The following is a 144,179-nucleotide window of genomic DNA, read 5'->3' as shown; positions in this document are numbered from 1 at the left end:
CTGGGACTGATGCAATGGCTTCAAGTAATCACACAAATTACCCTTTTTTTTAGCACTTCCTCTCAAATGTGGAAGAAAGGAGAAAACCTCTCATTTTCTGAGAACACAGGCAGCACAGAGGTAGAAAGGGTTCTTAAAGGGGTCCAAACACTTTTTCCAGTTCAGTTGATTTTAGAGTGTTCACCATAAACAAAGACTTTTTTCAATTGCTTTCCATCTTTAATTTTTTACTGTTTTCCCAAAATTTAAGTTTGAATTTCAATGTCCCTGTCTCTAAAGTTTGGCAGCTCAGTGATCCAGGAGCATCTGAACTGTTACAAGTTGATACATTTAGTTGATACATTTCTCAGCAGTATCTGTGGAATATCAGCAACTATTGTATCAATTCTAACAGCTGCCTTTAAAACACAGGGATTCTGCTCAGCAGGGACAAAGATAACCAATGTCTCAAATAAATGTATCGATTTAGATCAGTTAAAGAGTCGGTGACCCCCATCCAAGAGCTGCTTTAGAAGGTGAAAAATGAAACTTTACACTTCAATATTAGAAAAACGGTCACAAATTGAAAACAGAAAGTAATGGGAAAAAGTCTTTATTTATGGTGAACAATCTGAAACCAACTGAATTGTGTTTGAAGGTAAACAACCCCTTTAATAGTTTTGGCCTAAAAGAAAGATGTAGACTACATATGAGGGCAGTGTTGGACTGGCCCACTGGGATACCAGGAAAACTCCGGTGGGCCCAGGTGTCAGTGGGCCCTCATGCTGTTAAACATTTGGTCTATTTCATGGCCATTCCCTATTTCTATGAGTAAAAAATAGGCTAAATAAATTAAATAATAGATTGTTGTATATATAAAGAAAATAGATGAGGAGAATAGATGTTGAATGACGAGAGGAAGAATAATAGTACTGAGAGTGGGCCAATGGTCTAAGGCTTTTTGGTGGGCCCCTGGTCTAAGGTTTTTGGGTAGGCCCCTGGAGTCCCAGTCCAACACTGCATGAGGGCAAATTTAATGTTGGGAGAGAAATTGCACCCCTTAGTGGCAATGCACAAAGCACTTGGATTTAGGTCAATGTCACCTTGAGCACGTTGCTCCAGAGTCCAGATAGAGTGATACTGAGTGCAAGTCAGCACCTTACTTAGCTAGGGTTGCCACCTTTTCTGGAAAAAAATACCGGTATTTTTCTTTTTTCCCTATTAATAACATTGGGATCAACCATCATTTTTACCGGCCAGGCCTGTAAATACCTGCCAGGTGGCAGCCTTATACTTAGGGCAAGGCCAGACGTGGCATTTTCAAGTTTTTAAAAAAGCTTTTGGGCTGCCATCCACACAACTTTTGCGAGCCGCAGGCGGGTGCATGCTCAACTTCTCATGCACCTATCCTGCCCTCAACCATAATATGCCCCACTTCTGCCTCCAGGCTCTCCTTTTTATAGATTTGCTACTGTGTATCCCGCCCCTTCGGTGACATCACAGCAGGAGGGTCAGACACGAGCCTATAAATACAGGGATTTGCCGAGTTAGGGTCAAGTGCTAACTATATACTAAATTATACATACATCTACTTTGGCAGGTTAATTCAACTGAAACTCACACTTTTATAGATTGTCCCTACCGGGCTATTGTCAACATTTGTGGCAATTAAGTGCTGTAATTTTTAAAACCTATATAACATTGGGGCCCAGAAGACATTTTAAGAGGCCTGCAAATATTAAATGCCCATTATGCATTTCTGTAAGACCTTTTAAAAATGGGACACAGACAATAGTTTTGAATTATGGCCCTTATTTAGTTCTGGTTAATCACTAACTCATGGCGGTGCTGAAAGCTGTCAAGGGCCTTATAACAGATGGGTTTGTCTCAGAAGTTCCTACAGTACAACTCTAAAATTAAAAAACTACATTACTTGTCAAGGAAAAAAGCTTTTATAATATCTCCCCCCCCCCCTTCTCCAATAAACATGTCAAAACCCACAAGGAATCCTAGGTAAAACTATATCAGTACTGTACTGTAAGCATGTAAGAGAATTATAGGATAAAGAATTATGGATACACGCATCACAATGTAAGGCCGCAGTAAGCGAAAAACAGTGCGTGGGAGCCTATAAATGGCATGCTGTGGGTCGGTGTTCAATCAATAAAAATAAGAGGAAAGTCCATTGTGTGACATTAACCATAAAGAATTCTACAAACCTTAATATGACTTATACTTTCAGTGGAAGAGAGTAGATACAAGCAGTGGCGGATTAATACTACCTGAGGCCAAGAACCAGAAGCCGTACAGAAAGCAGGTACCGCCTGTGCAGGAGGGAAGGGGGGGGGGAAGGGGGGCAGCACAGCACCCTGCTGAGCCCTGCAGCACAGTTAAAAATAAAAACAAATTGAAATAGCCCCAAGGTCCCCTCAGCACTGTGGGCCCCTAGGCTATAGCATTAATTCGCCCCGGATACAAGTCATATTGTTAGCAGGAAAGGGACATCCTTGGGACCAGGGTCATAACTACAGAAGAGGCAGACCCTGCAGCTGCAGGGGGGCCCCGGAGGTACATAGGGCCCCACAAGGCCCTGACTCATGTACAATTTCAATAAAAATTGGTAAAACAGGTTAACCTCTAGACATTTCGGGGGCCTGAAAAATTATTTGCTATGGGGCCCAGCGATATCAAGTTACGCCACTGCTTGGGACTGTCGCTAGTCTGTACAACTCTAGTAAGAGAAAAGCAATTACATAGTGATACAGAGTGATTAGGAGGAGATGCCCCTGCTCACAAGAACACTCAATCTAAATGTGGTAGGGTAGGGCAAATCATGAATAGATAGAAGCATACAGAGAGATTCACACCTGGGCTGTGCGGTTATGGTACAAAAACAACACATTGATATTTTCTTGCACTAATCCTCCTGGAATGACACGCACACTTGTTTGTCTCCTTTTGCTAAGCAAGCATGTGGCCTCTGGCAGCTCTGGACTATTCAGCCCCACATCACAGACAGAGCTGACAAAGGTGAAGTAAGGTGAGTCTTGGGTACAGGGAAATATGATCTACCCTTTCTGTAGATTAAAAACAAACTATAGCTAAAGTACATATTGCTCATGTGTAAAAATGTTGTTCTCACATTCACAGGTATATTTATCCTCTTCCCCAAACCAAAGTCCCCTAGACTTTGTGACATCCATGTGAATTTCATCTCTGTCTCTGTAACAATTTAGATGTATTGCTGGGGTTTGCTCACAAGTTTAGGGTAAAAATATAAATATTTCTCAAATTTACAGAACTTGCCATACACTGGCAGATCCACTTGTTTGCTTGCCAAAAAAGGGGCCTGGGTCTGATCACAAGTTTAGGGTAAAAATATAAATATTTCTCAAATTTACAGAACTTGCCATACACTGGCAGATCCACTTGTTTGCTTGCCAAAAAAGGGGCCTGGGTCTGATCTTGGCCATCTATGCACAGGAGCAAATCATACTGATCCCATCACTGGTGCTACGGCCGCAGAAGCTGGTTGAATGAGGACCAGATCAAAGGGCCAAAGTGGTCCTTGTCCAACAGGATTTTCAACCTGCCCAATTGTGATCTGTCTGATTTCTGGCCAGATATCGGTTGGGCAAGCCCATCAGCAGGCCCCATACATGAGCAATAAGCTGCCATTGTAGTCTGAAGGGACCAAAACGGGAAAGCCTAAAACTTATTGTACGGGTGCTTTTGAGCCCCAAAATGTGTTATACTGCAGAACAGATAGAAAAGAAGGTGGCAATTGAATTGCACTGTGGGTAAAACTACTGTTTTTTTCCATGTCTCCATTTTTAAAAGTGATTATTCTCTGTAATAATAATACAGTACCTTGTAATTGAAACTGCACAAATCCGTATTGGTAGCAAAACAATCATATTGGGTTTATTTAACGTTTAAAGGTAACAGTAACACCAAAAAGTGAAAGTTTTCATTTATAATGCACTGCATTGGTAAAAAATATTGTGTTTGCTTAAGGGTAGAACTATACAAACATTTTCGGCGCGATCCGACGCGCTGCAACAAAACACATGTGTCAAATCGCATGCAACAAAAATAAGGTAAGTGAATGCATTGTCAGTTGGTATTGCAGCATTGATCTACTGTTATCTACTTTATAACCTTTGCCTTTTTCTCCAATTTTTATCAAACTGAATGGCTTCCCAGCAGCTTGTTTATAAAAACTAAAGTAGAGTTTCTGAAGCACACATCAGTTTTTCCCAGTGCAGGGCAATAGTACATTGTATTTTAATTACTTTAAAACACTTTCATTTTTGGAGTTAACGTTCCTTTACTTGATGTTTACCAAATTATCCAAATTGCAGAAAAAAACCCTTACTGGAAAACCCCGAAGCATGCTACAGCCTGTACCTTTATATCCAGTATTTGTTAAAAATACGACCCATGATTTTGCTGAATTATGTCCATCCATTTGGTTATATAATAAACAATATAACACTAAACAAAATGTAACTATACAATAGGGGTTTCTGGTTATTACTTAGTTTGTCCTGATAATATAATTACATTTTAGGGGTCCACTGTAACCTGGGGATGTGTTCCATCTGTATATCATATTCCTTTTCCAGAGGCTGTAAGCCCATGACTGTGCCAGTTCAACCCCTTTCGCAATCCAAAGTTTCAATATTTCCCAAAAAGTTATAATTTAGTACTGTAAGATTTTTGATACATTTTCAATGTAATTTCGTACCATAGTCCAGCTACTTTATATTGCACCTCTCCAGTGCTTGCTAACCTTATAGAGTGTTCACTCTTATACCTGATAGAACAAGTTCAGCACTGCTTTTGTAGGCCATGGGGGAAGTATTCATTCACAAACATCACTTATTTTCATAAGAATTGCTGGACCTCAGAGCAATTCCACCATAGATGCATACAAGTTCCATAGTTGTCATGGTATACAAACATGTTGGCGTATTTAACCATTTTATCTGCTGGGCTTTCAGATAAAGCTAAGAAAACGGGATTATGGGGAAATGTATGTTTGGGGCAGTTCTTCACTGGAGAACTTATAATGATATATGAAAATATAGCAGATCTTATCTTTGCAAGGCTAAGTCTCATTATTCTCTGCCTATGAAAGAGACCAAATAGGCTTTCTGTCTAAATTTCACCCAAATTAGGCTTAAGGTTGGTCATCCCCACCACTGCACCAGGCCCAACATTACCCTGCCTGAAAGCAATGAAGTGCTGGCTTTTTCTAAAAGCACAGGATCAGGCAAAATGACCTGAGATGGCGCCTACACACAGTGTCGGACTGGCCCACCGGGATACCAGGAAAACTCCCGGTGGGCCCAGGGGTCAGTGGGCCCTCTTGCTTCTAACCAATTGGCCTATTTCATGGTCATTCTCTATTTCTTTATGGTAAAAAAGAGGGTTAATAGTGGAAGAATAAAATATAGTAAGTAGATATAAAAGACTAGGAGAACATAGAGGTTGACTGAGAAGAAGAGGAATAATAGTTTGAAAAGTGGGCCCACCGTCTAAGGTTCTTCTGGTGGGCCCCTGGCATCCCAGTCTGACACTGCCTACACACAAGTATTACAAGTAAAAAATATATATACTTGTTGGTTCAGGAATAGAATTTTTTATGCTAGAGTGAATTATTTGCAGTGTAAACATTGTAATTTAGAAATAAAAACGACACCATAAAAATCATGAGTGTATCCCTTTAAGCACTCAAAATAACTCACTTCTCCCTACAAACCCACCCTGTTCTGACCTTCTTGCTGGTGTCTCATTGTAATGACATAAAAAATGATATAATGTTGGATTAAAATGTTGTATTTACTGTGATTAGACAATAAAGTTGTATGCAAACAGATGTGAGAATACAGGATAGTTGCATAGTTTTCCCCTTTGCGTGTCTGGCTGCTCCTGACCTTGGTTCCAAACAAATAACATCAATAAGGAAATAAATGTTCAGTATTCTCTTCTCTAAAGGTTATGTAAGGATTCATAAGAGAAGAAACTAAAAGCAACAGGGAAAAAACAACAATGTGAGACTGCAGGGTAACATTTCTCTTTGTTCAACAAGGATATTAAAGGGATACTGTCATGGGAAAAAAAAAAATTCAAAATGAATCAGTTAATAGTGCTGCTCCAGCAGAATTCTGCACTGAAATCCATTTCTCAAAAAAGCAAACAGATTTTTTTATATTCAATTTTGAAATCTGACATGGAGCAAGACATATTGTAAATTTCCCAGCTGCCCCAAGTCGTGACTTGTGCTCTGATAAACTTCAATCACTCTTTACTGCTGTACTGCAAGCTGGAGTGATATCACCCCCTCCCTTTCCCTCCCCAGCAGCCAAACAAAAGAACAATGGGAATGTAACCAGATAACAGCTCCCTAACACAAGATAACAGCTGCCTGGTAGATCTAAGAACAACACTCAATAGTAAAAACCCATGTCCCACTGAGACACATTCAGTTACATTGAGAAGGAAAAACAGCAGCCTGCCAGAAAGCATTTCTCTTCTAAAGTGCAGGCACAAGTCACATGACCAGGGGCAGCTGGGAAATTGACAAAATGTCTAGCCCCATGTCAGATTTCAAAATTGAATATAAAAAAAATCTGTTTGCTCTTTTGAGAAATGGATTTCAGTGCAGAAGTCTGCTGGAGTAGCACTATTAACTGATGCGTTTTGAAAAAAGCATGTTTTCCGATGACAGGATCCCTTTAAGAGAAGAGTTCTGTGTATAATTAGATTATAGTTGCACAGGTAAGAAGACGTTTTGAACATTGCTCTGTGTAGTCTAAAGGTGGCCAGTATAAAAATGAATGATAATTGGGGGAAAATTGAACATGCAGATTTGAAAATTCTTACACAACAGAACAATTTACGGTGCACCAGGAGTAGCGTGAAAAAATTAAAAAACTTTAATAGTCCATTTTAAAAGATTTTTACCAGTATGTCAGCATATCTCATCACGGATCATACGCTTTACGCGTTTCGTGGCGTCTCGCCACTTCTTCAGAAGTTGAAAATTCTGTTGGCCGAGATCTCAATTGGCACATTGAGGTGTGTTCCCATTATGATCCAAAAGTTGAGGTCGGGCCACTGGCCTAGCAGGCTGATGGTCAAATTGGATTTTTGGCATTACTCACCATACCCATTCTTGTGAAAGTATAGGTACTTGCACCTGTATTCATATGTCACCTCCCCTACAAAGCTTATCTTTCATGATCCCATCAAAGTATATAGTACCTGTATATTCTGTACAGCTTTATAAAGACTTCTTAATCATTCACATCTGTAATGTGAAGCAGAGTGGAGCAACTGTTTGGTTGTTGACCCCGGCCTGTTATATGTTTTGCCCTCACCCCATTATTTCTATCACAAGTTATGGTTCCCTTGTCTTCCCAGAACTCTTACCTTGGTTCTCTCACTTTAAGACCTGGCGGCATCTGAGTAGTGGACAGCTCCTCCCGAAGCGAAAGGGGGCTGCTATAGGCAGAAGTGTGAGCGGTGATCAGAACCTTGTTGGGATACCGAACGTGACACCTACATAAACAAACGCACGCTTCTTTTGTTATTGTTTTTGTAATTTGGGGTCATAAATAAAACCTGACTCTTAAGACTGAACGAGTCGGCAGCTTATTGGCCCATGTGTGGGGCCCTCTGACGGGCTTTCCTGATCAATATCTGGCCTAAAGTCGGGCAGATGTTTATTGGGCAGGGCAAAAAATCCCATCGGATCGCGGCCGCATCTGTTCATTGATGCGGTCCCGCAATCTGACCATCCGTATAGCCTCCATTCTGATCCAATCATTGGGCCCTAGGGCCCACGATCGGATCAGCCCGATATCGCCCACCTCAATGTGGGCATATCGGGGAGAGATCCACTCATTTGGCGACATCACCAAACAAGGGGATCTCTCTGTGCATGGCCACCTTTACAGTTGAGACGAAGCAGTAAGTTCCTCAGGCCCCAACACCAGAGGGGACCCTGTGGGGGGGGGGAAGAAATAGATTAAATTATATACATTTTATAGCAGTTGGTAGATATTTCCAGTATACACATCAGAGATGTCCAGCATAGAAAAACAGATGAAGTGCAAATTAGCATAATTACTCCTGCCTACACATGCAAAATATATATTATTATTATTATTCATGCAAACATCACATGTTACATCGTCACAAGACTGTGCAAATGAGTTACTTGCCTATGGGCAATTTCTAAGCGTGAGCTGTAAGAACCTGGCGGTCTGCACGCAATTTGTCAAATAAAAGACAAACAGAATTCTTCCACCAGTCAAAACAACACCTTATTTTGCAAGGCTGTTACCCACCACACCTTCCCAGTAACATTGTGACGTCTTCTTGAGTCAGTCGTGAACACACACCACTTCCCCATTCTTAGACGGAGCTCATAGATTGCTGTGTAAAGGCTGAAGTTTCCTGCCCCGCAGAGGTTGGGAAATGCCAGGGGAATTCCTAAAATCAATGTGTAAAATCTCACTGGTAGAAGTGGCAAAGTCCTGTTGTTAAGTATCGGCAGTCGAACCTCAGGTGTTATGAAATTTAGGGCTTATTCGTGTTCAGAAGGAATCCTTCTGTTTGTGTTAAGTATTTATCCATGGATTTAGATCATGTTGTTGTGTTGCACTTCCCAATATCACCTGACCTTTGGCTGCTTGGGGCAATAAAAGGTGTTGTTTATTAAGACTAATTCCAGATGTTGCTGATTCTCTGGGCCACGTGCAGTCACACAAAGCAGAATTTGGTGCTAAAACACGTGCGATGCATTTTGGCGCATAAATCCACTCCTTGTGCCTAACACAATGGCTCCAAGGAAAGGCTGATGCCAGCATAGAGGCTGATTCTTAGCCTGCATTTATACATAGGCAAATACTAAATCAAATACTAAAAGACCTACAAGCTTGGGTTTCCATAAGTATCTAGGGAAACAAGTGGGCCTACACCCAAATCCCAACCTAGCTGCACTTAAATCCAAGCCTCTGAGATCCTGCTTTGGGTCCCCCTATAGAGGACCAGACTCACAGTTTAGGAACCACTGGTGTTGAGCCACAGGTAGTAATTACAATTACTAAGGCCCAGTACAAGTGCACCATTTGGGTCTTCTTTTTTTATACAAAACACATTTCTGAAACCCAACCTATAGGGTTACTCCATATATTCTCCAATGGATGCCCCTCCCCAACTCCAGAAACTGCTATGGAGTCAGTGGTTTGACTACCAAGGGTGCAGGGGCCTTCCATGACAGACTCATATCACAGGCAAATTTTGTCATGTCCACATGACTGCAGAATGGAGAGCATATATTTGAATTTTAAATGGGGCACCAGTCCAAAGAGGGGGAACCTGGCCAGGGGCCTGGGTGCACATTCTACACCCAGATAGGCCACCACTAGTTACTCCACTGTATGATGTTTGTATCCTGTGCCTTGCTAAATGTGGCCATAAAAGCAGCTTATTGACCCATGTATGGGATCCTTGGGAGGACCTGTGTGTATGTTGTCAGACAGATTATATGGGGTCAGTCTACTCTAACATATGATCTTTTGCTCTTGTTCAAATACAGCTTTTACATAGTTACATAGTTAAATCTGGTTGAAAAAAGACAAAGTCCGTCAAGTTCAACCCCTCCAAATGAAAACCCAGCATCCATACACACACCCCTCCCTACTTTCACATAAATTATATATACCCATATCTATACTAACTATAGAGTTAAGTATCCAACAACTAATCAGCCAAAGGTGGCCTGGGAATGCTGGGAATTGTAGTTCAATAGTTAGAAGACATAGGTGTAACAGCTAATATGTTTTAAATCCACTTAATTCATAGAGACTCAGGCCTCGCCAGCACTGCTAAAAACCTATGAGAGTGCTGGGAACTAATTCCACCCAGGTCTGCTACCATTATGCAACCTGATGCCTTCTTAATGTTTATCACTGTCTTCATAGAGGCAGATTCTTGCATCAGGGACAGAGGTGTCTTCATATGAACAGGAAGCAATTTATCAGAGCGTTTGTGTGGGCCATCTAGTTTATCCACTCATCCGGAGTGTGCTTCTAATCATGCAAGTATGCAAACGGCTCCAGCAACTGCATAGGGGCTCTCCTAGTCTAAACAAGTACATAGGGGTCTGTACATAGCGATCAGCAGGGAATTCCTTCCTCTTCTTGTCTGTCTTCGTGCCTGGGAAAGGGCCAAAATCACCATTGGGCGCATTCTGTCACAGCCCCAATTAGTTAAACAACACCAATATGCTGCAAATGTTCAGACAATGCTGCTGCTGCAATAAAACAAGACAGAGAACACCTAGTATAAGTAATTCTGAGTAATCATTGAAGACGTCACGTTTCACTACTCATCCGAGCCGCTTCTTCAGTTCAACTGACTGGTGTGGGAAGTCTCTCATTCAGCTATAAATTAAAAAGCTAATTATGAAGAAGAAGGAAGAGTGCTATCTGGCGTGTGCCCAGAAGCCCTTTATTTTCCAACCCTTGTGCAGGGATCAGGTTCTAGACTGGCTCTGTGCTATTTAAAAGCTGTCTATGCAATGGCCAATATTAGTTGAAACTATTGAGTATGTTGGCAGCTTTCTGGCCTCTGTATAGGCCTCTGGCTCTGGGTCATCTTTTCATCAGGAGAATAACAGGGGTCATGGATGCTGAATTCATTCAGTTAATGTGCACAGGCCCTTGATGTGATCATTCGCTGGCCAAATAATCTAAGAGTGATTTTGTGACACCGCTAAATTTGAGCATCTGTATATAGTATGTAAGGCCACTTTTGTGCCCTTTGAATCTATTGTGTAGTCTGATATATGTATAGGGAAATATCCTATAACCACCTGCAGACAGTGCATCGAACTTGCTTCTTTTGCTAATAGGTGTGGCATCTTTTGTAGTGAATACAATAATGCTGGGGTACACCGTACAGGCTGTCATCCTTTAGCAACCTTTTCCCACTAAACTTGCTCTGTTAGCAGACACATAAGGCCAGATTCCCCTGTGATCTGTTTGTGTGTATAGTGTTTGCAATCTGGCCAAGCAAACGAATGGTCAATTTGCACAAATTGTTTACCCAGCCCGCAGACTCAATATGAGGACTGGTTAGCGTGCAAGCAAATAGAATGAAAATCATCAAAACTGAAAGTGTGGTTCATCTACCATTGTGACTGATTGTGACTGATGCTACAAGTATACAGTATATATATATATATATATATATATATATATATATATATATATATATATATATATATATATATATATATATATATATTGTGAGTCCGTCTAGGCCCAGACTGTGGGTTCTGGCAAGTGCTATAGGGGTTGCTGTAAGTTGCCATAGACCAGTGATCCCCAACCAGTAGCTCGTAAGCAACATTTTGCTCCCCAACCCCTTGGATGCTGCTCTCATTGGCCTCAAAGTAGGTGCTTATTTTTTAATTCCTGGCTTGAAGGCAAGTTTTGGTTGCATGAAAACCAGATGTACTGCCAAACAGAGCCTCCTGTAGGCTGCCAGTGCACATAGGGGCTACCAATAGCCAATCACAGATCTTATTTGGCACCACCCAGGAACATTTTTCAAGCTTGTGTTGCTCCTCAACTCTGTTTACATCTGAATGTTGCTCACAGGTGAAAAAGATTGGGGACCCCTGCCATAGACAGTCAATATTTAGTGGTCTGGTGGGGGGGCTGCTTGGGCTTCTGTGTACTTGGAATGCCAGGGCCTATTGTGAATCCCAGTCTGGACCTGATTCAGTCCCTAAACTCAGGTAACTGACAGCAGCCCAGAGCATGAAAAGAAGATGGGGAGCTAATGGGGGCACAAATATTTACTGCCAAAGGGCCATCATGGCCATTTGTTGCTGGTACAGGAGAGCCTAACAATGTAGCCTACATCCACACCTCCCAACTGTCCCGTTTTACGCGGGACAGTCCCGATTTTGACAGCTCAGCCCGCAGTCCCGGGTTTGTTACTGAAATATCCTGACTTTCTCTTTGATCTCCTGCACTGAACAGCCAGAAAAAGAAACAACGTTTCTAACTTAATTGGCTATTGGCAGAGATACTTAGATACTTTTGTAACAGTTTAAGATAAGCAAATAAGTAATTGTAACAATATAAGATAAGCAGGTCTCTTGGGGAAACTGACTTGCAGCTTACCGATCAATTCCCCTTCATTAGCAAAACTGTAATTACACATAAAAACAACAGAAATGCGTTCAAAACTTTCATAACCTGTAAAATTTCTAAACATGAACATGGTAATTAGGGGGGGTGTCCACAAAAAAATGGGTGTGGTCAAAATTTTCGCCAAAAACCTTTTGTCCCTCTTTCAATTCCCAAAATGTTGGGAGGTATGTACATCTTTGCTGAGATTTACTTCTCTTTTAACGATTTTAGTCCCCACTACATTTGCTCTTATTTAAGCTATTCCATGTATCTCTCAGACTTTCTATAGAAAAGAAATGTTCACAGTACATTAAATTCTACTCATTATTTATGAATCCTCTACAAACACAACAGAGCAGCTGGGAGATTAGTCCTTTGTCCAGTGAAAATACAAACGTGCCAACTGGCCATGTTATTGGCACCAAAACCCTAGTAATGGTAAGTCCATATGTGTGATAGGCAACATTACAAGTTCTCACAGTGGCACCATCAATGCCTGCCCAGTGCCATTACTGACCTGCAGATAGGAATAGATAATCAGCATCTTCCAACAACAGCAGCACATCCCTAGGGAAACATATTTGTCAGATGACTTTCCATCATGTTGGCGGCTATATTGTTCCATATGTGGAGCTGTTTAGTTGTCTTTTTAACCATATACTTTCATTTTAACATTTACACATTGGGTCAAAGTCAGACAGAAGCTGACAGATCTGGTCTGTCACTATAGCCAACCCTTACTGGCTTTTTAAAGGAAAACTTTGAATACTTAAGCAACAAACAGTTTATATCAAATTAAGTTGCATATTAAAGAATCTTACCAAACTGGTATATATTTAAAGGAAAAACAAACCCCTTATTAAAAAACACTACCCCTACCGCACATAATGCCCCCTCCTCCCCCCAGCCTAGCTGCTACCCCGGGAAAATGCCCCTAACTTTTTACTTACTCCTTGGTGCAGATTCAGGGATCGGAGTTCACAGCAGCCATCTTCCGGGACTTCTTGTCTTTTTCCGGCGCTTTTGCAATTTCTGTCCATTTTGGCGCATGTGTAGTTGTCGCAAACCGGGAAATTGCTCCAACTGCGCATGCGCCAATCCGCCGGTCTCATTCTCAGATTACGAAGACCCGGAAAATGGCTGCCATGAACTCCAATCCCTGAATCTGCACCAAGGGTTAGTAAAAAGTTAGGGGGGAGGGGGGGTCTATTAGGGTTTCCACCTGGCCGGTATTTTACCGGCCTGGCCAATAAAAATGATGGTTGATCCCAATGTTATTAATAGGGAAAAAAGATAAATATATAGGAAGGCCGGGATTTTTTCCCAGAAAAGGTGGCAACCCTAGGGTCTATGTGGGGTGGGGGTAGGGTTTTTTTTAATAAGGGGTTTGTTTCTCCTTTAAGTACATATTGCCATTTTACATTTCTTGCCTTGAACGACCATTTTATTATATTCTCTGTGCTGCTTCAGAGATCTCCTGACCAGAAATACTGCAGCTCTAACTGTTACAGGAACAAGTGTTGAAGCAAAAGACAAACGTCTATCTGTTAATTGGCTCATGTGACCTAACAAGTATAGTTTGTTTGTTATGTTTGTGTGCACCGCGAATCCTACGATCTCAGGGGTCGGCCCTTATTTTTTAAAATGGAAGTTTTCTATTTACGATTACCCAATAGCACATACTACAGGTATGGGACCTGTTCTCCAGAATGCTCGGGACCTGGGGTTTTTCGGATAACGGATCTTTCCGTAATTTGGGTCTTCATGCCTTAAGTCTACTAGAAATTCATTTAAACATTAAATAAACCCAATAGGCTGGTTTTGGTTCCAATAAGGATTAATTATATCTTAGTTTGGATCAAGTACAAACTACTGTTTTATTATTACAGCGCGAAAGGAAATCATTTTTCTGTAATTTGGAGCTTTCTGGATATCGGGTTTCTGGATAAGGGATCCTATACCTGTACTAAAAAAGTATATTGTTACGAAAATGGTTTATTTACATGAAGCAGGGTTTTACATATGAGCTGTTTTATTCAATTATATTTTTTATAGAGACCTACATTGTTCGGGGGGTATAGTTTTCTCTTAACATCTTGTCAGATTAAAGTCTGTGTTCAATTTAATCAGATTTCCTTGAAAATCAAATGGGCCAGTGACCACATTGGCATATGAGTCTGTAGATAATCACATGTCTTGGAGGCCTCGCAAACCTTTTTACCCGATCGCTGCCTAACAGTTTCTTTCTTATATTTATTCCTGCAGTCTTACTGTAAATATCACATCTCGCCCAAGTTTAAGGGGATTGGCATTATTGGTAAGTTGTTGTGTAACTATTTCAAAGTTGCAAATTGCATATAAGACTGTGCTGTAACGGCCTGTGTGTGTGTGTTTCAAAATTTCTTTCCTACGCAAGAGTGAATGGTTCCCAGGCATTGTGCATGAGAATCTGCGTTCCACATTTTTAATGCATTTTTTTTTATTGTGTATTAATTAAAGTTATAAGATATGATAATATTATTAAAGGAAATGTAAAATGATAGCTTGAGGGGCAGTCATTAAAGGTATACAATGGGTCACCTTAATAAATGGCATTTTGCCCAGGACCTAGCAATTGTGGGGGCCCATTTGTGGCTGTATTAATTTTGCCCAGTCTCTCAACCCTATCGGTCCTACCTCACCTGTCCTGACTCATGGACATCTAATATCTCTCTCCCCTTGAATCAGCTGCATGTCTGCCCACCCCCTACCCATGGTGCATCATGAACTGGCCCATCATTTTTTTAAATTGTTTTTTACTGGAGGGTGCTTGATTGACACTGCAGGGAACTGAAGGAGTTTAAAAAAAGTTGGGCAGTTCTCTCCATATTATAAATGAGAGCACATACAGAGAGGTGGCCACATTACTCACGAGGCCCATTAGCTAACAACAATATTTTTGGTTCTGTCCAGTTTCTCTAAAATTGGCTTACTGATGCCTCTTCATACTTTATGTAATTGTGGAGCTACCACCATTGTCCCTTCCCAAATTTCCTGCTGCTCAGACACCCACAGTGCTGCCCAAGGAAGACTCCTAGGTATGAGTTATCTCTGTAGGTGAGGGTCCCACAAACTGAATCTTTAGGCCTTAAAACAGCCCTGGACATATGGTTATACTAAGCACTATCAGTATAGAGTTTGTATGATCTCCCTATGCTTGGGTTGGGTGTCCCCCACACTCCAAAAACACAATGGCGTGTCAGTTAGCCTAGAGGGAGGCGAGGAATGATGTGAATGACGATCAACCTCTGAGTAAGTACTGAGTAACATGTCAGCACTATAGAAGATAATAGTTAAAAAAAAACATCACTGTCATTTGCTGATATTTAAATCTGCTTTCCTCCAGCTGCAAAAAGAGATTGCTTTGTGCCATGTGAATAGCCCCGCAAATATAGATTTCCCTGGAGAATTCCCCCAGCTTATCCTCAGTATATTTTCTCAGATCATATATCTCCAGGGACATTGTTCATCATTCATTTACTGCAGGAATCCACCTTCTGTTCCTTAGCAAACCTCAAACTGTCCGTAGCAGCATTTTAGCCTTTAGGCTGCTGACACACATGTGAAACTAACTCAGGAGACAAAGTGAAAGGCAGCCATTAAGGCATCTGAGCCACAGGAAGAAAGTTATACCCCCAAATGTTGGTGGAGGGGCCACTGCCACCAACTGAAGTCTGGGACAGGTGCTTTGCTTAATACAGCTGTTATTGCCATCTCCCCCTCACTATTGATATCTGCAACTTAGGGTACCTCTCTCTCCCATATAATTGACCAATGTGTGTGTTAATGTGCTTGGAACCCTAGACTGTAATCTCCACTGAGGCAGGGACTGATATACAGGTGTAACCATCAGGCCTGGACTGAGAATTAAAATAGGCCCTGGCATTTCAGGTACACAGAGGCCCAATCAGCCCACACAGAGGCCCAAACAGCCCCCACCAGCCCACTAAATACTGACTTTCTATGGGACCTTATAGCAGCCCCTCTGGCATTTGCCAGAACCCACAGATTGCCAGTCCGGGCCTGGTAACCATTGTGTAACATGTCAGTGCTATATAAATAAAAAGAAGCGCTACTGACAATAACAAATAATGGGATGTTTCAAATCACTAGAAGTTAAAAATCTTCCTTTCTCTCTCTCTAAAGCCATCAGTCATCACCTTTATGCTCCTATGAAGTGTGCCGAACAATACCTGATACATTACATTCATATGGTCTCTGTGATTAGTGCACCATACAGTAGGTGTGCCACATGCCAGCAACAATCCAACACCCTTGAGGATTTGCTAAATAATGATGAAACAAACAGATTCCGGTTACTCTTTTATAACCGCCTCTTGCCCTATAGCTCCCTGCTGGAGTCAGTAACATTTACACGCTTCCCACAGCAACCAGCCCGAATCTGCATGTATCTCTGCTCCTAAATTGCATCACCCTTCTCTGTTGAGTCTTTACTTCCTAACAGGTCCATGTGGGAGTCATTCTTGCTTGGTAACCCTCTCAAGAGCTGCACACGATGAGCTGTAATCAGCCCCAAGGCCCAGTCACAACACTGGAACCAGAGCTGTTGTGCTGGTAAACTGAATGACTTAGACCGGCACCAGAGCTATAACTAGTAATCATATAAGGGCCAACTTCCTACAACTTAAAGGGATCCTGTCATCGGAAAACATGTTTTTTTCAAAACACATCAGTTAATAGTGCTACTCCAGCAGAATTCTGCACTGAAATCCATTTCTCAAAAGAGCAAATGGATTTTTTTATATTCAATTTTGAAATCTGACATGGGGCTAGACATATTGTCAATTTCCCAGCTGCCCCTGGTCATGTGACTTGTGCCTGCACTTTAGGAGAGAAATGCTTTCTGGCAGGCTGCTGTTTTTACTTCTCAATGTAACTGAATGTGTCTCAGTGAGACATGGGTTTTTACTATTGAGTGTTGTTCTTAGATCTACCAGGCAGCTGTTATCTTGTGTTAGGGAGCTGTTATCTGGTTACCTTCCCATTGTTCTTTTGTTTGGCTGTTGGGGGGGGGAAAGGGAGGGGGTGATATCACTCCAACTTGCAGTACAGCAGTAAAGAGTGATTGAAGTTTATCAGAACACAAGTCACATGACTTCGGGCAGCTGGGAAATTGACAATATGTCTAGCCCCATGTCAGATTTCAAAATAGAATATAAAAAAATCTGTTTGCTCTTTTGAGAAATGGATTTCAGTGCAGAATTCTGCTGCAGCAGCACTATTAACTGATTCATTTTGGAAAAAAACTTTTTTCCCATGACAGTATCCCTTTAAAGGGAGTATTTTACATATTCATTTTAATTGTGAATTAGTCAGGGCTCACATTGGGCCCTTGTACGCTTAAGATGGGGCTGATGTGTGTTCACATGATTCACCATTTGTTGAATGTCATTCCTAGGACACAAAAAGGCGTGGACATGACCACAAGGGTCGTTATAGCCATGAGGCATAATAAGAACCAGCACTTTCAAGAAATCAAAAAGAAAGGCAGTCTTTTAATTTTATAATGCTATGCTATGCTCTCAAAGAACCAGCACTTTACCAGAGGCAGCTATTTTAGCCCATCGCTAGTGTAGAGATCACAATAGCACTCCCTGCACTAGCAATGTGGTCCCTTCCCTACCCCTCCAATCACAAGGTAACGGTGGGACACTGGCATTTGCATTGTTGCTTTAGATGGCAGCAGATACTGAAATGCCCCTTTCCACAAGGAGCTACGTATATACTTACCACATGCTCAGAACAGGTGCAATATTGCGCACCTTAACAATTCACGCTTGTCCCATGGTAAATTATCCGTTGGATGAGTCACTGGAAGTAGGTGACACATCAGTTCTAACCTCCTCATGCCAACCATCAAATGGCATGTCAATGAGGGCCCATTGTGTTGTGTTACTTACGCGCAAACAAACATGGTGCGACCTATGACTGAATGTGATTGGTGCAAGAAAAACAAAGGCCAAGGAAGAATGCTCAGTAATGCAGGGCTGCAGCCTCGTCCCTTTCGGTATCATCCAAGCAGAACATTCCCAGTCTCTGTAATATATGAGGCTATACAGCGCTAATCCAGCATCCCGTCTATGAAAAACTCACCCATTTTAGTCACATTGTTTTGAAAGAAAAGTGAGTTTGCCTCGTGGAGCTTTATTTAGAGAAATGTTGGCAAGTGTGTGCAGGTGCTCTGTATTGTGGCTTTGTAGAATTATTTTTATTATGTGCAGGGTCGTACCAGGACACCTAAGGGCATGGACAAGTCTATTGCTGCCCATGAAGTTTCTAGCCCACTGATGCTGCCATAATGCTAAGTGTTTGGCTAAGATCAAGTGTAGTATCTGTTCTTATCAGGAGGGTATTGGGAGACCCTTCTGAGAGACAGAAAACCACTTGATCCTCTGGGCAAGGGCCAGACACTATGGAGCCAAGTTTTTATGTGCCCCAGGCTTTGCACACCTGGGATGCCTGACATGATCACTACTACTATCAATCACGACACTTGCGTACTTTAAGTCTCATGCACTTTAACATTGGCACTGCTCTTTTACCCCAGCCCTTTTGGGCACTGTTGGTAAAATACATTTTTTAATCCGGCCGAAAGGGCTGGGGCTGGCTCACTTTTTATGGACTTTTAACTTATTTATTTTACTTCTTGTGCTCCACTTTGCACTTTATTTTTGTTTGTTTTTTCACTTTGGATCTGATGCGGTCCTGCGGGGCAACACTGATCTAGGGTCTGGCCAAACGGGCAGATTCGCCAGGCGACAAATCTCCTCTTCTTCATGGCGACTAATCTCCCCGATTTGCCTTTCCCTGCCTTCCACCTGCTAAAACGGAAATCGCCGGGGTCAGGCACACGGAATGCTTCATTTTCCGAAGTCGCCCGCAATTGCCTCACGAGGAAACTTTGGACGACCTCGGAAAACTAATCGATCCATGTGCCTGCCCCCAGGCGATTTACATTTTAGCCGGTGGAAGGCCGGGGAAGGCAGATAGGGGACATGGACACGAAGAGCCCGGCCCTGGATGGGCGCAATGACTTGGACCTCTTTGGAGGTCATCGTTTCCTCTTTCCTGGGCAGCCATTAGGCCGAAAGGGATCTGGATAAAGGGACCCCCTAGCCTTGCTGAGAAGGGGGGTTCAAAGACCCTTGCCCCCTGCCTTTGCTTATTGTTGGGAGGGGGGGTAGGAGATAAAGGGGTCTGCCCTAGTTTTAAGGCAGACCTGAAGACTTTTAAGACACTCTGGGCCTTTTGGCCGGTGCCGGAGTTTTTGGGACTATGACTCTTTAGAGATAACATGCTAGTAATCCCCAATCTAGAATTATTGAATGCAGAGAAGAGCAATTAAGATCATAAAGGGTAAGGAGAGTGGTAGGATTGCTCTTTTGGAATCAGGAAGGATATTTTTACCTGTCTGAGGCAAAATGGACACATCCTTGCTCTGGATTAGCTGGACGTAAAATAAGTTTCACTAAGACAAAATGTTGAGCTTGATTGGCACGTGTCTTATTTCTACCTCAACTACTACAGTGACTTTTAAAGCAGAGCTAATAGCCTCCCTTTAAGTATATATTAGCTATATTGTTTTCATTTACTATAAAATGTTTACCAAGTTCACCAAGGGGTGAGGATCAAAGGATTGTTGAAGGCTAATTCCAGGGTGTGGACATTAGGAAGGAATTAATTATGTTGCTCCCAATCCTAAAAACAAAGGGGCTATGTTAAGTCATGGGCTCCTACTCGGTAACAACTGCTCTGTACTCTACTGCCCGACTACATACTGTAAATTCTATGGGTCAACGGGGCTCCCCTACAAGATACCTGCCAACATTTTGGGAATTGAAAGAGGGACAAAAAGATTTGCAGCATGGAGAACATGTGTTGACCACGCCCATTTTGTGGCCACACCCCCTAATTACCATGTTCATTTTCCAAAATTTGGAAAGTTTGAACACATTTCTTTGGTTTTTATGTATTACCATTTTTCGAATAAAGGTGAATTGCCCTGCAAGTCACAGTTTCCCCAGGAGACCTGCTTATGTAACATTGCTACAATTGTTTCTTTGCTTATCTTAAATTATAAATAAAAGTGCACCTGCCATGTATTCTGGGCCCTCTGCCAAAAGGCAATTACTTTTTAGAAGCATTGTATCTTTTTCTGGCTGGTCAGTGCAGGAGATCAAAGAGAACGTCGGGATATTTCAGTAACAATCCGGGACTGTGGGTTGAGCTGTCAAAATCAGGACTGTCCCGTGAACAACAGGACAGTTGGGAGGTATGCCCTACAATAGAAGAAATAATTTGACTAGCAAAAGGAATTATCAGCATAGCCAAACATTAAAGCAATGGCACGCCCGGGCATTTAGAGCAGTTTAAGTGCTACGGATCCTATAGTTGTATTAAGCACCTGAAACAACCTCCTATAGAGTTCCATTGCTACAGACACTAGTCATGTGATTACAATGTAAGACTATGGGTGGATGGTCTGGGGCAGATGAAAAACAACATGATAACAACAAAACCACTGGACTAAATTTAGCTGATCTTGTACGGGCAGACACGAGCATCAGGTGATATACGTATTCAGAGAGAAAAAATCTGTAAAATGCACATTTTTCCTTACCCCTGTGCTGACAGATAAAGAATACATTTGCTCGGCATGTCTGGACTAGATTATATTTCTGTTTGCATGTGGCTACTAGCCCTGACATGTCTATCTGCAGGGTCCAGCCCAGTGAACTTCATATATGAGACATACTGACCTAACGTTGCCTTTGGCACATACTTGGTAAATGAGCTGGCCTTGAGAGAGGAGCAACAAGCAATAAAGCATTTACTGTATTTAAATGGACAGTATCACAAGCGTCCTTAGTAAGCCTGCAGGGGCTGCATTATACAGCTTTTTTTTACTCATCCAGGAACAATGTGAGCCCTATAGCTGCTGACTAGTGATGGGGCGAATTTCTCCAGTTTCGACTTTCTAAATAATTCGAGAATTTCCCACGAAATGGCGAAAAATTAGTAAAACTCGAAAATTGACGCAGCATCAATTTTGACGCCTTTGTAACAGTCAACGGGCGTCCGAATAGTGTTGACGCACGACGGTTTTGACGCAAGTGACTTTTCAGACGTGTGTCCAAAATTCTTTGACGTCGCGGGAGTTTCACAAACGTATTCGCCGGTGGAGAATCTCGGAAATTCGCTGCAAATTCGCACCAGGTGGATTTATTAGCCCATCACTATTGCTGACGCTGCCATACTGCACATTCACCTGCTGAACCCTGTGTTTCACTTGGCCCTTGTGCAGTTAGGTTACAGGGGGCTATTGTTTACTTAAAAATCCATAAACTGCAATTAATATAAATATCAATAGTCGATACAATCTACTGTAACTACCTTTCTGCAGCACTGTCTGCGCTTTATTTAGGGCCATTAGTGCTTGCAATCTAAGTTTGCAGCAAATTCAACACAATTCGTTTAGCAATTGAACATCAGTTTCAAATCACCAGCAATGAAAAAAAAAAGCATTTAAAGTAGCCCTGCCTGCACTAGTATTTGGGTGCCCACATTGGCTCTTGAGCCATCAGGATACATTGAGTCATTTCTGTTTACTGCCCTGTGTATGTTCCCAGCTTTAATCGATGCAGGGCATATTGTAAAAGGGATCAAATATGGTGGTGCAAGACAGTGCTATTTTTATAAAAGTAAAGCACCTGCTCTGGTCTGGAAGGTTAGCAATATGTGCACTTTTTCTTCCCCTTTAAAAAGTTTGTAAATTTGGAGAATTTTTATGGCATGAATTTTACTCCACTTCATCCTGCCCCCTACTGTTTATTTGAAGGAACAGTAACATTAAACAGGAAGAACATTGTGAAGTGGGGAGTTACGGTTCCACCATTTTTGGGACCCATCCCCCACACTTACTAGCAAACCAGTTCAGGCTCCAACTAACACATAAAGTCTATACTTCAGAATAATATTAAGTTTAAAACTTAACTTTTAATATAACCAATAAAAACAAACAAACACTGGGCCATGCCCACACAGCACACCACTCTAAGTAAAAACAAAGAATTCACTGCTGCCAACACGTGTGAGCAGTGCAGGAATATAACCTTAAACCTTTTCAAACCTGCGGGATCTCTCCAACCTAGCTCTCGCTTACCTAGCTCCCACATTATATTGATAAGGAACAGTAACACCAAAAAATGAAAGTGCTTTAAAGGAATGACAATCTAATGTACAGTTGCCCTGCACTGGTAAAAGCTGTGTTTGCTTCAGAAACTCTACTATAGTTTATATAAATGAGCTACTGTGGGGCAGCCATTCAAGCACAGGATACACAGTAGATAACAGATAAGTTCTGAAGAATCCCATTGTATACTACAGAGCTTATCTGTTATTGACTGTGTATCCTGTGCCTTTTCTCCTTTGAATGGCTGCTCCCCATTGCTACCCATCAGCTTCTATATATAAACTATAGTAGTGTTTCTGAAGCAAACACACCAGTTGTACCAGTGCAGGGCAACACTACATTATATTTTCATTACTTTAAAGCGCTTTAATTTTTTGGTGTTACAGTTCCTTTAAGGGAGCTAGTCTGGGTGAACCAAGAAGGCATTTCCCCATTCCACTATACTAGTCAGAAAGTCCATGTGGCCTTGGGCACCGAGCCACAAGCCTAGTAACTCTAAAACGTAATTAAATGATATTATGCTTTTCTAAAGGAAGGACTCATTAGCTTCACTAACTTCCTTAAGGCAACCAGGAAAAAAAACCACTTCCTGGCCAGAGAAGCTCGTAGACTACCGATGGCTTTGGGTGTCAGAAAACTGACCTAATTGTGTGGTTTGTGACTAATTAATAGAGCTGTTTGAACAACAGGTTTCTACTTGTCCCTCGCCTCTCATAAATCTCATTGAGGTTATTGTAATGCAGAGAGAGCTGGGTGCTCGTTGAGCGACTCTGAATAAGCTCTGGGTTTCTACTAATTCTATGACCATATCCTTTAATAGGGCACTCAAGGCATCACATCCCCTGATTTGCACTTATACTGTTAAAGCACATTTATTATATTTGGGCATTAAAACTTCTAAATCCAACTTTTCAACCCAATATTTGCTATAAACGTAAATCTATATCAAAATGCAATCTTCATAGTAACTCTGCCGCGTTCTCTACATTTTATTCTCATTACAGGCAATTACTGTAACTATGGCAATCAGCATCGTGTAATCTTACCATAAAAAATTCAGAAGAACCTCATCTTTCTTTCTTTTCTTTTGAAATTCTTTTTATTGAGATTTTCAATAAAATACAAGAATATGACAATATGATAACAGGTTTAGTGGTTGCTTTATTTTGATCAAATTGATTTTTAGACACAAATCAAATAATTTTAGAGCTGTTACTAATTTAATTATTCTTATTTATTGGGCAGTTTTTGTGGCTCTGTGTCATTATAAAATATTTTGATTTTGTTTTACCACCATGCAAGGTCTGTGGTTTTGTTGATCTGGTTATTTAATAATACTTTATGGGTTTATTGGCTCATTATCCTTAGATAATATAATTATCTTGCTCATCTTTATATAATTATTATATACTTCTGAAATTAGGGTTGCCTCCTGGCCGGTATTTTGATACCGGTAAATGATAGTTGATCCCAATGTTATTAATAGGGAAAAAGATAAATATATAGGAAGGCCGATATTTTTGGCTATTTGAAATGTAAGTTGCATGATATGGGCATATATGTTATCTTATTGTGTTTAACATAATCTGTTAAATTGTAAATCAAAAACAAAAATGATAAAATATATATATATATATATATATATATATATATATATATATATATATATATATATATATAGATTCCAATGTAACAATCACTGAAAAAATATATTACCCCATGGTTTAATATTTAACATAAAACTTTCCATGGAAATTCTAGGTAGGGGTCCCTTTCTCAGACCGTCCCAAAGCCTGTGCAAGAGTCAGTTGTGATGTTAAAGAGGGGCCATAAACAAGATGGACTGGTAGATTGTGCGCAATAAAAGGAGACAAGGGCCTGGTGGGTGTTGGTGTTTCATTGCAAAATCTATTTTTTGTGTGTGTTTTGTGCAATAGAATGGGGGGGGGTCGAGGCAGGGAAGTGCTGCTGTGCTAAATGGGATAGGATTCTGACCAACCTAATGATGTCAATATATGTGTGTATGTGTTTGGGTTTTCACATTTCGGCAGCCCTTGTGGTGCATGGTAGAAAGGCATGAGATTTGCTGACACTGGTGCCTGTGCTGGAAAGTAGAAGTATTTTTTTTTTTAGTTTCTATTTCTTCGTATCACATTGGAGCAAGCCCTAACATGTACAGCTACTCCTGCTGCATCATAAGCTGTATATTTGCATCCTGATACACATGCAGTGCCCTCTGTAGTTGCTTTTACATTTCAACTCAAGCCCAAATAAAGCACATATGCACTTGTAAAAGCCTGGCTCCTCTCATTGGATTTTTTTCCCCCTCTGAAGCAAATTGGAGAGGCTTCAGATGGGGTTTTTTGCTATGTAATTTACTATGTTATATTTCATTCTGCAACCCTGCTATGTTCATTATACTGTATGTACAGGTCAGGCACCAGTCCTTTATGCTGTATGTATAGGGTTGCCACCTGGCCAGTATTTTACCGCCTGGCCGATAAAAATGAAGCTTGATGCCAATGTTATTAATAGGAAAAAATGGCAAGAATATAGGAAGGCTGGTATTTTTCTCCAGAAAAGGTGGCAATCCTATGTATGTACAGGTCAGGCACCAGTCCTTAATACAGTATGTACAGGTCAGGCCAGGGCCGGAACTAGGGGTAGGCAGAAGAGGCACCTGCCTAGGATGCAACAAAATGAGGGCGCTGGGCAGGTACCTGTCTTTTGTCTACCCCTAGTCCATGTTCGTTGCTTTCCCCCTCCTCCCTCCCCTCCGGCGCTCTTCCCCGCCTCCCTGCCCTCCCCTCAATCCATTTCCCCTGCTTCCCTGCCTCCCTCCCCTCCAACGCTCTCCCTCCCCTCTGGCTCTCTCCTGACCCTCCTCTTTGGCGTTCTGCGCATGAGTGCGCACAATGCATTTGGGGGTGCAGTGGCCGGCTGGGTCTCCTAGGGCACCCGGTCGGCTTGGCCCAGCACTGGGTCAGGCACCAGTCCTTTATGCTGTATGTACAGATCAGGCACCAGACCCTTATGCTGTATGTACAGGTCAGGAACCAGTCCTTTATACAGTATTTACAGATCAGGCACCAGTCCTTTATACAGTATGTACAGATCAGGCACCAGTCCTTTATACAGTATGTACAGATCAGGCACCAGTCCTTTATACAGTATGTACAGATCAGGCACCAGTCCTTTATACAGTATGTACAGATCAGGCACCAGTCCTTTATACAGTATGTACAGGTCAGGCACCAGTCCTTTATACTGTATGTACAGATCAGGCACCAGTCCTTTATACAGTATTTACAGATCAGGCACCAGTCCTTTATACAGTATGTACAGATCAGGCACCAGTCCTTTATACAGTATGTACAGGTCAGGCACCAGTCCTTTATACTGTATGTACAGATCAGGCACCAGTCCTTTATACAGTATGTACAGATCAGGCACCAGTCCTATATACTGTATGTACAGATCAGGCACCAGTCCTTTATACAGTATGTACAGATCAGGCACCAGTCCTATATACTGTATGTACAGATCAGGCACCAGTCCTTTATACTGTATGTACAGATCAGGCACCAGTCCTTTATACAGTATGTACAGGTCAGGCACCAGTCCTTTATACAGTATGTACAGATCAGGCACCAGTCCTTTATACAGTATGTACAGGTCAGGCACCAGTCCTTTATACAGTATGTACAGATCAGGCACCAGTCCTTTATACAGTATGTACAGATCAGGCACCAGTCCTTTATACAGTATGTACAGGTCAGGCACCAGTCCTTTATACTGTATGTACAGATCAGGCACCAGTCCTTTATACAGGATGTACAGATCAGGCACCAGTCCTATATACTGTATGTACAGATCAGGCACCAGTCCTTTATACTGTATGTACAGATCAGGCACCAGTCCTTTATACAGTATGTACAGATCAGGCACCAGTCCTATATACTGTATGTACAGATCAGGCACCAGTCCTTTATACAGTATGTACAGATCAGGCACCAGTCCTTTATACAGTATGTACAGGTCAGGCACCAATCCTTTATACAGTATGTACAGATCAGGCACCAGTCCTTTATACTGTATGTACAGATCAGGCACCAGTCCTTTATACAGTATGTACAGATCAGGCACCAGTCCTTTATACAGTATGTACAGATCAGGCACCAGTCCTTTATACAGTATGTACAGATCAGGCACCAGTCCTTTATACTGTATGTACAGATCAGGCACCAGTCCTTTATACAGTATGTACAGATCAGGCGCCAGTCCTTTATACAGTATGTACAGATCAGGCACCAGTCCTTTATACAGTATGTACAGATCAGGCACCAGTCCTTTATACAGTATGTACAGATCAGGCACCAGTCCTTTATACAGTATGTACAGATCAGGCACCAGTCCTTTATACAGTATGTACAGATCAGGCACCAGTCCTATATACTGTATGTACAGATCAGGCACCAGTCCTTTATACTGTATGTACAGATCAGGCACCAGTCCTTTATACAGTATGTACAGATCAGGCACCAGTCCTATATACTGTATGTACAGATCAGGCACCAGTCCTTTATACTGTATGTACAGATCAGGCACCAGTCCTTTATACAGTATGTACAGGTCAGGCACCAGTCCTTTATACAGTATGTACAGATCAGGCACCAGTCCTTTATACAGTATGTACAGGTCAGGCACCAGTCCTTTATACAGTATGTACAGATCAGGCACCAGTCCTTTATACAGTATGTACAGATCAGGCACCAGTCCTTTATACAGTATGTACAGGTCAGGCACCAGTCCTTTATACAGTATGTACAGATCAGGCACCAGTCCTTTATACAGTATGTACAGGTCAGGCACCAGTCCTTTATACTGTATGTACAGATCAGGCACCAGTCCTTTATACAGTATGTACAGATCAGGCGCCAGTCCTTTATACAGTATGTACAGATCAGGCACCAGTCCTTTATACAGTATGTACAGATCAGGCACCAGTCCTTTATACAGTATGTACAGATCAGGCACCAGTCCTTTATACAGTATGTACAGATCAGGCACCAGTCCTTTATACAGTATGTACAGATCAGGCACCAGTCCTATATACTGTATGTACAGATCAGGCACCAGTCCTTTATACTGTATGTACAGATCAGGCACCAGTCCTTTATACAGTATGTACAGATCAGGCACCAGTCCTATATACTGTATGTACAGATCAGGCACCAGTCCTTTATACTGTTATGTACAGATCAGGCACCAGTCCTTTATACAGTATGTACAGGTCAGGCACCAGTCCTTTATACAGTATGTACAGATCAGGCACCAGTCCTTTATACAGTATGTACAGGTCAGGCACCAGTCCTTTATACAGTATGTACAGATCAGGCACCAGTCCTTTATACAGTATGTACAGATCAGGCACCAGTCCTTTATACAGTATGTACAGGTCAGGCACCAGTCCTTTATACTGTATGTACAGATCAGGCACCAGTCCTTTATACAGTATGTACAGATCAGGCACCAGTCCTTTATACAGTATGTACAGGTCAGGCACCAATCCTTTATACAGTATGTACAGATCAGGCACCAGTCCTTTATACTGTATGTACAGATCAGGCACCAGTCCTTTATACAGTATGTACAGATCAGGCACCAGTCCTTTATACAGTATGTACAGATCAGGCACCAGTCCTTTATACTGTATGTACAGATCAGGCACCAGTCCTTTATACAGTATGTACAGATCAGGCGCCAGTCCTTTATACAGTATGTACAGATCAGGCACCAGTCCTTTATACAGTATGTACAGATCAGGCACCAGTCCTTTATACAGTATGTACAGATCAGGCACCAGTCCTTTATACAGTATGTACAGATCAGGCACCAGTCCTGGTCTCTTTTATAACATATTATCAGATCAGACACTTCTTCCTCATACTGCAAATCAAATTCCTTCTGCACCAGGGGTCCCATGAGGTCCCTGAGCACTGGTGTCGTTTCAAGCGCTTCACCTCTTTTGTTATACCCCTGCCTCCCAGTAGTTTCCTTGTACACATGGGAAATGGGACCAAAAACCAATAAATAATTAGCAAGAGAAGTTCACAGTAACTTTGAAAATTGAAAATTGTAATTTCATATACATGTTTAGATCGAATCTGTCACCCTAGCAAGTGCAACTAAATTATTTATTGTTGCCATTAGGCTTGTTCACATACTGGCAATGTGCAGAGAACCGTGAGCGACATTTGACCCAATGTATTGTGAACAGCCCCTGCTCTGTAGCACTTCTGCAACTGAAACACTAATCTGCTTGCTGTGCTCCCAAGCAAGGGAGAATTCCCCATGTACAGCTGTTTTCCTTTTCAGTTCCAGTAAGAAATTAGGGTAAATTCCAGCAATAAAATCATCAAATGCCTTTGACCCCACACTCCAGTTTCCCTTTGCTGGTCTGCCAGTCAGTGTTTGCAGGATCAGCTCCCAGAATGCAGGGAGAGTCATGTCAAGGTACAGTGCTCCTATCTCAGGCTGCGGAATTTCCCCAAACTTTTATACTTTATACAGTAGTATTAAAGTCTGGTAAGTAATCTCCTTATGAGTCTGCAAAAGGACATACTGTATAATAATCATATTGCTGTTCCGGTGGCCAAAGAATGGATGAGCCCAATATGGTCAACTCATTTGCCGAGGTCTCTGTGTGCGGCCAGCTGTTCTATTTGTTAATGTCATGGGATGACCAGCTTACAGGCCTACACATATATGGAATAATGTACCCCCTATTGTAATTGTATATAAGGATATTATAAGTCATAGTGGAGTTTAATTACACTATAAAAGATGCAAGGCTGGAGGTCGATTGCTTTTATACAGGTCATGGAACGCTGAGGTGACTTCTAATATCCTCATATTTTACAACAGGGGGTCAGGGTCGTACTGGGCTGGAGAGACACTGGGAATCTGGTTGCACTGCACCCTTACCTCCCCCCTGACCCTGATCGCAGCCAGGGCTGGGGGTCCAGATGCAGGAGAGGGGCCCAGGGTAGTATGTGGGTCCAATGCTGTAGGGGGTACATTCTTTTTTATAATAGTCATCATGTCATGTGACAGAAAGCATCAGTTATAACTGATGGCATCACTAAGCTCTGTTTATAAGGATAACATTTACAGAATATTAATGGGCCTTGGTTTATTATATAGTGAATAAAGTACCCCCTCTTGTAAAATATAAGGATATTATAAGTTACCGAGGAGCTTCATGAACATATAAAAACACGAGGCCGAAGGCCGAGTGTTTTTATACAAGTCATGGAACTCCGAGGTAACTTCTAATATCCTCATATTTTGCAACTGGGGGTACTTTATTTATTATAATATACACATTTCAGTGAGTCATGTGACAGAAATGACATCAGAACTCACCGTTTATAACTGATGACATCAGAACTCACCGTTTATAAGGATATAATTTACAAGATATTCATGGCTTTTGTGTATTATATAAAAATATACTGGAATCCAAGAGTTTACATTTTAAACACTATGACGCCACCAAGAAGGTTATACAATTTTAATATATTAAAACAAAGTGACCTGAGACACTTCAGGGCAATGGCTCTACAAACTTGGGGAGCAGACTCTACTGTTACTGTGGGGGGACCAGAAAGTACTTGTTTTCCTTCCCCCATCCCTGCACCTATTTCCACTTAGAAAATGATGCCAATGGTACTTCTGTGCTACTAGTACTTCTATATATACAGTAAATGACAAAGGGCACAGAGGTAGTATTTATAATATAATATATAATACCATATATAATAATGTTTTTTTTTGCTAGTAGGGGAGAATATATGTTCCTATGCAATGAAAACAACTACCCTTGGTGCATAAAGTGAAGGCACGAACGATATTGATGGGGTGATGGAGCACTAAAGGAGGAAGAGACTATGTCCTCTTTATTTAAATATTAAAGCTGTTTGCTGTGGGATTAATGGCGTGCCTAGTAACAAGCAGGGACTGAGGACTTTCAGGTCAGGGGATGGGGGCAGGGGACAAACACTTGAACAGACTCAGGGGTGGGAATTAAGCTGTTACTGGTGCAGAAAATATCATTTACATCAATCCCTGTGTGATCCAGTAGAGTTGTCCAGTTTTTCACTGGACAGTCCCTATTTTGACAGCTCAACCCACAGTCCCAGATTGTTACTGAAATGTCCCGACTTTTTCTTTGATCTCCTGCACTGAACAGCCAGAAAAAGATACAAATGTAATTGGCTTTTCGTAGAGAGCCCAGAATGCCAGGCAGGTGCACTTTTGTAACAATTTAAGATAAGCAAAGAAACAATTGTAGCTGTGCAGGATAATCAGGTCTCGGAGAAACTGTGATCAGCTTAAAGAGCAATTCATCTTCATTAGCAAAACTGTAATAACACATGGTAATTAGGGGTGTGGTCATAAAAATGGGCGGGTCAAAAAAGGTTTGCCACACTCCCCACTGCAAATTTTTTTGTCCCTCTTTTTCCAAAATGTTGGGAGGTATGCCTATTGCATTCACACACCATGGACCTGGGGCAGACTAGAATCTCTGTGGACACCCCACTATAGATTTAGCCCTTTTGACTGTAAGCTCTTGTGAGCAGGGTCCACTGATCCCATTCTTATTATGTGATTTCATGTAATGTTGATGAGGAGACCAGAGTATTATTCCGTTTGAGTAGAATGGAATCATTGCCGCAGCAATATCACGCAGTGCCAGGAGGACATGTGACATGAGAGAAACACAATGGCAAAATGACAAACCCAGATTTAAATTGCAGGTATAATTAGAGGTAATTACAAACTGTGACTGGGGTGTGGCCATCCTGAAAATCCAGTATCAGTAACAGGAGTAGGAAGAGAAGTGGTGCCGGATTTGCGATTAACAGCCTCTCTCTTTAAAGGGTTGGTTCACCTTTAAATTAACTTTTAATATGTTATAGAATTCTATATACAATTCTAAGCAACTTTTCAATTGGTCTTCATTATTTATGTTGTATAGTTTTTAATTATTTGCCTTTTTATTCCGACTCTTTCCATTCATCTTTTTATTACTATTACTATTTCTATCCAGGCCCTCTCCTATTTATATTCCAGTTTCTCATTCAAATCAGGGCGTGGTTGATAGGGTAATTTCGATCCTAGCAACCAGACAACTGACATTGCAGCCTGGAGAGCTGCTAAATCAATAGCTCAAACAACTCAAAAAGCACAAATAATAAAAAATGAAAACCAATTGTAAATTGTCTCAGAATATCACTCTGTACATCATACTAAAAGCCAACTCAAGGGTAAATAACCCCTTTAATCAGGGATGCAGAGGAGAGAGAATGGGCAGAGCTCCTCGAGATTCCCACAAAACCACGTACACAGCATTTACCAACCGTTTCTTGCATGTATACCTTATTCCTATGGACAGATTCCATTAACTTTTCACTATCTATAACTTATTTCTTCAAACATATCAGGATAGGCTGTTCTGTATATTTATATCAGTGTGGGCAGCCAAGATGGCTTTGCCACAATAAACATATTCCCTGATTCCCAGTGCAAGGTGCCCTCTAGTGGCCTTCATGTTACAGAAAAATAGGAAAATGTGTCTGTACTAAGCAGTATAGTGAAAGGAAGAATGCAAATAATCGAGCTTCCCTGGCCTGAAAAATTATTGTATTTTACTGGAAATAAGAAAATAAATAAAGGGAATATAAAGCCTAATTGTAAGTAGGATATATTTTTCCTAACAGACAGGCCTGTATCATGATACGGGGAGTCGTCGATGGACCTTTATCCCAGCGACCGGATCATAGTGCACATATACATTTATGAAATACTATTAGACGTTGAGAGGGGACAAATTCCGGAGTCGTAAATCCTCTCTTTCTTCAGACGGACACAGGGCTGAATCTCACTGATAACATGGGGCTCAGGTACAAGGCAATTCTTTCTATTATAGAGGAATTCAGTGTGTTACTCCCACTCTCACATCAAGTATGTGTGTGACATTGCCCTTACTATTGCCCTTACTAAGAGTGGGCAAAATGGCCTCGGTGCAGTCATTAATTGAAGTGATGTGGCACTATGGAGACATCTTTTTAAATGGTCTCAAACACACCTTAAAGGGCATGTAAAGTCTAAAATAGAATAAGGCTAGAAATGCTGTATTTTGTATACTAAATACAGTATAAACATGAACTTACTGCACCACAAGCCTAATCAAACAAATAATTTATGCTTTCAAAGTTGGCTACAGGGGGTCACCATCTTGTAACTTTGTTAAACATCTCTGCAAGACTAAGACTGTGCACATGCTCAGTGTGGTCTGGGCTGCTTAGGGATCGTCATAAACAAAGCTGCTTGAGTTCTGCAGGGCTGGGAAGTAAGGCGGGGGCTCCCCCTGCTGTTCATAAGTATGATTGTTTCCCTGCTCAGCAGTTAGGGACCATCTGACAATTCCTATCCACAGCAGTAAATGAAGGGAGAATTTCACTGCATACAGTCAGGTTTCTTATAAAACCAACCTTGATCAAGGCAGTGTGTCACTCCTAAGGTTGGAACAGATGTGAAACCGTGAAAATCTGCAAATTGCCAGGACTCTGTGAACCGTAAAACCGTAAAAATTGGCAAATTGCTGGGATTCTGTGTGAGCAAGTTTGGAGAGTTGCGCTCCGCAGTGGAACGCACACGCTGGAATACATCAGGCGCCATTTTGTATTGACAGAGAAAGATATTCTTGAAGTGGAGATCTCATGAAGCGGCTATTCGATCCGGCGCTAAGTGACCTGTCACTGTGACTTACTCTACATATTTCTCTACATAATACGTTTTAACAACCCGTTTGGGAAAATTACCTCTCACTTGATTACCAAATTGAAGAACTCACACCAATTTTGCCTTGCACATTGGTTGTTTGAAGCCTGGGGGAATCTCTTAATACAACCGAGGATACTTTTGGGAAAATCCTTATTTCATTGCTCGGTGCAGTAATCCATACCAACCAATCAGCAATTAGTTTCAATCAGTCTGCTGCAGGTAGCTTACTGGAAGCAAATATCTGATTGGTTGCTGTGGGTTGCTGAACTGAGCCAATTTCCCCCCCATTATATGAGCCCACGTATTATGGTATAATGTCAGTGACCTGTTATTCAGGGTCAGAGCCGCTGATATCTAGAGAGATCCATGTGAGTCACGGGTGCTGACTAAGTAAGATAATTCACACACGTCTGTTTCTTTGTGGTTGTGCCCAGAATAGCACAATTACTCATTTGCACATGCTCCCCCCCCCAAACCTAAGTTTCGGGCTGACACGCCTACTCAGGTGAGGCTGCGGGTAACAGCACCCTAATTATAGCAAAGGCTTACACATCAGCAGTTCTTGGTTGGGCCAAAGTTAACTAAAACTGTAATACGTGCAGTGAGGTGAACCGGTGTAAATGTCTTGGCTAAACCAGGACCATATCCTTATCTCAGTTGTAGCTGTAAGGACTTTAACACATAGGCATTTCCAATGCATGTATGAAAACTCCATCGCAGGGGGACACAGGAACAAATGCAGCCCATTTTTTCAAATGATTTGTACCCACTGAGGCCCAGGCAAACAAGTGGCGTTCCAACTTGCCTGTTCCTCGGTGAACTCAAAGTCATTTGAAAAAAAAAGAGCTGCATTTGTTTCTGTGTCCCCCCATGCTCATGTGTAAGAGCCCTAAAGCTTAATATTAATAGTACCAAACTGAGCAGTGGATCTAGTAACCCATAGCAACCAATAGGAACTACAATTTCATGGACTACTGATTGCAACAGGACTGCAATATGGTGCTAGTGATGGCCCAGCCTAGTCCCTTGGTTTTGCATATGACAGTAAAATAAGGCTTTTGAAAATTTAAATTTTTCTCTCCAGTTGGGCCTCCCATAGGCCAATAGTGATGCCAGGCGCGAATTTGCAGCGAATTTCTGAGTTTTGCCACAGGCGAATACATTTGCAAATTTGCTGCGTCAAAAAACTTTGACGCTGTCGACGCCGGTGACAATTCAGACGCCATCGACGACTACCAGACGCAAGTATCAAAATCGGAGTTTTGCAAATTTTTCGCCCGTTTTGCGAATTTTGCAGAAAATGTGCGAAATTCGTGGCAAAGGGACAAATTCGCCCATCACTGTAGGCCAATTAAACCTACTAAGCCCAAATGTGCCAGTGGGGGCCTTACACAATAGCATAACCTCCAGTGCTGGTTGCCCCCTCTGGAGTGCTTGTCACAGTCTTGTAAGTTGTGATGTTACTCACTACATTATATAAAAACAGCCCCAGGAGAGGCACAGGGAACACTATGTATGTGCAGGACTCAGGGAGGGGGCTTTATCTGTCTTCTTGGGGGCAAAATTGTGTTCTGCCCGCTCTACTGCCCAGCTCCACCACCTGTATTCAGGCCCCTCTCTCACCAGGATTAAGCCCAATCCTCTGCCCTGACTGTCCTCAAGATCGGATGTAAAAGGTAAGGGCCCCCAGTAGGCCCATCAGTCTATGAGAGATGAATCCAGTCTGGCACGAACCATAGACCAACACAAATGGATTTGTCAAGTAAAAAAAATTGTTTTTATTAAAGAAAAACAGTAGAGCCAAGTTGACAGGACACGTGGAGCTATTATGTGCCAACAGTCTGACTGTTATCTTAGGAATGTCTTTGTCCTTGTCCCTACCTCTCCTCTCAGCTCCGGGGATTTTCTCTCCTTTTATTTACTCTTTTAGTTTTCAGTTTCCTTTCTTTGTTTTGCCCATTGCCAGATACACACTGCGGTTTATTATGCAACGTGTCACTTTAGGCTGTCACTGGAGTGGCTTTATAACTTACAGGAAAAGAGAAGTAGAAATCAGCTGATTGCAAGTGACAGGATCAATTCCAAGAAACACCCATTGCACCTGACACAAAACTTTTCCCTTTACTTGTAATGGGGCAAAATTTACCATTGGGGACTCCCGCATACTGGGAGTTGCTATAGTAGCAGTGACTGTGGGATAGCAGGTATAGTAGGGAGAGATGGTGCCTATAGTAACAGTGGGATAATAGTCTCTGGGAAAGGAGTGTGACTGTGGGATAGCAGGTATAGTAGGGAGAGATGGTGCCTATAGTAACAGTGGGAAAATAGTCTCTGGGAAGGGAATGTGACTGTGGGATAGCAGGTATAGTAGGGAGAGATGGTGCCTATAGTAACAGTGGGATAATAGTCTCTGGGAAGGGAGTGTGACTGTGGGATAGCAGGTATAGTAGGGAGAGATGGTGCCTATAGTAACAGTTGGATAATAGTCTCTGGGAAGGGAGTGTGACTGTGGGATAGCAGGTATAGTAGGGAGAGATGGTGTCTATAGTAACAGTGGGATAATAGTCTCTGGGAAGGGAGTGTGACTGTGGGATAGCAGGTATAGTAGGGAGAGATGGTGCCTATAGTAACAGTGGGATAATAGTCTCTGGGAAGGGAGTGTGACTGTAGGATAGCAGGTATAGTAGAGAGAGATGGTGTCTATAGTAACAGTGGATAATAGTCTCTGGGAAGGGAGTGTGACTGTGGGATAGCAGGTATAGTAGGGAGAGATGGTGCCTATAGTAACAGTGGGATAATAGTCTCTGGGAAGGGAGTGTGGGATAGCAGGTATAGTAGGGAGAGATGGTGCCTATAGTAGCTGTGGGATAACAGGTATAGTAGGGAGAGATGGTGCCTATAGTAACAGTGGGATAATAGTCTCTGGAAAGGGAGTGTGGCTGTGGGATAGCAGGTATAGTAGGGAGAGATGGTGTCTATAGTAACAGTGGATAATAGTCTCTGGGAAGGGACTGTGACTGTGGGATAGCAGGTATAGTAGGGAGAGATGGTAACTATAGTACCAGTGGATAATAGTCTCTGGGAATGGAGTGTGACTGTGGGATAGCAGGTATAGTAGGGAGAGATGGTGCCTATAGTAACAGTGGGATAATAGTCTCTGGGAAAGGAGTGTGACTGTGGGATAGCAGGTATAGTAGGGAGAGATGGTGCCTATAGTAACAGTGGGATAATAGTCTCTGGGAAGGGAATGTGACTGTGGGATAGCAGGTATAGTAGGGAGAGATGGTGCCTATAGTAACAGTTGGATAATAGTCTCTGGGAAGGGAGTGTGACTGTGGGATAGCAGGTATAGTAGGGAGAGATGGTGTCTATAGTAACAGTGGGATAATAGTCTCTGGGAAGGGAGTGTGACTGTGGGATAGCAGGTATAGTAGGGAGAGATGGTGCCTATAGTAACAGTGGGATAATAGTCTCTGGGAAGGGAGTGTGACTGTAGGATAGCAGGTATAGTAGGGAGAGATGGTGTCTATAGTAACAGTGGATAATAGTCTCTGGGAAGGGAGTGTGACTGTGGGATAGCAGGTATAGTAGGGAGAGATGGTGCCTATAGTAACAGTGGGATAATAGTCTCTGGGAAGGGAGTGTGGGATAGCAGGTATAGTAGGGAGAGATGGTGCCTATAGTAGCTGTGGGATAACAGGTATAGTAGGGAGAGATGGTGCCTATAGTAACAGTGGGATAATAGTCTCTGGAAAGGGAGTGTGGCTGTGGGATAGCAGGTATAGTAGGGAGAGATGGTGTCTATAGTAACAGTGGATAATAGTCTCTGGGAAGGGACTGTGACTGTGGGATAGCAGGTATAGTAGGGAGAGATGGTAACTATAGTACCAGTGGATAATAGTCTCTGGGAATGGAGTGTGACTGTGGGATAGCAGGTATAGTAGGGAGAGATGGTGCCTATAGTAACAGTGGGATAATAGTCTCTGGGAAGGGAGTGTGGCTGTGGGATAGCAGGTATAGTAGGGAGAAATGGTGCCTATAGTAACAGTGGGATAATAGTCTCTGGGAAGGGAGTGTGGCTGTGGGATATCAGGTATAGTAGGGAGAGATGGTGCCTATAGTAACAGTGGGATTATAGTGTCTGGGAAGGGAGTGTGACTGTGGGATAGCAGGTATAGTAGGGAGAGATGGTGCCTATAGTAACAGTGGGATAATAGTCTCTGGGAAGGGAGTGTGACTGTGGGATAGCAGGTATAGTAGGGAGAGATGGTGCCTATAGTAACAGTGGGATAATAGTCTCTGGGAAGGGAGTGTGACTGTGGGATAGCAGGTATAGTAGGGAGAGATGGTGCCTATAGTAACAGTGGGATAATAGTCTCTGGGAAGGGAGTGTGACTGTGGGATAGCAGGTATAGTAGGGAGAGATGGTGTCTATAGTAACAGTGGATAATAGTCTCTGGGAAGGGAGTGTGACTGTGGGATAGCAGGTATAGTAGGGAGAGATGATGTCTATAGTAACAGTGGGATAATAATCTCTGGGAAGGGAGTGTGACTGTGGGATAACAGGTATAGTAGGGAGAGATGGTGCCTATAGTAACAGTGGGATAATAGTCTCTGGAAAGAGAGTGTGGCTGTGGGATAGCAGGTATAGTAGGGAGAGATGGTGTCTATAGTAACAGTGGATAATAGTCTCTGGGAAGGGACTGTAACTGTGGGATAGCAGGTATAGTAGGGAGAGATGGTAACTATAGTACCAGTGGATAATAGTCTCTTGGAATGGAGTGTGACTGTGGGATAGCAGGTATAGTAGGGAGAGATGGTGCCTATAGTAACAGTGGGATTATAGTGTCTGGGAAGGGAGTGTGACTGTGGGATAGCAGGTATAGTAGGGAGAGATGGTGCCTATAGTAACAGTGGGATAATAGTCTCTGGGAAGGGAGTGTGGCTGTGGGATAGCAGGTATAGTAGGGAGAAATGGTGCCTATAGTAACAGTGGGATAATAGTCTCTGGGAAGGGAGTGTGGCTGTGGGATAGCAGGTATAGTAGGGAGAGATGGTGCCTATAGTAGCTGTGGAATAACAGGTATAGTAGGGAGAGATGGTGCCTATAGTAACAGTGGGATAATAGTCTCTGGAAAGGGAGTGTGGCTTTGGGATAGCAGGTATAGTAGGGAGAGATGGTGTCTATAGTAACAGTGGGATAATAATCTCTGGGAAGGGAGTGTGACTGTGGGATAACAGGTATAGTAGGGAGAGATGGTGCCTATAGTAACAGTGGGATAATAGTCTCTGGAAAGAGAGTGTGGCTGTGGGATAGCAGGTATAGTAGGGAGAGATGGTGTCTATAGTAACAGTGGATAATAGTCTCTGGGAAGGGACTGTAACTGTGGGATAGCAGGTATAGTAGGGAGAGATGGTAACTATAGTACCAGTGGATAATAGTCTCTTGGAATGGAGTGTGACTGTGGGATAGCAGGTATAGTAGGGAGAGATGGTGCCTATAGTAACAGTGGGATTATAGTGTCTGGGAAGGGAGTGTGACTGTGGGATAGCAGGTATAGTAGGGAGAGATGGTGCCTATAGTAACAGTGGGATAATAGTCTCTGGGAAGGGAGTGTGGCTGTGGGATAGCAGGTATAGTAGGGAGAAATGGTGCCTATAGTAACAGTGGGATAATAGTCTCTGGGAAGGGAGTGTGGCTGTGGGATAGCAGGTATAGTAGGGAGAGATGGTGCCTATAGTAGCTGTGGAATAACAGGTATAGTAGGGAGAGATGGTGCCTATAGTAACAGTGGGATAATAGTCTCTGGAAAGGGAGTGTGGCTTTGGGATAGCAGGTATAGTAGGGAGAGATGGTGCCTATAGTAACAGTGGATAATAGTCTCTGGGAAGGGACTGTGACTGTGGGATAGCAGGTATAGTAGGGAGAGATGGTAACTATAGTAACAGTGGATAATAGTCTCTGGGAATGGAGTGTGACTGTGGGATAGCAGGTATAGTAGGGAGAGATGGTGCCTATAGTAACAGTGGGATTATAGTGTCTGGGAAGGGAGTGTGACTGTGGGATAGCAGGTATAGTAGGGAGAGATGGTGCCTATAGTAACAGTGGGATAATAGTCTCTGGGAAGGGAGTGTGACTGTGGGATAGCAGGTATAGTAGGGAGAGATGGTGCCTATAGTAACAGTGGGATTATAGTGTCTGGGAAGGGAGTGTGACTGTGGGATAGCAGGTATAGTAGGGAGAGATGGTGCCTATAGTAACAGTGGGATAATAGTCTCTGGGAAGGGAGTGTGGCTGTGGGATAGCAGGTATAGTAGGGAGAAATGGTGCCTATAGTAACAGTGGGATAATAGTCTCTGGGAAGGGAGTGTGGCTGTGGGATAGCAGGTATAGTAGGGAGAGATGGTGCCTATAGTAGCTGTGGAATAACAGGTATAGTAGGGAGAGATGGTGCCTATAGTAACAGTGGGATAATAGTCTCTGGAAAGGGAGTGTGGCTTTGGGATAGCAGGTATAGTAGGGAGAGATGGTGCCTATAGTAACAGTGGATAATAGTCTCTGGGAAGGGACTGTGACTGTGGGATAGCAGGTATAGTAGGGAGAGATGGTAACTATAGTAACAGTGGATAATAGTCTCTGGGAATGGAGTGTGACTGTGGGATAGCAGGTATAGTAGGGAGAGATGGTGCCTATAGTAACAGTGGGATTATAGTGTCTGGGAAGGGAGTGTGACTGTGGGATAGCAGGTATAGTAGGGAGAGATGGTGCCTATAGTAACAGTGGGATAATAGTCTCTGGGAAGGGAGTGTGACTGTGGGATAGCAGGTATAGTAGGGAGAGATGGTGCCTATAGTAACAGTGGGATTATAGTGTCTGGGAAGGGAGTGTGACTGTGGGATAGCAGGTATAGTAGGGAGAGATGGTGCCTATAGTAACAGTGGGATAATAGTCTCTGGGAAGGGAGTGTGACTGTGGGATAGCAGGTATAGTAGGGAGAGATGGTGCCTATAGTAAAAGTGGGATAATAGTCTCTGGGAAGGGAGTGTGGCTGTGGGATAGCAGGTATAGTAGGGAGAGATGGTGTCTATAGTAACAGTGGGATAATAATCTCTGGGAAGGGAGTGTGGCTGTGGGATAGCAGGTATAGTAGGGAGAAATGGTGCCTATAGTAACAGTGGGATAATAGTCTCTGGGAAGGGAGTGTGGCTGTGGGATAGCAGGTATAGTAGGGAGAGATGGTGCCTATAGTAACAGTGGATAATAGTCTCTGGAAAGGGAGTGTGGCTTTGGGATAGCAGGTATAGTAGGGAGAGATGGTGCCTATAGTAACAGTGGATAATAGTCTCTGGGAAGGGAGTGTGGCTGTGGGATAGCAGGTATAGTAGGGAGAGATGGTGCCTATAGTAACAGTGGGATAATAGTCTCTGGGAAGGGAGTGTGGCTGTGGGATAGCAGGTATAGTAGGGAGAGATGGTGCCTATAGTAACAGTGGGATAATAGTCTCTGGGAAGGGAGTGTGACTGTGGGATAGCAGGTATAGTAGGGAGAGATGGTGCCTATAGTAACAGTGGGATAATAGTCTCTGGGAAGGGAGTGTGACTGTGGGATAGCAGGTATAGTAGGGAGAGATGGTGTCTATAGTAACAGTGGGATAATAGTCTCTGGGAAGGGGTTGTAGTGGTGGGATAGCAGGTATAGTAGGGAGAAATGGTGCCTATAGTAACAGTGGAATAATAGTCTCTGGGAAGGGAGTGTGACTGTGGGATAGCAGGTATAGTAGGGAGAGATGGTGCCTATAGTAACAGTGGGATAATAGTCTCTGGGAAGGGAGTGTGGCTGTGGGATAGCAGGTATAGTAGGGAGAGATGGTGCCTATAGTAACAGTGGGATAATAGTCTCTGGGAAGGGAGTGTGACTGTGGGATAGCAGGTATAGTAGGGAGAGATGGTGCCTATAGTAACAGTGGGATAATAGTCTCTGGGAAGGGAGTGTGACTGTGGGATAGCAGGTATAGTAGGGAGAGATGGTGTCTATAGTAACAGTGGGATAATAGTCTCTGGGAAGGGGTTGTAGTGGTGGGATAGCAGGTATAGTAGGGAGAAATGGTGCCTATAGTAACAGTGGAATAATAGTCTCTGGGAAGGGAGTGTGGCTGTGGGATAGCAGGTATAGTAGGGAGAGATGGTGCCTATAGTAACAGTGGATAATAGTCTCTGGAAAGGGAGTGTGGCTTTGGGATAGCAGGTATAGTAGGGAGAGATGGTGCCTATAGTAACAGTGGATAATAGTCTCTGGGAAGGGAGTGTGGCTGTGGGATAGCAGGTATAGTAGGGAGAGATGGTGCCTATAGTAACAGTGGGATAATAGTCTCTGGGAAGGGAGTGTGGCTGTGGGATAGCAGGTATAGTAGGGAGAGATGGTGCCTATAGTAACAGTGGGATAATAGTCTCTGGGAAGGGAGTGTGACTGTGGGATAGCAGGTATAGTAGGGAGAGATGGTGCCTATAGTAACAGTGGGATAATAGTCTCTGGGAAGGGAGTGTGACTGTGGGATAGCAGGTATAGTAGGGAGAGATGGTGTCTATAGTAACAGTGGGATAATAGTCTCTGGGAAGGGGTTGTAGTGGTGGGATAGCAGGTATAGTAGGGAGAAATGGTGCCTATAGTAACAGTGGAATAATAGTCTCTGGGAAGGGAGTGTGACTGTGGGATAGCAGGTATAGTAGGGAGAGATGGTGCCTATAGTAACAGTGGGATAATAGTCTCTGGGAAGGGAGTGTGGCTGTGGGATAGCAGGTATAGTAGGGAGAGATGGTGCCTATAGTAACAGTGGGATAATAGTCTCTGGGAAGGGAGTGTGACTGTGGGATAGCAGGTATAGTAGGGAGAGATGGTGTCTATAGTAACAGTGGGATAATAGTCTCTGGGAAGGGGTTGTAGTGGTGGGATAGCAGGTATAGTAGGGAGAAATGGTGCCTATAGTAACAGTGGAATAATAGTCTCTGGGAAGGGAGTGTGACTGTGGGATAGCAGGTATAGTAGGGAGAGATGGTGCCTATAGTAACAGTGGAATAATAGTCTCTGGGAAGGGAGTGAGCTATTCTACTTGTTGCACCTTCTTATAAAATTAGTTCTTATATAGAAAGAGCACAACAAACCAATTTCTCTGGATTTACTGGTTTCATATTGCTCACACAGTGCCACCTTCTGGAGTTAAAATAACCTGATATTAAAGTGATCCTGACACCAAAGTGCTCTATTATGCACCAAATAAAGAAGTTGAGAAAAACTGCCTATATGTTATTTAAACCATTTTTCTCTCAAGAGCAGTTACTGTGTTGATTAGAAAAATAATTATACATAAAACAGGAGCACTGAAATAGTTAAAGAAACAGGTAAAATTCCTGGGGGGTCCCAAGTTGTTAGGCGCCCCCCTATTGATTTGAGTTGCTAACCTGTTACCCTAGGCTTACACTCCTCTTCATTATAAAAAAAAGTAGCAGCCCAGGGTACTGTTGGCACTGAGTGCTGTGCCCCTATCTTCTTCTAGGTGTCCCCCACCCCAATTCTAGTAGACAGAATGGCTACATCATATTGTGATAACACCTTCTGTTTCCATTGCCACAAAACAGTTCCCTGGCCATCCATACACCCAATCCGGGTCACCAATAAAACTCTTATTGCTGCTAAAGGGGATGTTGCAAAATATTATATACTTATTGAGTATTTAAGCAAACACAGTCAAATTAAAAAAAATTGGGGGCAGGATTTATTATTTAGTGAATAAAGAGAATTGAGTCTGAATACTTTTACAAGGCTGTGACACTCTGATGGATGTTCCTTTTAGTTAGCTAGGAACTATTGAGCTTACTTCAAGTGCCAAGGCCTATTTTATATCCCAGGGCTGGTTAGTGCCCATATATCTGCGTACACCTTTCATTTTCCAGATTTAGGGAGAAGAAAAGATTTGACCGCTCCGAAATTTCCTTCCCCGTCGCCTGCAGTTGATAAGAGGAAAAGCCACCTCTGGTTCCTAAAGGTGGATAAAATTCTATATAGGTAATATACTAGGCAATGCGCCTGCCCAAAACCCTATCATCAGTGGGGATCCTTCATTTTATATTTGTTATTAGAATGTAATTGGCATAAAGTAAAAGTATCCTCAAACTCTTCACCTGCCTGGGGTGATGGAAGATGGAGTTCAAACACAACTCTAGGGTTACAAGGTGGACACTCTGGACCTTCAGCCCTTGTGTTGGAGATCTAGTCATTTTACATGCCAGGGCCTCCTCTTCAGTAACTCCAACTCAGCTGGAGTATTGCTTTTAAAGGAGAAGGAAAGGCTAAAATTAATTAATCTTTATAAGAAAGGTCTATATAAATACACCAGTAAACCCTCAAAGTAATGCTGCTCTGAGTCCTCTGTCCAAAGAAACACTGTATTTCTTCCCTTCTATTGTGTACACATGGGCTTCTATATCAGACTTCCTGTTTTCAGCATAAACCTCCAGGGCTAGAGTTTGAGCATGCTCAGTTTGCTCCTCTCCCCCTCCCTCCTCCCATCCCTGCTGTAATCTGAGCCCAGAGCTATGAGTGAGCAGGGAGAGACTCAGGCAGGAAGTGATGTCACAACACATTAATATGGCAGCTGTATCCTAATCAAACAGAGAGAGCTTCTGGAGCTGTATGATAAAGCATTCTGCACAATAAATATAGTGTTATAGCTTGTACTATTGTGGCTAATCTATTGGCAACAAGCTGCTTCAGTAGCTTTCCTTCCCCTTTAATATATCTTGTAGAACTGATGGAATCAGTAGTGGGGCAGGATAAATAGAAAAGTGCAATGCCTTGTGATGTCACTCAGCTTAGAACTGACTATTGAGAATAAGATGACGCTTCTTTGCTCACTGACTTTATTTTCTAAGCAGAGTAACAAAGATGTATTCCTTGCTAAACTAAAATTTGAAGAGCAGGTGGTTTTTCAAATTCATAATATTAGGGGTTGTTTCAAATTCATTATATTAGCAGATTCAGCTGCTAATATCTTGAAAACTAGAAAAAATAATAACTGCTTTATGCTCTTGTCATTTCATATTTGGTGCAACAATCCTGCTACTTTTGCGGCATTGTGGGAATAAGATAGTAAGAAGTTGTTATTCTGGCAGCTGAACCAATGAGCAGCAGTGCGTCCAAGTTTTGTATCGCTATTTATCCTGCGGGCTGGATGGAACTTCTCAAGGCAGCTTAATAGCATACTGTCATGGGAAAATATGTTTTTTTCAAAATGCATCAATTAACAGTGCTGCTCCAGCAGAATTCTGCACTCAAATCCGTTTCTCACAGTTTTTTATATTACATTTTGAAATCTGACATGGGGCTAGACATATTCTCAGTTTCCCAGCTCCCCCAGTCATGTGACTTGTGCTCTGATAAACTTCGCTTTACTGCTGTACTGCAAGTTGGAGTGATATCAACCCCTCCCTCCCCCACAAGCAGCCTAACTACAGAACAATGGGAAGATAACCAGATAGCAGTTCCCTTACACAAGATAGCAGCCGCCTGGTAGATATAAGCACTCAATAGTAAAATCCAGGTCCCACTGCGACACATTCAGTTACATTGAGTAGGAAAAACAACAGCCTGCCAGAAAGCAGTTCCATCCTAAAGTACTGGCTCTTTCTGAAAGCACATGACCAGGCAAAATGACCTGAGATGGCTGCCTACACACCAATATTACAACTCTTGTTGCGTTAGGAATGACATTTTATATTGTAGAGTGAGTTATTTGCAGTGTAAACAATGGAATTTAGAAATAAAAACAACATCATAAAAATCATGGCAGAATCCCTTTAACAACACTATTGGTCCTCTGTGTGTGGTGCAAACCTGCTGGGAGCCCATCAGGATGAGCAGTGCATGTCCCTTATTTCAAGAGGTTGCCTATAGAAGCAGGACTTGCGTACAACCCAGGAAGCATTGATCCTGTCCAGGGTGATATTACTGTTTTACATTTGTTTTACATTGTATTGGCTATTCCTTATAAAGAAACCCTATTTTTCTTAAGACTTACATGGAGGACATGCTCAAACTGCTGCCTCCTCTGACTTATAATATTATATGACTCTCTAGCATGTTGCAGCCAAATAACACAATTAAAATATTATTAAAATCTGGCAGAATGTGCTATATCCATAAATAGCCAACAGAGGGCAGCCTTGCATAAAATGTCATCATATCAACATTTTGTAACAGTAAAATCTGTATTTTTTTCAAAGCCAGGGGAGTGCTGTTCTGGATTTGGCCATCCTGCTGCTCCTCATCCAGCCTTGGGTTCTTCTGTGCTGTAGATTGGGGTGAAGATTTTTGTATGATGTAGAGAGTGATATTCTGAGACAATCTGCAATTGGTTTTCATTTTTTTTACTATTTGCTGTTCTTTAGTTATGTTGCTTTTTATTCAGCAGCTCTCAGTAATCTGGTGGTCCAAATGGGTTGCTGGGGTTCAAATTACCCTAGCAACCATGTCTTAATTTGAACAAGAGACAGGAATATAAATAGGATAGGCCTGAATGGAAAGATGAGTAATAAAAAGTAGCAATAACAATACATTTGTAGCCTTACAGAGCAAATAAAAAATGAAAAGTTCTTAGAAATAGCCATTCTATAACATACTAAAGGGTAACTTAAAGGTGAGTTACCCCTGTTACTTCAATTCTCACCATCCCGATACTTCTAGGAAAAGCTTTCCCTTTGTCTTCCAGTAATGTCTAACCTTTATCCTCGCAGCTTCCAATTCCACCCACTCCCAGATGCTGAAAGTTGGAGTTTAACAATAACTGGATGGCCTGATGGGCACCTCTACTTGTTTAAATGATGGGTTTCAAATCTAAAAAAGGTCAGCCCTGCTGGGGACCCTACCCACGCCTGAGAAATGTGAAAGTTGAGCCGTACTCAGAGTATCCCTGTGCAGCTCTATAATTAAATTTCTAGCATTAGTGCATCAGAACGCCTGGCAATGGCAACCCATCAGCTACTAGAGTTGGTCAGCAATAGGGGCAGAGCTGTCGGTCTGTGGGGAATGTGCAGCATGACTATTGTGCTGCCTAAAGTCTTCGAAATGAAGAAGTGATATCATGTATAACAGGGCGCCCCCAGAAGTGAAATCATACACATGGACAAATTGATCTCCTGAAGCCGCTGACCAGTGGCGTAACTAGATGTTAAAGGGCGCACAGCAAATTAATTTTAGGGCCCCCCTACAGAGGTTGCCCTGTTTTACCAATATATATGTTGAAATTGCTCTTTATTTGGGCCTCATGGGGTCCCTATACCTCCTGGGCCCCCTGCAGCCTCAGGGTCTGCTTCCTTTGTAGTTACACCCCTGCAGCTGACTTCTACCTACTCCCAGTGATGTCACGGAATGCTTACTGCCGCCTGGAATCTAATCTGCACAAAAATTGGATAGGATGAAAGGACATCAAGGGGAGAGAGACAAAATCGGGGAACTCCTGAAAAAATAGGGGGGTTGACACATCTGCAGTGGCATTAGATGCATGAAAAACACTGGTGCGTGAAGCCTCATATAAAAGTCTCATTTGGACTGCACCACCCACACACAGACACACAGACACACACAGACACACAAACACACAGACACACACAGACACATGAATTGGTTCCCCAGCTCATAAGGTGCTCCCAGGCAAGATAAATACCACCAATGTGCCATAGTTGATAGATATTTGTGTTCCTTATTGCTGGTAATGTTCTATTCAAGACACGGCTCAATGCGAGACAGAGGGGCAATAGGCAGATTGTTGACTTGCAGCACAACCAGAGACACAGCCATAAGGACATGATACTGCAGCGTTATCCCCAAGGGGCTTCTAGTGAAAATAAAAATGAAGGGAATAAAAAGCAGAGAGTTGAAGGGGGGAGTCCCAGTCTTGTTTGTAGCTTCATTTTCATCTTTGGAATCCCAGCGGCTCTGCAGTAAATGTGTCTCTATGCAGATGAGATTCGATCTTTTCCTCCTCGCTCTCTGTCTCTGCAGCATCAGTAGCTTTACTGTGGGACTCTGCAGAGGCCTGAATATTCATGGCTCCATTGCACAGACATTACAGGCTCCAGGGTCAAGACAAGAGGGAATTGTGGGGATTTAGCACTAAGTGCAGCCACAGCAGATTTCAAGGGTGCAGCCTCGGCACAATAGGAAAACTCTGCTTTCTAGTTAAACTGGGCTCAGCAGGCCGGCACAGAATGCTCAAGACATGTCTAGCAGTGTAAGGGTTACACCTGATCTACATGCCATGTTATGAATGGCTTCAGTTAGAAGATAGGAGGAAAGGTTCTCATTTAGTATGTCATATTTCTCTAAACATATAAAATTCTATTATGACTTTTTTTTTTAAAAAATGTACAAAATGTTTAAATTTTTTACTGACCCTAAACAAGGCGGAATGTTTTTTCAATGTGTGTCTTTTTTCAACCTCAGCTACTATGTATATCCAAAATGCCATGTGTGAATGTGCAATAAACAGCAGCTCCGGAGAAATAGTCACACTGGGGAACCAATCAGTTATTTTTTTTTTATCCAATGCCATTTTCTGTCCTACGTCAGCCGACATGAACTCCCCTCCTACCTTTCAGGCTTTATGAGAGGTTCCCGTAACTACTTAGCAACAAACTGCTGATTGGGCAAAAATAAATTTACAGCAACCTTTTCCTCCACTGAGGATCAAGCACTGAATAATGAATATGTCCTTGGCTCTTGGTTGCTATGGACGGAATGGAAGCACGCACCCCCCCACCCCAAAAAAGGAGTGCAATATATTCTGGGTAAAATAAGGATTACATTATCAACCCCTTACACTCCTGGATAAACCTTTGTGGTGCAGATGGGCGCTAAAAAGTGAAGTTCTGGGATAATATGAGGTACCAGTAGGGTTGCCACCTGGCCTGGCCGGTAGAAGTGATGGTTGATTCCAATGTTATCAATAAGGAAAAAAGATAAATATATAGGAAGGCCAGTATTTTTTCCCAGAAAAGGTGGCAACCCTAGGCACCAGTAGTGTGTTGTGCAGTTACATCTCCCATACGTAATGCAATACAGTTCTAGTGCTCAACAATGTGTCATCAACCACAACCGAAATGGAATGGGTTAAAGGGGAACCATCGCTATTATGCAAAATCAACTAAATGGTTTATTAATTGGGTCAACAAAGACTTACAATTCAGGAAAGAAGTCATCCTAAGATCATCACTCCAATGGCTACACTGGGATAGAAGGTTTTTAGCTAAAAACACAGAAAACAAATGGTTGTCATTGAAAATGCTATTAATTCTGAGTCTATTCCCTTAAAGGAACAGTTCAGTGTAAAAATAAAAACTGGGTAAATAGACAGGCTGTGCAAAATAAAAAATGTATCTAATATAGTTAGTTAGCCAAAAATGTAATGTATAAAGGCTGGAGTGACTGGATGTCTAACATTATAGCCAGAACACAACTTTTATTTTTATACTGAACAATTCCTTTAAATATGAAATGTGAAAGTGTTAAAGGGCATGTAAAGTCTAAAATAGAATAAGGCTAGAAATGCTGTATTTTGTATACTAAATATAAACATGAACTTACTGCACCACAAGTCTAATCAAACAAATAATTTATGCTTTCAAAGTTGGCGACAGGGGGTCACCATCTTGTAACTTTGTTACACATCTTTGCAAGACTAAGACTGTGCACATGCTCAGTGTGGTCTGGGCTGCTTAGGGATCATCATAAACAAATCTGCTTGAGTTCTGCATGGCTGGGAAGTAAGGCGGGGGCTCCCCCTGCTGTACATAAGTATGATTGTTTCCCTGCTCAGCAGTTGGGGACCATCTGACAATTCCTATCCACAGCAGTAAATGAAGGGAGAATTTCACTGCATACAGTCAGGTTTCTTATAAAAACGGTACACATTTTTTAATTAAAGTATATTGGAGATAGGTTTCTTTTTTATTAAAGAAAGTAAAAACGGGATATTATTTTTTTGCCTTTATTTGCCCTTTAAAGACCACTTTATATGGCATAACTCAGATGTAAGGAAGTTAAAGGAACAGTAACACCAAAAATTAAAGTGTTTTAAAGTAATGAAAATATCATGTACTGTTGCCCTTCACTGGTAAAACTGATCTGTTTGCTTCAGAAACACTACTATAGTTCATAGAAACAAGCTGCTGTGGAGCAATGGCGGAAATTGAAAAGCGACTTTATGGCACAGGCTAACGAATGGATAACAGATAAGACCATTAGACAGACAGGGCTTATTTGCTATCTGCTGTGTAACCTGAGTCTTTTCTCCTTTAAATGGCTGCCCCCATTGCTACACAGCATCTTATTTATATAAACAATATTAGTGTTTCTGAAGCAAACACATCAGTTTTACCAGTGCAGGGCAACACTGCATTATATTTTCATTACTTTAAAACAGTTTTATTTTTTGATGTTACTGTTCCTTTAATAAGAATGAAAAAGAAGCCACTTCTTTTAGAAATATCAAATATAGATACTACAACAAGTTTTGCAAATCAGGAGGGCAGAAATAGAAAATGAGGAACTGATTGTATTCCAAGCAAAGACTAATCCCATACATTTTTAAAGTATATCAGTTGGGTTTGGCAAACAGAGGGTGGACCTGTGAAGTCATGGGGCTTTCTGTATGTTGCTTGCAGATCACACAAAATTATGCAGCCCAATTAATTCTATCCAGGACGCAGCATGATCTTGACAAACTGGCAATCTGGCCAGCTATGTGGCAGATGTAATTCAATGTCAATAAATATAAGGTTATGCATTTAGAATACAAATACACAGTACACAAGAAACTTATACCCTAAATGGGACTAAGTTAGATACATCCTTGATCAAGAAGGACCTATGGGCACTGGTGGATAATAACTGTTGTAGCAAGGAAAGCCAATCAGCAGTTGGGAGAGTCAGCAAGGTACAGTTGTGTATTAAAAGGTGCATAGATTTGCATAAGTACAGGGTTTGCAGTACAGTTTTGTTCTTCAGTATTTATTAATGAAAAAGATAAAGAAGAGATAGTTTTATAAAGGGTAATAACAGTGGAGTAATTATAGAACAGTGATCCCCAACCAGTGGTTCACGAGCAACATGTTGCTCTCTAACCCCTTGAAAGTTGCCCCCAGTGGCCTCGAACTAGGTGCTTATTTTTGAATTCCTGATTTGGAGACAAATTGTGTTTGCATAAAAACCAGGAGTACTGCCAAACAGAGCCTCTTGTAGGCTGCCAGTCCACATAGGGGCTGGAGAAATAACCCTTATTTGGCATTTCTGGAAGCTTTTTTCATGCTTGTGTTGTTCTTCAACTCTTTTTACATTGGACTGTGGCTCACAGGTAAAAAAAACGTTGGGGACCCATGCAATAGAGGAAGCAGACCTCACAGTCTTTTGGGGGGGGGGCAGACTGTAGGTTCTGTTTCCTCTAAAGTTATGTGGAACCCCCACTCCCCAGCTACACTCTAATGTTCAGCCTAGGAAGAGGATGCAGGAGGCTGGGAGGTTTGGGCAGAGTGCGGGCAGGTGGGGGGGCAGTTGCGGATTGCGGTGGACCCCAAAGATTTTTTTGCAGGGGGGCCCAATGTACTCTAGTTTTGCCACTTGGTATGGAAAGTCTCAGTTATGAAGAAAGACTGACCAAGTTGGGGTTGTTTACGCTGGAGAAGAAGAGCTTAAGGGGAGATATGATAACTATGTATAAATATATAAGGGGACAATATAATACACTTTATGATGCTTTATTCACCAGTAGGTCCTTCCAGCAAAAATGAGGGTGTCCTTTCTTGGTGTCCATTATTGGGTGCCCTGGACACTGACAAAAGGGACGGGGTTTGCAGCAAAATCAGCAGGGTTTAAGGGCAAACTGGGCATGCGTTTGTGCGCAACATGTGATTTCTGACTGATCAGAATCAGATCAAAAGGGCGTCTGCTTTCTGAAGGTGCCTTTAAAGGGGAAACAAACCCCCTACTAATAAAAATTGCTACCCCCTACCCTACATAGCCCCCCCCCAGCTTAGGTGTTAACTCCTGTAATTGCCCCAAATTCTTTACTTAACTCTCCTTACAGAGTCAGCGCAGCTCACGGGCGCCATCTTCCAGCGCTTCGGTAATATTCGGGTCTTCTTCCTTCCCTTTGGCATTTTCCGTCTCTTTCGGCGCATTCACACAGGGGCAGGCCAGCCAGGCGCCCCAGGCAACCTGGCTGGCCGCAGCGCCAACTTGGTGCGCTTATCAGTGTCGGACCGGGACACCAGGGGCCCACCCAAAAACCTTAGACCAAGGGCACACTCTCAGTACTAGTATTCTTCCTCTCCTCACTCAACCTCCTAGTCAGCAGGGCCGCTTCTGCCATGAGGCAAGGTGAAACCCTTGCCTCAGGCGGCAGCGAGCAGCCAGTTACAAGGGGCGGCAAAAAGCCGCCTCTTGCAACTTTAAGAGCCGAACTTCCGGGTTTTAACCCGGAAATTCGGCTCCGCTAGTGCAAAGAGCACTCCAGTGCTCAATGCACTAGCGATACTGCCCCCTGAAACCCGCTCCGACACTAATTTTTAAGCGCGGAGCGGAGAGGAGGAGGGCGGCATCTGGGCTGCTGCCTCAGGCAGCCCCTGGTGCATGACGCGCAGCCGAGCCCCGCCCCCCTCCGTACGGCCGCATTTGCCTGAGTTTCCAATGGCAAACGGACTGCCGGGGGGCCCTAAGGGGGTGCGGGCCCTGGCCCGCTCCCACCCCCTGCTCCCCCGGTAGTTCCGCCACTGCTCCTAGTCTCTTTTCTTTACACACTATAATCCAATATTCGATCTCTTTGTTCTTATAGAAATAGGGAATGGCCATGAAATAGGACAAATGTTTAGCAGCATAAGGGCCCACTGACACCTGGGCCCACCCGGAGTTTTCCTGGTATCCCGGTGGGCCAGTCCGACACTGGCGCTTATGCATGTATGCGCAAATGGACGCTGGTGCACATGCACGAACGGATGCTAGTGTGTATGCCCGAATGGACGATGGCGTGCTTTGGTGATGTGCCCCTATATAAGATTAATATCTGGTGAGGTGATCACTGCAGGAGTCACCTGTAAGATCCCAAAATATCATAATATAAAGTATTAGCAGGGTACTGCTGCTACTTTATTTTAAAACAGAATTTGCTGTGAGTTTAGGCATCTGGCAGTGTATACTGCAAGTTGCCAGCCCTGCTGCTCCATAAATTCCATATTCTTGCCATCGCTATAAATCCCATTTTCTCTTTTATAAGTGAGATTTTATCGTCAATGCAGATCTGCCACAAAGGTGGAATCAAAAAATCTATAAGCCGCTGATGATGATCACAGCACTGACTGCCCCCATGCTCCTTAGGCACAAGGCTGCACCAATCAGAATATTCATTCACACTACTGGGAATCATAGACGCATAGTGATTTATGTGTTTGGGGAAGACAAATTAAAGACGTTTTCTAAACAGATTCCTTTATATTATAACAGAGCCATAATACTCTGGAATAGCTTGCAGTGTAAATGCAGTGGCACTTTTATGTATAAAACCCCTGAAACACATGGACATTTCCTACATTCCAGAACTTGCCTTGATCAATACAGCGACAATTCCATATTTAAGGCCTCAGAACACATGGTTAGTATAAGTACAGTAGCAGTCTCATATATATTTGCCCAATAACACAACACTGGGTCCTGTTGCAGCTAAAATTGGAAACAGGGGCTAACATTTTTTGGAGGCATCTCTTCCCCCACCCCCTCCAGTGCCTATGGAATACTTCCATCCTGTTTGTTGTAAGAAATGAATTGGTGTTGGTTTGGGGTGACTTAGCTTTCCCAAGCATTTATAAATATCTGCCTATGTTGGGAATAAAATGGAAAGGAATTATTGGCTGTATGACAGGACTAAGATTAGAGAAGTCTGCAACACCCCAGTTGGGTATAGGGAATAAACAAATAATTGTATATAAAGGCATGTCTAGCATTATGGTGATTATTGATGGTCTTGGTGCAGCATGAGTCTGATATATTTCCATTGTTCTTCCTTTGTCAATAGTGAAACTAAGCAGATGCTGAAGAATCAATTGACAGCAGCCCATCCTCTCTCCTGCAGTTCTCTACACAAAGACTGCTGCCCCCCCCCCGGGAATCTGCTTCTTAATAAAGTCATCACCCACCCCCATCTGACGTGCAACCAGGAGGCAGTTTTTGTGCTTCACATTTGTAAGTTAACACATACAGGTCTTGTTTCACAGGTCTGGAATGCAGTTAAAGTAGAAAAATACACAGGTTGCGGTAAACAGCCAGGGGTATTGATGCATGCTTATTAATGAATGGGGTGCTGATATATGGGGTATTAATGAGTGGGGTGATAATCCATGTGGCATTCATGAATGGGGTCATAATCCATGAGATATTAATTCATGGGCCGCTGATACAAGGGGCAGTAATGAATGGGGTAATAATGCCTGGGGAATTGATGCATGAGAGTAAGTCATGGGTTGATAATCCATGGGGCATTAATGAATGGGGTAATAATGCCTGGGAAATTGATGCATGAGAGTAATTCATGGGTTGATAATCCATGGGGCATTAATGAATGGGTTAACGATTTGTGGGGTATTAATGAGTGGGGTGATAAAACATTGGGCATCAATGAATGGGGTAATGATGTCTGGGGAACTGATACATGGGGTGATGATCCATGAGATATTAATTCATGGGGTGATAATACACAGGCATGAATGAATGGGAAGGATGCATTGAGTATTTATGAAGGTGAACTGATGCATGGGGTGATGTGATACTTATTATGATAGATAAATGGGGCACTCCCTAAACAAGGACCCTGGTAAAGAAATGTTTTATCCTGAGCCAATCATCTATTCCTCTGCATCCCAATATTCGGGCATTTCATAGATTTCTGGAGTGTGGCAGATGCTGGTAAATACCCTCATTCCTCTCAATGAAAAGAATCATTCTGCACACTCACCAGGAACCCTCCGAATACCAAACTTAGTGGGCACAGTAAGAGGGGTGACCAGTGTAGGCCAACATACCATGTAGCAGATCCCTAAATCATATGACTTATTTTACACTAAATGTGTGCATAGCCCTAACCCCAAATATGCCTTTATAAATAGTGACCTATTTTTCCATTATTCCTCACCACTTTTGGGGGTTTACAAATAGATGAGACTCCCTTAGGACCTGCATATACTGGCGCCTGCAGCTACAGATACAGGTAGGAAGAGTGGGGCACAGTAGGGCAGGATGGTGACTGGAACCCTTTAAATCAGTGCACATTACGGCCCTGCTGTTGTTATTAAAATACAACTCCCAGTACTCACTAAGCTTTATGGCAACTTCTGGGAGTTGTAGTTTAATAGGTGTCGGAACTTTGAAAGTCAGGTTAAAAAACAGTTTTGCAATAGGACCTTTTCCCCTGGAACAACAACGTATTTGTATATTGCCATTATTGTTAGCCTACTTGTGCATTGTACAAACAGAAAGATGTCGTTGGTACAACGCAAGGTTATAAGACAGGAATAGGAGGATATCTAACCCCAAATGCTGTTTAATTTATTATCAGTTATTAGTAAGCATTGTGCAGTGCAGCGTGCCAGAGGCTGGGGACTAGCAGCAGTGAGAGCTCTCTATTCTCTATTCTCTATCTGTGCCATGTGCTATCTTTGATTTATGTCCCATACGCCCAGAGCGTGCCAGGAGCCAGTGCAGGGAGTAGCATGGGGGAAGCTGCAGTTCTTTTGACGCAGGATTCTGGGGACATCCCTGTGCCCTCCCCACCCAGTAAATGTGCCTGCAGTAGGGAGGGGGAGAGAGCAAGGGTGGGGCAGTAAGGCAGGACCACATTGTAGGACAGGGGGATTTGTCGGTCTGTTTTATCTGAGTCAGGCTTTCAGTCTTTGAAATGGCAGAGCTTCACAATGAGCCTTTTTTTTTTGGTGAGCACAGCAATTTCAGCACTGTAAGCCAATGTAGCGTAACCATATCCAACATGTCCAATAAACACATCAAACTCACATTGGGCTGCAGTTTAACCCCTACTCCTCCTGCTTTACATCAATGGCACAGAGCAAGGTTGGGTGCTACTATATCCACCTATTATTATTATTATTATTAATAAATTCCAGCCAGTGGCTCAGATCTGCATTTTGCACTTACACAGCTCACAGACAGTTAAACTGAGGGATTGTCCCGATCAAAGAAAAAACATTCAGGCTCTGTCCTGGTTACCCAGTAATTACAATTTAGTAAATGTTCTAAATGTTCTAAAATGCTATTTATTTTACCTCCCTAGATGTGCATCATGTTAGGATTGGGAAAACCTTTTCCAAGGTATGATAAACTGACACTATAATATACAAATACACACATATATATATATATATATATATATTTATATAAATATATATCTCCCCTAATTATGTGAAGGAAAGACCAGGCAGCAGCAGAATTACACCCACCCTGAGGAAGCAGTGCAGCAGCAGCAGCAATAGTCCGTGGGTCCCCTTACAAACTGCAGAGAGGAGCAAGTGCACATGGAGCAGCAGGGGGCGTGTCCAGCAGCATTTAGGATGGAGGGATGGAGGGATGGAGGGATGGATGGATGGGTGGGTAAGGCACTATATATAGTGGGATGCTGCAGCTCTGCAGTGTGCTTTGTGCTTGGGAAAGTGGAAGGAGAGTGCAGAACTATCACCAGCAGAAGCAACAGTATCCCACAGCCACCTTGCAGCTACAGTCATGACTTCCAGGGAGCTCTACACTTCATCCTACAAGAAGATCTTTGGGGACTCCCCTAGGTCCTCCAGCCACCTGTATACATCTAGCGGTGGTGGCAGCAGCAGCAGATCCTACAGACCCAGGGAAGCCTATACCAGCAGCATCTCCTCCTACAGGAAGGTCAGTCGCTCGCCAGGACACCTGAGCTCAGCCCAGGACCACTTTGACCTGTCCCAGTCCACTGCCCTGAGCAATGAGCTGAAGATTGTCAGGACCAACGAGAAGGAGCAGCTGCAGGGTCTCAATGACCGCTTTGTCACCTACATCGAGAAGGTCCATCAGCTGGAGCAGCAGAACAAGTTGCTGGAGACAGAGGTGACCTTGCTGAGGCAGAAGCACTCTGAGCCCTCCCGGCTCAGCCAGATCTATGAGCAGGAGATCCGGGAGCTGAGGTCCAAGCTGGAGGAGCAAGAGCAGGACAAGGACCAAGCGCAGTTGGACTACGAGCACCTGGGGGCATATCTGGAGCAGCTCAAGCTCAAACTGGAGCAGGAGGCCACCAAGAGGGAGGAGGCAGAGGATACTATGAAGAACTTCAGGAAGGACTTGGACCAAACCACCGTCAACCGCTTTCAACTGGAGAAGAAGGTAGAGTCGCTGCTGGACGAGATCGCTTTCCTGAGGAAGGTCCATGAGGAGGAGATTGCTGAGCTTCAGGCGTCCGTGCAGGAGGCGCAGGTAGGTCCCAAGGTTTCAATTTGGGCGGGGAGGGTTCTAAAAGAGATGCTGTATCTGCAGTCTCATACACCGGCCCCTAGATCCACTCATTGGTGTCTGTTGCCTGCATTTCTATGTTGGTTAGGCACATTGCTCCTATTGTCAATCCTGTGCATAGTTCTTATAGACTTAGGTCAAATGCCAAAAGTTGAAAGCTCTGACTTTGCTTATTCTGATTGGTCTAAAGGGCAGACACCCCCCCCCCCCAGTAGTGTAGAACTGTGGGAATATATTCTCTATATAATTTATATATATTTATTTGCTGCACCTAACTTCTGCTGGAGATACTATCTGCGCACCTGCCTGTGGGACATCCTATGGATTTACTTGTGCATAGTAATGGCATTTCATAACATATAACTGCTATTTATAAATTGCTATGGAACTTTGTATCTTCTGTAGCACGAAGCAATGCTGTGTGAAGAGATTAAAAGAAGTAACCCAAGTAGTTAGTGTGCAGTATGTGGGTGCTGTGCTATTATAGTGGAATTCTGTGGGCTTTTCAGATGATGAGTATTGAGCTGCTCCTGCAGGGGCCACACCCTGTATTATACAACTGCCCTGCACTGCAGAGGCCCACGGAACCCACCCACCCACATGGCTGCTGCTGCTGGACACACACTATTGCATGGACTGTCTGTAGCTAAATTAGGATTGGTAGAAAGAGGCTAATAAATTGTATGTGGCACTAGTATGTGCCTATTCTACTATGGCTTGATAATGATATGAATAACGCTAATTAGAAAGCGATGTGTTTGTAGAGAGGTAACATTTTCCTGTGGCAAGCTCTGTTTGATGATAAATGTGTCCCATTGTCTCCCTAAGCAAGGCTGAACCTGCAGGGAACATACACCTTTATGTTGTATATACAGGGGGAAAGAGCATATGCCTGATGCCACCCCCTCTTTACTCCCAGTTGGACTAAGCAAAGTGGGGGGTTACTAGTGAAGAGAGAGAGCAACTGGCGCCTCTGACTGAGCAGAATTTCTGAAAACGGGGCTGAAGGTGAACTCAGAAAAGACCTGCAGCCCCCTGACATACTCCCAGTGTTCCCATCTAATCCCCTTGACACTCCCAGTGACACTCCCAGTGTTCCCATCTAATCCCCCTGACACTCCCAGTGACACTCCCAGTGTTCCTATCTAATCCCCCTGACACTCCCAGTGACACTCCCAGTGTTCCCATCTAATCCCACTGACACACTCCCAGTGCTCCCATCTAATCCCTCTGACACTCCCAGTGTTCCCATCTAATCCCACTGACACACTCCCAGTGCTCCCATCTAATCCCCTTGCCACTCCCAGTGACACTCCCAGTGTTCCCATCTAATCCCACTGACACACTCCCAGTGCTCCCATCTAATTCCCCTGACATACTCCCAGTGTTCCCATCTAATCCCACTGACACACTCCCAGTGCTCCCATCTAATCCCCCTGACACTCCCAGTGACACTCCCAGTATTCCCATCTAATCCCACTGACACACTCCCAGTGTGCCCGTCTAATCCCCTGACACTCCCAGTTCTCCCATATAATCCCCCTGACACACTCCCAGTGCTCCGATCTGAACCATTCAGTAATGGTGGGGGGGGGGGGTAACATTATACAATATGTATTTGCAAGGGGGAGGGCAGGAAAGTGAAGGTTACACCACTGCTTAGGGCTAAATGGACCCCAAGATACTCTCTAGTTCAGCAGAAAATTTTCATATCATGCCTATGATGTAGAAATAAATCTGATTATTAAGGATTTGTCATCCTCTGATTATTTATCCTCCTTATGGAGATGAATTGTACAGGTTTTCGTGCGCTTCTGCCTTCCCTTCAGCCCTACTGCCACAGTTAACCCTAAAACTTCCATAAGATTTCACGCAACAATTACCCCAGAACATCATTTATGGCCTTGGAACATTAGGGAACAATACACAAGAATTTACCTGCATCTCTTTGCCAATATACAGTGTATGTACAACAGTATGTATATATATTTTTGTTTTTATAGTGATAGTTATGTACACAGCACTGTACAGTACAACAGTAAATTATTAGAACAAGCAGGGGCTCATTACAGTAATAGATACTGTAAATACAACATACACTTGCATTTGTGATTCCCCAAAGCTAACAGACACAAGGATAGAGGTTCCTGTGCAGAAGAACTTACAATTTAAATAAACAAAGAGCTGTCATCTGTTTTCCTCCAGCTAATGAACTACATCTCCCATCAACTACCACCAGCTGATGGAATTTGCTGCTCCAAATGGTCGTGAGCTTACAACTTGAGTGATGGCATATAGGGTGCATTGTCACCCTTACTCTGCAGGAATGTGGAGGTTCAGCAATGAAACAAATTTGCAATTGGACTGGTGCAGGTCCGGACTGGGATTCACAATAGGCCATGGCATTCCAAGTACACAGAGGTCCAAGCAGCCCCCCAGCCCAATAAATAGTGACTTTCTATGGAACCTTACAGCAGCCCCTCTGGCATTTGCCACACAGATTGCCAGTCTGGGCCTGGACTAGTGAGTCCCTTAGAGTTTTCCATTGACACCTTAAAGGGCAAGTCAACCCCAGAAAAAATATTTGCCTAATAAAAGAAAACTAGTGATGTGCAGGATCAGTTAAAATCTGACGGGCACCCAATCCAAAACGCCTTCCTTCCACCCGCGCCGGAGGAGCTCGACTTCCGGGTTCCTATTATAGACCCGTGCCCCCCGTTGATGATGTCAGAAAAGGGCCGGGACGAGCAGGTGCGCGGCTATAAAACCGAACGCCGAAAGTCTGCAGTGTAAGGTCGCAGGCGGGGAGAGCAGGAAGAAGAGCTCGACCTGGACATGCCCACCGCAAATGGGAGTGTGAGGTCGTCCAGAACCTGGCCCACCCGCGGCCGGCCCGTACATCACTAAAAGAAACATCATTCTAAGCAACTTTCCAATATACATTTATTTAAAGTTATTTGAATAAACAATTGCTATTGAAAGCAGCATTTACTTAAGTCCTAGTTGTTACTTTTTAAACATTGTTGCAACATCTTGGTTCCCCAGCAAACACAGGTCTGTTAATCAGTTGCCTTGTCTTATAAGGGATCCATGGAAATATTGTAATAAATGCATATTGCAAAGTTGCTTAGAATTATGAATACTTTTATTAGGCAAAACCAATTTTTTTGGGGTTGATAATTATTCCCTTTAATTACAAACACTAATAAAGACATTTGAAACCTTTCTTGTATTTGATATATCTATAGGTTAAGTAGCTCAAGCAGCCCTAGGCAACCAAAGAGACTCACCAGTCCCATTGCTGACACTCGTGAAAGAATAGGTGCGAGCGAATAGACGCTCTGAACAGCCGGCGTGAGGGTGTAGAGAGGGGACAGGACTCGGGGTTGGAGGTAAAGAAGGTGCGTGCCTTGCGCTCCTCCCATCTCTGTGCCATAGACACTTGCCTACTCTGCCTACTCTGAGCTCAAATACTAAAGACTTAGGCTAGAAGTTCTACACCTTATATCTCAAGCTTTTGTACCAGCCCAAGACAACCACAGCCCTTAAGCAGTAAAGATCTGTGTCTCCAAAGATGCCCCAGTAGCTCCCCATCTTCTTTTCTGCTGATTTACTGCACATTCTCTGTGCTGCTGTCACTTACTGAACTTATGAACCCACTTACAATATACAGTACACATAGAATAGAAATGTCACAGTATAAGGCTAAATCTAATTATTCAAAATCACCTTACACAGCGGCATGTCTTTGCATCAGAATTGATTTATAATCTGTGTGGCATTGGTTTCTTTGACAGACTTCACCTCTCTCCTTCTGATGCATTGATCATTTCTGCCAACCCCTAAGCTTAGCTGCCGGAACATACTGAGCATGTACAGCAGGGCCGCCATTAGAAATCATGGGGCCCCGTACAACAAAATTTTTCGGGGGCCCCTGGGCCCCACTCAAGCCCCACCCCAGATCCCGCCCACTCCACTGACATCAGTGCTAAAAAAGGTTACCCACCCCCCAAACACACACACAAGTTATAAAAAGTTATTGATGGTCACTGCCCCCTTATAAGTTAAAAAAAATTTGGGACCCCAAAGAATATTTTTAAAAAAACATTGGCGCCAGGGCCCCCCTTACAAGTTAAAAAAAAATTGGGGCCCCAACGAATATTTTTTAAAAAAACATTGGCGCCAGGGCCCCCCTTACAAATTAAAAAAAAATTGGGGCACCGAAGAATACTTTTTTAAAAAACATTGGTGGCAGGGGTCTATAGAATATTAAAATAATACATTGGTGGCCAGGGGATTAAAAAAATAAAAAAACACAAATGTTGTTCAGTAGAATTGATGAACTCATGGCTTTAGGACTTCAGCTTCACCTCCTTTCGTGATTTTGGGTCTTTTCACCACTTGAGGACTTTTTTTTGCTGTTTTTGTGACTTTGTGTCTTTTAGCTGCTTCGGGAGTTCGGCTTCGGCTGTTTTGGTGGCTTTGGGTCTTTTCGCCGCTTCGGGACTTCGGCTGTCTGACTTTTCGGCACTTCCGCATTTCAGCTGTTCGGGACTTCAGAAGGAGGCGGCACGGCTTCGGTGCTGTCAATGGGGGCCCAGCTCTTTTTAAAGAGCAGCACTGCCGGGCCCCCCTTCAGGACCGGGCCTGGTACACTTGTACCCCCTGTGCCCCCCTGATGTACAGTGTCTCCTTATAATACACAAAAGCCATGAATATCCTGTAAATTATATCTTTTTAAACGGTGACTAGTGATGTCATCAGTTATAAACGGTGACTAGTGATGTCATTTTTTGTCACATGATTCACTAAAACTTGTGTATTATAATGAATAAAGTACTCCCTATTGTAAAATATGAGGATATTATAAGTAACCTCGGAGTTCCATGACCTGTATAAAAGCATATGGTCATGGAAGTCCTTGGTGACTTATAATATCCTTATATTTTGCAATAGGGAGTACTTTATTCACTATATAAACTGTAATAGGGGAATATTTGTGCAATAAAATAAACACAACAGGCCTGGATGTGTGGAGAGGCCACCAAGGCTCGGGCCTAGGGTATCAGGATTTTAGGGGGCGGCATGATGCCCAACCACACCCACATTGGTTCACAAACACTGGGGAAGAGCAGGAGATTAAATTTCCAGTGCGCCAATCCCTGTTGCTCCGGTCTTGATACGTGAATAAAAGGGATGGGCAGGGGCAACGAACGTCAGCGAGCCTAGGGGTGTCCGTTATATAAATCCAGCCCTGAAAGACAAGTAAAAGGGCAGATGAATCAGCCACTGACTCGTGCCTTCCAGGTTTCAGGTTGATAATGAAATCTATTAAACATAAAAACAACTTTATCTTTTGTAGATCTCTGTGGAGATGGATGTGGTTAGTAAGCCCGATCTGACGGCCGCACTGAAGGAAATCCGCATGCAGTACGAGGTTCTGTCCTCCCGCAATCAGCAGTCGTCCGAGGAATGGTACCAGGCCAAGATTGCCAACGTAGCCCTGGAAGCTTCCCGGAACAACGACTCTGTCCGCCAGGCCAAAGAGGAGATCACAGAGTACCGCCGGCAGCTCCAGGCACGGACACTGGAGATTGATGCTTTGCGCGGTACCAATGAGTCCCTAGAGAGGCAGCTGCAGGAAGCCGAAGATAGGAATAATGAAGAAATTTCTCAACTGCAGGTAATGCTCTGAAAGAGATAGTACTGATATTCTTTGGATGTAAGCATGAATGTGCTCTGTACTGATGAGCATTATTCCAGCATCAAGTTCCTAAAGGCTTGGAAGAGTTACATACTGTACATACCACCTTCACCTATACCTAGGGTTGCCACCTGGCCAGTATTTTACCGGCCTGACCTAAATAAACAGGAAGGCCAATATTTTTCTCCAGAAAAGGTGGCAACCCTACCTATACCTAGAACATAATGATAACCTGTAAAGGACTAATGTTAGTAGTTATGGACAAGGAATGAACTGAGACCTTTTACTTTACTTGATGACAAATTCATTTTAAAAAGTCCTGATTGAAGTCTAGAACTGTTGACGATCCCCTACCAGTAGAAGGCTTCCCAACGAAGGACTATATAAGAATATATAACACTTTGAAGGAATATATAACTATTTATCTCTTGTTGGGAAAGCTAAGCCTTACCTAAAGCTTCATTATTCTAGACCGCACCCCTGTACTTCTAAATATATTAGTGTATGATAAGTCCAGAATGTTTGAAGATACGCCACATTTTTAAAAGACTTAGACTAGTGTTTTTAAAGGAGACATTAAGCTTAACTAAAGAAGTAGAAATGTTGTGCATTATGTTTTGGGTTTCTGTACCAGCCCAAGTCAACCACAGCCCTTTATCAGGAAAGATCTGTGTCTCCAAAGATGCCCCAGTAGCTCCCCATCTTCTTTTCTGCTGATTCACTGCACATGCTCTGTGCTGCTGTCACTTACTGAGCTTAGGGACCATCTAACAATATACAGTACATATAGAATATAAATGTCATAATATAAGACTGATTAGTTATTAATACAGATAATTACTACACATCAGCACATAAACAAGTGCAAATAGCACCAGAATTTAATAATCAGCCCTGTAGCATCAGCTTATATTACAGACCAACCTCATTTGCTGCTTGATAATTAGTGACGACCCCTAAGCTTAGCTTCTCAACAGCTGCTCAGGATCCATTGATCATGTGAGTGTCACAGACACTTTCCAAGATGGTGACCCCCTGTGACAAGTTTGAAGTCCTGGATCATTGCTGCTATTGACAAGCTGAAACTTTAGCCTCGTGCAATAAGTTCAGTATATAAAATATGACATTTTTATCCACATTCATTTTTAGGCTTTAGTTCTCCTTTAAGAGGAGCCTTAACATCTTCTGAGCCTAAGCTGAGCTGGTATTTCATTTAGAATTTTCCAGACATGGTGAAATATTTTCTTCCCTTTAGGATACAATCGGCCAGCTTGACAATGCTTTGAGGAGCACAAAGGAAGAGATGGCGCGACATCTGAGGGAGTACCAGGATCTCCTTAATGTCAAGATGGCTTTGGATATTGAAATTGCTGCTTACAGGTAAATGATCTCCTCCTTTAGCTATTATATATCCAAAAAAGATGTATCGTTAATGAATATCTAAAGATACATTATAAGGATGTAAATTATTAGTCTCCAATTCCTAATGCCTTCTCTTAAGGGCCCATGTCCCTGAAGGCAAATGAGAGCCTTCCCTAGAATACACCATTGGTTTTTTTTTTTGTAAAATATTATTACCATGGATATTAACACAAAATCATTGTCTAGTAGTCCTTCTTTTTTACACCTTGCCTACTACCTTAATATGTTTCAATATGCCAACACTAATATCCACTCATTTATCAAGGTCGCAAAATGAGCAGATCTCTCAAAAAATGGCCACCTTGAGGTGGTTGATATCAGGCTGATCAGATGGTGGGTCCTAGGGCCCAGAATGTAAGAGGTTGGAGATAGGACTCTAGGGAAGCCCATTGGAGATGAATACGCTGGCCAATAAGCTGCTGACTTGGTCTGTCGGCAGCTTTTATTGGCCACCTTTATTGGCCAGCTTTAGTAAGGGTGAGATATGGGGTTAAAACGATATTCTTGGAACAGTGATTGGATACATTGTTTATAATGTTTTCCTTGTGGGTGTGGCCTAGGGTTGCTACCTTTTTGAGAAAGCTTTACTGGCCAGGGAAAGGGGCGGGTCCATGAAGTGGAGGATCGTGATGTAAATGGGCAGGGTTGTGATGTCACAGGGGTGGGGTCATGATGTTCAGGGGTGGACCTGAGTCGGTGAGTGTGGAATCGGTGAAACCGGCCAGGTTTTTAATGGAAAATTTTTATTAAGTAAAATAAAATTCGTATACATTCAGATTAATTTGGTCTCCAACTACACCTTTAATCAATTTATTTATTTTTTTATCATACTGTTTTGTTATCCTTTAAAAGGACCTTGGGGGTTTAAGGTGTGTTTCAGACCAATTAAAGAGATTTCTCCTTAATGCCACATTACCTCAATTAATTATTGAAGTTAAATAGGAAAGGTTGGATTTCAAGTAGGGTTAAACCCACAAAAAATATCCAACAAGCACTGCCAAAATGTATATATCTAAGAATCACCTCTCCTGTCTTTGTCTTCAGGAAACTCCTAGAAGGGGAGGAGACACGTCTAACGTCAGTGGGCGGAGGCAGCATGTTTGGCATTGGCTACCCATTCTCCTCGGGGTCATACTCCGGTGGAAGAAGCTCCACCACAAGCACCATCAGTATCAGGAGAGAGGAGAAGAAAGAATCATCAGAGGGCGGGAAAGGAGGAAGTTCTAAATCAAAATCAGGGGAAACAATTCAGGAAAAGACCCCTCAAAAATCTGCAGCAAACTAAACGTGCAAAGCCCCAGACGTTCCATTGGAAGAGATTTAAATAAATGATACAAACCTGCTTTACTGACACTGAATTAAACCTTAACCATAACACATTTTTGCTGTATGAATTCTAACATGTCCAGCTGTTGTACACGGTTCTACAGGGGGTCTTAGGGGGACCCTACGATATAACTAGACAAGCAGAATAGGGCAAATATATCTGACATTAAATGCTTTCCCTAGTAACACGCAGCATATCACAAAGCTCTCATCCATTCCAACAAGATCAATATGTCATTACCGTCCATATATTATTGTTACATGTAGATCAGTTATTTGTCACTACAACAAAGCTTTGTGATCAGCCAAATAAATACATCTCAAGCTTTTCAATTGGTCTTCATTATTTATTTTATGTTTTTTTTTACTATTTGCCTTTTTCTTCTGATTCTTTCCAGCTTGACCCCCATTTAAAACAGCTGTAACTTTTAGCAATTTTATAGAAAGGGCCAAGTTCTAAGCTAACTTTTCAATTGGTTCCTTCGTTATTTTTTTTATGTTTTTTTTTATAATTTGTCTTGTCTTCTGATTCTTTCCAGCTTGACCCCCATTTAAAAACAGTTAACTTTTAGAATTTTATAGAAAGGCCAGTTCTAAGTAACTTTTCAATTGGTCTTCGTTATTTATTTTTTATGTTTTTTTTTTTATAATTTGTCTTTGTCTTCTGATTCTTTCCAGCTTGACCCCCATTTAAAAACAGTTAACTTTTAGAATTTTATAGAAAGGCCAGTTCTAAGTAACTTTTCAATTGGTCTTCGTTATTTATTTTTTATGGTTTTTTTTTTATAATTTGTCTTTGTCTTCTGATTCTTTCCAGCTTGACCCCCATTTAAAAACAGTTAACTTTTAGAATTTTATAGAAAGGCCAGTCCTAAGTAACTTTTCAATTGGTCTTCGTTATTTATTTTTTATGGTTTTTTTTATAATTTGCCTTTTTCTTCTGATTCTTTCCAGCTTGACCCCCATTTAAAAACAGTTACCTTTTAGAATTTTATAGAAAGGCCAGTTCTAAGTAACTTTTCAATTGGTCTTCGTTATTTATTTTTTATGTTTTTTTTATAATTTGTCTTTGTCTTCTGATTCTTTCCAGCTTGACCCCCATTCAAAAAAATGTTCTTTTATTGCTCTTTTTTATGACTCATCTTTCTATTCAGGTCCTCCCCTATTCATATTCCAGTCTCTTATTCAAATCAGTGAATGGTTGCTAGGGGAATTTGGAGAGCTGTTGCTTAAAAGGCTAAATAACGCGAAAACCACAAATAATAAAAAATGAAAACCAGTTGCAAATTGGCTCAGAATATCCCTCTCTGCATCATACTCAGTTAACTCAAAGGTAAACTACCCCTTTAAGGAAGGGGGACTGATACAGTTAATGCACTAGTCAGGGGTGGGGGTAACGGTTGCTATGCAAGCATGACAGACCAATCCAGAATGTGCAGGAAAGGGGCAATGGGGCAACACCAATGTGAAGCTGTGGGTAATGTTATGTAACCTAATGCATGGTCTTGTCTGGAGGGAGAAGTGTGTACAGAGGATGCACCAATAAAATACAACAGTCTAAATGTGTCTTCTCTTATTGCTTTGCTATGTTATAGCATTTAGGGCTGTCACACTGCAGTGGTGCAAAGAATAGATATTGATAAAAATATCATAAAATGAATCATATCCATCTATTTTTAGTCTCTTATATTTGAATTGCTGTTCCTTCCCACGCTTGAGCATCAAGGGTTAAAGGAATCGTTCAGTACAAAAATAAAACTGGGTAAATAGATAGGCTGTGCAAAATAAAAAATGTTTCTAATATAGTTAGTTAGCCAAAAATGTAATGTATAAAGGCTGGAGTGACTGGATGTATAACATGTCAGTCAGAACCCTACTTCCTGCTTTTCAGCTCTCTTGGTTTACACTGACTCGTTACCAGGCAGTAACCAATCAGAGACTTGAGAGGGGGTCATATCTGTTGCTTTTGAATCTGAGCTGCATGCGGAGGATCAATTGCAAACTCACTGAACAAATATGTATCATGTGGCCCCCCTTAAAGTCACTGACTAACTCAGAGTTAGAGAGCTGAAAAGCAGGAAGTTGGATTCTGGCTGTTTTATTAGACATCTGTTCACTCCAGCATTTATACATTACATATTTGGCTAACTAACTATATTAGAAACATTTTTTATTTTGCACAGCCTATCTATCTACCCAGTTTTTATTTTTACACTGGACTGTTGCTTTAAGTGCACTGCGGCTGTTTAAATGGATTGAGAGCAGCCGTGCAGCCGGAGATCTTGGGGACATGGGCAAATCTCTCAGCTCTCCATATGCACAGACACAGGCTATTTGCTTTGCCGTTAAACAATGTAAAATAAAATCAATGTTATATAAAGGAATTTAGAATTCATTGGTATAAAGGGCACATCGCCAGTGACGTGACACCGGAATGAAGCAACGGCTAATGGACTTGCTGCTCCATCTTTTAGACTGAGGCATTACTCAGAGAGACATCAAGGTCATTGCTTGGTCACAGCTTCAAACCGTGTATTAAAGGAGAACTAAAGCCCAACAAAGAATTGCTAGAAATGCTACACCAACCAGTTCAAGGTAACCACAGCCTTTTAGCAGTGAAGATCTGTGTCTCTGAAGATGCCCCAGTAGCTCCCATCTTCTTTTCTGCTGATTCACTGCACATGCTCTGTTCTGCTGTCACTTGCTGAATTTAGGGACTATATACACAATATAGTACAAGTATTATCCAGAATTCTTGGGACCCGGGGCTTAAAAACTGATCTTTCTGTAATTTGGATCTTAATACCTCAAGTCTAGTAGGAAATCATGTAAACATTAAATAAACCCAATAGGCTGGTTTTGGATCCAATTATAATTATCTTAGTCTTAGATTCACGGAGATTTAATTGCTCGGCGATAAATCGCCTCTTCTTCGGAGCGGCTAATCTCCCCGAACTGCCTCCCGCCAGCTAGAATCTAAATTGCCAGCGGGATGGCACTTAGAGCTCTTTGTTTTCCAAAGTCGCCCTGTTTCCTCGTGAAGCAACTTCGGAAAATGAAGCGCACCGATTGCCATCCCGCCGGCGATTTACATTTTAGCCGGCGGGAGGCAGTTTGGAGAGATTATTCGGCCCGAAGAAGTCGCTGTGCAACTAATCTCCCCGAATCTGAGCGTGTGTCTCTGCCCTAAGGGTGAGATTCCATTTGAGGAGATAAAATTTTTCTTCTAATTCAGTTTAAGATTTTTTCCCATACGCTCATTCCAATTCTTCAGCTACTGGCAATCCCAACATGGTGGCACTGACCCCCAGTACATCCAGTTATTTGGGTTTAGTGCTTATTTCTAACTATTCCTTAAAGCCCAGTATGTAGGGTGAGATTTGCAATAAGTACCTTCTTATTACTTCTCTGAAATGATACCAGGCAGTGAGCTGCATCTGTAACCTTTGTATTTAATAAGGGGGTCTTGAATCCAAATAATCCACTGTGTTAAGGGAAGCAGAATGGCAGCTATTGCAAGAAAATTATACATATTCTCATTGAAGAATATTAAAGACACAGGAAATCATCTCAACAAAAGGTTATCCTTTATTAACCAACAATAATTAGGAAGAAGTTGGAAACTGATTGGTATCATAATTGCCTCCAGCTCCACTGAAGTGCAGCACTCGGCACAGACACAGTCGTGTGACTTGTACCTAAAGACTGAAATGAATGGCACCACGTGAGAATGGACTTCAAGAGGGAATTATTAGGCTATGCCTTAATAAAACAGAGATGGAATGCAGCAGCAATAGAGGAGGAAGTGACATCACATAGTTGGTTTAGAAGGAGGTGATAAGGATAGTGCATTGGTGATCCAGTATTATGTATGTATTTTCTAAAAATGTGACCTAGAATGCTAACTGTGGCTTTATACTTCTTTCTCTCTATAGGTCTAGCTCAGGGGTCCCCAACCTTTTTTACTTGGGAGCCACATTTAAATGTAAAAAGACTTGGGAGAGCAACACAAACATGAAAAAGTCTACGGGGATGTCATATATGAGCTGTGATTGACTATTCAATGGCAGCCTACAGGAGACTCTGTTTGGCAGAACATCTGGTTTTTATACAACCAAAACTTGCCTCCAAGCCTGGAATTCAAAAATAAAAACCTGCTTTGAGGCCACTGGGAGCAACATCCAAGGAGTTGGAGAGAAACATGTTGCTCATGAGCTACTGGTTGGGGACCACTGGTCTAACTGTTCAGGATTGGTGGCAAAGCGTAGGTTATGGAAACTTGGTCTCATTATATAATGTTTATATCCTACGATTCTGTTAGTTCCATATCCTATATGGATGGTGCCATCATCGCTCCACATCAGCCAGACTCCAATCAGTGCTGGATGGGGAAGTGGAAGCAAAGATGTGACCCCAGACAAAAATGGGTCCAAGCTAAGCCTTACACCTCGCGCCAGATAAAAAATCCAATGTGAGGTGCTGAAAGCCGTATTGGCTGGTGCATAGTATCTCTATACTTCCTACATGCCATAGGGTTGACCATACATATACTACATTGCAAGATATTATTTAATACAGGTATGGGACCTGTTATCCAGACTGCTCGGGACCTGGGGTTTTCCGGATAACCTTAAGACTATTAGAAAATCACGTAAACATTAAATAAACCCAATAGGCTGGTCTTGCTTCCAATAAGGATTAATTATGTCTTAGTTGGGATCAAGTACAAGCTACTGTTTTATTATTACAGAGAAAAAGGAAATCATTTTAAAATATTTGGATTATTTGGATAAAATGGAGTCTATGGGACACAGACATTCTGTAATTAGACACTTTCTGGATAATGGGTTTCCGGAGAATGGATCCCATACCTGTATTGCATTATTATTTTTATGTGTATGGGGGCCTGACACTATTGCTCTCAGAATACTGACGGATATGTATAATACTGGCCCGGCTACTCTCACTCTGGCTTTGCACCTGTAAAAACCTTTGCCATGAAATGATTCCCCTTTTTTATTAGTCATTGCTTTCTGACCACATTCCATAAGCAACGTCCTTTCTATGAGCCTCAAACTGCACTGCATCCTCTGCGAGCTCTGATTGGCCGAGCCAGACACAGAGTCACTCTCATTGGCAGCTGGAAACGGTAGTACATGAATAGAGGCGTTACAATGACAAGAGATACAGTCACAAACGGCTGCTGAAGGAAATGTGAACAGATGTGAAACCCCTCTCTTGTAATGAATGTGCAAAATATATACAAGGGGAAGTTAAAATGTAAATATATAAATATAATGTATATCTTATACCGGGGGCTGCTTTTGCCTAGAAGATGTATGAGTTCACTCTATTAAAATCACCAGACATTATGGGGCAGATTTACAAAATTCGAGTGAAGAATTCGAATGTAAAAAACTTAGAATTTCGAAGTATTTTTTGGGTACTTCGACCATCGAATTGGTTAAATTCGTTCGAATTCGAACGATTCGAAGTAAAAATCGTTCGACTATTCGACCATTCGATAATCGAAGTACTGTCTCTTTAAAAAATACTTCGACCACCTACTTCGGTAGATAAAACCTACCGAAGTCAATGTTAGCCTATGGGGAAGGTCCCCATAGGCTTGCCTGTGATTTTTTGATCGAAGGATTTTCCTTCGATCGTTGGATTAAAATCCTTCAAATCGTTCGATTCGAAGGATTTAATCGTTCGATCGAACGAAAAATCCTTCGATCGATCAATCGCAGGATTTGCGCAAAATCGTTCGACTTCGATATTCGAAGTCGAACGATTTTAGTTCCCAGTCGAATATCGAGGGTTAATTAACCCTCGATATTCGACTATTGATGAATCGGCCCCCAAGTCTCTCTACATGCAGAATTTGTGCAAAAGGCAGTTAGTTTGTTAGATTTTGTTTGTACTGGAATCAGTTATTTGAGTGAGCTCTAATTCATCTGCTAGGAAAGGAAGCCCCCTTATAAGATATATTGGATCTAACTGTCAATGACTATCTGACACCCAACTGCTGCATGAAGACAGAATGAGGAGAAACAGATGCAGAGAGAGGGAAAATGAAGATAAACTTGATTATTTCTGAAACAATGCAGAATTTTGAATTGATTGTATTTAGAAAGTTTCTTATTTCCGTGTGATGAAACGTATATTACATTTTCATTTAAGTGATAGTTCCCCTTTAAGCACAGATTCAGTATCGCTGCAGTGCATTCCTAGCAGTAGTTATTAATTGGGTGCGGCAATATCTAAAAGCTAATGGCTAACACTACCCACTTCCTCGCATGGGACGATAAATTTCGATATTCTAATTTTTTTCAAATTCAAATAAAATTTTGACTATTCCCTAGTCGAAGTACACAAAAAATAGCTCAAAACTCGAATTTTTTTCATTTGAAAATTCACCTTGATCTTTGATAAATCTGCCCCTTTATGATAAGAAGCCGTGCAATTTGACACCTGTCTCTTGCTACGAAGAAAGGAAAGGGGTTGTGCGTGGGCTTGGGCGAATTTGACCCGTTTTGTTTCGACAATGATTCGCCACTGATGAAATGTCCCAGACGGGCAGTAAAGTCTATGGGCGTCAAAAAAAAGTTGAAGACTGTCTGCAGCCCGGCGGTTGGGGACCCCTGTACTAAACCTTAAATGGTATATTGAGTTGCTATTATGTAGAGATGCACCGAATCCACTATTTTGGCTTCGGCCGAACCTCCGAATCCTTCGCTAAAGATTCGGCCGAATACCGAACCGAATTTGCACATGCAAATTAGGAAGGGGAGAAAATTTTTACTTCCCTGTTTTGTGACAAAAAGGCACAAGATTTAAATCCCCACCCCTAATTGGAATATGCAAATTAGGGTTCAGTTCGGCTGGGCAGAAGGATTTGGCCGAATCCAAATCCTGGCCAAATCCCGAACCGAATCCTAGATTCAGTGCATCCCTACTATTATGTGACCTATAAGCAGATGCCGATCCCCTGCAGCCTTTATAAACACAATGCAGATCAATTGCACCAAGACCTGTATCATTCCCATAGTAACCGTTATATTATATTGTTATAATTATTATATTAACTAATATTAGAATATTAGTAAATAATACTTAAAGGGGATGTAAAGTCAAAAAATGAAATTCCTTTAACGGGTCCACTGTCTAAAAATGAATCGTCAATATACTGTATATTATTATAAGTATATTATAAGTATATTGACGATTATTTTTAGACAGTAGACCCATTAAAGGAATTTCATTTTTTGACTTTACATCCCCTTTAAGGACAAGACCACTGTTTTTGGCTTTAGCTCAGTGTAAATGAACAAATCCTCAAAGATTCAATTCAGCTCATGGTAGGGCTTATTACCAAGTGCAAGCGCAGTGTGAAAACTGCAAACCCGCACGCAAATTACCCACAAGCTTCCTAATGTCAAGGCTTTCTTACTTCATTATCTACTCTAGTTTAGTGGATCAGACACACCAAGTGAGCCGACGAGAGGACAGAATCCATTTTACAGAGTGAATATTTCTTTCGTATAACCTTCACTACAGCTCGTGCGTTTCCTTACTCATTGGTTGAATTCATCTCTGTCTCAGCACCAACGCCCGAGGCCTAGGAATCCAATCATTCATAGTTGGGCTGAAAGGCTTTTTAAAAAAAAAAACAGGAACATGTACCATAAACAGTAACTGAGGAGCAGTAGAGCAATGTCTGTGAATGTAAAAAATAAAAATAATCCTTGTGCCAGTGAATGGCAGCAGTGAAGCAACGTGTCTCTATGATTTGCAAGTTTGATGGTGAATCCGTCCATGAACTTCCCTCGTGTCCACTTCAGCTCATTGCTTCAGCTTCTTATCTGAGCTCATTTTCCCTATATAATAACAGGCATCAAAACTGGCAGTTTGGGATTAGAATTGCCGCTACAAAGTCTTTCATTCACACCACGAGAGAGGATTTAATACACACGTGTTAATAAAAATATTAAAGGGGTTGTTTACCTTTAAAGGAGAATTCAAAAAAAAAAACCCTGCCCCCCGCCCCATGTAGACCCCCCTCCCTTCACCCCAGCATAGCTGCCCCCGGGGACATGCCCCCAACTTTATACTTACCCCTCAGTGCAGATTCAGGCATCGGAGTTCCACACAGCAGGGTCTTCATGTCTTCTTCCAGAGCTTCGGAAATTTTCATGAGTTTCAGAGCAAACCAGGAAATTGCTCCATCTGCGAATGCGCTTCCGAAGACCCGGAAGATGGCTGTGTGGAACTCCGATGCCTGAATCTGCGCCCAGGGGTAAGTATAAAGTTGGGGGCATTTTCCCCCGAGGGGCAGCTATGCTGGAGAGGAGGAGGGTCTATCTGGGGTGGGGGGTAAAGTTTTTTTTTTTTAAAAAAAAATGTTGAATTCTCCTTAAAATGAACGTATAGAATGATATGACGTACAGTATGATATTCAGAGTGATATTCTGAGACAATTTTCAATTGGTTTACATTTTTTATAATTTGTGGTTTTTGAGTTATTTAGCTTTTTATTCAGCAGCTTTCCAGTTTGCAGTTTCAGCAATCTGGCTGCTAGGGTCCAATTTACCCTAGCAACCCTGCACTGATTTGAATAAGAGACTGGAATATGAATAGGAGAGGCCTGTATAGAAAGATGAGGAATAAAAAATAGCAATAACAATCCATTTGTAGCCTTACAGAGTATTTGTGTTTCAGAAGGGGTCAGTGACCCCCATTTGAAAGCTGGAAACAGTCAGAAGAAGGCAAATAATGTAAGAACTATAAAAAATAAATAAATAAGGAAGACCAATTGAAAAGTTGCTTAGAATTGGCCATTCTATAACATACTAAAAGCTAACTTAAAGGAATTGTTCAGTATAAAAATAAAAACCAGGTAAATAAAAAAATGTATCTAATATAGTTAGTTAGGCAAAAATGTAATGTATAAAGGCTGGAGTGACTGGATGTGTAACATAATAGCCAGAACACTACTTCCTGCTTTGCAGCTCTCTTGGTTTCCACTGGTTGGTTACCAGGCAGTAACCAATCAGTGACTTGAGGGGGGGCACATGGGTCATACCTGTTGCTTTTGAATCTGAGCTGAATGCTGAGGATCAATTACAAACTCACTGAACAGTAATGTCCCATGTGGCCCCCCTTCAAGTCACTGACTAACTGAGAGTTAGAGAGCTGAAAAGCAGGAAGTAATGTTCTGTTATGTTACACATCCAGTCACTCCAGCCTTTACACATTATATTTTTGTTATATTAGAAACGTGTTTTATTTTGCACAGCCTATTTATTTACCCCTATTTATTTTTACACTGAACTGTTCCTTTAAAGGTGAATCACCCCTTTAAGGAGACACAATAATAGCAGCCATCGCTGAAGCTCAGAGAAAGGAAAAGGAATGAATTTGCACTCAGCATAATGGTATGACTGAGAGGACATGACAGCAGTGCTGGGCTCAAAGTCACATCCAGCCAAGAGGAGAGCGGGTCGGCTAACAATAGGAACAACCAAAAGTCAGGATCGGGCCTTCGAGTGTCTTCCACTCAGTTTAAGTTAATGTCTTCTTTCCCCGCCCAATCAATGAAATGTCAGGTTAAAAAAAAGATCAGCTTTAATGATTGTCTTGTTATTCGTTGAAACCATTTCATACTGTCTTGGAGAAATAATCCGGATCGCTGAACAGAAGTAACACTGCTGGGTTTGTGGTTAAAAAAATCACTCTTAGGTACTTGGGGGCGATTGGTAGAATTATTGTGCTGCTGTTCGGAACCACTAACTGCCAGGTACTTTCCCTATTTCAGAGGATTCTGTTTGTACAATGAGGCGTTACCCAATGGTAACTCTATAAAAGTACATGGCATGTGACTAGCCAATGAGAGCGTGTCGATGAGATCAATCAAATGTAATAGTGGTGAGAGGTGTGATCTCCAGAGTGTGCTCCAGGCTGGGTGGCGGTTCGTGGAAATCAGCAGCAGGACCATTCCGATGGTGACCGTACTCAAATTTAATGCGTAGCTCCCCGATCTTGGACACAGGCAGGATGTCAGGAATCCATTCGATGGTAAAAGGGGTGGGCTCTTTCTGGTCTGGGGTAGTATTGCCTGAAAAAGATGAAATCAGAATGTAAAAAGACAAAAAAAAAACAAGATTTTAGGCAATGGGAACGTAGAACAATACCTGGTACTTTTCCCCCCTGTCCAGTTAGTATTATTCACAGAGGATGAGTACCATAATATAAGAATGATTCATACCAATGATAAATCAGTAGCATGGAGTCTGCCATCTTGGAAAATAAGATTGATTGGCAGACTGGTGATGCATCTAAAGTAGTAAGTTGAGGATCAGCCAGAAGCATCATTCTTTGGCATTAAAGAGGTTGTTTGCCTTTGAATTAACTTTTATAATGATGTAGAGAGTGATATCCTTAAACAATTTGCAATTGGTTTTCATTTTTTATCATTTGTGCTTTTTGAGATATTGAGCTTTTTATTCAGCAGCTCTCAAGTCTGCATTTTTAGCAATCAGGTTGCAAAGGCAGCTCAGAAATTCAGATGCAGATTCTAAACTGTTACAATTTTGCAACATTTAGTTGATCCATTTCTCAGAAGCAGCTCTGGTGTATTAGCAACTATTGTATCAATTCTAACAGCTGCCTGTAAGGAAAAACCTAGAGATTCTGCTCAGCAGTAGGGATGGGCGAATTTTTTCGCCTCGTTTCGCCGAAAAAATTACGCCCATAGACTTGTATGACGGTGTGCGTCATAAAAAAAGACGCGCGTCAAAACTATTTCTCCGCGCGACAACATTTTTTTGACGCCCATAGACTTTAATGGGCGTCTGCGACTTTTTGCCGGCGGCAAATTTTTGCTGAAGCGAAACAGGTCAAATTTGCCCATCCCTACTCAGCAGGGACAAAGAAAAGAAATGTATCAACTACATGTATCGATTTAGAACAGTTTACAGGGTCGGCGACCCCCCCTCCCAGAGCTGCTTTAGAAGGTGAAAAATGACACCTTACACTTCAATATTAGATAAACGGTGACACATAGAAAATAGAAAGTAATTGGAAAAAGTCATTATTTCTGGCGATCTGTCTGAAAACAACTAGTTGTTTTAAGGTGAACATTTAATACTCTGTTTAAGCCAAACTGAACAAAATCCTGCCCTAACTAAAGGACCAGTAAACTAAAGGACATGACCAGGGGCAGCTGGGAAATTGACATAATGTCTAGCCCCATGTCAGATTTCAAAACTGAATATAAAAAAATCAGTTTGCTCTTTTGAGAAATGGATTTCAGTGCCGATTCCTGCTGGAGCAGCACTATTAAAGGAGAAGGAAAGGTTAAAACGAAGTAAGCCTTATCAGAAAGGTCCATCTAAATATACCAGTAAACCCCCAGAAGTAGTGCTGCTCTGAGTCCCCTGTCAAAAGAAACACAGCATTTCTTTCCTTCTATTGTGTACACATGGGCTTCTGTATCAGACTTCCTGCCTTCAACTTAAACCTCATTGCCCTGGGCAAGAGCATGCTTAGTTTGCTCCTCTTCCTCCCCCCTCCCTTCTCTACTGTAATCTGAGCCCAGAGCAGGGAGAGACTCAGGCAGGAAGTGATGTCACACCACATTAATACTGCAGCTCCTATACTAAACAAACAGAGAGTTTCTAGAGCTTTTTACTCAGGTATGGTAAAACATTATACAGAATAAATATAGCATTCTAGCTTGCACTATTGCAGCTAATCTATTGGAAATAAAATGCCTCTGTAGCTTTCCTTCTCCTTTAACTGATTCATTTTGAAAAAAAAAATTTTCCCCATGATATTATAAATTGTATAAAGCCGTGTATGTTGTGAAGGTATGTAGGAGTATGGGTTTGCTGAACTCAGTTGAACACAGCTAATATACTTTATGGGATATCCCAACTATAGGAGAGTCAAGGGTGATGCAGCGAGTCTGTATTCAGCAGAAAATTACGTTCCTACTAATGGCAGACAACTGTGCCTGTACAACATACCGACTTTAAGAAATGTTTTCAGCTCCAAAGGTCGGATTGGCTGTTTTTCTATCCGCCCATATGTGTCAGCAATGCTTTCAACTTCCACTTTGGGGCATTTGAACAGCTCATATGTGCCATCTCGGTTCTGGACAAAGCTTCGGGTAACCTCCAGTGGTACCTAATAAAAAACAGAGTGCTTGGAGTAGGGGAATGCCTTTGAGACAATGGCAGCAAAGGCATGATTACATGTGCATGATAATACAACAAACAAACTTCTCTCTTAAAGGGGAACTATCACGAAAATTAAAATTTAATATAAGCTTCATCATACTGAAATAAAAAAAAATTGTAAATACAAATAATTAAAAATTCTCTACGGTTTCTGAAATAATCAAGTTTATGTTCACTATTCCTCTCTCAGCATCTGTTTCTCCTCATTCTGTCTTCATGCAGCAGTTGGGTGTCAGATATTCATTGACAGTTAGTTCCAATATTTCTTATAGGGGCACTCGTTTTGCCTAGAAGATGTATTAGAGCTCACTCTATTAAAATCACCAGACATCATGTCTCTCTACATGCAGAATTTGTGAAAAAGGCAGTTATTTTGTTAGATTTTGTTTGTATTGGAATCAGTTATTTGAGTGAGCTCTAATACATCTGCTAGGAAAGGAAGCCCTTCCTATAAGATATATTGGATCTAACTGTCAATGAATATCTGACACCCAACTGCTGCATGAAGACAGAATGAAGAGCAACAGATGCTGAGAGAGGAATAGTGAATAAAATTTTGATTATTTCAGAAACAATGCAGAGTTTTTCATTGATCGTATTTAGAAAGTTTCTTATTTCACTGTGAGGAATATTTCAATATTCGCAAAAGTTCCCCTTTAATATTCTCATTAGGATAAATAAAAAGTGAAAAATTAAATTCATTCTTTTCTACATCAGTTATAAATATTAACGACTGCCTAATTGACAGGCTAACTGACCCTAGTAATCTTGAACTGGTTTGAAGGCACAGTACATATATGAAAAGGTCTGACGAGAAACATATTTGGTAAAAAAAAAAAAAAAAAAACGACCAATAAAAATGTAGCCAGCCGATCAGTCACATTTCTGATTGCAAGGGTAACAGACCACAAACAGCAACTTTGGAAAGAGGCAAAATAAAAAGGCAAAAACATTCAAAAGTAAGACCAACTGAAATGTTACACAGATTCAGTAAAAAAAAAAAACAAACAAACATGTTATTGGTAAACTAAACCATTAAGCTGCTACATTGGTTATTTATGCATTCTTCCTAAGGGTAATGTCACACCTGGAGATTCGGGGAGATTTACGAATAGTCTTTGGGGCGACTAATCTCCTCAAACTGCTTCCCCTTGTCTTCCGCCTGCTACAATGAAAAACGCCTGCGGCATGGCACTTGCGGTGCTTCGTTTTCCGAAGTCGCCCTAAGTTTCCTCGTGAGGCAACTTTGTAAAGGTACACTGCGGGTTGTAAATAGAACCAACATCCATTTAGGTCATAGTGTTGTGTGACAACTTACCTGTATTGTATCAAATATCTGTTTAACATGTGTGATATTGGTTATGTGCCACGTGTACTTTGCAAAGGTTCCCAGTGGAAGGGCATCTTTTCGAACAAAAGCTGAAAATGCATGGATAGTTTTGTTATTAAAAGGAATGCTAATTTACTAACTCTAATAAATTCAAATGCACTCACAAATCGAATGGGAGCTTATTTTAAAAAAACCCTCAAACGTCTAACATTCAATCGAATAGGAACGACCCGAAAATTCAAATCAAATTCAAATCGAGTTTTCCTCCGAAAAAAACCTCTAAATGTCAGGAAGGCAATTAAAGCAAAACTTTACCCCCAAAATGAATACTTAACAAACAGATAGTTCATATCATATTAAGTGGCATATTAAAGAATCTTACCAAACTGGAATATATATTTAAGTAAATATTGCCCTTTTACATCTCTTGCCTTGAACCACCATTTTGTGATGGTCTCTGTGCTGCCTCAGAGATCACCTGACCAGAAATAACACAGCTCTAACTGTAACAGGAAGAAGTGTGGAAGCAAAAGACACAACTCTATCTTTTAATTGGCTCATGTGACCTAACAATTTTTTAAAATGGCAATTTTCTATTTATGATTACCCAATGGCACATACTACTAGAAAAGTATATTATTATGAAAATGGTTTCTTTACATGAAGCAGGGTTTTACATATGAGCTGTTTTATGCAATATCTTTTTATAGAGACCTACATTGTTTGGGGGGGTTTAGTTTTCCTTTAACATCTTCAAATGGTTCTACTGACCTCTGCCACAGACTTCTACATGAACCCGGCAGTTTTTAGGTGGTGGAATATTGAATTTGAACCGTTTCCCAGGTCGAGATGTGATGATTCTCACACTCTAATTCAAATTTGAGTTGGTGGTTTTAAATTCGAAATTGACCAAAAAATCGAATTTGAAAATTCAAATTCACCATTCGAACCTTAGTAAATCTGCCCCTTAGAAGTCTTAAAACGAGCTTTACTTGTGGTATAATTTGGAAGCCTCTTCCTTGTGTTTCCCATAGAAATCCTCTGCTGAAGAGTGTCAAAGAAAGACTGTGGAATATGAAATACCAATGGCTCTGGCTTACCTAGGAATAAAAAAAAAGTGGCTCATAAAATGTGTTATTGGAAAAAGGGAGATGGTTTCATGTTGGAAAGGTTGTGGTATCTGGGTTTAAATGGACACACAAGGATAGAATTAAGAAGAACGGTGGGATGAAAGTAAGACAGAAAAGAACAGGATGAACAGGCACTGGGGTTTAATAAGATATAAAATAGATAATTTATCCAGAGGTGTGGAGTAAAAACACACCCACTTCCACCTGGCACCTAACTAAGTATCAATTAGGCACAGAAATAAGATGCACTGTGTTAGTGTCAATATAAATATATAACGTTGCAAAATGTCATACAGATACCGGTTGACTCTGAAAAGGATCCTGAAAGTTAAAGAACATAACATTTAGACTGTGATTAAAATATATAAAGTGCATATCCATATATAAACAGTAAAAACCGTTTTAAAATGATTAAAACCAATAGAAACTTGATATAAGGAGTAAGAACTGCCCACACAGGGCCTACTTACCCTCAGACGCATGCAGCCTTACATAATAACAATATATATGCTGTCCCTGCCCAACTTTAAATACAAGGCAATAGCTCTTACCCTTGTGTGGAAAACGTAAGTTTTCAAAATCTGAAAAGAGAAAATTGTATTAAAATGGATTATAGGAACGGTGTTAAGCTCCAATGGTCATTTAGACCCATAGGTAGCAAAGTATTCATTTTTTTAATCCATTTAGCCTCTTGTTGAAGCAATAATTTCTGTAAATTGCCACCTCTTTTTGGCAATGTAATGTTTTTCTTGGACGTTAAATTTAGGATTAGCAACAATGTCATTACCTCTGAAATGTATTCAAAACCTACAGATCGCAATACCCTTTTGCTCCACACGAGCTACCATAATCCACGTATTTTGAATGCTATACCAAAGAGTCAGTATCTACGTGCACGCCGCATAGCAACTACTAACACTGAGTATAAGAAGGCGGCTGATTCTCTTACACATAAATTTGTTAAACGTGGTTATCAGGTTTCTAAATTGCGTTCAATACAGAATGACATTGATAAAATGGATCGACAGGCATTGTTGAAACAGTCTAATAATAAACGACAAAAGTCTGATCGAATCCCTTTTGTGTCCAAATATGGCAGACAGAGTAAACAAATTGAAAATCTTGTTCAAAAATATTGGCCCATTCTACAACAGGACCCTAAGTACGGTGCCCTCTTTAAGTCCAGTCCCATATTCAGCTATACAAGAGGTCGTAACTTCAGAGATATTCTCTGTCCCTCTGATATTGCCCCACAAAAAAAAGGACAAATTATTTTGGGGTCCTCCGAAAAGAGGAACATTTGCTTGTTTGAATTGCATTTGTTGCTCCGCTATTATTAGAGGGGATACAGTCAACCACCCTACTAAAGGGACGCCTATTCGTCTTCATAATTTCTCTACTTGTGAAACAAAAAATGTAGTTTATATGCTGAAATGCCCCTGTGGAATGGCATACATTGGACAAACTTGCCGAGCGGTTAAAGAACGCATTAAGGAACACAGGGGCAATATTAGAAATTTTAAAGCAGGTACTCAATCTGATACACCTGTATCAAGGCATTTTGCCTCGCTGGGACATAACCATATGCAATTAAAATGGCTAGTTTTGGAAAACATTACATTGCCAAAAAAGAGGTGGCAATTTACAGAAATGATTGCTTCAACAAGAGGCTAAATGGATTAAAATAATGAATACTTTGCTACCTATGGGTCTAAATGACCATTGGAGCTTAACACCGTTCCTATAATCCATTTTAATACAATTTTCTCTTTTCAGATTTTGAAAACTTACGTTTTCCACACAAGGGTAAGAGCTATTGCCTTGTATTTAAAGTTGGGCAGGGACAGCATATATATTGTTATTATGTAAGGCTGCATGCGTCTGAGGGTAAGTAGGCCCTGTGTGGGCAGTTCTTACTCCTTATATCAAGTTTCTATTGGTTTTAATCATTTTAAAACGGTTTTTACTGTTTATATATGGATATGCACTTTATATATTTTAATCACAGTCTAAATGTTATGTTCTTTAACTTTCAGGATCCTTTTCAGAGTCAACCGGTATCTGTATGACATTTTGCAACGTTATATATTTATATTGACACTAACACAGTGCATCTTATTTCTGTGCCTAATTGATACTTAGTTAGGTGCCAGGTGGAAGTGGGTGTGTTTTTACTCCACTGTGTGGCTTTATATGTTGTATGCTTTTCACTTGTGTTCACACTTGAGAAAGGACACATGCTGTCCGAAACATGTTGTGTGGCTAATAAATAGCACATTAGCAGGAATCCTGTAGTTGCGTCCTTCTTTCCACACCTCTGGATAAACTATATTGTTGTTTGCGGTGCTAAGACGGAGCACCTGTGGAATATTGTAAGGACTTTGATTTACTTCACATTGTGTATATATCTTTACTTTGCTAAAATAGATAATTGTCCTGCTCACCATCAAACTGGTAGTGCATGGTCTGGTGGATTCTCTCGGTCACACTGGCCAGCCAGTCCTGGAAGGACAAGGACACTTGAGACTCATCGATTAGTGGACTGCATCCTGTAAATAAACAGCTATCATGTCACTAATTTGCTTTAGATAGGTGCTTCAGAAATTCAGGTATAATTACATTAAAGGAACAGTTCAGTATAAAAATAAAAACTGGGTAAATAGACCGGCTGTGCAAAATAAAAAATGTTTCTAATATAGTTAGTTAGCCAAAAATATAATGTATAAAGGCTGGAGTGACTGGAGGTCTAACATAATAGCCAGAACACTACTTCCTGCTTTGCAGCTCTCTTGGTTTCCACTGATTGGTTACCAGGCAGTAACCAATCAGTGACTTGAGGGGGGGGCACATGGGTCATAATTGTTTGCTTTTAAATCTGAGCTGAATGCTGAGGATCAATTGCAAACTCACTGAACAGTTTTGTCCATGTGGCCCCCCTTAAAGTCAGTGGCTAACACAGAGTTAGAGAGCTGAAAAGCAGGAAGTAGTGTTCTGGCTATAATGTTAGACATCCAGTCACTCCAGCCTTTATACAAGACATTTTTGGCTAACTAATTATATTAGAAATATTTTTTATTTTGCACAGCCTATCTATTTACCCAGTTTTTATTTTTACACTGAACTGTTCCTTTAAAGGGACCAATGTCCATCATTTTGTAACCTTTGTGCGGACATGTTTTTTTAAATGTATATGAAAGTGTTGCTTGATCATCTGCTTTCAGCCTTGCTTAATCCTCACTTCTACAAAGTTTATAAATTTCCATATTCCCTTACGTAAACCTTTTTTATAGGGCTTTCATAGTCCCAGGAGAGTGGTATGGGTTTGGACATAACATAAGCGTCCTCATATTGAAATCAATTAAAAATTCTGCATTGTTTCTGAAATAATCAAGTTTATCTTCACTATTCGTCTCTCAGCATCTGTTTCTTCATGCAGGAGTTGGGTGTAAGATATTTATTGACCGTTAGGTCCAATATATCTTATAGGGGGGCTTCCTTTCCTAGCAGATGTATTAGAGCTCACTCTATTAAAATCACCAGACATTATGTCTCTCTACATGCAGAATTCGTGCAAAATGCGGTTATTTTGTTAGATTTATTTGTACTGGAATCAGTTATTTGAGTGAGCTAGGAAAGGAAGCCCCCTATAAGATGTATTGGATCTAACTGTCAATTAACTGCTGCATGAAGACAGAATGAAGAGAAACAGATGCTGAGAGAGGAATATTGAAGATAAATTTGATTATTTCTGCAACGATGCAGAATATTTAATTGATTGTATTTACAAAATTTCAGTATGCTGAAGCTTATATTAAATTTTAATTTTTGCGATAGTTCCCCTTTAACTGTGCAAAGCCTTGCAGAAACATTGTAGGATACAGTTGTTTGCTCTTTTGAGAAACGGATTTCAGTGCAGAATTCTGCTGGAGCAGCACTATTAACGGATGCATTTTGAAAAAAACATGTTTTTCCCATGACTGTATCCCTTTAAAGAGTCTCACCCCTGCAATACATGAATGGGGTGAGCATAATCTGACAACAATAAATTAGTAAAGGCACGGAGAGCAGTTTGTCGTTTCATTTGTCACATGACCTGACCAACTCACAGATCTAAAAAGATGTTTTGGGGGTTGAATTTTTACCTGGCCTCTTAATAGTTGGAATGGCTCCATGTTTTTTGGGGGACGATTTTCTCAGGGGTGTGAGTGATGATTCCTGAACAGATGCGTTTGCACCTTAAACATAGAAGAAAAAGCAAAGTTATGATTACAAACAAATGTCAGTGTATTATATGCCATATAGCTAGCATGAGGCTATAGCTTCTTGTGTGCACTCATCCTTCCTGTTTTGCATTTCCTAAAGATACATATGAAAAAACGGCAGCCATACTGCTTGACTCATTTCAGGAGCACAAAGCACTCAGCACCCACAGGGACAATAAACAGAAGGAAAGGTTCTGTTGCAGATTACTAAAGTTGCCTAAACTAGAGAATAAAATATGCCAGACCCTTTAGAAATCCAGCCATAAGATCTATTATCTGGAATGCTTGGGACCAGAGATTTTCTGCAAAAAGGATCTTTCTGTAATTTGGATCAGTATACATTAAAGGGGTGGTTCACCTTTAAGTTATGGTTTAGTAGGTTAGATGCCCTATTCCTAGCAACTTTGCAGCTGGTTTTCATTATTTATTCTTTATAGTTTCTGTTCTGTTTTCAAATGGGGGTGACTAACCCCGGCAATAAACGATTGTTCTGCCAGGCTACAATTTTATTATCATTCTAACTTTTTATTACTTCAGTCCCCCTCCTATACTTATTCCAGTTTCTTACTCAAAACACTGCCTTAGTGCTAGCAACCAGCTGCTGGAGAGCTGCTGAGCAAAAATCTAATAACTGAAAAACCATAAAAAAAAAAGGAAAGATATAAGGACAAAAAGATTATAATAACCCCTTAAAACCAATATTAGATCATTTTCACTGAATTATGCTGTGAAAAACAATACAGAAAGTGGTGGGCGGCTGCACTCAACTGATGAGCCGAGGAAGCACTTTGATACTACATTATAAATATCTCAAAACTTGTTATAATACACAAAAGCCATGAATATCTTGTAAATTATATCCTTATAATCTACAGCCTGGTCATTTCCCTATGGGACCAGACTGTAAATTATATCCTTATAAACGGTGCGTTCTGACATCAGAACGCGCCATTTAAAACAGGAGCCCCAGGCTACCGAATTTGACGCAGTACGTTCGAATTTTACGCTACGTGTCTGAATTTGATGCCGCACATCTGAAACGAACGCCGTCACGCCAAATTTGACGCCAGCGACCAGAATTTAGACTCTGACCCCCCCTCCCGACCCCCCCCAAAAATGTAGATTATAATGCATAATGTACCCCCTACTAGAAATTTATAAAGATATCAGAAGTCACCTCGGAGTTATGTGACCTGTAACTCCTCGATGACTTATAATATCTTTATAAATTACAGTAGGGGGTACATTATCCACTATATAATAAACAAAAGCCATGAATAGCTTAAAAACGGTGAGTCATCAGTTATAAACAGTGAGTTTGGATGTCATTTCTATCACATGACTCACTTAAACTTGTGTATTATAATAAATAAAGTACCCCCAGTTGCAGAATATGACTCAGTGAAATTTGTGTATTATAATTAATAAAGTATCCCCAGTTGCTAGATATGAGGATATTAGAAGTTACCTCGGAGTTCCATGACCTGTATAAAAACACTTGGCCTTCGGCCTCATGCTTTTATATGGTCATGAAACTCCTCGGTATCTTATAATATCCTTATATTTTACAAGAGGGGGAACTTTATTCACTATATAAACAATGACTAGTTATGTCATCAGTTATAAATGGTGAGTAGTGATGTAATTTTTGTCACATGACTATATTTTAAAGGCCAATTGAAGGAAATCCTACCAATAAATGGGATATATTTTCCTTCCCACTGAACTAAACAGCCAGACAATGCGCTGCCTTATATACACACTAAATACCATTGTTTCTGGAATTCCATGCAAGCTTGCTCATCATAGTGAGTTGAAAAATAAAAGCAGACTTTACCAGGTGTATCATCTTTTCGACGTTTTTTGGGTTTGAGTGCTGTGGCTGGCTGCTCCTGCACCTGAACCACTGTTTCCATCTTGCCCTCTGTCTCCAAAACGGTTTCCTCTTTAAGGACTACGTGCGTATTAATCAGAGCATAAGAAATACAGGAATTAGAACAGGAAAAGATATTGGAAGCATTCCCTGTGATCATGCACATGGGAAAAAAGCACCAATGAGCATATCGAAAGGTCGTTGGATGAGATGCTGTATCAATAAAAGAGCATAATTTCACAAAATACAGAGAGTGCTGAACTGCTGATCCTTCATTTGTTTATATATATATATCTACACACATGCAATCCTAGATAGTATATTTCCCTAACTACGCCTCACATTGTTGAAAGCTCAAGTGATGGATTCTGAGTGGCCATAGACAAAACGATTATGATCTTTCCTGAAAAAGATCTTTTTCAAGAAAGATTGTTTGTTTCAATTCACACGTGAATTGTCAGCTATACAGGTAGAAACAATAGAATTCTACCTATATCTGACGATTCAGCATTAACAATGGCCGATGTTCGGCTGCCTTCAAAGAAGCCCGATCAAAATTTTCCAGCTGGGCCAATTAATGAGCCGAGTTATATCCAAGTCTTCTGCCGATATCAGTCGGCTCGTTTCCCACCATACACGAAAATTTGTTAAGTACGATATTATCGGTGTGTCTATGGCCACCTTAATTCTCTGGAAAGCAGAGGGATGGCCCCATAATCCATCACTTCAGCATAAAACAGGGTGAGGGAGAATAAATTACACTGGAATCTAAAGGGGATGATCAAATGGTCACAGTAAATCAGACTGTAATGGTTTTTTCTTAATCTGTATGGTTGTGTAAAAACAAAAAAAGAAAGGTTTGGAAGTTCAGGTGGTGTTTATACACCAGTTTTTTTTGTTTTTTTTTTTACATAAGCCCAACTGAATGAGTGCATGTCATAAAGGGTAACATTTTTCCCTTTAAAGGGAATACACTCTGTGGAGCATTTTTGAGCTCTGCAACATTGTTACGGTCGCTTTACATTTTTTTTTTTTTTTTAAACTTAATATTTATTAAAGCTTCACAAAGAAAAAAATATTCATACTGTCGCTTTACATTTTTGTACACATCTCTTGCAAATTTGCCCATGGGCAGTTACCTACAGCAACCAATAAGTGATTAGCTTTTTAAAGCCAGCTGCAAGTAGAACAATAAATGCAGCAATCTGATTGGTTGCCAAGGGTTACTGCTCATGGGCAAATTTGCCCAGTGTTGATAAATGACCCCCACTGTTTCTTACTGATTATACAGTAGGAAGACATCCCAAAATTAAAAACTCAACAACAAAATACAGCCGATACCCTGTGTGTGTGGCATGAAAATAATCAAAGTTCACAAAAGAGAGCAGTATTTTGGGAAACTATATATTGCTTTCAAATCTGTCAAAAGTTAATACAGAAATGGAGCAGAAATACAATGGAAACGGATGTATGTTTCACTCATTTCATGGTATTCTATGCCCCCAAAGCAACCCTTAAATAAGAAATTGCACTTCATCATGGCAATTGTATTTGATCCAGCCTAAACCATAAGTAAATAGGGCTGTAGATTAACCGCAAAATGCAATGTTTTATCATATTTCATGGGCTAAAGATCCCCATCTCTTAGACCAAGAAATGGTCTGCCCCATATCTAAGTATATAGCAGTTGTACAGATATATATGAAAGCACTGCCATAACAAATGCACAGCTAACACATGGATACAATTTACTCCAAACTGGTCTTTAGGCTAATCCTCACCCTCAGCTCTGGGCAACCCGCACCATGTTTAAAGTAACAGTAACACCAAAAAGTGATTTAAAGTAATGAAAATATCATGTAGTGTTGCCCTGCACTGGTAAAACTGGTTTGTTTGCTTCAGAAACACTACTATAGTTCATATAAACAAGCTGCTGAGTAGCAATAGCGGAAATTGAAAAAAGGCTATATGGTACAGGTTAAATAGTGGATAACATATAACACCATTATGTTCTACAGAGCCTATCTGCTGTGTAACCTGAGCCTTTTCTCCTTTGAATGGCTGCCCCCATTGCTCCACAGCAGCTTATTTATATAAAATATAGTCATGTTCCTGAAGCAAACACAGCAGTTTTACCAGTGCAGGGCTGCACTGCATTATATTTTTAATACTTTAAAACACTTTCATTTTTTTATGTTATTGTTCTTTTAAGATCCCCTTTATGGAATCAAGCATTGCAACGATGAGCACGATGAGCACTTCTGCATCCCTCCCGCCATACCCAGAGACTTATCGCTGGACAGGAAGCAGAAAAACTCTGTAAATTCACTGGCTAGAGCTTCATCGCTGGCGAAGGCCCCCAGGCAAGCATAGTAGTGGATACATTTTTCCTCAGTCTCAGGTTTTGCAGCTTGTGGTGTAGATGCTTTCGGAGGCTGGCAGGAGCACACAAAGACATGCCCAGGCTCAGACTGCAAACTGAAAGAAACATGAAGGAAGCCCAGGCTGTGCTGCTGGCTAGTTTTGCATCGCACCACAAGGATAGACTTGGTAATCCTCTGGACTAATGGCCCTGGTGACTCATTAGATAACTGTAAAATACTTTGTTTGGTCTCTTGCGGGATCAGCATGGCATTTAGAACTGAGTTTTTTAGTGGCAAAGGCTCAGCCTCACTCTGGCAGTCCATAGCCAACTTCATATGCTGGCACTGGTTTTCTACAACACCGCGTGCTGCAGCCTTGAGACACGATGGGGCCAGGCAGCGACCTGAGCTTATCTGGGTTATAATTGTACCTTCTTCAGTCTGGATAGTGGTCTCTGATAGACCCAAGACCACCAAACATCTGTGGTCATGTCCCCTGTCCCTCTGCCTGACAGAGAATATCTGCACATCAGACCCAGTATGAAGCTTGACTGCAGCCTTACTGGGTTGTTTGCGATTCCCAAAGCGGAACACCACACCACAGCTCTTGTTCTTGCAACTCAGGCCTCGGGTACCGTTGTATGTACCACAGCGTGGGCATTTGCGGATTCCTCGCAGGGTGGCTTTTCCTAAGTTGGCAAGGAATTCTGGGACTTTTGGCTTAGCTGAACTGGATTCCATTCTTCTTTAAACCCTGTAGAAGTGGAAAAGGGTTCAAAACAATATTAGATATTCTGTAAGCAAAACTCACATTCAGAATAGCTCTGGCAACATACAGGAACACTCATCTGATGGTTATAACTGGATAATATAGTATAAACTAGAAATACACATAGTGTATTTATCCTTTGACATTTTTTTAAATGGACTAATGGATTATAACCAGCCCCCCCCCCCCCACCCAGCTCTATATACTAAACAAGAGTATGAGGGCTATTAGTTTAACTTCACTGATTTGCATTGGTTTGCTTGAATTTGGGGGCCCCAGCTTCTCAGCATTGCTCAGGGTAGAGTCCTGCAGCGGGTCGGATACCCAGGGGTATGATTTTCAGGTGCGGGTATAGATGCGGGTCAGGTTGCAGGTCTCTAAATTTCTTATCTTATGTTGTATTGTCTATATTTTACTAATAAAATGTAACAAAACTTTTTTCTGTTCTGCCCACTTCTGATGATGTCACTTCCGGGTTGCAGCAACAGCACTTCCTGTTTAATGGTAGTTGGCAGGTTGCGAATTGGGTTGCGGATAAGGCAGTTGCGGGTCGGGTAGCGGATCAAAGTGGGTAAGTATGCAGGTTGCGGGTGGGTTTGTGTCAGCTCCAGGTCTCACAAAAATTCTGAACAGGACTCTAGCTCAGGGCCCCTTCTTAGATCACTATTGCATTTACTCTGGGATCAGTGCACAATGTGGGCTCGGATATTCAGTATATGGTAAAAACTCTGACAACAACTAGTTCAATTACAAAATAAAATTTGTATGTGTCATCGCTTAAGCCTGTCCAACTCCTATATGGTAGCAGAAGGTATGCCAATCTTCCAGCCGTGTTTAGGTAGGCAGTTGGGCTACCAAGATTTAATTAAAGGTTATACTGTTATTTCTAATGTATTTCTAACCTATCATGAGACTATCACGCAGAAATTTGTTTCCAAATAGGTAATCACCTAACTGGGTGCACCGGAGGAATCGGACCAGTTACCATTATTCTCAATGCTTTTCCAGTGTTTTACCTTTACTTTTCTTTTACTGAGCATTTACAATTCCATTCTGCTGTGCAGTGGTTATAACAATTTCACAATACAACAAAGCTATCTCACATAAATTTGACACCAACAGCAGGGAGTTTGTATCTCCGCATGTCTGTGTGGGTTTCTCGCCACACTCCAAAGACATAAAGGTGGGTTATTTAGCTCCAGATCAAATGGACCTTAGCGTGTGCATGAAATTAGATTAGCAAACTCCACTGGGGCAGGGACTGATGTGAATTAATGACCAGTGTGTTGGAATTTTGGCGACCACTGAATGTTTGGGTTGGGTAGGGTCATACTGTGCTTGCTCTGGTCCAAAAAGACACCCTGTCCTGGAAGCAGAGGCATGCTCAGAAGTAGGGTACAGAGCAGGGAGACATGGGTATTAGTGACGTGTGTGCCAGAAAAAACTCAACCTGCAGCCCATCCTAGAGATTAAAGCTGCCGATATCATTCCTTTAGACCGATTTGGCAGCTTATATGCCTGTGTATGGGGTGTTACAACGGGTCACAACGATAGATATCTGGCCAAGATATCGATCAGGGAAGTTTGATTTTTTTCCTTGCGATTGAGGACTGCAACGGCTAGTTCATGTGGTCCTGGCAGGGGCGTAACTATAGAGAAAGCAGACCCTGCGGTTGCAGGGGGCCCAGGAGTGTAGGGGGCCCAGTGAGACCCTAATTAATTAGCAATTTTAATATATCTTGGTAAAATAGGCCAACTTATAAATATTTTGGGGCCCTTAATTGAATTTGCTATGGGGCCCAGTAACAACTAGTTACGCCACTGGGTCCTGGTCTTGTTGGGGCCCATTCTCATCAATGTAATCCGATCGTTTGGCCTTAGGAATCTTTGAGAGCAGAGGACGAGTGTACATCCCCAGCCTCACCCAAAATGGTCGCCCAAGTTTCAACCCGAAACCACTTAGTTGGTGGTAAATCCATGGGTTTCAAGTCAACATCACTATGAATATATATCACTATGAATATATATATATATATATATATATATATATATATATATATATATATCACTATGAATATATATATATATATATATATATAATCTGTGGAAAATGTTGGCATATAAATAAAAGGATAATAATGTAGGGCACCATAGTAACCCTAACAAGCTCCACATTGTTGCAAATGGTGTATATCCTATGGCCATGATGGGGTTAGAGCAGTGATCCCCAACCAGTAGCTCGTGAGCAACATGTTGCTCTCCAACCCCTTGGTTGTTGCTCCCAGTGGCCTCAAAGCAGGTGATTATTTTTGAATTTCAGGCTTGGAGGCAAGTTTTGGTTGTATAAAAACCAGGTGTATTGCCAAACAATGCCTCAATGTAGGTTAACAATCCACATAGGGGCTACCAAATGACCAATCACAGCCCTTATTTGACAGCCAAAGAACATTTATCTAGTGTTGCTCCCAAACTCATTTTACTTCTGAATGTTGCTCACGGCTTTAAAAGATTGGGGATCCCTGGGTTAGAGTAACAAGGACATCAGTTGTAGTTGTTTACCACTTTAGGTCTTGTATTTCTTTTTTCCCAAGGCAGTAGCCATGACAGTTCATGCTCAGCTGTCAGAAGGTTTGACAGACCCTCTTCTCGTGGTGACAAGAGGACTTGGCAGAATTACTGAGCCGTGTGTAACTGCTAATGTGAACAATGTACAATACATAGTGCGCATTTATGTCGGGGAGTAGCGGCACTTTCAGCTGTTCTATGCTGCCATTACAAAACTACAAGTCCCGGCATTCCCCAGCAGGTTGACGCTGGGGGGTTATAGTCCTTTAACAGCTGAGAGGCTGGAGGTTGCTTAACCTCTGCTCCGTTTGCTACATCCCATGCAACCTGGGTTTGCGCACTTCCTTCTGGTGCTACGCTGCCTATAACGCGCCACATACTGTCCCGTTTCCATTGACTACTCGTTGCTCACTGCTCTGACGTCATTTCCGGTGCCTCGCAGCGCTTGCAGATGGGTGTAATGCATCGGTATAGCCTGTGCACGCACTTCCCCCTCGCACATGGACTCGTGCATTCACCGCAGGGCTCTTCCTTTTAACCTTACCTTGCGCTGGTACCTCAGTCGGGGTACCCTGAGACCGAGTACGGGACCTTGCCTCAGACCCCTCACTAGCGCTCCTTACAAACGAGCAGGGCTCTGTAACGGACAGAGGGATTGATCGGCCGCGGTCACATGAGCCACTACGTCACTGGTGCACGATGGGATATGTAGTTCTGTCCTTTCCTATACCGAACAATCGGTGTGTGGATTAAATAATAACAGGATTCGAGGTCCAATTAAGATTGTTTGTATAAATAAATGAAACTCTGCCTAGGGGAGGCTGTGGTATTATACGCACGTGGCTCTGTCATATTGCTTTTAAAGGTCATGTAAAGGCAAAAAAAATAATTTTTTACATTTTTACTTTCTTTAATGAAAAAGAAACCTATTTCCAATATATTTTAATTAAAAAATGTGTACTGTTTTTATAAGAAACCTGACTGTATGCAGTGAAATTCCCCCTTCATTTACTGCTGTGGATAGGAATTGTCAGATGGTCCCTAACTGCTGAGCAGGGAAACAACCATACTTATGTACAGCAGGGGGAGCCCCCGCCTTACTTCCCAGCCATGCAGAACTCAAGCAGCTTTGTTTATGATGATCCCTAAGCAGCCCAGGCCACACTGAGCATGTGCACAGTCTTAGTCTTGCAAAGATGGTTAACAAAGTTCAGGGACATAACTACAGAGGAAGCAGACCCTGCGGCTGCAGGGGGGCCCAGGAGGCCCCATGAGGCTCTCATTGATGAGCAATTTGAACATATATTGGTAAAACAGGACAAACACTGGATATGTTGGGGTCCCTAAAATTAATTTGCTGTGGGGCCCAGCAACATCTAGTTACGCCACTGACAAAGTTACAAGATGGTGACGCCCTGCAGCCAACTTTGACAGCATAAATTATTTGTTTGATTAGGCTTGTGGTGCAGTAAGTTCATGTTTATATTTAGTATACAAAATACAGCATTTCTAGCCTTATTCTACTTTAGACTTTACATGCCCTTTAAAGAAGCCTCCCAAAAGCTCCCAGCGCAATATTTGATTCAGTCTTGACATTTATGAGTCAATAACCCCAACCACTATAAGGACTACTCTCCTATTCATGCCACTATAGTTGCCACCCCACTCAGACTGGGAGCATTGTCAGCCTGCTATAATGAGAAAACGCCAGCACCAATGCACTCGTGGTGCTTCGAGTTCAAGTTCATTGGCGTTTTCTCATTATAGCAGGTGGAAGGCAGTTCGGGGAGATTGTCGCCCCGCAGAAGAGGCGATTAGTCGCCAGGCAACAACCCCCCCCCCCCAAATCTGCTCCCTAAAGGTAGAATTTCAGTGAATTAAAGGGTTATTTGAAACCACAAATAAACCCATTTCCATGAATCTCAGTCATTCATCAAAAGATTCAAACTGAAAAAGCACGAACGGGAATAATTTGCAGAAAAGTCGCCAAAAAAAATGCAACTTTTTTGACTTGTCACAGGAGAACGACAACTTTTTCTTAATGTCGCACAAATGCCAGCATCAAAAATCACACAAAGATCTTCCAATTGTTAAAGTGACATCTGACATTGATTTCTACATGATTTTGTCAGGTTTTAGCTGAAGTATTTTCGGATTCGGATTGTCGTAGTTTTGTCTCATAAGAAGTACTGGAAAAGTCACGCTTTTTTTTCTGCCCCAAAACTGTTTTTATAGATAAAAAGTCCAACCAGAAAAAGTTGTTGTTTAATAAATTGGCCCCTAGAAGATTCCAAATGTAGCCAAATACAAATAATTTGTTTATTCAGCAATGACATTATAGCTTGGGGATTAGTATCTTGGTATAAAATAACCCCTACTGTTGCTGAATGAGCATCCACTTACAACGGGATTGTATTGCATTTAACTTCTTATTTTCACACATTGTACATTTACTAGCCAGCAGGTCTGATGGGAGCTAGAAATATCCTTTAGACCACATCCAGCATGCCCAAGGCTTTATATAGAATTGTGTGTTGGTGAAAGTGGACCACAACAAGGCGATAGAGCTGATGTATATGTGTATTTTATATATAATACACAAAAGCCTTGACTAGTGATGTCATCAGTTATAAACGGTGAGTAGTGATGTCATTTCTGTCACATGACTCACTAAAACTTGTGTATTATAACAAATAAATGACCCCTTGTTGGAAAATATGAGGATATTAGAAGTAACTTTGAAGTTCCATGACCTGTATAAAAGCATATGGTCATAGAAATCCTCTGAGACTTATAATATATACTTTATTCACTATATAATACACAGACATCATGGCCACTAATATCCTGTAAATGATATCCTTACAATCAGTGCTCAGTGATGTCATTTTTGTTGCATGACTTACTGAAGCTTGTGCATTATAATAATGTAGACCCTTAAAATAAATGTGAAGGTATTAAGAAGTCCATGGTCATGAAGCTTCTTGGTGACTTACAATATCCTTGTATTTTACAATAAGGGGGTACATTATTCTATATACAGTGAAACCCCAATTTAATGTCTTCCTGGGACTGCAAAAAAAAAAAAAAATCTATGTAAAAATTAGGGAAAAAATAAAATGCGCAAATGAACAATGAACTGTGACTTACATGATCCAGAGGAAGAAGAAAAGATGTCATGGCCGAGGAAAACGTACAATGCAGGTACAGGTATGAGATCCGTTATCCGGACACTCATCCAGAAAGCTCCGAATTACGGAAAGGCTGTCTCCCATAGACTCCATTATAATCAAATAATCCAAATTTTTAAAAATGATTTCCTTTTTCTCAGTAATAATAAAACAGTACCTTGTACTTGATCCAAACCAAGATATATTTAATCCTTATTGAAAGTAAAACCAGCCTATTGGGTTTATTTAATGTTTAAATTATTTTTTAGTAGATTTAGGGTCAGGGATTCAGGGAGATTAGCTGCCCGGCGACAAATCTCTTTTTAGGGGCGAATAATCTCCCCGAACTGCCTCCCCGCCGGGCTAAAATGTAAATGGCACTTGGATCGTTTCCTTTTCCGAAGTTGCCTCACTAAGGAAACTTCGGGGCGACTTCGGAAAACGAATCGCTCCAAAAGGGCAGGGGAAGCAGTTCGGGGAGATTATTCGCCCCTAAAAAGGAGATTTATCGTCGGGCGACTAATCTCCCCCCGAATCTGCCTGTGTGCCCTGACCCTTGAAATTTACGGAAAGACCCGTTATCCGGAAAACCCCAGGTACCGGGCATTCTGGATAACAGGTCCAATGCCTGTAGATAAATCTGGGGTTCCACTGTCTAACATATTTTATGGAACAAGGATTCCAGTCACTTGAAACAAAGAGACCCAGTTAAAACTAAAAAAAAAAAAAAAAAAAAGCGCTAGGTAAACCAGGCACAGTCAACCTTTTACCCCCTACCTGTTGCAGAACTACAAAATGCAAAATTCCATGCAAGGTACCGTCTATAAAAAAAAAAAAAAAATACCTTGTCCTATAGCACTAATTTACCTGATGGCACACAAGTTTTAAAGGTGCAAGTATTTTTATTTTTCCTTTCACGATTGTTCCTTGTTAACATCACTGTAAGCAGTGCAATAAACCGTCCAGTTAGGCAGATAAACCCCCGTATTTCGAGATTCAGATCAGGCCACACAAAGTCAGTCAATTAAACAACCGGCTTGCACCGAATTCTTAAAAAAAAAAAAAAAAGCAGCCATTAAAATACTGGCTTGTTGAGTTCTATGCGCATTAAAACAACGGCAAGATTTCCTGACTTTTTTAAAAAAAAAAAGTATTAAAAAAAGGAAAAAGGCCCAGTGCACATAAATGGAAAATTGATCACATTTATCACTGTTTGAGATATTTTATCATTTTCTTTTTTTTTTTTGATCACAGAAAAAAATGACTCCAGCCAGGATTTTGTTCATAGGCACCTTTCTAAAGAGGGGGAAAGAGGAAAAAGTCTCCCAAAAACAAATGAAATACAATAGCTAACATACAGGCTCAGATCAAGTCACATTTTTTCTGATGTGGGTAACTTTTAGTGCTGGAGGGAACCAGGGATACAGTCCATTTATGCTACATGACTAAGGCAAAATACGGTTAAAAAAAAAAAAAAACTTTGATACTAAAGTATGTTTAACAATGGGTATAATCTGAAAAATAAAAATTGCCCTCCCTCCCCCATAGTGAAGACTTTAAATGGAGGGGGGAAAAAAATTCAACCTTAAGCATCAAAAATTTGTACAATTCGACTTTATAATACATCTCATATCATATTAGGAATGCAATCTAAAACTGCACACTACTTCAGTGAAAAACAAAAACAAACAAAAAAAAAAAAGGTTTTTTTTTGTGCAATTTCTGCCCAAAGTGGCAGTGATCCCTGCATTGTTTTTTATTATCAAATAAAGGAACTTAACCCTTTTTTTTACTGCCGAAAAGATTTGGCTGATATCTTTGTGAGACACAGGGTTAAGTAACTTGTAAAAAAAAAAAAAAAAATAATTAAAACAAAAAAAAATGGAAGGCAAAAATTGGCAAACATCCAGCATTTCTAGTATGTGTTTTGTTTTCAACCAAATGGATGAAAGTTTTATGATTTAAAAAAAAAAATGGTTGGGTTTTTGTTGTTTTAATAAATATACTGTATTTGACATCTGTGTTGATGTAATTTTATAATGTATGAAAGTAAACAAATGGGCCAGCATCAGGCTGCCAATGTGGCTTGGAGTCCTTCCTCTCATTGTGTTTGGTATCCAGCCATTCGGTAGCCAGTTTGGTTGGTGATCACAGTCCCGTTTTGCCCTGGCTGAGGTTGCACCCCGTAATTTGGTCCCACCCATGTCGCGGCAGATGATGGAGTTTGACTGCAACAAAAAATGGTAGATTAAGTGATCAATACTTGTTCAGGTGTAGGACCAATATTGCAGAATACATAAGACTGAAAAGACTCCAGTACAAAATGAATTACAATAAAAAAGTACGTTATTGTTCAATGCAAAGTGTTGAAAACGTTTTTAGTTATAGGAACAAGTCTGATACAATCAAAGAAAAAACACACCACTACCACAAAAACATCTTACAGTAATTTTTGGCTCAGAAAACAAACCAATAAGTACAAAGGGGGCAGAAATGTTTCCCTGTCTCTGCAACCAAAGGCAATTTATATGCCTCTGAGGAAGCTGATTGGCTCAGCGAAATGCGTCAGGCAGAGGTGACGTCACAGTGAGCTGCAGGGAAGAACCACGAGGGCAAAAGGGACACCGGCAAACTCTTCACTCTGGACCAGATTGGGAAACCTGCTAAAAACTTACACATGGATGACTAAACTCATGGTTAACAATAATGTTTTAAAGGAGACATTTTGGTTAAAAAATAAGAATGTACCAGTGCGTTATACTCCTTTAGATATAGAAGAATTGTTCTTAAAAAAGTAGTGTTTCAGGCTGATTTATTGATTTCTGCGAAAACCGTAATACCCTTCTTTTCCACTTCCTGCTCCCTGAATTCCCAGGCTGTGTAGAGGAGCTGGCGGCACTCAGCTAACTGCACTGTAGGGCAGGAACCAATCAGCAGCTAGCAGGACCTGATAGGGAACTGAAGCCTCTCTTTGCTTGTGTGACTGCAGGGTTGTGTTTGGCTGTCCCCCTCCTACTGTGCTTCTGGCAGGGACCGTTCGGACACGCCCACCCCTCATTTGAAGCAATACCTCCCAACAATTTGGAAATAAAAAGAGGGGCAAATTTATTTGACCAAGCCCATTTTTGTGGCGACCCACCCTAATTACCATGTTCATTTTACACAATTTGGCAGGGTATGAAAGTTTGAACATATTTCTGTGTTTTTTTCAATTATTACAGTTTTGCCAATGAAGGTGAATTTCCCTTTAAGCTGTGAGTCTAATTTCTCCCAAGAGACCCGTTATCTTATATTTATTTGCTTATCTTGAAATTTTTACAAAAGTATCTTACATGCAGCTGTGGCTGTTCTGGGCTCTCTGCCAAAAGCCAATTAAGTTAGAAACTTGGTTTCTTTTTCTGACTGTTCAGCAGAGAGAGAAATGTGACTTTCCAGTACAAAAGAGGGACTGCGGGTTGAGCTGTCAATAGAGGGACTTGTCCCTCTAAATACATGACAGTTGGGAGGTATGGGGACAGGGACCAGTGAACATCTATAGGGAGCTCCAATGGAGATATAGGGATTCACCGAATCATTCACAAAGGATTCAGGGGTTTGGCCGAATCCAAAATAGTGGATTCAGTGCATACCTAGTACAAAAGCACCTTAACGGATCTAATTCTGCACTAAGGGTCACAATGTTGAAAGAAAAGCAATAAAGGGCCACGATGCAGAATTAGATAAATTAATACAAGCTTTCCTAAAAAGTGGATGGCATGAAACTGCACCACATGGTAAAAGCATATACACACACACAAAATGTGACAAGCAAACTTCCTTCAGCTATTCTTACTAGGGATGCACCGAATCCACTATTTTGGATTCGGCCAAACCCGAATCCTTCGTGAAAGATTCAGCCGAATACCGAACCGAATCCGCATTTGCAAATTAGGGAAGGGGAAAACATTTACTTCCTTGTTTTGTGACAAAAAGTCACACAATTTCAATCCCACCCAATTTGCATATGCAAATTAGGATTTGGTTTGGACGGGCAGAACGATTCGGCCGAATCCGAGATTTGGTGCATCCCTAATTCTTACCATGAACAATAAATAGTACTTTTGTGCTGACCACCAGACTTAAGACATGTAAAGAAATGTGGGATTGTAGATGTCCACCAATAATCAGTGTGTCTCATAAGACATGGTTTAATTACATTTACAGCACTGTTTGCACTCAGATGCCTGCCAAAGAGAAAAAGCTAAGAAAATCTGAATTTCTTTAGAAAGTTAAACTCAAACGTGGCAAAAAAAAAACCTGCATTACATGTAAGTCCACATTTCATTGCGACTGTCTTGCGAAAATAATTTTGAAGCAATTCTGGTTTATTTTAAACTCACCTATATCCCTGCTGATATGCCTGTCCATACACTCCATAGGCTGGCACTTGCCATCCATTGGGCACATATTGGCCTATTTGTTGAGCCCCACCGTACCACTGACCCCACTGGCCATATGGTGGGGGAAAACTAATTTGGCTTGCCTGTATAGAGAAAAAGAGAAATAATTGAATCAAATGTAGAAAAAACAACATATAAAAATAACACGAAGAGCATTTAGTATAAACAACTACACAGTAATCAATAAGTCATTAAATGTTTTCATACTAGTGTTCCTGTCAAACTGATGCAGTCAATGTAGCCAATTTTGAATAATGAGCACCCTATTAAATTGCAAGAGATTTAAAGGGGTTGTTCACCTTCGAGTTAACTTTCAGAAGGATGTCGAGTGACATTCTGAGAACAATTTGCAATTGGTCTTCATTTTTATTATTTGTGGTTTTTGAGTTAAGCTTTGTATTCAGCAGCTCTCCAGTTTCAGCAGTCTGGTTGCTAGGGTCCAAATTACCATAGCAACTATGCATTGATTTGAATAAGAGACTAGAACATGAATAGGAGAGGGTCTGAATAGAAAGACGAGTCATAAAAAGCCAAATAATTGAAATATAAAAAAATAATGAAGACCAATTAAAAAGTTGCTTACAATTAGCCATTCTATAACATACTGAAAGTGAACTGAAAGGTGAGCCTCCCCTTTAAAGTCATACACACAAGTAAAGATTGTGGAAATGCTCAACTGGTAAGCTGATTCTGGAAATGATATGTAATGGTAGTTTGGACGGTGACCGAATTAATAAAGAAAATTTTTCATTTTCTATTCACATGTTTCACATGAGTTAGTTCAGAGTATGACTACATATTTGGATACACAAACAATGTTCTTGAGTATTCCAAAAAAAAAAAAAAAGGGGGGGGGGTTACCTCGCTTACCTGCTGAACAGGATTCAGCATATCTGGAGTTTCTTTTCCCCAGTAACACTTCACCACATGCCCCTCAATAGTAGTTCCGTTGACGCTGACAATAGCATGAGCAGCACTTTCGTGGGAACTAAACCTATGGAAAAATGTAATCAGTAAAATTCAATTAGTCATACTTCCACCATGTATTTTATTGAAGAAAAACTATACCCCCCAAAACAAATACTTGAGCAACAGATAATTTATATTATATTAAGTGGCATATTAAAGACTCTTACCAAACTGGTCTATATATTTAAGTAAATATTGCCCTTTTACATCTCTTTTTGTGATGGTCTGTGTGCTGCCTCAGAGATCACCTGGCCAGAAATACTGCAGCTCTAACGGTAACAGGAAGAAGTGTGGAAGCAAAAGACAGAACTCTAATTGGCTCATGTGACCTAACAAGTATGGTTTGTTTGGTATGTTTGTGTGTCATACGATCCCAGGGGGCGGCCCTTATTTTTTGAAATGGAAGTTTTCTGTTTATGATTACCCAATGGCACATACTACTAAACAAGTATATTATTATGAAAATGGTTTATTTACATGAATCTGGGTTTTACAAACCTCATTTTCTGCTTGAGAATTTGTTAAGACCCCTAAGCTTAGCTTCTCAACAGCTGCTCAGAGCCCACTGAGCATGTGAATGTCACAGACACTTTCCAAAATGGTGACCCCCTGTGACAAGTTTGAAGTCCTGGATCATTGCTGCTATTGACAAGCTGAAACTTTAGGCTGGTGCAATAAGTTCAGTAAATAAAATATGGCATTTTTAGCCGTATTCATTTTCAGGGTTTAGTTCTTCTTTAATGTTTACATGATTTTCTAGTAGACTTAAGGTATGAAGATCCAAATTACAGAAAGATCCATTATCCAGAAACCCCCAGGTACCTAGCATTCTGGATAACAGGTCCAATACCTATTTCTATCCAGTCTTTTCTTACTCAATTAACAGGACAAACTACTGAAAATAAAATCAGCCAAAAAACAGTAAAAAAAAAAAAAAAAAAAACAGTAGGAAAGTGAGAAACATTGCGGTTAGACTTTTGGAGGTTTTTTGCAGGGGATTCCTTATATATTGGTTCCCAAGCTATGACCGAGTTGGGGAGAATGACTGTTTGGTTTCCAAGATACCCCTCGAAATCTAGTCTGAAAGTAACAGTGAGCTCTGGAGTGAAGACATTACCTATAGCCGATTAGAACTATAGCCAATATAAGAAATATTTTCACATGCATGTAACATTATTTTTGCTACGTAAGAGAATATGATTACATCGCTTATTTAAGTGTAAAAAAAATGTCGTGTAAAACAAGCAGGGCAAATACAATTAGCAGAACTTACCTTACAAAGGAGTAGCCTTTATCTGGAAACACTCTGACTTCCATTATTTGACCAAAAGGCGAAAAGGTTTGTCTCATGAGTTGTTCTGCAAGATAACCATGAATATTCGATGAAAAAAATATATATATATATTTTACTATAAAAAACAGAGAATGCAATAAAAACAAAAAGCGCTCACCTGACAGCCCACTTGTGACACCGCCACAGTACACAGTACAATTGCTGGGACTTGACTGGTTGACAACTTCCTCATAGGTCAACTGCTTAGCATTGGCTGCAATTAAATAATGGGATATATAGTGAATAAAGTACCCCCTATTGTAAAATATTAGGATATTATAAGTCACCGAGGAGTTCCATGACCATTTAAAAGCATGAGGCCAAAGGCAGAGTGCTTTTATACAGGTCATGGACCTCGGAGGTTACTTTGTATATCCTCAAAGTACTTTATTTATTATTATACACAAGTTTTAGTTAGTCGCGTAATTGTTTATAATAATGTGTATAATAAACAATTATACGCATTAACCATTGAAAGAAATACATTTAACTATGGTTCCCCAGTTTAGGAGAGACAAGTCACACTCTACAACTTTCAATCACTGGGGAGAAAAAGATGGGATTTATAAACTGTAAAAAAAAAAAAAGCAAACCACAAACTGTCTATATAAACAAACTCACATTCAAAGGTGCTCTTAGGAGCTGGAGGTTTTCTTGTGGCCCAATTAGTTCTAATCTGTCGACCCCCAAGCCACTGGCCTCCCATCTGTGCAATGGCATTTTCTGCATCCTGGAAAATAATGAGAGAGCAGAGTTAGCAAGACCACTTAAAAAAAAAAAAAAAAAGTACAGGTCTGAATGCAAGACAATGCAGCAAGATTAAAATAAATTTCAGTGAATCATGCGAACAGAACTCGTTTTGAAGCAAACTGCTTCTAGTTGCCAATTGGCTCCTTAGTATAAATATATCTCACAGGTGCATGTTAATCAGCTTGCTGATCCCACTAGAGCTCCTCGTTAAAGATTACACTCAGTTATACAATAATGCAAATTGTTGATGAGGGATTAGCGATTTTAAAGGGATACTGTCTTGGGAAAAATAATTTTTCAAAATGCATCAGTTAATAGTGCTGCTCCAGCAAAATTCTACACTGAAGTCCTTTTCGCAAAAGAGCAAACAGATTTTTATTTCATTTTGAAATCTGACATAGGGCTAGACATTTCAGTTTCCCAGCTGCCCCCAGTCACGTGACTTGTGCTCTGATAAACTTCAGTCACTTTTTACTGCAAGTTGGAGTGATATCACCCACTCCCTTTACCCCCCAGCAGCCTAACAACAGAACAATGGGAAGGTAACCAGATAGCAGTTCCCTAACACAAGATAACAGCTGCCTGGTAGATCTAAGAACAGCACTCAATAGTAAAATCCAGGTCCCACAGCAACACATTCAGTTACATTGAGTAGGAGAAACAACAGCCTGCCAGAAAGCAGTTCCATTCTAAAGTGCTGTGTCTTTCTGAAAGCACATGACCAGGCAAAATGACCCGAGATGGCACCTACACACCAATATTACAACTAGAAAAAAACACTTGCTGGTTCAGGAATTACATTTTATATTGTAGAGGGATTGCTGAAAATGCTAATTTAAGAGCTGCTGAATAAAAATCAAAATAACTCAAAAACCATATCTCAGAATATCGCTCTTTGCAACAAACGTTAACAACCCCTTTAAGGATAGGCTAAAAAATTTCATGATGACAGAGATAAGATTAAAACAATTCCCTAGGATGAAAAATAATATTGAGAACACATAGCAATAACATTAGCAAAAAACTGAGTAACTTGTGAGTCATTTATGTAGTATCCAAATCACAATATACTGAGGCACTCTAGGGGGCAGATTTATTAAGGGTTGAAGTGAGAACTCGAATTTTCGAATAAATTTTTGGTCAAAACTCTCAAATTGTGAATTTTCAATTCGAGTTTTGATTCAAATTTTGAGATTTTTCATTTATCATCATTTTTTTTCCAGAGAATAAATAGTAGTATAGTATTCAAATGTAAACTGCTTTCAAATCAAAAGTCCTCACTCTGAACCTATGTCAACAGATCTTACAAACAGATCCTCAATCAGCTTAATGCATATGTAATATGATCACAGGGGGTTGTTTTTAATTCTCTCTCTCTCTACCGTCAGGAACATTTTTAGCCTATGATTAATAAATTGTAACTTTTCTTTACATTGGACCGTGTGCAAAGTTAAGCGTGATCTTGTTCTGTGTTTGGCCAAAATAAGTAATCTCATCTGCCACATTAACATACAATTGTCAGTTTGCAAGCGATAAATATTAGAGTGGATATATATGCCTCACTATAGGGCTATGGCATATTTTCATCTCCATAACTTAGCCAGCATGAAACAACCCTCCCAGATGTGTTGATCTCTAATATTTTGCTGCATTTATCATTTAATATTAGGCATGCACTAAATCCGAAATTCGACCAGGATTCAGACGAATCCTTCTGCAAAGCTGAACCTAATTTGCATATGAAAATTAGGTTTCAGATTCGGTTTGGTATTCGGCCGAATCTTTCGCGAAGGATTCAGCTAAATCCAAAATTGTGGATTCGGTGCATTCCTATTTAATATATAAATTAATTTATCAGTGGATAAAGACTGACTGTGATGACTGTGGTCTGGAACCTAGAATAAATCCCCGACCACTAAATAATGATCAGGACAGCAGATTTTCTATATCAGCCATAGGAAGTTATTGATATTCACCAAGAAGTATAAGAGCCAGGGTTGGGAAACGTATCCAAAATACATGCAAATACATGCCAAAGAAAAACAAGAATGTGGACAAGGAAGCTGCGACACTAGAAAACTTTTTGAAGCCAATCACTTTTCAGAATTGTTTTTAACACTTACCCATTTATTAAAGAAGGACACAAATCCGTACCCCTTAGATTTTCCAGTTGTCATATCTTTCACCACACGGGCATCTCTATAAAAACAAAAATATACGATTTGTATTGTCATGGCAGGTAGCATGAAAAATAAAAAAAGGGGGGGAAAAAAAAACCACACACTTTGTCCTCCCAAACCCCCTACCTAAACGCTCAATTAAATACACAGGGGAAAAAGCACCAGCAAATGAAAATGTTTAAAGCGTTCCTTTTAAACTCAGTCAGTGGGAAATACAACTAAATGTTTTTATTTAAGCAGCGGTTTATAGAAATAAATGGAGAGACACAGGAGCTGGTGTACATGCAAATCGCCTAAAAGACACAAAAAACAAACAAACACTGACACAAACTACAGCTGGTCCCACTCACATCACTACTTCCACATCAAGCATGGGCTAAAGCAAGCGTAAGGGAAGTCATGTAAAGCAGTCTGTAGTTGTACACTTTAAAAACTGTGGCCTTTAACCTTTTCAGTTCTGCAGAGTCATGCCACAAGGGAGCTTTGCAGACCCTGCAGGTGTGAAAAAGTTAAACCATGCAATTCCCATCCTCATTATCGCACACACAATCTAAATGACTCAATGGAAATTATAAAACGTAAAATAGGAAAAATTATATAAATATTTATATATTTTTTTAAAAGTAAGAATCAAAAAAAAAGGGCATACGTGGCCTGTTAACTGAATTCTCAGGTCAATGCGTTAACCCCCAATATTTGGACTGTGGCCAGCTGCAAATTTTGAGAAATTAAACATTAAAAAACGGTTAACAGTATGAAATTAAAAAAAAGGCAAAACTGAGTTTTATTTTGATAAAAAATGAAAGGCAAACGCATATGGGTCTACAGGAAGTTTAGTCTGTATATCGGATCATGATAATGTTTCAGAGAATGGAACTGAAAACCATCTCAACTTACGATATTCTCCCGAATGGTGCAAATGCAGCTTTTATATCATCAGTCGAGATCTCTGGGCTCAAGTCACCAACAAAGACATGGAAATGATCTTGTTGGGAGAAGGGTGAACATGAAAACAGAAATATAATGTAGATTTAATTATATTTCAAGAAACCAAGTAACAAAAAAAAAAACAAGTTATAATCTAGCTCAATATTAAAGGGGAATTAAGGAGTAGAGGAAGAAATCTGATCTTTGGGAGGGTTTTTTTTCTTTTAAAACCAGTATAAAAAAAGCTTATTCAGTGGCAATATCCTAGAAGTATATCAAGGGAATGTTTGTGTGCATAGGAGGAAGCCTTTACACAATAGAATAGAAAAACTGCAAAATATCTTGAATATGTAAACTTTTTTGGGAAACAAAGCTACATTTAAATTATTTCTAATAATAGACCAGGGCTTACTGACTATTTGGCTTAGTGGGTAAAGTGAAATGATGAGCTCCCTGCTCGAAAGAATATTGAGAAAAGCAGCCGGAGTGGGAGGAGAAGAAGAAATGGGTGAAGAGAAAGGAGCTATATTGGTAATATAGCTATCACTCATCACCCTTGAGAGATTGAATTTTATCTGTAAGAAGACACAATTACCTTGAGAACGCAGTGTGCTCACAACGGAACTACCTGATGACAAAGATTAAATTGTTTCTTAAATATATGATCACAGACAACAAACTGTTTAGCAAAAAAAACTAACTTAATGTTTACTATACAAATATAGAAAGAGAATAATATATATATATATATATATATATATTTTTTTTTTTTTTTTTAAGTCACGGAGGAGTTCCATGACCATATTAAAGTACGAGGCCGAAGGCTGAGTGCTTTTATACAGGTCATGGAACTCCAAGGTTACTTCCAATATCCTCATATTTTCCAACAGGGGGTACTTTATTATAATACACAAGTTTCAGTGAGTCATGTGACAAGAATGACATCACTAGTCACCATTTATAAGGGTATAATTTACAAGATATTTATGGCTTATATATATATATATATATATATATATATTATATTATATATATATATATATATATTTTATACTTGAGGAACTTACTATTTGCATCTTTTTTCTGACTGCTTGGTGTAGTGGCCCAGTTCACCTTTACTTCCTTTGATTAAAGAAAATCTTATCAGTTTTAACAGATTAGCAGAGAATATTTAAGCATGGTATAAAAGGGGAAGCTGTATTAAGTATTTTTATGTAATGTATCCTAACCCCACGAGGCAGAACCAGTATGTCAACACTGAAGGGCAGATGTATCAAAGGTCGAATTTTGAAGTTATGTGAATTTTTTTTAACTCCAATAAATTCGAATGTACTCACGACTCGAATGGGAGGTTATTTATGAAAAAACTTGAACATCTAATATTCAATCAAATAAGAACAACCCGAAAATCAGAATCGAATTTTCGTCCAAAAAAAAAAAAAAAAACTCGAATGTCAGGAAGGCAATTAACATATTCAAATGGTTCAACCTCTGCCATTAACTTGTAAATTAACTTGGCAGGTTGTAGGTAGCGAATAGTAGAATAAGAACTGTTTCCAGGGTCGAGGTGCGATAAATCTCACATTCAAATTCGAGTTGGTGATTTAAATTCAAATTTTTACGTTTTGACCAAAAAAAATTCTAAAATGTAAATTTGCCATTTGAACCTTAAATAAATCTGCCCCGACTGTGGGTAGTTTCTTAGCGACACTACCATCTCTACAACTGCTATCATTTAGGTAACCATATGACTGGCCTTTTATAAAGGCTTTGCACCATTTCATCCTATGAAAAAAATGCAGCCTTTTTAAATCAATTATGTTATTATGCTATTTTGGCCCATCATTGTTTCAATGTATTGTTCAGCTTATGATTCAAACTACTAGCTTTCAGATCCATACAAAAGAAGTTTAAAGTCATAAGCTTCAGAAAATCCAGCCGCTCAGGCAAAATACCAAACTAGTTTTACAATGCTTACATGGAGATGTCTATTAAAACCTACCTTGCCCAGTATCTTGCGACCATTAATAGCTGCTAATGATGCAGCTGCATGTCGGTGCTCAAAGAACTCCACAAAGCAGTAGGGATCATTTCCAGCAGTCTAAGCATCAAAACAACAATAAAGAGTAAATGTTATATGTGTATATCTTTTGTAAATATATATTTGTATAGAACCAGCTGCATATGCACAAACAGGGAGAACAAAAACTCAAATATAAAATGACAGTTATTTTACATACCATGAGCTAAAGGACACAGGGTGGAGGGGAGGTGCCTGACTCATAAAGCTTACAATCAGTACAGAAATCAATCATAAACATACATCTAAAATGCAACCGGGGCACCTGAATAAGGAGGTGTGTTTGCGTCAGGATGGAGTATTATATTATTCCCCAATGATGTGAAAGTCACTTACATCCATGATCATCTTGCAGCTTTTGCAAGGACCGAGTTGGCTGAACACCTGAAGGATCAAGGGTTCTGTCACATCCCTAGAGAGATTGCCCACATACCTTGCAAAAGATAGAGAGAAAAAAAAAAAACATTAAAATATTTTGTAACAGAATGATTTTGGAATTAGAATTTAAAGCCATTAAAGGAGAAGAAAAGGCTTCATCAGAAAGGTCTATATAACTACACAGTAATCTGTAAAAGTAATGCTGCTCTGAATCCTCTGTCAAAAAGAAACACCCAATTTCTGTCCTTCTATTGTCTACACATGGGCTTCTGTATCAGACTTACTGTTTTCCACTTAAAGGAGAAGGAAAGCTTCAGAGGCATTTTATTGCCAATAGATTAGCTGCAATAGTGCAAGCTAGAATGCTATATTTATTCTGTAGACTGTTTTACCATACCTGAGTAAAAAGCTCTAGAAACTCTCTGTTTGTTTAGAATAGGAGCTGCAGTATTAACATGGTGTGACATCACTTCCTGCCTGAGTCTCTCCCTGCTCTGGGCTCAGATTACAGTAGAGAAGGGAGGGGGGTGGGGAAGAGGAGCAAACTGAGCATGCTCTTGCCCAGGGCAATGAGGTTTAAGCTGAAGGCAGGAAGTCTGATACAGAAGCCCATGTGTACACAATAGAAGGAAAGAAATGCAGTGTTTCTTTTGACAGGGGATTCAGAGCAGCACTACTTTGGGGGTTTACTGGTATATTTAGATGGACCTTTCTGATAAGGCTTACTTAGTTTTAACCTTTCCTTCTCCTTTAAACCTCCAGGGCTTGGGCTTGAGCATGAGAGACTCAAGCAAGAAGTGATGTCAGCTGCTATCCTAAATAAACAGAAAGAGGCTCTATAGCTGTTTACTCGGGTATAGTAAAGCATTCTGCAGAATAACTATAGTATTATAGCTTGTACTATTGTGTATAATCTATTGGCAATAAACCGCTTCGGTAGTTTTCCTTCGCCTTTAAGTAAATGCTTCAAAATTATGTAAATGTGTTTTATTATTAATATGGTGTTTTCGTCTAACCACTACCCCATTCAGTGTCTCATATATATATATATATATATATATATATATATATATATATATATATATATATATATATATATATATATATATATATATATATATATATATATATATATATATATATATATAAAAAACAAAAAAGGTCTCTCGCACACCTTCAAAAACTAACAGGAACCAGGTGCTGCTATCATGTCCATTGTATAGAAATCACATGTATCGACGTTTCGGTCCGGGTCTTGGACCGTTTTCAAGATACCATCTTGAAAACGGTCCAAGACCCGGACCGAAACGTCGATACATGTGAATTTTAACATTTGATAAATAAATTAATTCTTTTAAAAAATTTCCAGTGTGCGCTGTTAACTACAACCGGATTTTTATATATATATATATATATATATATATATATATATATATATATATATATATATATATATATATATATATATATATATATATATATATATATATATATATATATATATATATATATTTTTTTTTTATATATATAGAAACCAATATGTCCACTATAACATTACAGCATACTAGATTTCGGATACAACCCGGGCAACCGAACCACAATACTTTGTGTATCACTGAATTCCATGCACTCAGCCTGTTAATACAAACATTTTGACTAAGTGTTTTAGAGATGTACAAATACTTTTCTGCCAAGAAAGTGAGTAGGAGGAGAATAGTCTTATTCCCAAACCAGTAGAATAAAGTAAACAGAGAATATTATTGGAGCAGGCAAATTGTACAGCTAGTGAATGATGCAAGGAAAGTGAACATTAGGCCAGCTCAGGACAAGCTAAATAGACACACCGTATTCTTCAGCCTTAACAAAACAACACAAAAAGAGACCCTGGTCAAAGAGAAGAAATACGTTTTGAGACCTGAATATGATGCTTCTTATAAGTAATAAACAAGGAGGAGACAGTAGCAAAAAAACTAAATACTAATGGGTGTTGGCTGCATATCCCCTCTAATACATACAAAAACTAAAATCCCAGTGCTCAAAATAAACACTCGAGAACACAGAAAATCTTTCCACATTTAGAGGAAAACTATACCCTCAAACAATGTAGGTCTTTATAAAAAGATATTGCATAAAACAGCTCATATGTAAAACCCTGCTTGCATGTAAATAAACCATTTTCATAATAATATACTTTTCTAGTAGTGTGTTCCATTGGGTAATCATGAATAGAAAATTACCATTTTAAAAAAATAAGGGCCACCCCTGGGATCATACGATTCACAGTGCACACAAACATCCCAACAAACCATACTTGTTAGGTCACATGAGCCAATTAACAGACAGAGTTGTGTCTTTTGCTTCCCACACTTCTTCCTGTTACAGTAGGAGCTGCAGTATGTCTGGTCAGGTGATCTCTGAAATTAATATGGCTAAAATGCCAAGTTTTATATAATGAACTTATTGCACCAGCCTAAAGTTTCAGCGTTTCAATAGCAGAAATGATCCAGGACTTCAAACTTGTCACAGGGGGTCACCATCTTGGAAATTGTCTGTGACACTCACATGCTCAGTGGGCTCTGAACAGCTGTTGAGAAGCTGAGCTTAGGGGTCGTCACAAATTATCCAGCAGAAAATGAGGTTGGCCTGTAATATAAGATGATGCTACAGGTTGATTATTAAACTATGTTGGTAATTGCACTGGTTTCTATGCCGACATGTAGTAATTATCTTTATTAATTACTAATCAGCCTTATAATGTGACATTTACATTCTATGTGTACTGTATATCGTGAGTGGGTCCACTTGAAAAAGGATCCATGTGATCCAAAACATGTCATGAGAATAAAAGTTTGTAGCAGCAGAGCCTGCGTTTGGAGTTCTCCTTTCTACGTCATTGCTTATGAAGTCATTATCAATATTAATTACTAATCAGCTTTATAATGTGACATTTCTATTCTATGTGTACTGTACATTGTGAGTAGGTCCCTGAGCTCAGTAACCAACAGCAGCACAGAGCATGTGCAGTGAATCAGCAGAAAAGAAGATGGGGAGCTACTGGGGCATCTTTGGAGACACATATCTTTACTGCTAAAGGGCCGTGGTTGTCTTGGGCTGGTACAGAAACCCAAAACCTATTGTAAAACATTTCAAGCCTACTTCTTAGTTAAGCTTTAGTTCTCCTTTAAATGCTAAATATAAATACAGGTATATTAGTTGTCCTTTTAACAAATTTGGATGGGCAGTATTTCATTGATGCTAAAAAGTGACTGAAAAAGAAGAGTGTCCATATAGGGGTAATGAGAGCAACACATATCTGCAAAACACCATTCCTGATGCTGGTAAGCAATCGCATTAATGACTTTCCTTGTCACTTTGCACACTGGGTGGATTTATGTCTAAAAACTCTCATAAGAAAAATTCTGCCTCCTTGTGTGATAACCAATAGTCACCTGCTGGGATATTGGGCAATCTTAGACCATAACGCAGAAAAAAATAGAAATGTTTGATGGGTTACTGATAGACTAACCATCGGTAACAGATGCCAAGACCCTCATGTCCTTAAAGCAATATCTCAGATTTTCAGAAACGTATTTCTCAATCATATATTTTTTTTTTTATTTCAATATCAGAACACAAGGAACAAACTGCCACACCCCCGTGTGAAATTGGTCAGCAATATATTTAATTGTGCAGCATATAACAATTACAACATTATATAGGCAGTGTAATGTTAAATGCACTTGAGAGAGAAACAGACATGTTTTAGACTTAAATCAAGACTTTTCTGGTTCTCAGGTTCTAGCAAAAAATTACTGCAGATCCGTCTTAATGTACAGCTGGGAGAATATGTGCATTGGTATCACAAGACCAGAAACTTCAACTTCCCTAAATAACGTGATCTGAATTACTTGATTTACGGGCAAACTTTAGAGTGTAAGCTCTCATGAGCAGGGCCCTCTGATCCTATTTTAATTCTGTAACTTGATTGTTAAATTAAGAGGGTTATTTACTAAAACTTGACTTTTTCTCACTTTATAAAAAAAAAAAAAAAAAATTCAGCCAAACGCTTAATTTCACAATAAGCTTTGAGCGTTGATTCGAATCATACAACTTTTTCTAATTGTCGCTCTTTGAAAACTCCGATTTATTGAACTATCAGTCCGAAACTATAGAGAATCCTGAAGGTAAAAAACAGGATTCAAATTATTAAAGGGGCCGTGTGCCATTGACTTCTACATGATTTCAAAAGGTTTTAGCTGGAGTATTTTCAATTTTAGCAGCATAATTAATCTTGAAAGAAAATTGAGTTTCCCCCTTTAAAAACTCAACCAGAAAAATTCTAGGTTTAATAAATAGGCCCCTAAAAGTGGCAGAAAAATGGTGTGTAACATGCTGCTGCGATTAAAATAATGATTATGATGATGATGTTGATTAAGAATGGGAAACTACTTTTCCCCAAAACAAAAGTCCTAACGCATAACTGGTATCAGCTGAATGTCACCCCCTGTATGTCTGTGTAGCAGTTATACTGAGCTTCCGAGACACTTTTGAAATTGATCTTGTTTCTATTTTGGGTTATTCTGTCCCCTCAGATAAAATGTAAAAGCATATCAGTGATGCATCGGAACTAGATTCATGTGATTATTATTAACGTGAATTATATTTATATAGTACACAAAAGCCATGAATATCTTGCAAATGATATCCTTATAAACGGTGAGTTCTGATGTCATCAGTTATAAACGGTGAGTTCTAATGTCATTTCTGTCACATGACTCACTGAAACTTGTGTATTATAACAAATAAAGTACCCCCAGTTGCAAAATATGAGGATATTAGAAGTTACCTCGGAGTTCCATGACCTGTATAAAAGCACTCGGCCACACATCGTGTTTTTATATGGTCATGAAACTCCTCGGTAACTTAGAATATCCTTATATTTTACAAGAGGGGGTACTTTATTCACTATATAATACACAAAAGTCATGAATATCTTGTAAATTATATCCTTATAAACGGTGAGTTCTGATGTCATTTCTGTCACATGACTCACTGAAACGTGTGTATTATAATAAATAAAGTACCCCCAGTTGTAAAATATGAGGATATTAGAAGTTACCGAGGAGTTCCATGACCTGTATAAAAACACTCGGCCTTTGGCCTCGTGTTTTTATATGGTCATGAAACTCCTCGGTAACTTATAATATCCTTATATTTTACAAGAGGGGGTACTATATTCACTATATAAACACTATGGATGCCTACAGAGATGGATAGATGGATGATATAGATAGATGATGATAGATGGATGGATAGATATCTATATATAGGGATAGATAGATATTTATATATAGATAGATATAGGGATATATAGACAGACAGACAGGTACACAGATAGCTAGATAAAGATATATCTTTAGATATAGATTTAGGGATAGATATATAGATAAATAGATTGATAGATATAGAGAGATATAGATAGCTAGCTAGATAAAGATATAGAGATAGATAGATAGATGGATAGATAGGATAGATAGGATAGATAGGATAGATAGGATAGATAGGATAGATAGGATAGATAGGATAGATAGGATAGATAGGATAGATAGGATAGATAGGATAGATAGGATAGATAGGATAGATAGGATAGATAGGATAGATAGGATAGATAGGATAGATAGGATAGATAGTAGATAGGATAGATAGGATAGATAGGATAGATAGGATAGATAGGATAGATAGGATAGGATAGATAGGATAGATAGGATAGATAGGATAGATAGGATAGATAGGATAGATAGGATAGATAGGATAGATAGGATAGATAGGATAGATAGGATAGATTAGGATAGATAGGATAGATAGGATAGATAGGATAGATAGGATAGATAGGATAGATAGGATAGATAGGATAGATAGGATAGATAGGATAGATAGGATAGATAGGATAGATAGGATAGATAGGATAGAATAGGATAGATAGGATAGATAGGATAGATAGGATAGATAGGATAGATAGGATAGATAGGATAGATAGGATAGATAGGATAGATAGGATAGATAGGATAGATAGGATAGATAGGATAGATAGGATAGATAGGATAGATAGGATAGATAGGATAGGATAGATAGGATAGATAGGATAGATAGGATAGATAGGATATAGATAGGATAGATAGGATAGATAGGATAGATAGGATAGATAGGATAGATAGGATAGATAGGATAGATAGGATAGATAGGATAGATAGGATAGATAGGATAGATAGGATAGATAGGATAGATAGGATAGATAGGATAATAGGATAGATAGGATAGATAGGATAGATAGGATAGATAGGATAGATAGGATAGAATAGGATAGATAGGAATAGATAGGATAGATAGGATAGATAGGATAGAATAGGATAGATAGGATAGATAGGATAGATAGGATAGATAGGATAGATAGGATAGATAGGATAGATAGGATAGATAGGATAGATAGGATAGATAGGATAGATAGGATAGATAGGATAGATAGGATAGATAGGATAGATAGCGATAGTATAGGATAGATAGGAGTAGATAGGATAGATAGGATAGATAGGATAGATAGGATAGATAGGATAGATAGGATAGATAGGATAGATAGGATAGATAGGATAGATAGGATAGATAGGATAGATAGGATAGATAGGATAGATAGGATAGATAGGATAGATAGGATAGATAGGATAGATAGGATAGATAGGATAGATAGGATAGATAGGATAGATAGGATAGATAGGATAGATAGGATAGATAGGATAGATAGGATAGATAGGATAGATAGGATAGATAGGATAGATAGGATAGATAGGATAGATAGGATAGATAGGATAGATAGGATAGATAGGATAGATAGGATAGATAGGATAGATAGGATAGATAGGATAGATAGGATAGATAGGATAGATAGGATAGATAGGATAGATAGGATAGATAGGATAGATAGGATAGATAGGATAGATAGGATAGATAGGATAGATAGGATAGATAGGATAGATAGGATAGATAGGATAGATAGGATAGGATAGATAGGATAGATAGGATAGATAGGATAGATAGGATAGATAGGATAGATAGGATAGATAGGATAGATAGGATAGATAGGATAGATAGGATAGATAGGATAGATAGGATAGATAGGATAGATAGGATAGATAGGATAGATAGGATAGATAGGATAGATAGGGATGGATAGCTATAGATTTAGGGATAGATATATAGATACAGGGAGAGATAGACAGATAGCTAGATAAAGATATAGAGATGGATAGATAGATAAAGATGGTGTATATCTATATAATACACAAAAGCTTTGAAAATCTTGTAAATTATATCCTTATAAACAGTGAGTTCTGATGTTATAAGTTATAAACGGTGAGTTCTGATGTAATTTCTGTCACATGACTCACTGAAATTGGTGTATTATAATAAAGTACCCCCAGTTGCAAAATATGAGGATATTAGAAGTTACCTCGGAGTTCCATGACCTGTGAAACTCCTCGGTAACTTATAATATCCTTATAATTTACAAGAGGGGGTACTTTATTCACTAGATATCTCAACTATGCCCAGCCTGTAAATATGTAGCTAAATAGGCCACTACATTTATAGATCCCCATATAGATATAGGGATGGATAGATATATAGATTTAGGAATAGATATATAGATTGATAAATAGATAGATAGACATTGGGAGGGATAGATAGATAAAGATATAGGGATGGATAGATAGATAGCTATAGATTTAGGGATAGATATATAGATACAGGGAGAGAGACAGACAGATAGCTAGATAAAGATATAGAGATGGATAGATAGATATAGATGGTGTATATCTATATAATACACATATTATATATATATATATATATATATATATATATATATATATATATATATATATATATATATATATATAGCTAGATATATAGAGATGGATAGATAGCTAGATATAGAGATAGATAGATAGATAGATAGATAGATAGATAGATAGATAGATAGAGATAGATAGATAGATAGATAGATAGATAGATAGAGGGATAGACAGATAGATATAGATTTAGAGATAGACAGACAGATAGACAGATAGACAGATAGACAGATAGACAGATAGACAGATAGACAGATAGACAGATAGACAGATAGACAGATAGACAGATAGACAGATAGCGGTAGCTAGATAAATATATAGGATAGATACATAGAGATATAGGGATGGATAGATCGAGCGCTAGATAGATCAATATAGATGGTGTATAGATATTTATCTCATATGTTCAGCCTGTAAATATGTTGTTGGAGTAGTTATTAGGCCACTACATATCAGGATTACTCAGGTGTGAATGTGTAGGACTGTTACTAGGTACAGGTATGTAAGTAAATAAAAGAGATATCAGTAAGAGGTGCAGGAGCCATGGAATGATGATGATGATGTAGGAATGGAATATGATGAAGACAGAGAATGTTGGTTGGGGAGAGAGTAGCACCGCACACTGTTAGCAAGGGATCCTCACTGCTCTTGCCCCACAGGCCAGCGCTAGACTATAGTCATGTGTGAGTAGTGTGTGTGTATAATAAATAATCAGCAGCCCCTCCGTGTGCAGCCTCAGCTCTATTCCTTCCACATAAACCCTCACAGCCGCGGCTGTTCCTAACTCGGCCCATTCCACACTCACAGCGTTTTGGGTAGATCTTCCTCCATGGTTCCAAGCTGTGGGCTCCGCTCTGCCCTGGGACCCGGAGGGTAACCTACTGGAAAGGAAGAAGGAATAGGGGGACTCGGGTTTTCCTCGGATACGGGGGAGGAAGGCGATTCGGCAGATATTTTCCTTTCTTGCTTCACTTTCTCTGTTTCTCTCACACTTTAGCCGGCCCCCACCAACCCGGCCTGAAACAATGCAAGCGAGACCGCCAGCACAAGATGGCCGCAGTGCATAACAGCGCATGCGTCAAACGAGGCCCACAGTGTAGAGGCTGCCCTGCCGAACGCCTGACCAAAATCGACATATTATTAGCGGAAACCAAATTCAAAACATACGCAGTTTTGCAATGATGCGATATTTGCTATGACACATGATATCGCGGATACTGTTCAATCCGTCGTCGTGATTAACTCAAAATATGGCAACGCAAAAAAACAAAACACAGTGCGCCGCCCGGGAATCGAACCCGGGTCGCAAGAATGGGAATCTTGCATGATACCACTACACCAGCGGCGCGGTTAAATATGGCGGATCTACAATCTATATCTCAATAACAAAAAAAACAGTTTCTACCTCTACATTTTTAGATTGAGGGTGCTAATGTGAATCATCTAGTTCAATATAACACCACTTTCCATGTGATTTTGTTTATCTTTCTTTCTTTCTTTAAACAGAGCTAAAACTCTACTTGAATCATAATGGTTAAGCAAGTCAAATATGGCATGTGGTTTTTTCCTATTAATAACATTGGCATCAAGCATAATTCTTATCGGCCAGGCTGGTAAATTACCTGCCAGGTGGCAACCCTAGTTGTAGTTTATCCAAAATCTAGTATGGTGCACAGGGTCGGACTGGGGGGCTTGGGGCCCACCGGGGCTACTGCCCCAGGGCCCCCCATTTGTGCATAAGTGCGTGGTGCCAGGTATCTGCATATGCGTGTCAGTGCACACAAGCGCAGCGCCACGTGAGTGCGCATGCGCAAAATTTTGATTCTACTGCGACCCCCGTCAAAGAGGGGTCGCATCACTGAGAAGCCGATCTGGCCCGGCAGGGCCCACAAGAGCCTGGGGCCCACCGGGTTTTTTTCCGGTGTCGTGCCGGCCCAGTCCGACACTGATGGTGCAAATTCTAAGTCAAATAGAGCAGATTTACTAATCTTGGTGCTAAATTTCAACTGCCGATGCGGTAATGGCGGAGCTCACCCAGAGTTGTGTATCCTCCTGCTTGATCGCAGCTCTCGCAATGCGCCAGTCACTCCTTGCCGGCTACTGCTCCAAACTTTCAAAGCTACGGAGCGCTGATCAAGAATGATTCAGGAGTCTGACACTGCTAACATCAATTTTCGGCTTTATTCAGACGCATATGAGGATTACATCGGAGGGTGAAAGCTTGGTGCTAAGTTGCCTCAATGTACTTACCCCTTGGATATTACTCTCAGTAGCCTCAAAGCACAGGGTCGGAGTGGGGGACACTGGGCCCGCAGGGGCTGCTGCCCCCACGCCTCCTGTCCTCGGTGCAAAACCCCCTAAGCCCCCCCGCCAATTAGGGTTGCCACCTGGCCAGGAAAATGATGCTTGATCCCGTTTTTTCCTATTAGTCTGGGCCAGCAGGGCCCACAAGAGTCAGGGTTTTTTCCCGGTGTCCCGCCCAGTCCGACCCTGTCAAAGCAGATGCTTATTTTTGAATTCAAGGCTTGGGGGCAAGTTTTGGTTGCACAAAAACCAGGTTTATGGCCAAATAGAACCTCCTATAGACTGCCAATTCACATGGGGCAACTGAATAGCCATTCATATCCTTTATTTGACACCCAGAGACTTTTTCATGCTTCTGTTGCTCCCCAACTCTTTTATATTTGAATGTGGCTCACAGGTGACAAAAGTTTGGGGACCCCTGTCTTAAAGGAGAAGAAAAGCTACGGAGACATTTTATTGCCAATAGATTAGATGCAATGGTGCAAGCTAGAATGCTATATTTATTCTGTAGAATGTTTTACCATACCTGAGTAAAAAGCTCTAGAAGCTCTCTGCTTGTTTAGGATAGCAGCTGTAGTATTAGCTTGGTGTGATATCACTTCCTGCCTGAGTCTCGCCCATGTGTACACAATAGAAGGAAAGAAATGCAGTGTTTCTTTTGACAGAGGACTCAGAGCAGCATTATTTTGAGGGTTTACTAGTTTATTTAGGTGGATCTTTCTGATAAGGCTTACTTAGTTTTAACCTTTCCTTCTCCTTTAAGGGTAGGACTACATGCTCAAAAACGCAGGTGTCACGTCGGATGCGACAGAAATAAGGCAAGTAATAGCATTGTCGGATGGTGTTGCAGCGTTGATCCGACACGACTGTCGCATGCAGACGCTGCACACTGTGTGTGCAGCTGACAGCCGCATCGAATCAACGCTGCAACTTCACCCGACATTTCCATTACTTACCTTATTTCTGTTGCATCAGACGTGACACCTGCGTTTTTGTGGATCGCGCGGAAATCGTCCATGTAGTCTGACTGGACCAAACCATGAATGCATTCTGTGTATACCATGACCAGGGTGGGGCACTGAAGGGGGGGAGGGCAATGAAGAGGGGGGGAGTGACGGAAGAGGGAGGCAAGAGCGTCAGAGGGGAGTGAATACGGACTAAAAGTAGGCAGAAGACCCTCAGACAGTCACCTGCCCAGTGGCCCCCCTCCCAACCAGGCCCGTTGTTTCCCCTCTGTTTACAGACCCAAGACTGCCCCACAGTGACGTCACTAAAGGAGCAGGCGGGGGCAGAGTTTATAAATTTAGGAGCCATAAGTCGTCAGTGCTAGGCTGCAGGAGGGGACCGGGCCCCTAAGATTTTGTGCAGGACATGGCCCGAACCCTCCTAACCCACAAGTCCTGATTTCAGGCAGCCCCGCACATCACTAATATATACATACATATCCTTTCAAACCAGAGCGGAGACAGGGTACCCCTCTCTTTGCATGCGTAGATTGTACCTTGCATTAGCTGGACATTGTGATGAAGGGGGCATTTGGGCCTGAAAAGCAGGAAGTAGTGTTCTGGCTATTATATTAGACATCCAGTCACTCCAGTTTTCATATATTACATTTTTGGCTAAATTAGAAACATTTTTTATTTTGCACATACGATCTATTAACCCAGTTTTTATTTTTATACTGAACAATTCCTTATTAACATTGCTTCTTAAGTAAATTCTATGGCATAATTGTAATCCATCTTCTGCTTGAAAATGTGTTTATTGCAAATACTTTTATTCAATGAGTCAACCATTTACCGGGCAGGTTACAAAATCACAGCTTTGGAGCATTTAAGGTCGGTTAGCACACTCATACCCATAATATTTCTGTGAACCTGAGAAATATGTACTCCGATGGCAAATATATTTCTTTACTTGCTATCTATGCAGTTTTCTTTGTGTCTAAAGGAGACTGTCTACAGCATGAACAATGTAAAAGCCAATGGAGAATCCAGGGCAATGATTACAGTATATGGGGATTTTCTCAGGGATAATTGGTCAGCAGAAGTCTGTGTAGAGATGAACTTGGAAGGTTCAATTTCTTGGCACTTTCAACTTCTCTAAGGTGAGTGTCAAACAGGCCATTATTTAATAGCAGCAATTTTTCTCTAATAAGTAGAAATGAAACATTTACAGTTCTTTCAAAACTTGGATTGGAACTTGAGACTACTAAAACATCTGGGATAGAATTATTAATAAACTGTTTGAGATTTTACAGCAAAATTATGGTTTAAAAACCCCCTTTTGATCATGGTGTGGGTTAAACCATTTTTGTCAGAAAATACATACCAGAATTGTGGGGGGAAAACTAGAATTTACTTAAATATATATTCCAGTTTGATACGATTTTTTCAATATGGCACTTCATTTGATATAAACTGTTGCTTAAGATATAAATCTGTTGCTTAAGTATTCCTTTTGGGTGTATAGTTTTCCTTTAATCATAAAAAAACACAACCCCAATTAACTCTTATTCCTAACTGTACAGATAAAGCCATCTGGAGTTCCTGACATTTACATTGTGGTCTGCCTTGTCTAAAACTCTAAAAGTGGCCATAGACGTAACAATTACGATGTTTCTTGGAAAAGATCTCTCCAAGAAAGATTGTTCGTTTTAATACACACGCGTAGAGCTGAATCATCATTTATACAGGTAGAAGCAATAGAATTCTACCTGTATCTGACGATTCAGCACTTACAATGGCCGATGTTGGGGTCCCTTCAAAGGCATCAGAACAAAAATTTCCGTCCAGCCCAATTGACGAGCCGATATCCAATTGTTCTGCTGATATCGGTCGGCTCTTTTCCCACCATACACGCAACGAATATCGTACGAAAATTAGTTTTGTTCGATATCATCTGTGTGTAGGGTTGCCACCTGGCCGGTATTTTACCGGCCTGGCCGGTAAAAATGATGGTTGATCCCAATGTTATTAATAGGGAAAAAAGATAAATATATTGGAATGTATTTTTTTCCAGAAAAAGGTGGCAACCCTATCGGTGGCTCTATGGCCACCTTAAACCTTGCAGTGAATATACATGTAATAAAATAAATGTTTAAATCAAATACTGTTGATTGATATTTGTATGAAATCATTTGTTTTCTTTTAACAGCACTGGAATATATTTAAAAAATTAAATATAGTTGTGCTCAGAATAATAGCTCAAAATCCTTATAATAGCTTTTATTTCGATACACGCAAATAAATGCATTGGGAACACTGCACATTCTATTCCAAATCAAAAAATTAAGAAAAATGTATCAAATGTGTGTTATTCCTTTACAGAAAGTGAAGAAAATGGAATATTAGGCTTAGCCAAAAAGTAGCAGTCTGCATTCTTCTTTACAAACCCAAACATTCACTGTATTATAAGTTTCTATATATATTATATCATTAATAATAATATCAATATTAATAATATACCTCAACCCACTTACTAGGGTTTCTGGTTCTTTTGAGCAAGCAGACAATGAATCCACACCAATGAGTGTATAGTAAAGTGATGTATTGTAAACTAAATCAATTGATTGTTCTACATAAATGATTACACTAAGACTAAACAATAATTACAATATTTACAGTTCCACATTACACAAGTCTACATTGTTGTTACCAAAAAGGTAGGGGAATAGAGTTCATCTTCATCTCTGCCTTCCCCTCTGGTCTTCATTCCTCACATGTCTTGTCCCAGGCTCCTCTGGCTTCTCCAGCTCTCTCCTGCCTCCTCTCAGCTGCCCAGCTCCCTCAGCTGCCTACCTCTTTCACATTTGTCCAGCGTTCTTTTTTCCTGGGTTCTCACCTGCCCCCACAGAAACCCTCCCAACTGCCAAGATGCTGTGATAAACCCCCAACTTGCCTACATCCTGTTGAGCAAGTTTTCTCACATACAAAATCCATTTTATGGTCCCCACACCAGACATAGACCTTAGTAGTCACAGGAAAACCTTTGTTATGATAATCAGGGCTGCATGTAAGTTCCCTGAACAACAGCTTTCATATGAAATAACCAAATCAAGATGGCAATTTCTTACAGTATGAACTGAAAAATGTTTCAAAACTTTCCTTTCCTTTGAATGACTGAACTAATATTTAGTTGTATAATCAGTGTTTATGAGAACTGCTGCACATCTATGTTGCATGGAGTCCACCAACTTCTGGCACTTGTTACATTTCACAATTTCTTGGTTTTGCCTTAGAAACTGCATTTTTGACGTCACCCAAGTTTTCTATAGGGTTTAGGTGTGGGGATTGGGTTGGCCATTCCAAAATGTCAATCTTATTGGTCTGGAAGCAAGATGTTGCTCATTTACTGGTGTGTTTGGGGTCGTCTTGTTGAAACCCTCATTTCAAGGGCATTTTCTCTTCGCCATAAGGCAACATGTACTCCCAAGTATTTTGATGTATTGAAACTGATCCATGATTCCTGGTATGTGATAAATAGGCCCAACACCATAGCATGAAACACATCCCCATATCATGATGCTTGTGCCACCATGCTTCACTCTGTGCTGTGACTTGAATTCAGTGTTAAGAGGGTCGTCTGACAAACTGTCTGTAGCCCCTAGACCAAAAAAAAAAATCTTGCTTTCATCAGTGCACAAAATGTTATGTCATTTCTCTTTAGGACAGTCAATGTGGCAAAAGTCTTTTTTTCAACAATGGGACTTTGCAGAGGCTTCTTGCCAATAGCTTGGCTTCACATAAGGTGCCTTCTAATTGTAACACAGGTAACTTTAGAGCTTCTTTGATCTTCCTGGAGCTGATCATTGGCTTTGCCATTTTGCCTGTTCTATCCATTTGAAATGTTTTATATTTTCTTCCACATCTTTCAGGTTTGGGTGGGTGAACTGGAATGTAGGCTACAAGCCAATCTATTGTTCCATGTACCAAAGTGCTGTTACACATTAGACTAGATTAAACCAAAGTAATGCCACTTACCAATTTTTCCTTTAGTACAAGTATATTATCAAAAGTATCCAAGTATCAAGCTAACCAAACCAAAGAATGATAAATTAAGTTGGTCCTTCCTTTTGATGGAGATATTCGTTTCCACGAAGACAGAAGAGAATTAGTGATGCAGTCAGGCCTGGCTCACAGCTGGCATTACAATCCATGCCACAGAAACTGACAGGGGAATGTCACAGCTCTGTCTGTGCAGGGCATTCAAGTACATCCACCTAAACAAACCAATTCTGTACAGAGTTTACTTTGAACTTTGGGTATTATTGTGTAGAATGACTGATAGCTCAAAGAAGAAAGTGCAGATGTGAAAAATATAATTGTACGCCGTATCATTATGGTTGGTTTTCTTTAGAACCAGGGCTATAATGGAAATAATTCCTCCTCCAAAAATGTTAGTTTCAGACAGATATTCTCCTAGCATCCAACCCCAGAGACCAAAGGTGGTAACATTTACACCTTCCCAGCTGATGCTTGGCTGCTTTATATAGCACTTCACCCATCAAAAAAACCCATGAAAATAATTCTAATGCTGTTGGAGTGTGCCAACATGCAATCAATACTTCTGGCCATATAAAGTTATCTTGTAGACCAGGGGTCCCCACTCTGTTTTTATCTGTGAGCCACATGCAAATGTATAGTCGGGAAGCAACACAAGCATAAAAAAAAAAAAAGTGCTGGGGGTGCCAAATAAGGGTTCCGATTGGCTATTTGGTAGCCCCTATGTGAACTGGAAACCTACAGGAGGCTCTATTTGGCAGTACACCTGGAAGACAGGAATTGAAAAATAAGCACCTGCTTTGAGGCCACTGGGAGCAACATGTTGCTCACCAGCCACTGGTTGAGGCTCTCCAGCCACTGGTTGGGGCTCACTGTTCTAGACAAGTGACCCATAACAGTTATGCTCTAATCATTATGGCATGTGTCTCATCCTTGTATATTGTGCAGACAACCTGACCAATGGTATCAGAAGTGCACAGCATGCCACTGAATAAATCACAAACGATAACCTTTAATTGAAAGCTTTTAATACAAAAACAAATTCACAGAAGGAATGTAGCATCTTCACTGAACATAGGGCATTGCACCAGGGGATGGAAAGGGCATATTAACAAGGGTTATAAATGAAAGCTAAACTCGTTCCAAAGCTTCCAGCATTATAATGCTGTTCCCTCGAATTACCTGTCAAGCAAAAAAGAAAGTGGTTAGAAACATAAATCACTCTTTAATAAAGGAAAACATTTCAATAAACTGTGGAAAAAGTGGGTAAGAAAAAGCCCAAAACATGTTAAATAAAATTAGTATACAATAAGTCACTGGTAATTCAGCACTCAAAATCTATTTTTACCAACAAAATTACGCACAGAAATGACCTAAAGGTGGCCAAACACGGGCCAATAAAAGCTGCCGACAGACCGAGTCGGCAGCTTATTGGCCCGTGTATGGGGTCCCCCGACGGGCTTCCCCGATCGACAGACCTCGATCGGAGGGGACTAAAAATCCCGTCGGATCGCGGCCGCATCTGTTCGTTGATGCGGTCCCACGATCTGACCGCCCGTTAGGCATCAAGGTGGGCATATCGGAGGGAGATCCGCTCGTTTGGAGACATCGCCAAACGAGCGGATCTCTCCATGTATGGCCACCTTAAGGCTCCTTTATGCTGATATGTGGGGCTACTGACATAACTGTGCTATGGGCAGACAACTATACATACAAATGTAAGAGATATCCAAACAAACGGTGAACACACAAATCCCACAATGCTGGGCTTATTAGGAATTGACTTTGATGAATGCAGTATGCTGTACTGTGGTTATGTAGCCATACTATCTGATTATAGCTATTTTATCTGAATTCCACAGAATCAAATACAGCTTGCACTTAGTCACACACAAAAGGGGAACCATACATTATATGTTGCAGCTCAACATGACTTACCACCATTCCAATGCTATTTTGGTTACCACTTCCTGATATCTCTGTGGACTCATCTAGTACAAGGTTCATGAAGGGGTCGAACCCACGCAGAATCCCTTGGACTTGTCTGCCACCATTTATCTTCACTGAAAAATGAAAAGAAAGTAAGGAAACCTAACAATCTGGTCTCAGGAGTCACATCAATTGGTAAATGCAGTTCTCCTGATTGGGGGTGTCACTGGTACTTTTCCCCATAAATGTGTCCAGTATGATATATCCCAATGTATTTATTTTATTATCTCATGGATTCCACAGTGAAATGTCATAAAGACATCTGGATTTATAAATACAAGAGTGCTGGTCTTCATTCTATAGAAAAGTTATTTGGCCACAGCCTCTCATAAGGTCTGAGTGTGGTCCTTTTGCTCTGAATTATGGGAAGGTCATCTCCAATAAACTCCATTTTAATAAAATAATTCAAATTAATTCATTTTGTCTCTGTAATAGCTAAACAGTACCTTGTACCCGACCCCTGGTAAGATATAATTGATCCTTATTGGAGCCAAAGCCATCCTATTGGTACCTTTTTTTGTACAAATGATGCAATAATACACTATTTTTTACACGGTGGGGCTTTGGGATTTCCGGTTAAGGGATCCTTATAGAATTTAGATGCTCATTACCTTTAGTCTACTTAAAAAATAATATAAACATTAAAGGGGAGGTTCACCTTCGAACAACTAGTTGTTTTAAGATCGATCACCAGAATAACTTTTTCCAATGACTTTCTATTTTCTCTGTGTCACAGTTTTTCTAATATTGAAGAGTAATGTGTAATTTTCACCCTCTGGATAAACTAGCAGTTAAAAGGTTGAACTTGATAGACGTGTGTCTTTTTATAACCTAACTTACTATGTTACTATGTACTTGTTTTGCCTCTAATAAGGATTAATTATATATAACTTGGAATCAAGTAAAAGGTACGGTTTTATTTTTAGAGAGAAAAAAAAACATTTTTAAAAACGGAATTATTGTTTAAAATGGAGTCTATGGGAGATGGTTTTCCCGTAATTTAGAGCATTTTAGATAATGGGATTCCAGATAGAGAGATTTTTGTACTTACCGTTAAATCTTTTTCTCTTGTCCTATATTGGGGGACACAGGCACCATGGGGATGAAGATCCTGCAGCAGGAGATTGGACACTAAGTTGTTAAAAGTTGACTCCTCCTCCTGCTCTGGGTTTCATCCCCTGTCTCCTCCTAACAACCTCAGTTTCGACCGAAGAAGGAGCATAATGACCCAAAACAGAAGAGGAAGTTGGAAACCCCCTTAAAACCGAAAACTTAGTAAAATATCGGAAAACATCCACTAAAATACGAACTGTAATAACAAGTATATAACTTTAGTCAGTAACAGTGTCAGAACAGGGAGGGAAGGCCTGTGTCCCCCAATATAGGACAAGAGAAAAAGATTTAACGGTAAGTACAAAAATCTCTCTTTCTCTTGCCTAATTGGGGGACACAGGCACCATGGGGATGTCCCAAAGAAACCCAGAGGGCGGGACACTGCGTACCCCAAAAGGCGTTCAACCAATTACAGTCTGTAACACCTTCCTCCCGAAGCTGGCTTCGGCTGAAGCAAGTGTGTGTAGCCTGTAGAAGCGCGTGAAGGTATGAAGGGACTTCCAGGTGGCCGCTCTGCAAACTTGTTCCGCCGAAGCTTGGTGTCGGACTGCCCAAGACGTGCTGAGAGAGCGGGTGGAGTGAGCTCTCACCTTGAGTGGAGGTGGCTTTCCCTTCAGGGCATAAGCCCGAGTGATCGTAGTACGGATCCACTTAGCGATCGTCGTCTTGGCGGCCTTGGAACCGCATTTAGGCCCCGTAGGAATGATAAAGAGAGCATCAGTCTTCCTAACACTCTTGGTGGCCTGCAAGTATGAAGTGATAGCGCGAACAACGTCCAAATTGTGCAGTTTATGCTTGGGATCCGGACACAAGGATGGTACAATGATATCTTGGTTCAGGTGGAATTCCGAAACTACTTTAGGTAGAAAGTCCGGAGTAGGCCTGAGCACTACCTTGTCCTTGTGTATGATGGTGAATGGTTGCTTGCAGGAAAGCGCCGCCAGATCCGACACCCTTCTAGCCGATGTGACGGCCAAGAGGAAAACCACCTTTTCAGTCAGAGTAGAGAGAGGCAAAGAGTCAATGGGTTCGTAAGGATCCTCCTGAAGAACAGAGAGAACTAGGTTAAGATCCCAGGGAGGTACAGGATAACGATATGGAGGCACCAACCTCGTAGCGCCTTGAAGGAAAGTTTTGATATGACTCCTGAGTGCTAGTTGCTTCTGGAGCAGGACAGACAGTGCTGAAACTTGAACCTTCAGTGAACTAACCGCCAGACCTTTCGTTAAGCCTTCCTGCAGGAAAGAGAGGACGTCCGCTTCTTTAGCCTTCTGAGGATCCAACTCTCTGTCCTCACACCACATGATGAATGTCTTCCACACTCTGTGGTAGGCTTTTGCTGAAACAGGCTTTCGGGCCCGAAGCATGGTGGGTAGGGCCTCGGCAGGAGCTCCAGCTCTTCTGAGAACTAGGGCCTCAAGAGCCACGCCGTTAAAGCCCACTGATGAGAACTCGGGTGAACGATGGGACCCTGAGTCAGGAGATCTTCCCTCTGAGGCAGATGAAATGGTTCGCCCGACGCCAGCTGTACCAAGTCTGCGAACCACGCTCTTCTTGGCCAGAACGGTGCCACCAGAATCGTTTGAGTTCCTTCTCTTTTTATCTTCTTGATGACCTTTGGTAGCAGCGCCAGGGGTGGGAAAATGTACGCTAGGGAGAATTTCCAAGGGATCACAAGAGCGTCTACTGCGTAAGCCAGAGGATCCAGGCTTCTTGCCACGAAGCGTTGAACCTTTCTATTGCGTCGGGACGCCATCAGGTCGATGTCTGGAAGTCCCCATCTCTCCACCAAGAGTTGGAAAACTTCCTGATGAAGGCACCACTCTCCGTGATCTATCGTTTCTCTGCTCAGATAGTCCGCTATCCAATTGTCGACCCCCGGTATGTGGACCGCCGATAACGTTGTGTTCCGCCCATTCCAGGATGCTGCTTGCTTCCCGGAGGGCTGCTTGGCTTCTCGTGCCGCCCTGATGGTTTATATATGCAACGGCTGTTACATTGTCGGATTGTATCCGCACTGCTCGACCCCGGAGTAGGTGGGTCAGGTTCTCTAGGGAGTATCGAATCGCCCTCAATTCCAGGAGATTGATGGAAAGTTTTTTCTCTTCTCGATCCAAAGGCCCTGGACCGTCGTTTGCTCTAGTACGCCTCCCCAACCCCGTAGGCTGGCGTCCGTCGTGAGAATTGTCCAGTGGTGTGGGGGAAATGGTTTTCCGCCTGCTGTGCGATGTGGTTGGAGCCACCAGTCGAGGGAGAGTTTTACATTGTGCGGCAGGACTATTCGGCGATCGAGATCCTTCCGATCCCTCCTTTGTTGAAGTAGAATGGTATGTTGAAGGGGTCTGGTATGGAATTGAGCGTATGGAATCGTTGGGAAGGACGCTACCATCGTCCCGAGAGCCATCATGGCCACCCGCAGGGAGACTGTGGGAGCCGTCCGAATGGTCTGAATCCTGTCCTGCAGGGTGGAGGTCTTGTCCCGTGGGAGGAAGGCTCTCCCCTGCCTGGAGTCCAAGATCAGACCCAAGTAGTCTATTGTCTGTGTCGGAGTTAGAATGGATTTGTTGAAGTTGATCATCCACCCTAGGTTGGTCAGGGTGTGTAGGACCTGGGTAGTCTGGCGATGAGCTGCGGATGCCGATGGGCCCTTTACGAGAAGATCGTCCAAATAGGGAACGACCGGTATTCCTTTGAGTCTCAACCCCTCTAGTGCTGCCGCCATGACCTTGGTGAAGGTGCGAGGAGCCGATGAGAGACCGAAGGGAAGGGCTACAAATTGCCAGTGTTGACCGTCGACGAAGAATCTGAGAAACTGGTGGTGAGCCGGGTGGATGGGTATGTGGAGGTAGGCTTCCTTGATGTCTATTACTGACATGAATTCGCCGTCTTCCATAGCTGCCAAAACTGACTGGATTGACTCCATCTTGAAGTGACATTTTCGAACAAAGGGGTTGAGGTCTTTGAGGTCTAACACTGGACGTAGAGACCCATCTTTTTTGGGTACCATGAATAGGTTGGAGTAGTACCCTCTGCCCTTGTCTGAAGTTGGAACTGGCTGTATGGTCCCGGCCTTGGCAAGGTCGTGTATGACCGAGAGAAACCTGGCTTTGTTGAGTCTGAGACTGGGCAACCTTGAAATGAAGAATCTGCGGGGTGGTCTTTGCGTAAAGTCTATCAATAGTCCTTGTGAAACCACCCGAAGGACCCAGAGGTCCCGTACATGATTTTGCCACACCTCCCGAAAGAATTTGAGTCTGCCTCCTAGTGGGATCCTTTCGGGGGTGGACACCCCTTCATGCTGAGCTGGACTTGTCCTGGGGGGGGCTTAATTGTAGTCTTGTTGGAAGACCAGCTGGGTCTTTGTTTGCCCTGATAGCGTGATCGGAAATTCGAGCTGGATTTATCCGTCTGTGTTTTGGAACGTTGGCCTTGCCTGAAGGGACGAAAAAAGGGCCTTCGTTTGAAAGGAGGTCTCTTGGTCCTAGTCTGAGGGAGTAGGGTGCTCTTGCCACCCGTTGCCTGGGATATAATTTTGTCAAGCTCGGCTCCAAAGAGTAATTTTCCTTGAAAAGGAAGGCTGACTAGTGAGCGTTTGGATGTTAAATCGGCAGACCACGATTTCAGCCACAAAAACCTCCGAGCCGCCACAGATTGGGCTGAGGCCTGTGCCACCATCTTCGCTGCGTCAATTGCTGCATCGCCGATATAGGAGGTAGCATCCGCAATCTGAGACAACAGGTTGTCAGTAGTAGGATCCTCTGAACCAATAAGTTGTGCTGCTTGCTCCACCCAGACCTCCATGGCCTTTGCGACCCAGGCAATAGCGAAAATTGGACGAAATGCGGAGCCTGACGCTGTGAATGCCGACTTGCAGAACCCTTCGAGGCGTTTGTCGATAGGGTCCTTGAATGCAGCCGCGTCTGCTACAGGTATGGTGGTGTTCCTTGACAGTCTGGAAACCGGAGGATCTACTGCTGGAGGTGTCGCCCAGAGATCGGTGCACTCCTGAGGAAAGGGGTATGTTTGAGAGAATCTCCTAGAAATCTGAACCCTGTGGTCAGGGTGCTTCCAGTGGGACTTTATTAAGTCGTCGAGTTGTTCGTATGCTGGAAATACATGTGAACTTTTCTTATGTCTTTTGAAGATGTTCTTGGCAGGTTCAATAGTCGTGACTGAGTCTTCAATGTTAAGTGTGTTAAGTACTGCTTGTATGAGACCTTCGACCTCCTTTTGTGTTCTCGGAGAGTCTAAGTCTGGATCCAGATGCTCCTGGTCAGAGTCATCCTCTGATAAAACTTGGCCTTCCTCATCGGAGGGAGTGAAATTTTCACCTGGGGAATCTGGAGGGGAAAGAGCATGCCTTTTAGCACCAGTAGGACGTTCATCGAACCTGGGAGGGTGAGAAAGGCGCTCAAGGACCTTGTCTAGGGTCTCTGGAATGCGGGCCAGGTTCTGGATGCCTGCAAGTGAGAGAGATAAAGCCCTAACTAACTCAGAATCAGAAGTGCTGGCCATTGGAGGTGGCACTGAGTCTGGTGGTCTGCATGCTAAACACACTGAATCAGCCGAAGTGGTGGAAAATTTAGCTTTGCATTGTGTGCAGGCCAAAAATGAAATTTGAGTATGGGAGCGAGTAAGAGCTGAGGACTTGGAGGTCCTGGGCTCTTCTGTTTTGTCTGCCATGATGCTCCTTGTAAGGTAAATAAAAGATCTTTTTTTTTTTTTTTTATGAGACAGGGGCCCCCAGCCTAGTGTGGGGTGGATGGCAGAGAGGGTTCTTTGGCGTGGATGACCTGCGGAGACAGATCAAAGGCACATGGGGTAAGAGACCTTGAGAGCTAATGCCTAAGATCAGAAACAAAAAAGGTACTTGCCTTAGGGAAAAGGAGTAGCTGTAACTCCGTTGCTGACCCTGAGTAGGACACAGAATGTACCAGGCAGAGTCTTGAGTGCCTGCTGTAGGGAGCCTGAGGCGTGTTGCGCAGGAGAGAATAAGATGGGCGCCGGTAAGGGAACAGGTGCGGCGCAGTGAAAAGGCGCGATACACAGGCAGCGTTGGGCGGAAGCGGAAGTGCGTTCCAGCTTGGAACGCAAGAAGACGCGCCAGAACCAGAAGACGGAAGGAGCCGGAGGAGAGGGAGTAGGCCCTAAACGGAAGAGAGGGAAGGGTAAGGAGAGCCTGGGGAGCCTGCATCGCGAGATAGGCCACATTGCTGCCATGTAGAGAGAGATGTGGGGGTAAATAAAACCATACTCACGCAGTATGCCAGCTGGTCCATGCCCTGTAGTAAGATCTCCCTAAAGAGATGACAAATAAAAATATATATGAAAAAACACATATATCTGTATTTGTAGCATACAGTGCAACACCCAGAGGGAGTGCACCGCGCTGCTGCAGTCCTCCGAAGAGCGGGAAGCAGCGCAGGGAGATAGGAGCAAGCCTGCAGACCTCCGTAGAGCGGGAAGGCTGTAGGGCATCTAAGTCAATAGCTGGAGGGGCTCTTGAACGGATCAATGGCCCCTTAGTGTGGCAAGATCGTAACACGTAGTCCTGATCAGTTGCTCCAGCCACAAGGTATATGTCTTCTCCTTCTGAGGACACTAAATGAAACTGAGGTTGTTAGGAGGAGACAGGGGATTAAACCCAGAGCAGGAGGAGGAGTCAACTTTTAACAACTTAGTGTCCAATCTCCTGCTGCAGGATCTTCATCCCCATGGTGCCTGTGTCCCCCAATTAGGCAAGAGAAAACAGATGCAGTGTGTGTGTGTGTTTTTTGTTGTTTTTTTTTAATAAACAAACAAATAGGAAAGTAAATGAAAAACTCAATACTTACAAGACAGTTTCTTGTCCATGAACCTGAAAGAGAAATTACACAGAATTGAAATGTCATACATGAGAGGCCATTGCTACAGTAACCGACAGCTGGATTTTAATTTATTTTAAAAAAAAACAATCAACAAAAAAACAATTGTTTACCTATGCTTAGATAACGAGCAGGGCCCATGAGAAGCCACCAAGAGAGCGCTTTTAGAGTTAGGGTAGGAGATAAGAATGAGTCTACTTCTCCCAAGTACAGTTACATGTACATACATTACTAAACTCTACCATTTGAATCAGGTGAGTGTAGAACTGGCCAGACAAGGGATTATTGTTATGTAGTTGGTCAGTAGGAATACATTGCACTACATGGACAAACAGTGGGTGAGGACAGAACTTTCCCTTTAAGGTGGCCAAAGACGCACCAATTATATCATACGAAAAAATTTTCATATGATATTCAGTGCGTGTATGTTGGGAGACGAGCCAACAGATATGGCCGGCACAAGACTCGAATATCGGTGGGCTTGACATTGGGCCAGCCATGAAAATATTGATTGGGCGCCTTTGAAGGCACCTGAACATCGGCCATTGCGAATGCTGAATCGTCAGATACAGGTAAAGGTGGCCATACATGGGCAAATTAAATATCGGTCCTTTAGACTGATGACAGATTATCTGCCCATGTGTGGGGCATCCGACGGGTCTTCCCAATTGACATCTGGCCAAAAATCAGCCTATTGAATTTGGCAGGTTCTATTTTTCCTACAATCGAGGATCGCATTGGCTAGTTGATGCGGTCCTACTACCAATCACCACCTATTCGCTTAGTCGTAATCTGATCATTCGGCCCTTCCGTTAGCGGGCAAATCAGGTTAAGATCCGCTCGGTTGGCAACCTCGCCAAACGAGCAGATCTAATAGTGTATTGCCACCTTAATTCCATTGTGTATACCTGTACACAATACACAAAAGCCATGAATATCTTGTAAATGATATCCTTATAAACTAGGGATGCACCGAATCCACTTCTTTGGATTCGGCCGAACCCTTTGCGAAAGATTCGGCCGAATACCGAACCCTAATTTGGATACGCAAATTAGGATTCGGATTCAGTTCGGCCAGGCAGAAGGATTCGGCCGAATCCTGCTGAAAAAGGCAGAATCTCGAACGGAGTCCAGGATTCGGTGCATCCCTATTATAAACTGTGAGTTCTGATGTCATTTCAGTCACATGACTCACTGAAATTTGGTGTATAATAAATAAAGCACCCCCAGTTGCAAAATATGAGGATATTAGAAGTTAAATCGGAGTTCCATGATCATAATATCCTTATATTTTACAAGAGGGGGTACTTTATTCACTATATATCTGACGATTCAGATCTACACGTTCTTGGAAAGATCCGCAATTGTAACATCTATGGCCACATGCAGTTGTACATCGGCCGATTTCGCCCCACTCTACTCTAAACACACAGCTCTAACGTTTTGCGTTTGTTACAGAGCGGGATTATGTCACAGTTGCCTCCAGGTAACCGGATCTCTACACTGTAACGGCGCTACTGAACACAATGGAGCCTGCAGGTTCGGCCTGGGCAGGAAATGTTCCCTGTCTGACTATGGCCTGATACCGACCCTCTCCTCTGACCCATGACCAACCCCTCGCCCCATCGTTCATTCCTTACTTCTTCAACTCGGGCGGGTGTGCTTTGCTCATTTTCGTTCCTCGTGTACAAACCAACGACCAAAACCGCCAACTAACGCAGTCGCCTTATTTGTGACGCAATGACGCTCGTACGTGCAGGCGCTCTCCACCCATCCCCCCGTAGCTATGACGACCACCAAAGGATACAAAGGAGACAGATATCAGCCATGTTTATTTGGGCTAGAACCTTCTTTCCACATCAAATATTAAAATGTTTAACGAATATTGCAAATGTGTATAATATTTTAACGTGCTTAAGCAAGGGTTTAATTTAAACACGGGGCTATGGAAGCAGTGTTCACTGGTCGGGCAGCCAGAAAACAACGTGGATGCCGCAGAGTAAGGGCAAGCTCGCGCCGGAAGTGTATGTGTAAGGGCGGAAGAGAGGCAATTGCCCTTGGAACACACGCTTGTCAGACATGGCAGAGGAACATCAGAACCGGCTGCAAAATGCAGTAGACTCTATGGTGAAAAGCCTGGAAAGGGACAATATTAGGAAAATGCAGGTGAGAGAAAAAGAAAGCTGTACAGAGGGGGCGTTGTTATTCTCCCATAAAAGGACATGTGGGGTGCTAGTGACAGAAATGCCTCTGTGCTATACATAAATACTGGGATTTCCCATAAATAGATCGGCACCAATCTTAAAGGGCAAGTAAAGCGCCTAGAATTAACATCACTTCCCACACCCAACTGTCTTATGGTTTGTTAAGTAAAACGGTGCTGCCATTCACAGTTCCTCTAGGGCAGGGATCCCCAACCTTTTGAACCCCTGAGCAACATTCAGAAGAAAAAGGAATTGGGAGCAACACGAACACGTGCATGGAAAATGTTCTTGGGCTGCCAAGTAATCACTGTGATTGGCCATTTGGTAGCACCTATGTGGATTGTCAACCTACATTGAGGCTCTGTTTGGCAGTACATCTGTTTTTTATGCAGCTAAAACTTGCCTCCAAGCCTGGAATTCAAAAATAAGCATCTGCTTTGAGGCCACTGGGAGCAACATCCAAGGGGTTGGGGAGCAACATGTTGCTCATGAGCTACTGGTTGGGGATCACTGCACTAGGGCAACTCTAGCCTGGAGCATAAAACATGCCCAACTGTGCTGGCCTTGGTTGCAGGGTACTTGATAATCATATGCACCCACACCCTAGGTTAGATTAATCCATGCACCCGAATGGAAGGTGAACAAATGCTCTGGTGGAACTCAATAGGCAAGTGGAGGTTGCATAGGGGGCTGCTTACTGTGGGATACTCCGTTTATATAACAGGATTGACTTGCCCTTTAAAAGGACCCTATACATTTGTTTTATTGGTACATTTTGCTTAGCACAGGGACAGTTTGTATGCTTTTTTTCTGGCTATGTGTAGGCTAGCCGTCCTACTGCCGCTTTACCCGTGAAATACATTAAGCCTTCTAAGTAGGGATGCACCGAATCCACTATTTTGGATTCAGCCGAACGCCCGAATCCTTTGCTAAAGATTCGGGCGAATACCGAATCGAATCCGAACCCTAATTTGCATATGCAAATTAGGGGTGGGGAAGGGGAAACCATTTTTTACTTCCTTGTTTTCTGACGAAAGTCACGCAATTTCCCTCCCCACCCCTAATTTGCATATGCAAATTAGGATTTGGTTCGGCTGGGCAGAAGGATTCGGCCGTATCCGAATCCTGCTGAAAAAGGCCAAATCCTGAACTGAATGCTGGATTCGGTGCATCCCTACTTCTAAGTACCATCAAACCTGGAAACGATGGTGTCCATATTAGAAAACCATAGTGCCAGTGTTCTCGGTACTTTGTTTATGTTATTGTATCTCTTTGATCTAGGCTTTACGTTTGTTTACATGGCAGTACATGGAATAGATCAAGTAAGTGTTTCAGAGTCCTGCACTGCTCCAGTCTTTGAAACCTGGACCTGCGACCCGCAACTGGAAGTGGTGTTGCTGAGAACATCACCAGAAGTGAATGGGACACAAAAACAGGGAAAAAAAATTAGTAAAACTTTCTTTATACTTGACCCACGACCCAATGCATACCCATACCCGAATCCTTGGGATACCGTCCCCCCTGCAGGACTCTAGCAGGGAAGGTTTAGGCCAGACGGCTAATGCAACTGTGTAATCGCTAAAGGGAATGTAATCCAAACAATAATATTTTGAAACAAATAGACAGTTAATGCTTTCAGGAGCAATTCTATTTACAAATAGCTTTAAAACAATTGGAAATGTGCAATGAATTTATATTGGGAAGTAGTTTAGAGCTGCATTTTATTTTATTGCACCAGAAAAGGCACAGTTGTTGATGGAAAGTAAATGGTATATTTATAAAGCTTTATAGTTCTTGTGGTGTGAATTAACGCCATGTAGCGCCTCTGGGAATAACCCATCACAAAAAATCAAATGTATGTGATTGGTTTTCTGCCAGATGAATCCCAAAAAATTATGCTGCTATAGGACTATATAATCAATGATTTTCTGGTTTGATAATGGGTGCAAACAGCTGTATGAGAAGTGGAGGTACTTGGCACCGTTATATTCAGGCTAACGCTGATTTTTGTTCACTTTGCTCCATATTTGCATGAAATCAATATCCAGCCTTAGAAATACCCATGATTTTGCACAGCATCTCATGGCATTGGACATGTTTGGAGTAGATGACTTTGAAGGGTCATGGGATGTTCTTTTCCATGTCACATGATCAGGTGAATGGCAGGACGTTAGTAATTGTTGGCAAATTGATTAACCTTTGGAACACAGAATGCGAATGTTGCAACCGTACATGGCAAATACATTGCAAGAATGTGCAAAAAATATATTGTTTAAAGCAGTCCTTAAGAGCTTGTGTTGTGGGACAGTTATTGGGTCATTCAAAGATCTTCTGAGCCACTGGGCAGGATGGGACCCATAATTATTCCTCCAAGGGCCAACACTGACCTCCCAGATATACTTTTGGACAGCTTTAAATATATATAGTTATTAAATTTCATATTGCTTTGGCATGAAATTTGTTTTGCGTGTAGTCTCTATTACGTTGGTGGTCCAAAGAGTGGCCCCCAACATTTACACCCTGTTAGAGCAGAATTGCAGACCTAGAAGAGCAAACTGCAAGTTGGAACCGGAGGCATTAATATATAGCATAGGAATTATTAATTATTAATAACCCCCATTTTTGACTTGTGTTCATTCACTTGGGTTTATGTAGTCCTACTACAGATTTGACACATTTTGGTAACATATTTACACAACATGTTACGGAAATTGTTCATCTTTCACATCTAATTTATTTATATATGTTTATATGTGAGGGGCACCTTTCATAAATAGCCGCATGTTTGATGGCGATGGTACCCTGAGCAGTGAATCTCAGTCACTAACCAGCAGTTCTTTGCAGGGGAAGATGTTCCGGTGCAGTGCACAATGCTGTGAAGACAATGGCGCCTCCATGCAGCAGGTGCATCATTGTATTGAACGCTGTCACACACCTCTGGCTCAAGCACAGAGCCTGGTCACCACCGAGCTGGAAAGGTTTCAGGTGAGAAGATGGGGCATTTCCTTCACTTGTTTACACCTCCTACATTGGTTACAGTTTTAAAGGAGAAGTAAAGCTTAACTAATGAAGTAGACTTGAATTTTTTCTACATTATGTTTTGAGCTTCTGTACCAGCCCAAGGCAACCACAGCCCTTTAGCAGTAAAGATCTGTGTCTCCAAAGATGCCCCAATAGCTCCTCATCTTCTTTTCTGCTGATTCACTGCACATGCTCTGTGCTGCTGTCACTTACTGAGCTTAGGGACCCACTCACAATATACAGTACACATAGAATAGAAATGTCACAGTATAAGGCTGATTAGTAATTAATACAGATAATTACTACACGTTGGCACATAAACCAATGCAATTAGCATCAGAATTTAATAATCAGCCCTGTAGCATCGGCTTATATTACAGACCAACCTCATTTTCTGCTTGATAATTTTCGACAACCCCTAAGCTTAGCTTCTCAACAGCTGCTCAGAGCCCACTGAGCACGTGAGACACTTTCCAAGATGGTGACCCCCTGTGACAAGTTTGAAGTCCTGGGTCATTGCTGCTATTGAGAAGCTGAAACTTTAGGCCGAGCAATAAGTTCAGGATATAAAATGTGGCATTTTTGGCCACATTCATTTTTAGGGTTTCGTTCTCCTTTAATATTTTCATTTGAGTGACAGCTATAGCCATTATGTGCTGTGATATTACATATAAGTTACAGTTAATGTTGCTTTGAGGACACAGTGATAGTATACAGGCCAGTGGCAGGATGAAAAAGCAAATGTCATTTTTATGACAAGGACAGTACTATAAAAAGGCACAGCAAGGTACAATGATTATTATCCAGACTAATGCATGTCTCATGCTACACACATAGCGCTGCCTTAATGCCAAAAATCTGATTTTAACTCTCACATAAGGCATTATGGGTAGAGGCATGCAAATCACTCCTTTATTTCCCTTATGTCAACTATGCATCCAGCATAGCACAGATATAGCCTAATATATGTCCACCCATAATGCCTTATATGAGAGTTAAAATCTCATTTTTGGTATTAAGGCAGTGCTAAGTGTATAGCATGAGACATGTAAATACCTTACTCCAGTGCTGTCCAATTTCTGTGTTACCGAGGGCCGAAATCTTTTTGACCTACATGGTGGAAGGCCGATAATGGAAGCCAGTGTTAGCCACTCCTTGTTTTTAAACCACACCCATGTTACGACAAGACCATGTCCACATTAATTGTGGTAGCACACCAAAAGACCAAATGGTTGGTGCTCACTACAGGGATATCACTTATCACTCATAAGTGAAAAAAGTGTCATATTAAGACATACCCTTAAATCCATATGCCTCCTCTTTCCCTTGGATAACACAGCACCCCCAGCACATGATTAAACTCCTTTGGGGCCCCTAACAATAATTTATTTTCAAATGCTAACAAACCCCCAGAACAAATACCAGGCGTAGGCAGAGTACGGCACGAGCAGGCAGAGTACGGCACGAGCAGGCAGAGTACGGCACGAGCAGGCAGAGTACGGCACGAGCAGGCAGAGTACGGCACGAGCAGGCAGAGTACGGCACGAGCAGGCAGAGTACGGCACGAGCAGGCAGAGTACGGCACGAGCAGGCAGAGTACGGCACGAGCAGGCAGAGTACGGCACGAGCAGGCAGAGTACGGCACGAGCAGGCAGAGTACGGCACGAGCAGGGAGCATAGGGCAGAACAGAGCAAGAGACAGGAAAACCCATCAAGACCACTCTTAAAATGTACTACATACAGTGACACAGTGCTGGTGCCCCATTAGCATTTTGTATAAAGTGTGAACAATGTGGGCAGTTTCAGTACGGATCTCAGGTGTGAACAGTACAGGTCTTTAGGGATGTGAACAATAGAGGTGTCACAGGTGTGAACAATACAGGGGATTAGTCTGAATTTGAGGTTTAAACAATGCAGTTAATCTCTGTAGTGATACCATTTAAAATTTAATCATGGTAAGCAAACACAGCAGGTAGGTGGGGGCCGTTCAAGGGGCGGTCGGCCCATGGGCTGTCAGTTGGACAGCCCTGATTTACTGCATATCTAGACTAATGATATCGCTGAAGGATCTTTCTTCATTATACCCTATTGCCACTAGAGGGAGACAACGTTTTTAAAATTAAATCAAAAAAACATGAAAGAGACACTGTATATACCGACAAATACAAGAGGTCCTCTGCACTTAACCCATTATCAATATTAAGGACATTTAGACATTTTGTGCATACTGCTACAAAAAAATGCCTTACCCTTTAAACAACACAGGGATTGTTTGTCCATATATTGCAATATATTTAAGCTGGCCAACTTCGTCAAAGTCATCCCTGGCCTGGCCAGTCTTACACTCAACTTGCATCTGATTCATTAAGAATTCTATTGCTTCATTATACATTTTACACAGGGACTCAGTTTTACCTGCAACATGTCTTAATATGACTTAACCTTGTTTCACATATGAGTGATGAGTGATATCCTTACAATGAGCACCAACCGTTTCGTTTTTTTGGTGTGCTACCACCATTAATGTGGTATGGATTTAAAAGTTCCTGTGGTAACATGGGTGTGGTTTAAAGTGGGTGTGGTTTAAAAACAGGGAGTGGTCAACAGTGGCTTCCATTATCAGCCCTCCACAAAGTAGACCAGAAAAATTCCAGCCCTCGGTAACACAAAAGTTGGACAGCACTGTATTTCAATGTCTGGGTAGAACCAGAAGCTTTTGCTTCCTGACCAAATCTTGTTCTGCCAACCGTCTATTTATAAAGAAGCCATACCATATTTATTTCCTACAGAACCGTCTTTCCCGATGCACCATGAACTGCAGCGATCAAGCTAAAGATGCCTTCGACTCTGGGAGCAAAGAGGCCCAGGTGAAAGCCCAGCTGGAGGGCTGTGTCATTAAATGTGCAGAGGAGCACATGAACCTCATTCCCAGTATGACCAAGAAGCTGAAGGATGCATTGGCGCAGGCTGACAAATAAGTTTCCAGGATATGTAGGAAGAGCCATTGTGGCTTGAGGCATTCCAACAGTCTTCAGTGCTGCAGGAGAGCAACATTAACCCTAACATGGCACGTGAGTATGTTGGAGGTGGCATCCGTTATAACAGTGGAACATGAATCTTCCCTAAGAAAATCAGCCGGACTACCTTACTAAGCAAAGCAAGATGGCTGCATAAAGAAGAAGCTGTCGTGGCAGACATTACTGTCCAAGGCCTGTGTTGTTTAAAAGAACTTGAGATTATTATTAAAAAATACAAAAAGTGGTAACAGACAGGTCCTTTGTACTTGTGTTTTCACTTTTACTGCCATTAAAACCTTTTATTTCATGTTAATTCAGCGCAATTGAATTTCACTTGGGGCAAATGCACATGAAGTTCCGGAGGGAAGGTTGCGCCTGTACTGTCACCGTAATGCCAAGCCTGAAAGTGTTTGTTTTTTTGTTTAGTAGACTTCAGGTATAAAGATCCAATTTGAAACTTTGTCAGCGAGAAAATTTCTTAGCGGATTTTCTCTTGCATTACTTTCTTCCTAGCGAAACTGGAACAGTTGCTGCATCATTTGCTGATCAATGATGGTAACATTTCTCTGCATTAATGGGCACCTGTTGGGTAAAAATGTTCTCCCCAACCAAAGGTTGCGCTACCCGCACCAGGATGGAGCACCCGGTGTCCGAAGCCATGTCCGGTCACTCACATAATGAAAATGTTTCCCGAATTGCTCGTTATGCGCATGCGCGTGACACAACATGGCTGCATGCGCTGGGAGCTCCCTCTATTGATCCCTCTATATGATCCAACTATTGTATCAATTCTAACAGCTGCTTTAATGAAACACCGCGATTCTAATCCGCAGGGACAAAGATAACAAATGTATCAACTAATTGTATCAATTTAAAACAGTTAAAGAGTCGGCGACCCCCCCCTCCCAGAGCTGCTTTAGAAGGTGAAAAATTAAACTTCAATATTAGAATAACGGTCACCAATAGAAAGTCATTGGAAAAAGTCGTTATTTCTGCTCAACAATCTGAAACCAACTATACTGAAAAAAGTGTTTGAAGGTGAACAACCCCTTAAAAAGAAACCGTGATCGAACAATTCTCCCAAATTGTAGTGGACATGTGGTCTGTCTGGCATTTGGGCATTTGTTAGACAATTAGGGACACCATGCTCCATCAGCAATGTTCTGCTCTTGTTATTAGAATGAGACTCAGGTTGGCATTTAAATAAAGAGATGTGTACTTGGCCATGACCCATTAAGACTTGCAGCAGAGTCTTATAGGTGAGCTGTGAATCTGGCCTGGAACCAAGCGAAGTGCATGCCATACAGAGAGAGCAGGGAAACAGGTTCTGCAGGCTCTGCAATGGTGCCAAGAAGGAATAACGAGATTAATGAGTATCCCTGTGGCACCAAAATGATTCATTGCAGCCTATGTTTCCTTATTTAGCAGCCCTGTATGCAGTCTGACACTGGTAATTTAAAACAATACAGGTAATAAATATAAGACGACAGAATTACTGATCTAACTCCGAGGTGGAGGTTCCTGTCCCTCAAAGACTGACATTTGGTGACATTCATTATTTATCAGGGCAACCTGACTATTCATAGTTACAGTCTCTGCAGACAATTGCGAGTTCCAACGACAATAAGTCAGGCAATCACTTTTTTTTCCTGAAATAGCTGCTTGGCCTTGGGAAATATTAGTCTGTTTATTGGCAATCAGCCAATCAGATTTTTACTTGCATATAAAAATCAGTTTGCTTGGTACAGACAATGCTACGTGAGTGGCACTGCCTAAACAAACACGATGAGCCGGACATTCAGGGGGTTATGTAATAAAAGACTGTAAGTTTGCTCTGGAGCAGTAACCTATGGCAACCAATCGGCAGTTAACATTTACTAGTCACCTGTTTAAAAGCAAACATCTTATTGGTTGCTATTGGTTACTGCTCCTGGGCAAACCTAGTGCCTTTTATTACATATAGGGGTTAGAGTCTATGGGAAGCCACAAAGGGGCCAAGACCTCCCAGCATAAGACATGTCTTCTAGCAGAAAAATATATACAGCGCCTGATATATTTAACAGCTAAACTAAAAGTAGAACAGGTATTGGACCTGTTATCAAGAATGCTTGGAATGTGGGGCTTTCTAGAAAAGGAATCTTCTGGTAATTTGGATCACCATACCTAAAGTCTAATAAAAAATCATTTAAGCATTAAATAAACTCAATAGTATTGTTTTACCTACAATAAGGATTAATTATATTTGAGCTGGAATCAAGTACAAGTGACTGTTTTATTATTGTAGCACACCCGTGGGTGGGCCTGAGAAGTGTGTGAGTAGTGTGACTTGCTAGTGTACCCCGGATACCCTTAGGCTGTGGGCAACTCCCAGCAGTGTGCAGTGGCCCCTTTAAGTGGATCCTGGGTGTCTCCTGGTGCACAGGTCATAAAGATTGAAAATAACAGCAGTCACGGGGTTGCTTCAAACAAATAAACTTCTTTGTTGAACAAGCAGACAGGCCTCTAGTGAATGCAACAATGGCAGTTGGTACAAATTCACATCAATCCCAGAGATTCTCTCAATAGATTGTAACACTCACAGTTGGAAATATTCTGGGTAAATCTTGTCCTGAGGTCTGGCAGTCTTGGTGGTCCTTTCCCCAGCAGAGGTATACTCACATTGGTATCTTGCTCTTGGCAGCACCCCTTGCCCCTGAGTTAACCATGGTGTCTTGCTCCCTGGCAAATCTCCTGCCCTAAGCTCACCCACTCGCAGTGTTGGACTGGCCCGGCGGGACACCGGGAAAAAACCCGGTGGGCCCCGACCCTCGTGCCCCACCGGGCCAGACCCCCCTCTCCCAATGTTCGGTGTTTTTTTTAAAAAAAAAATATATTTTTGGCGACGCACAGTGCCTTGTGTGCATGCACGCCGAAGGGGCGCCTTGTGCGTATGCGTGCCGAAGGGTCGCTGTGTGCACATGCGTGCCAATGGGGCGCTGTTTATGTATGCGCAAGGGGGACATGGGGGTCCCCAGTCCGACCCTGCCCACTCGTGTCCCTGTGCTGGTGGCTGATTACTGCAAGGTACTAACCTCACTGTCCTTCTCAATGAGACATTGACCTGCCTGGCTAAACAACCTGGCCCTGCCTTTCACTGCTAAAGCGACTATAACAATGTTGACTATATTGAACTTAACTAACAGGCCTGGGAACTGCTCAGACCCAGTCCTGTGCCCACTTCCCCGAAAGGTGTGATCCAGGAAGAGCCCTGAGCATGTGTGCTCTCCTTTTATCCAAAATCATTTGGCCACCTACTGGGCAAACCTTGAACTGCAATGGACTCAGGAAAAGGGAAATACTGTAGCTGCCTAGGGGAATCAAAGGACCACTTACTAACACAGGGGAGACTGTCTGAGTAAAACATACCCAAACCTCAGGGTCTCTGCACATACACTGTAATATGTGTAGAAACCCAGAGGTTTCGGTATGTTTTACTCAGGCAGCCTCTATTACAGAGTAAAAGCAAATCCATTTTAAAAGTTTGGCTTATTTGATTGAAATTGAGTCTATGGGAGATGGCATTCCTGTAATTCGGAGCTTTCTGGATAATGGGTTTCTGGATAATGGATCCCACACTTATATATTACAAGGCGACATATGCCCCTTCTTCAGGCATAAATTCATACCTGTAGCA

General features: G+C 41.3%; 5 protein-coding genes and 1 non-coding gene across 10 annotated transcripts; 2 read left to right on the top strand and 4 right to left on the bottom strand.

The window, feature by feature from the left end:
* The first annotated feature begins 56,051 nt into the window (after positions 1-56,051).
* nif.S (low molecular weight neuronal intermediate filament S homeolog) lies at positions 56,052-65,659 on the top strand. Its single transcript, NM_001093335.1, is given in 4 exon segments — positions 56,052-56,842; positions 62,241-62,561; positions 63,838-63,962; positions 65,049-65,659. Coding segments are annotated over 4 exon segments (1,404 nt in total). The 5' UTR covers positions 56,052-56,125; the 3' UTR covers positions 65,290-65,659.
* A 9,280-nt stretch (positions 65,660-74,939) lies between these two features.
* c2orf42.S (chromosome 2 open reading frame 42 S homeolog) lies at positions 74,940-92,761 on the bottom strand. 4 transcript variants are annotated; one of them, XM_018255180.2, is made up of 9 exons: positions 92,409-92,758; positions 88,449-89,284; positions 86,132-86,248; positions 84,175-84,267; positions 82,477-82,581; positions 79,895-80,002; positions 78,891-78,991; positions 77,360-77,519; positions 74,940-75,447 (listed from the first exon to the last, which is right to left on the bottom strand). In XM_018255180.2, the coding sequence occupies exons 2-9, from the start codon at positions 89,269-89,271 to the stop codon at positions 75,239-75,241; spliced, it is 1,716 nt and encodes a 571-aa protein (XP_018110669.1). In that variant the 5' UTR covers positions 89,272-89,284; positions 92,409-92,758; the 3' UTR covers positions 74,940-75,238. The 4 variants fall into 4 exon arrangements, with proteins under 4 accessions (XP_018110669.1, XP_018110671.1, XP_041444104.1 ...); XM_018255182.2 differs by having other exon boundaries at positions 89,094-89,284; positions 92,409-92,754; XM_041588170.1 differs by lacking the exon at positions 92,409-92,758 and adding an exon at positions 91,859-92,395.
* A 3,155-nt stretch (positions 92,762-95,916) lies between these two features.
* tia1.S (TIA1 cytotoxic granule-associated RNA binding protein S homeolog) lies at positions 95,917-117,066 on the bottom strand. 2 transcript variants are annotated; one of them, XM_041588168.1, is made up of 13 exons: positions 116,797-117,066; positions 108,049-108,145; positions 107,635-107,733; positions 106,700-106,754; positions 106,228-106,260; positions 105,603-105,690; positions 104,649-104,724; positions 102,397-102,505; positions 101,894-101,989; positions 101,716-101,800; positions 100,335-100,467; positions 99,414-99,556; positions 95,917-97,262 (listed from the first exon to the last, which is right to left on the bottom strand). In XM_041588168.1, exons 1-13 carry the CDS (start codon positions 116,820-116,822, stop codon positions 97,136-97,138), a joined length of 1,167 nt encoding a protein of 388 aa, XP_041444102.1. In that variant the 5' UTR covers positions 116,823-117,066; the 3' UTR covers positions 95,917-97,135. The 2 variants fall into 2 exon arrangements, with proteins under 2 accessions (XP_041444102.1, XP_041444103.1); XM_041588169.1 differs by having other exon boundaries at positions 100,344-100,467; positions 116,797-117,065.
* Positions 117,067-117,268: 202 nt separating this feature from the next.
* On the bottom strand, positions 117,269-117,339 carry trnag-ccc. Its single transcript has one exon. It is a non-coding gene; the product is annotated as a tRNA-Gly (tRNA).
* A 6,970-nt stretch (positions 117,340-124,309) lies between these two features.
* Positions 124,310-133,997, bottom strand: snrpg.S (small nuclear ribonucleoprotein polypeptide G S homeolog). Its single transcript, NM_001171650.1, is given in 4 exon segments — positions 124,310-124,480; positions 125,237-125,361; positions 132,235-132,257; positions 133,905-133,997. Coding segments are annotated over 4 exon segments (231 nt in total). The 5' UTR covers positions 133,937-133,997; the 3' UTR covers positions 124,310-124,429.
* A 332-nt stretch (positions 133,998-134,329) lies between these two features.
* Positions 134,330-140,819, top strand: fam136a.S (family with sequence similarity 136 member A S homeolog). Its single transcript, NM_001094654.1, is given in 3 exon segments — positions 134,330-134,430; positions 137,313-137,453; positions 140,279-140,819. Coding segments are annotated over 3 exon segments (417 nt in total). The 5' UTR covers positions 134,330-134,343; the 3' UTR covers positions 140,468-140,819.
* The last annotated feature ends 3,360 nt before the right edge of the window (positions 140,820-144,179 follow it).

The sequence above is a fragment of the Xenopus laevis genome, chromosome 3S, assembly GCF_017654675.1.
Source record: "Xenopus laevis strain J_2021 chromosome 3S, Xenopus_laevis_v10.1, whole genome shotgun sequence".
Classification (NCBI taxonomy): Eukaryota; Metazoa; Chordata; class Amphibia; order Anura; family Pipidae; genus Xenopus; species Xenopus laevis.
The sequence above is the reverse complement of the archived record's forward strand: the minus strand, read 5'-3'. Positions and strand labels throughout refer to the sequence as shown.

Excerpts from the sequence above, each read along its gene's own strand:
- c2orf42.S (XM_018255180.2), bottom strand. The coding sequence starts at position 89,271 with ATGGAATCCAGTTCAGCTAAGCCAAAAGTCCCAGAATTCCTTGCCAAC. Across the intron at positions 82,582-84,174 it reads TCCAACTATTAAGAGGCCAG|GATGCAGTCCACTAATCGAT; the intron begins GTAAAAATTCAA and ends GTTTATTTACAG. Across the intron at positions 77,520-78,890 it reads AGATATTTGATACAATACAG|GTACCACTGGAGGTTACCCG; the intron begins GTAAGTTGTCAC and ends GTTTTTTATTAG.
- tia1.S (XM_041588168.1), bottom strand. The coding sequence starts at position 116,822 with ATGGAGGAAGATCTACCCAAAACGCT. Across the intron at positions 106,261-106,699 it reads TCAGAAAAAAGATGCAAATA|GTAGTTCCGTTGTGAGCACA; the intron begins GTAAGTTCCTCA and ends CTTTGTCATCAG. Across the intron at positions 104,725-105,602 it reads GCACCATTCGGGAGAATATC|AGATGCCCGTGTGGTGAAAG; the intron begins GTAAGTTGAGAT and ends TTGTTTTTATAG.